General features: G+C 42.0%; 2 protein-coding genes and 4 long non-coding RNA genes across 12 annotated transcripts; 2 read left to right on the plus strand and 4 right to left on the minus strand.

Annotated features, from left to right (window-relative positions):
• Positions 1–309: 309 nt before the first annotated feature.
• Positions 310–7,533, plus strand: LOC105736704 (uncharacterized). The gene is made up of 3 exons (XR_015294809.1): positions 310–656; positions 1,802–2,000; positions 6,917–7,533. It is a non-coding gene; the product is annotated as an uncharacterized LOC105736704 (long non-coding RNA).
• An 18,140-nt stretch (positions 7,534–25,673) lies between these two features.
• Positions 25,674–34,234, minus strand: Dfd (homeotic protein deformed). Its single transcript, XM_003697810.4, has 2 exons — positions 32,118–34,234; positions 25,674–26,789 (listed from the first exon to the last, which is right to left on the minus strand). Exons 1-2 carry the CDS (start codon positions 33,061–33,063, stop codon positions 26,083–26,085), a joined length of 1,653 nt encoding a protein of 550 aa, XP_003697858.1. The 5' UTR covers positions 33,064–34,234; the 3' UTR covers positions 25,674–26,082.
• A 20,972-nt stretch (positions 34,235–55,206) lies between these two features.
• LOC147656209 (uncharacterized) lies at positions 55,207–67,221 on the minus strand. Of its 7 annotated transcripts, XR_015294814.1 has the most exons (9): positions 66,758–67,221; positions 60,979–61,297; positions 60,777–60,867; positions 60,672–60,711; positions 60,078–60,602; positions 59,707–60,002; positions 59,176–59,617; positions 59,052–59,118; positions 55,207–57,793 (listed from the first exon to the last, which is right to left on the minus strand). It is a non-coding gene; the product is annotated as an uncharacterized LOC147656209 (long non-coding RNA). The 7 variants fall into 7 exon arrangements; XR_015294816.1 differs by having other exon boundaries at positions 59,052–59,426; positions 59,719–60,002; XR_015294815.1 differs by having other exon boundaries at positions 59,052–59,426.
• Positions 67,222–82,390: 15,169 nt separating this feature from the next.
• LOC100863034 (Sex combs reduced) lies at positions 82,391–114,070 on the minus strand. The gene is made up of 3 exons (XM_012492530.3): positions 113,057–114,070; positions 111,552–112,728; positions 82,391–85,723 (listed from the first exon to the last, which is right to left on the minus strand). Exons 2-3 carry the CDS (start codon positions 112,384–112,386, stop codon positions 85,419–85,421), a joined length of 1,140 nt encoding a protein of 379 aa, XP_012347984.2. The 5' UTR covers positions 112,387–112,728; positions 113,057–114,070; the 3' UTR covers positions 82,391–85,418.
• LOC147656210 (uncharacterized) lies at positions 88,606–92,549 on the minus strand. The gene is made up of 3 exons (XR_015294818.1): positions 89,229–92,549; positions 88,871–89,153; positions 88,606–88,781 (listed from the first exon to the last, which is right to left on the minus strand). It is a non-coding gene; the product is annotated as an uncharacterized LOC147656210 (long non-coding RNA).
• LOC147656211 (uncharacterized) lies at positions 102,487–107,391 on the plus strand. The gene is made up of 2 exons (XR_015294819.1): positions 102,487–102,683; positions 107,155–107,391. It is a non-coding gene; the product is annotated as an uncharacterized LOC147656211 (long non-coding RNA).
• Positions 114,071–121,896: the final 7,826 nt, after the last annotated feature.

Raw genomic sequence — 121,896 nt, forward strand, 5'->3', positions numbered from 1 at the left:
GCGTTTTATTCGAAACCGAGCAATTTGTTCACCCGCGTTGAATGGGAAACCACCCATCTCTCGCTGGATAAGGAATAATGTATAATAGAATTTGTTCAATTTTGTTGAATTGAATCAACTACATTGATACAAATATTGGAATAGAAACTTTCGATTTATCGCGTGATTTTGCAGAGAGAAGATTCAGAGAGAAGATTCGACAAGCCAACGGGATCCGTCGATCGTCGCGCGGCGACGGCGGCGGCGGCAAGCGAGAAGCGACGGGAAGCGAGCCGATTCTTTTATGGCCGGCCACAGATCGAGAGATTCGAAAGGGCGGTGAGCCACGAATGCGAATCGTCGGCCGGCCGTATGGAAAAGGAAATCGAGCGGCGATCGAGATGATTCGTTATTCGAGGCACGGAGCCCGGACGTTCCTTCCTTCTCAGGCATTCCACGATATACGCCTTTGCCCGACGCCAGTCGAAGACAGCGCCTCTTGCAGGCACCGTGGTGCGTCCAAACATCTTGGCGGAAATTGCGCCAACGACGCAACTTTCGAGCAGCACCGAGGGATGGATCCCTCTTCCGTTGGTGGACGAGGGAATTTGGTGAAGTTTGGATCATCTCGAGGGAGAAGTGGAAGAAGAAAAGATCGTGGAGGATCGTCGTAGCAGGTACACGCTTCGAACGTTTATTTTATATATATCCAAGGAATAGTTGTGTGTGAGCATTTAATTTGACATAAATTTCTAGTTTCTCTTTTTCGAATAGAAGCGTTATACAATTTGTAAATTTCTTCAATTTTTGAATCTTTTCAAAATTAATTCTCAGCGTCAATGTTGCTTTAAGCAAACATTTTACATTGCAATCTCCTTTCTCGAAGATTCTAAGAAGAAAGATCAAATTTCTCGTTTTCGAAAAATCGAAATTATTAAATCCTTTATTAAATTTCTCTCAAGAGAGATGTTAAATACACGCGAAATATCGTGTATTTTTCCTCCCCAAATCTTTGTGTCATCACGGGAGAAAGAATCTCATTTTCCATCTTGGCTTCGCGCGAACAATGTATTCCTCCCGTATTTCTCGGCCACGTCGAAATTGCGCTGTATGCTGATGAGCTGGCGTGAATTAATCAATAAATATGTAGTCGGTGCCGTTAACCACGGGGTCGCTCGTAAACGGAGGCTGGCCTCCCATGTTTTCACTCGCGTCCTCGTTCTACATATTTTTCTTGCCCGTAAACCGATCGTAATTCTCCCCCCCCCTCCCCCCGTCCCCCGTTAACGTACAACGCATCCACCACCATCATCCTCCAATCCGTCTGTTACCACGGCAGGGAAACATGGCGGAGAAAAATTCACTTCGCGTTTAATCGGACACGCGCCTTTCGACCAAATTTAATTTTCTGTGATCAATCGTACGTAATCGCAATTTCGTAGTTGTGTGTGTGTATTAATTTTAATTTCGTTCCCATGTTTCTCGTTCTCAGTGTTTAATACCGTCAAAATTTCTCCTTATATATATAACTATTATACATCTAAATGTGTAACGACAATTATTCCCTTCCTAAAGAATAATCCTTGAAAAAAAAAATATATATATATATATCACTTCTCCTCCAACACAATTTTAACAACACCTAGAAATATATAACAATTAGTATTCCCTTTCTAAAGAATAATTCTTTAAAAGATATATATATATATATTTTTTCCAATCAATTTAATAACAACTAGAAATATATAACAATTATTATTCCCTTTCTAAAGTATAATTCTTTAAAAAGAAAAAAGTATATACGTATCATATCACGTTTCAGAAAACAGTTCTCTTCCGTCGCGAGAGCAACTCCCCTCCTCTCTCCGAGTTAAAAAGAATGCGTGTTCGAAGTTTCCGGTGGTCGAGGAGGAAAGTGGCCAGGAAGAAAGTAAGATGGAGGGAGGCGGAGAAGAAGCAGGCTCGTCACGAAGCGAGCGGCGCATAGATACGTGGGCAAACTCGGGGAAGACGTATTGCACGTGAGTAGAGGACGACACGGCAGAATGTTGGATGAGTGACGCGCGATGCGATGAAGTTAACGTGGCGGCCGATTATCGAGTTAAGTCTCCACTCTGCGGTTCCCGGCGTCGAATATTTGCGACAATCGGCAATCCTTCCTACGTCGTGTTCCACGACGATCCGTTCCACGTGTGTTCGTGCGTGTATATATACATATACGGTGTGTGCGTGTGTGTGTGTGTGTGTGTATACGAGTATCGGTCACGCATACACCTCGCGCGAATTTTTATTCTCGTCACCGAGCGATGATGGAAAAGCAGTACAGGGTGATTTATGGAAGGTGGCCGGTGTTAATTACAAGGTTAATAGAGATCATACGATAAAAGAGTTTAAGTTCGTGATGGATATCGATTGCTGGAAATTGCTTCAACCGAGTTTAACATCTCTCCTTCCTGTTTATTATTTTTCCTTTTTCCCTTTTTTTTTTTTTTGTTTTGAGTAGACTGATTTATCGTCGTTACGACCCAACGGGCTGTCAAAAATTTTTCCAAGGAAATATAGATAAGAATATTTCGAAAGTTAATACAAATCTATTAATATTTCAATTCTTACTATTCTCTGTTTGGAAAATTGGAAACGGCGTTACGAGCAAATATTCCAACCAATTTTTACGATCACTTCCGAGTCCATTCTCGAAAAATTTTAGAAAATATCGATTCGGGTCAAAATACTTTTAAAGTTATCCATCGAATACGAATCGACGATTGACACTCCACTCGTGGACACTTCGATCCCTAAAATCATCGCGAATAAAAATCCTCTTCCACGCGCTCTCCATTCTCCTTTATAATCCCAGAGTACAAAAATTCGCAGAACCAGAACACCCTCCTTCCTCCTCCCCCCTCTCCAAGTTTTCCGCGCGCGCTCCACGCGGCTCTCGACGACGTGACCGTTTCCTCTATTCCTCCTCCTCCTTCTCCTCCTCCTCCTTCTCCTCGGTCCCCAATTCTTTTCTTCACCGTTATCGGCAAGGATCTCTCCGTCCGATGGAGAGAGTCGAGCCGAGTGTTCTTCTCGCCACCCCCCTCTTCCTCCTCCTCTTCCACTTGCGCCCACAAAGTAGACACGTTTTCTCTCCATTCTTCGTTTTCCCTCCGCGGAGCCGGTGTGTCAGCCGCTCAAGCTTTCGAGGAGAGGAGAGGAGCGGCGATCAATACGTCGCTCCAGAAGCGAAGGAGAAGGAACACAACGCGGGGCACGGCCACCGTTGTCGGGAGACTTTGAGGGGGAGGAGGAGGAGGAGGAGGAGGAGGAAGAGTGGGTTGGTCGGTGGGAGAGTGGGAAAGCGGAGGTTTTCCAGGAGCGATTCTCCTCGAGGAGAGGAGAGGGAGGGAGGGAGAGGGGCACGGGCCTGGCTTCGAGCAGATATGAGCGCGAAAAGATGATGAGACGAAGGGTGGCCCCTGCCTTTTACCCCCTCCCACTCCGCTCATCCGGTTGACAGGGATTCGAGGAGGCCGAGGCTGCACGATTTCGGCCGAGGCTGAACGACTTCAGGGCTGTACCTTTACGTGCGCTTTCTACAAATAATTGTGGATTATTTCCACTGTGACGTCTCGTTTTTCTTTTTCTTCTTGTCTTCCTACTTTTTGCGCGATTTTGAAAAATTTTGGAAATTAGGAATCAGGAATAAACGTGGAAGGAGTAAGGAGAGATGTGGTACAATTGTTTCTTTTTTTTTTTTTTTTTGCATCTTTTTAAAATTTCGCAGGAGGAAATTAGTAGGAGGAGGGATAGGGATAATATGGTGGACACACAAGGAAGAGAAAATTCGTATTATGGAAATGGAAATGGATCTGGTGAGTGGAGGAGGAAAAAGATATATCAGAAAAATATTCGATCGTTCGGCAATGTCGATGTAAACGATGAAATTGTTCGGGGCCTTCTTTCTCTGAATAACAGAGCCGCGTATAAACTTCCTTCACCCTCACGCTGCGTACATAATGCATGAATTTCCGCGCGAGAATTTCATAAGAGAAATTCCTTACACCCAATCACTAATACACCGAGTGTTACACGATTCGTACACGGATGGTATGGATGACTCGCGTCGTGTTTAACGCGATCTATTTAATCTTTTTTGATCCTTGATATTCGACGTATAAACGTCTTTTGGTAATTTCACGAATAAAATAGATACGATAAAACGAGGTATCCATACCGCGAGATATCAGAGAATCGAAAAAAAAAAAAAAAAAAACATAAAAAACATTCAATAATAATATCAAGTACAAATCGTCGTATCCTTCGAGGCAAAAACGAAGAAAAGAAAAAAAAAAAAAAAACAAATTTATGTTCTCTTTCAAATTTTCCCTCCCAACAAAAAAATACCCATAGACCAAATATTATCCATCACGTTTCGAGCCTCATTTGTCCCTTTTACTCTCAACAATCAACCCATCAACCCCCCTCCTCCCCTCCTCCAAACCAATTACTCCCCTCCCCCCATCCACCGGAGATTCAACCGCATATTTCCAACCACTCCACCCATCCATCCACGGTGGATCCTTCTTCCACTCTTACTTACCGCCTCCACGTCGGTAACATCCGCGTCACGAGCGATGGAAAGAGAGAGAAAGAGAGAGAGAAAAAGAAAGAAGAAAAAAAAAGGAAAGAAACGAAGGAAGAAAAAAAGAGAGAGAGAAACGAGTTGGCGCGCGTCGAATAATGCGATATCAATACTCATCTCGCGGAGCGGATGGGTGGCGTAGGGCGCCCGAGTCCGGTGCTACGCCGCTGTGCGGTGGCATCCCCCTGGCCTTGGGTGGGGGGAGGGTGCGCGCGGTCCAATCATCGCAGAATCCGGGGGATGCCCGTGGGTTCGGCCGGGCAGCCGTGGGAGAGACGCCCCGCGACTCGAGGATTCGCGGTTGTCGCCGAATGCCTTCTCCGCTCGAGGGGTCGCGAAAAGGACGGTCGGTCGGCCAGCGTTCCGTCTCGAAGGGCGTTGGCCCGAATTTTCCGCGCGCGCTACCTCGAACGCGGTTTCCACGCGCCGCGCGCGAAACGCAATCGTGCTCGAGGATGGAATCGTGGCGAGGACGTGCACGCGCACGCATCATCGGGGCCCTGGATGCGTGCGATGGGCAATCATGGTGTGAGTCAGGCATCGATTCCTTTCTTCCCTTTTTCTTCTTTCTTTTTTTTTTTCTCCCCGTTTTTTTTTTCGCTTCGAATTTCACGGATGGAAATTGTGCGAGCTTTGGGCTTCTGGATGGTGTGTGTGTGTGTGTGCGTGCGTGCGTGTGCGTATGGATGTGTTGTTCGGATGTTGTCCACGGGGGGACATAGATGGCACTGTGGTGGGTATATTATTGTAGTTCGTGCACGATTCTTTTTGTCCACCAACCGTTTCGACGAACTGTGCGTTGTGGAATCTCTCTGATCGAATTTACGAATACGGATGTCTCGTGCGGTTTCGTTTCGCGTTGCATGCTTCTTTTTTTTTTTTTTTTTTTTTTTTCCTTTTTCGGAAGAGCGTGCACGTGCATGATCGTATGAACGTGAGTCGCGTCCGCTTCTGTGTTTTCACTTTTCTAATCGTATTCACGACGTGTCGATGCTTCGACCTCGATTCTGGAAGCGTGTTGTCGCGCACGAGCGCGCTTGCGATAGCTGTGCGCCAATGGAATTTCGTGACACCTAGTTCGTTGTCCATCCTTTGCTTTCTGTGCACTTTCTTTTCTATATTCTCCGCGAAATGCACGCGAAAACCATTTTTGCCTGTTGCTCGAGCGAACATTCGTGTGTCTTCTTATCGTTTCCTTTGTGCGTTATTATGAGAACCAGAAACTTGTAGAAACTTGTTCGATAAAAACGATAAAGGATTTCTCTGATTATGTAATCTTTTCTTTTTTTTTTTTTTTTTTTTAATTTTCCAAATTTGGCACCATTGGAAATTAATCGAAGAGGAAACACGACTATTGGCCCTCTATTTCTCTTCTCTAATCGTCAACTTTGTTCCGCATTTTATTAACGATCAACTTTTATGGAAAAAATGAAATACCAATAATAATAATAATAGTAATAAATTAAAAAAAATTCCCGCTTTCTTAAAAGATATTACGCTTACGAGACGTACAGGTTAAAAATTACGTTGGTTAAAACACCTGTAGACGGAAGAATCGATGGTAAATTCGTCGAGTGAAAACGATATGTTCGTGGAACGGGCGATTAAAAATCACGAAATCGATGTCGTGAAGCGATTAATTCACGGCTTTCTTCAGCTCGTATTCCGGATATGCATGCGGGATCACGTCCGATTTTAGTGGAGGTTTTCCGGCGTCACGTACGGTTCGGTGGCCGGGGCGAAATTTCTAATCCCCTCCGGCTTTATATAGTCATGCTCGTACGGTTATTCATACGTGTCGTTGCTCGCTTGATCGCTTTGCGATCGGCATCGCGCAATTAATTCTCGATTACTATCCACTGTTGCAACGCCATTACACTCGATTCGTATTCAAACCCGGGGGATAATTCTTCCCGTCGTTCATATCGAATGGTAATTTAATGACCGGATCGATGCGCTGTAAAATTTTCAAAGTGTAATTTAGCGATTGGAAACATGCGTGGACGCGTGTGATCGATCGAAACGAACATAACCTCGATCTTCGTAGCTTCGACGCCCGAAAATGGACGGCCTGTCCATTTAATAAAAGTCTCGTGAAGGAAGAGAGGAACGGTTTTAAATCCTAGAAATAGGAATGCAGTTAACAATGAGAGAAGAGAATAGTAGTAGTAGTAGTAGTAATAGTAATAGTATGTGCCGTTTGTAAATAGGAATGCAATTTCTTTCTTTGTATAGAATTTAAGACCGAGTTGTAGACTGGCTGTAATTAAAAAAAAAAGAAAAAAAAACTGAGCTTCTGTGTTGCAGATCTCGCTACCTAGAAGAGACACAATGGCCGAAAAAGTGTGGTTGCATAAGATAGGCACATTCGTGATCTACCCTGTAGATCCGGGCTTTTGTAGAATTGTAAATATCAGAAGCTCGTCTCTACAGGTATCTTACGGATGACATGCCACGCGACTCTAGATTGCAATGCATGGCGACACATTCGTATAAATCATCCTGACGTTCTCTCAAGCTTTTCGAAACGATCATATAAGAAGACGTTTAGAGCTTTAGAATCGAGTCATTCATCGGCTTTTTTATCTGCAAGCAATATACATAGAGAATTCTAAAGAAGAATCATCATTTTTTATATAGTTTATTCGACGTTAGATACAGTACGTACACGGATGTACATACACATTGCCACGCAAGATATCGTATCATAAACGATGTATTTAACGATGATAGTATGTATATGCCGTAGCGTTCATAGATTTTATAAAATGTTTTAATTGTTTTTAAGTTAGGTTTAGATGAGATAGATATGATTCGTAATTTAATCGTTAATTAGATTTACAATATAATTTTGGATCAATAGATGGATCAATATGGAATCAAATGTAATATAAATAAATAAATAAATATGTTATCCTTAAAAAGTTAACCTAGTTTAATTCATTTACCTTCCTAATGAAATTTAACGAACAAAGAGCATTTAAAATAGCATTATATATGTTTCGATCCGTTCGAACGTATTATTATTTATGTTTCCTCGATTATCGAAAGAATTGAACAATGTTGAAATTATTTTATAAAAAAATAATTTTAATTTATTCCTATTCGTGTTCCTATCGAGTTAAAGAAATTGAATCTCTGTATTGTCGAATAAAGGTAAGGAAGAAATCTATCCGAGCCACGAGACAATAGTAAATCCCTATATTACTCACCGATGGAATCGAATAATAAACTTGCAACGCGAGCTAGATTAAAATCACAGAAGAGAATTTCAATTAATTTCGAATACCGCTTATCCTACATTCGTATCGTAAATTCCAAATTCATCGCGTGCCGGATAAAAATACTCGAAATGCTCTTCGTTAATACACGACACCGCTAGATGGTAGCACAATTCGAAATAGACGGCCATCCCTACCTACAACATCAACAGCAAACCGCAACTTACCAACTTGTGCAATTTCACCGCACCGCACGCATACCCCATCTATATTCAACGAAACCTTCTCCTCCTTCTCGTTCAACGAGAACAACGTCACTTCCCAAAACTTACCATCACTTTCTTCTGGATTCCAATCCATCGATTTATCCACTCACCGCGACACCATCTCTCAATTTCCAAATAAAAAGAAAAATAAAAAAAGAATCGTAAAAAACTCTAACCTTTTCCCCAACAACACGACGTTGTCATTATCCTCGAAACGACAACAACACTTCCATTCTCGAAACACCAGTTTCTTCTTCAAAGTAGAGGGGGCGTCGATCGGTGAGGAGCGTCGTTCACGCTATCTGCCCTGTAAAAGAAAGGGGGGGAAGGAAAAAATACAGTCGAAAAAGACGTACGCGATAAGCGTACACGAGATCGAGGAGCACGAAAGCCGGTGGCCAGGTCTCGATTGCACGATAGCATGGTGGTACCCGGGGCGACGGGCTATTATATTATTGATCGTCCTCCCTCGAGCCGTGTCCCCATCAGCTGTCGTGATCCCTGGCGTTCTCCTGGTACTGCCGGGTTGCGCGTTAACCTTTGTACTAGCGCGGCAGAAAAAAAAAAACGTTTACAGGCATATCTCCATCACCGACCGAGTTAGCCTCCAGACTTTCTCCTCTCTCTCCCCCCTCCCCCAGTTCGACCACGCGCACGCGTCTGCAAATATATATAGGGGACGCGTTCCACTGCCACTTCCAATCGTCGTATCGCGTCGTAATAACTGTTGATCCGCGTACGCGATACGCTACGCGACGGTTACGTACTCGAAATATATTACGTATTACTCGATTATTACTTACTTATTACTACGAAGTACGTTTCGAATAACGTTCTTTATTTTTAACGTTCCTTATTTTACGTCGAAGAAAAAAAATCCCCTTCACGAATACGGAAATTTACGAAAAGGATTTATATACTCGCTCGCCCAAATCCCTCCCAAATCAATTCAGCTTCGGTTTTCCACGAGGAAGAATATCCCGAATATTGCAACGTCGCCGGGCATTAATCGGCCGATAATGACCGACAGATGAAGAAATATCGTTCTCCAATGAACGCGCCACCGTTTTCAAGGCGAATCCCCCGGCCATTATGACGTGTCAGCATCCGGAGGAGGGGGGGAGGTAATCCGCGATAACCATTCATTTGAGATCCGTGCAGCAGGAAAGGGGTGGTGGTGTGCGACAGGAACACACCCGCACAAATCTTCCTTCCTCCCGTGGACAAGCCGAGGAGCTCTCCTTCCTAACCAACCCTCCCCTCCTCCCTTTTGTTTCCTTCTTTCTTCCTCCTTTCCTTCGCTTCCGCTTCTCTCGAGAGCCGCTCTCCTCCTCCTCCTCGTCGTCGTCGTTGCAGCTCGTGCTCGAGGTGTCGCTAATACCGCGAGGATTAATGCCACGCGGCCTGGCTGGATTACGACCACTATTAATTTCATCGAGAGAACAATATCTTACGTGGCTATCGAGCCACGTCGAGAAAGAGAGAGAGAGAGAACTTCCTGGATACCTGCAAGTTCGAAGCGCACGAAGAGGCAGATTTTATCTCTGAGAGGCGCGCCTTGTCGCGCGAGGAAGTGGTTGAATCCTGGAAAATTGGATGTTTAGTTTGGAAAGAGTATAACTGGTTTCATTTGATTGAGAAAGTTATCGAAAGTTTTCCTTGTAAATTGAGCTTAAAGTTGGAAAAATGCGATGATTTCTCAATGATTGTTCGTAGAAACTTTGTTTGATTTGCAAAACTATACAAAAATTAATTTTGTTTAAGCGACGTGCAATAATGGATTAACTTTTTAAGCTATCTTATGTTACGATACATGGAGAACCAGGCAATAATAATATTTACTGTAACTTTGGTTGGCAATTTTTCCCTTTACGTTATTTGTTTGTAGAAAGAAATAATAAATTATAGTATAAAAAGTAGTACAGTTTCCTAAAAATTATCTCGTTTTTTCTTCAAATTTACCAACGAATCATCTCGAAAATGAAAATTCTAAAGTTGCCTCTATGAAACAAGCGATACGCAAAGCGATAATATCGATTCGAGGGGATACCGTTATAAACGGGAAGCTGTCTAAGGAGGATCAAGATAGGGAAACACGAGTATCCATCCAACCGTTTTCTTAAACAGATAATAAACCTCGCTTGCTTCGCCCTCTACTCCTCCTCGACTCGACTCTGACCGCGTCAAAACAGCGTCTCCAAACCCAGAGAAAATTGCAATTTCTTCTAGTTCACATTCTCCACTTGAAACGATCCTCCAACATTTTCGAAATTTCCAAATTTAAATCTTCGTGCACGAATCAATTTCAATAGCTTCGCCACCAGATCTCCCAAGCTGGAAGAGTAAGCAGCACGCCGCATATCGTTGCACTCTTGTTAAGAGTAAAACTAATTCGAAAGAAAGATCGTGGAAGGAAGTTACTTACTTCTCCGTTTGGAGCAGAGTGGCCGCCACCAACTTTCACACCCTTTTGGCGACTTTTCCTCGAGATGGGGGGGCATCATCGAGGGCCGAAAAGAAAGAAAGGAAGGAAGGAAGGAAGGGCATATAATACATCCACGGTTGCTCGTGACGATGATCGGGGAGGAGGGGAGAGGAGAGGGCGGCCGGCAGCGTCCTCCCTTTAGTAGTCTCATACCACTGGCGTGGTACAGTCCCTTACCCCTGGCGGCGCGGTGCTAGCCGTGACACGAGAATGTGATTAATGATCGAAGCGGAGAAGACAGGAGAGAGAGAGAGAGAGAGAGAGAGCTCGTGCACCGTGCACTCTCCTCTCCTCTCCTCCCTCCAGTATCGTTCTCTCTTTCGGCAACCCCTGCTGCTGACGTCGTAACCGACCTCTCTCAGTCCCTCTTTCTCGCTGCCATGCTTTCTTCCATGCTTCTTCTTCTTCTTCTTCTTCTTCTTCTTCTTTCTCTCTGGCGTGGAACAACGCGCTGATTATCCAGCGCTCTCTCCATCCAGCTGCTTTTCCACCTTTTTCCATCGGATCCTCGTTTTTCTGCGGGGTGGTAGGATACAGGTTTCCATCATGGTGGCCAGGGAGAGGTTTCGAATATTTATTTACGTACATTATATGTAGTTTTATTTTCGAATCGAAGCAATTGAAATTCTTGTGAATTAGGTTAATGTTTCTCTATGGAGATACAAGGAAGATATAGATTTCCATCATGGTGGCCATATTTCGAGTATTTTTTTTACGTAGATTATATGTAGTTTTATTTTTGAATCGAAGCAAGTAATTGAAATTCTTATGAATTAGGTTAATGCTTCACGTTTCTCTATGAAGATGGGAAGATATAGATTTCCATCATGGTGGCCAAGGAGAGATTTCGAATATTTATTTACGTAGATTATATGTAGTTTTATTTTCGAATCGAAGTAATTGAGATTCTTGTGAATTAGGTTAATGTTTCTCTATTTTCGAATCGAAGTAATTGAAATTCTTATGAATTAGGTTAATGTTTCTCTATGAAGATACAGGGAAGATATAGATTTTCATCATGGTGGCCATATTTCGAGTATTTTTTTTACGTAGATTATATGTAATTTTATTTTCGAATCGAAGTAATTGAGATTCTTGTGAATTAGGTTAATGTTTCTCTATTTTCGAATCGAAGTAATTGAAATTCTTGTGAATTAGGTTAATGTTTCTCTATGAAGATACAAGGAAGATATAGATTTCCATCATGGTGGCCATATTTCGAGTATTTTTTTTACGTAGATTATATGTAATTTTATTTTCGAATCGAAGTAATTGAGATTCTTGTGAATTAGGTTAATGTTTCTCTATTTTCGAATCGAAGTAATTGAAATTCTTGTGAATTAGGTTAATGTTTCTCTATGAAGATACAGGGAAGATATAGATCTCCATCATGGTGGCCATATTTCGAGTATTTTTTTTACGTAGATTATATGTAATTTTATTTTCGAATCGAAGCAAGTAATTGAAATTCTTATGAATTAGGTTAATGCTTCACGTTTCTCTATGAAGATGGGAAGATATAGATTTGCATCATGGTGGCCAGAGAGAGGTTTCGAATATTTATTTACGTAGATTATATGTAGTTTTATTTTCGAATCGAAGTAATTGAAATTCTTGTGGATTAGGTTTCTCTATGGAGATACAGGGAAGATGTAGATTTCCATTATGGTGGCCAGGAAGAGGTATTAAATATTTACGTAGATTTATATATATATATTTTTAAATCGAAGCACGTTTTAATTCACGTTTCTCTATGGAGATATGGAAGGATACAGATTTCCATCATGGTGGTTAGAAAGAGAATTGGAGCAAGTAATTGAATCTTGTGAATCAGATTAATTAGTTTCTTTATGAGAGGAAGGATATAGGTTTCCATCACGGTCGCCAGGGAGAGATTTCGAATGTTTATTAATTACAATTATACCAATTAATTTATTCCCTGGTTTCGTTTCGATTTTGTGAATTCGAGAATTAGAATCTAGTAGAATTCTAAGCGAGAGAATTTCGGTCGTCGGTGGATGAAGAGGTCGTCGAAAGCAATCGTTCGAGCACGACGAGTTCTTCGATTCTATCGACTCGGCCGCTTATCTAAATCGCTTATCGATATACCGCTTTCCTTCCACGCGACCATCTTAATAACCGCCAATTCTCCGCAAATTTTTATTCTCCTCCTTTCTCATCTTAGAGGAATCTTGTTACACACATTTCAACACTTCTTTTGAAAAGTTGAAATTCTTATTAAAATTACGAAACTTCCAACGAAAGCAGCAGCCGGCAACCATACACATCGACCATACCATTCCACTTTAATAACGATAAATAACGATAAAACATTTCGTCGAATCTCTCTCTCTCTCTCTCTCTCTCTCTCTCTCTCTCTCTCTCTCTCTCCCTTTCCTCTCTTTAATTCGTCAACGACCTCGAAGGCAAAAGCAAAAATCGGTTGGGTGGGTTTCGTATTTCGAGAGCTAGACGAGGACAGCTAGGCAAGTGGTCCCCGCGGAAATCAAGGGTGGAAGGAAGGAGGAGGGAGGGGGGGGTCTGCGAGCGTTTTCGTCGAAATTTCCGGCGCATTGTCGGCTGTTCGGCGGCCGTGAATGATCCGCCAAACGGGCCACCCCTTCGTGGGGGGTGGAGGAGGAGGAGCAGGAGGAGGGTAGGGCGGGTCTGGGAGGGGGAGGGGGAGGGGGGAAAGGCGACGCGTCCCTGGCGACGCCGCGACGCTGACAACCACCCCCCCTCACCGCCCCCCTCGACTCTATTCCCGCGTTTTCTTCGACACACCGCGCGCGCCCCTCCTCCTCTCTCCTCGGATTAAAAAGCTGCGACTATCTCGAGTTACTGCAACTCGAGTTTCGAAGAGTCGAGGAGGGAGGGGTGGAACGAGGGGACGATCTTCGGAGACGAGTTTTAATTTTGATTTCGTTGGTTCGATGATTGCGGAACTGGTGGGGTTGGAGTTTGAGGAGTAAATTGTGCGGAATTAAATTGCGTGTGGTTGAAAAATTGGAACGAGGGGCGGGGGGGAGGGGGAGGAGGAGGAGGAGGGGGAGGAGGAGGGGACGTTTGGAGATTGGAATTAATTGGATGGGAAGGAGTTTGATTGGAGTTGGAGTTTGAGGGTGGATTGTACGCGCGTGAAATTGTACGTGAGAAATTGACGAAAGGAGGGGGGGGAGGGGGGGGTGGAGTGTTCGAAAATTATGAATATTTGAAGAAAACGTGTGAAAATGTGATTAGAAAATAAGTGGGGAAGTGGGGATATTTGGAAAGAGCACATTGGAATTGGAGTTGTGGTTGAAGATGGAAAAATTGAAACGAGGGGGGCGGGGGGGGGCGGGGGAATTATTTGGAAATCGTAATTGTAAAACATCGCATTGGAATTGGAATTTAAAAAGGGGAATGCATGAAATTATATATGATTGAAAGAAATTGGAAATGAGAGGGGAATATTTGAAGAAAACGTGTGAAAATGTGATTAGAAAATAAGTGGGGAAGTGGGGATATTTGGAAAGAGTACATTGGAATTGGAGTTGTGGTTGAAGATGGAAAAATTGAAACGAGGGGGGCGGGGCGAGGGGGCGGGGGAATTATTTGGAAATCGTAATTGTAAAACATCGCATTGGAGTTGGAATTTAAAAAGGAGAATGCATGAAATTGAAAATGTATGAAAAAGTATACGTTTAAATTTCGTATTCGAGGGAAAGAATTGTATGAAATTGTAGAATTAGAAAATGAGGAGGGGGGGGGGGGGAAGGAATATTCGGAAATTGTAATTATAAAAGAGTACATTGTGTATAGAGTTATGATCGAAAATAGAAAAATTGAAACGAGAGAGGAATATTTGGAAATTATGGAAAGGTACATTGGAATTGGAATTTGAAGGGAAAAGTATGAAATTGTGGTTGAAAATAGAAAAATTGAAACGAACAAGAAGAATATTTGAAAATTGTGATGATGATTGAAAAATTGGAATCAGGGGGAATTATTTGAAAATTGTAATTAATATTTATTGTATGTTATGTAATATATGGAATTCAAAGTTGATGGTTGTTGATTATGATGGAATGGAAAATGGAAACGAGGGAAGAATTGAAATTTGAAGGAAAAAGTATGAAATTGTGGTTGAAAATAGAAAAAATTGAAATGAGGAGAGAATATTTGAAAATTGAAAAATTCAAAATCAGAAGGAATTGTTTGAAAATTGTAATTAATATTTGAGAGCAATGTACGGAATTGTTGATGATTGTTGATAGAATATTTGAAGATTATAGAAAAAAGAATATTTGAAGAAATTATAATTACGAAAGGATACATTGTAATTTGCAATTATTCGTTTGAAATTATTAGAAAATGAAAGAAATAATTGGAATCTCGATAATTGCAATTAACATTTCCCTATTGTAATTTTAATAACAATAATACGAACATCATTGTCGAACGAACAAAAACTATTAAAAAAATAACACGGTGGAAAAAGAATGAAAAAAGACGAAACGTATTTCTAGAATTGCAATCAAAAAATCGAAACGTAACTGCATTCCCTAACTCGAACGTTCGAACGAGACCCTCGCGAACGAATAACGCACACAGAGGATGGAGGCATGGAATATCTGCAATTAAAAGAAATGGCACTGCACATTTTTTTCTTAAAAACCTCAAACTCATTTGAAAGTACAAATACAAGGGAGAGCAACGCCGCACGAAAATTGCTCGCCTCCATTTGCCGCATCCGATCATTTTACAAAACTGAAATCGAGCCGCGTCTCCGTAATTCGCGTGTCGCGATTAACAATCACTCTCCTTATTGCCTTATTAGAGATATTAAGTCAAGAGTTATACACTCTCGTCCCGCGAGAGGGTGTTAATTAGCCGATGGCAGAGATTATCGCGGATCGATGAAGGGAGTGAGAAGCAGCTGCTAATGATTGTTTAAAGATGATGGCAATTAGGTAAATTGAAACCGCTACCAGAACCGCTTTGAACACAACACCTTCCTTCGTTCGTTTAGAACGGCAACCTGATCGCAACACCCACTCGTTCTTCCATTTCGTCTTGATCCCACCAACAGATTGCGCTTCCGTGGATAGTCATTTCCTCTCTGCAATGTAATGTAATATCGCACGGAAAACGCAACGAGATTATTATTGCATAATCATCCAAGTGGAGTGGATCTTCTCCTCTCCTTTTCCTTTATCCCCCCCTCTTTCTTCTTCCTCCATTTATCGATCCATTCTTTTTCTCGATCACCTTCCATACTCCACCTTTCGCGATATTAGCGTTGGCTGGCCGCCTTCCTTTGTCCAGGGGGATGAAATGCTCGATGATATTAAACATGAATAATGTAACGGGGAGGGAGGGGCGTGATAAGGTACGCAAAATCACGATGTAACAGCTGTTGCGTTTCCTCCTTTTCGATGAAAAGAAGAAGAAGAAAATTCAATTTTTAATGCCAGCTTACGACTTTTCCCTTTTCTCATATTCTTCTCACACACACACACAGGTTGCACGATGACGCAGGTCATTTTCAAAACTCGAAGGAAAGTTTTGAAAGAGATTTTTCTCTTGGAAAAATTGGCTCGTTGGTAATAAATTAATTTGCAACCACAGGGAGGAGAGAGATTTTTGAACGAGGGTGAAAAATTGGTCGAAAAAGTGGAAGAGGAGGGGGAGGAAAAAAAAAAAAATCAATCCGGCGGATGACTGGCCGGTTTCCAAACGAATGACTAAGTGCGAATTCAATTAAGGGATTGTCTCTCTGAGCATCTGGCTCGTTTACCAGAGTAGCCTCGTTATTTCGCGTAACGCGTGGACGACTCGTGGCTAATTGCGAACAATTCAGAGGGAGGATTTTCGTCGGAAAGCTCGAAAAGTTTTTGGGGGCAGCAGCCATGAAAAATCGGTGGAGCGTGGAAAGCAGCGGGGTGTTAATAACGGTCCTGGAGAGAATTCGGCCAATGTCAAAGAGGGCCATTCCACCACCCGTCCAATCCGAGCGAGGAGGCTAGCTACGACTGCCTGTGCAGGGCGGACCCTTCTTTCAATCGACGTGAGGGGGCTCGTGAGAAACTCGAGCCCATTCCGTCCCGTGAAAACGCTCCTCTCTCGTTAATTTCGCTTTGGCAGGAGGAAAGCATTTTCCTCGATTTCGCCACTTTTTTTTCCTCCCCCGTCCGTCCGTCCATCCATTCAGACGTGTTTGACAGAAAGTCTAAAGCTCGATTGTTGTTGTCGCGATCCTTTCTCCGCGATTAACACATCGATCCCTCCTAATCCTGGAGGCGATTATCACGCGGGAGGGGCGATAATTTGATGGTCAGAAGGGATCCTCGTCGGGGGATTAAGCGGACGTCGTCGCGAAACGCGAGAGGATTTGCCCTTTATACACCACGTGTTGTACTCCACAGTTCGAACCCTGTATAATTTTATTCCAGAGAAGCTTGTCGAAGTCGCGTTGAAATTTATTTTTCGCATTCCAACTTGGGAGGAAGCTACTGAAACGGCGTGTCTCACGAGTTCGTAATTCCATGATACGATGGATGGAGAATCTTGTCAAAGTCTTGCGATCGAAGAAGCTATTGAAACGGTGTGTCAAAGTTAAAATTTAGAAATTTCTGTCGAATAGTACGATCGTGTTCCAAGATTCAAGTTTACTTTTCGAGCTTAGCCTCACTTCCGAAGCTGCTGAAAACAGATTGTGTGGCAAAGATTCGTCGAGAAGAAAATTCCTCTCTTTCCTTCCATTCCCTTCCTTCTCCCGAATCTCGCGAGTCCCTTCGAGGCCTCCCTCGAAGCTCATTGCTATTCCGCGGGCAGCTCTGGCGCGGGGCATTATGGTGGTCGCAGTATGGGGCTCCGGCTAAATTGAAAACAAGATCCGTCACGTTCCCAGGCGGGCAAAAAGAATTTTAATGAATCATAAAGGGAGCAGCGCGAAGGGGGACCGATCCTCCGCCATTCCTGCCAAGAATTTTACCTACTCGTGGTGGATGCGTCCACCTCGTCGCGAAATTCTCCCTGGATGAAGATTCTCGAAGAGGAAGAAAAAGGGATTTAATGAATCGCGAAGGCTCCGTCCTGGCTGCGGAACGAGGTCGAGGAAGGAGGAGGAGGAGGAGGATTGGCAGTCGATTCAGCCGGAATTAAAACGGCCGGCCGTCGTCGCCCAACAACCGTCCTGGGGGGTTTTCTTGCGCCCCCTCCTCGGGGGCGAAAGAGTTGGAGGAGGAGGAGATGGTCGAGACGATGGGGGACTTGATGAGAACGGGCGGCGGTGGGGGAGGGTTTCCGAAACAGCTCGCCGCTATCTCGACTGATCCGATCAAGATTAATGAACGGAGCGGCTTGTGCGAGTCGAAGAAGCAGCCTTTGCGCCGCCCAACGGCGCTCCGTCCTCGTCCCCCTCGATGCGCGCCTCTCCTTCCTTCGTCTCGGGCCAGCGACAGGTACCGTCCACGAGTCGTGGTAATAGCCGCGGCTCGTGGTGGCTGCCGCGAGAAATCGGGGGAGTGGATGGCGAAAATGAAGAGAGAGAGAGGAGAGATTGGAAAGTATTTACTTGTACCGATTCATCGAGTGATGATACAATTGCATCGAAAATATTTCATAAAATAGTTTGATACTAACTACGATTGGATAACATATTGCGTTTGAAGAAACATTGGACTGTAAATGTATACCAAATATAAATTATTAAGTTGTGAAATAAATCGATCGATTGGACAACATATCATACAATTGCGCCGAAAAAATTAAAAAATTTAATATTTCTATCGATTGATAAACGAAGTTATTTTTGATACTAACAGATACACGACAATGGACAACATGTTATTTTCAAGAAACATTGGAATAAAGAAATTAGAACGATCGGAGAAAAATATATTTTAAATTTTAAATTCAATATTTGTATTATGAACCAATTATTAAATTCGAAGAAACGTTTTGAGAAACATTGGACCGTGAATAAATAAATAAATTAGAAAGATTGGAGGAAAATATATTTAATATCTGTATCGATCGATAAACGAAATTATCGTGTTCATACTAACAGTTACACGATTGGACAACATATTGAAGAAACATTGGAATAAATAAATTATAGAATGATTGGAAAAGAATATATAAAGCATCACTTCGAAAGACCGTGATAAACAAGCCAAATTATTACAATTGTATATATATAAAACAGAAGGGAGAGAGGATAATCGAGTGGACGATTTGTTCGAGAAAGACTGGAGAAATGGTTATAATGGTCGCGAGATACTTGTATTGTAAACGGACTTATATTAAGGTTGGCAGGGAAGATAAAGATTGCTTCGGTAGCTTCGGTAGCGCCCCCTACTTTCCTCCTCCTCCTCCTCCCCTCCAATTTCCTCTTTTTGCGATGTAAAGGCCGAGTTGAAGATAGACGTGTCACCGGGAGCGGAGGGCAGATAAAAATACACGTTCCCCTCGCCTCGACGGTTTTAATTAATTCCGAGGATCGACGCGACCGCCCGTGTTAACTTTCCGGCTGTGGCCGGGCTCCCATCGGGGCCACGCGTGTCCACGATTGCTACTGTGCTCTGTAACACGCGCTCGGGCCTGCTCGTTTAAAAACCTGCTTGAAACTCACGATCCATATATATATATATATTTCGAAATTTTCTTGGTGTTTTTTGAATTTTCAATTATTCGATCGTGGATTGGGTGTAAAGCGTGGATCTTTACATTGAACGCGTGATCGGAACCCGATATTGAGCTTCGTATTTTTATCCTTGTGAAAAAGATAAATCCAATGTTGGAAAATTATTAATTGCTCGTTGACTTTTCAACTTCAATTTTGATTCCTCGGATTTGCGTTACGTTGGATCGGAAGATTTATGAGGACGCGGCATTCCCAGCGAACGCTTCCTGTCCTGAGATAAAGTGGACAACTGGGCAAAGTGATTGCGAAACGATCGAAAACACGCATCCCCCATTATTCTCGACCTTTGTACTTCTCTTAAGCATTTCACGCGACGATAAATTTTCTCAAAGAAAACTTGCGCGAGCTTTTTTTATCGTAGCTCGTGTTACATACGTTTCTCGATTCAATATGTTGGTACAATTTGGTTGGTTGGTTGGTTATGCAGTGGTGAACAATAAATAAAAAAAAAAAATATATACGGATTTAGCTGAATATGGATATGTTTTGGTTATACGCGAGTGTAGCACAGAACAAGAACCGAGGAACGGTTGTAAAGCTGCTGGCAACTTTATCAATAATAAAATTATATATTTTAAAATTTCGGTGAACTTTATACTCTGTAACACAATTTCCAGGTGAAATCTTATTTACGATTCTTCTCTCATGTGGCAAAAGGATACCGATTAGCGGAGGGTGACGAGGTGTCTGCGGCCTCCAATTTCACCCCTTCGACGACACGGGCGGCCTCCTCCTGTTATCTTTAGTTACAGCCTAATGTGTATTTGAGATGCGAAACCGCCTCTGGGGAGATGTCAGTCAGCGGGCGTAAAGTGACGCGGTGAGAAGGGGTGGGAAATGAGAGAAAGAGACGGGTTGGATGCTTTGTAATTACGAGCCCTGATAAATGGACTCGTGACTCGTTAATCCCCCCTCCCCAATTACGCATAATTGGGGATCCCTCGAATCAGCTTTCGTCGCTTTTCCGAATTTTTCCAACCAACTACACGCGATCCAGAAAGCCTCGAACTGTCGTATTTCGAAAAGCCTCGAAGACCCGCATCGTGTTTCGAATTTTAGGATCAGATTGTAAATGCATTTAAGGTGAATTCAAAAATTTTGGAAATACTTCTTGCAAAAGGATATTCGAATTCTATTTACTACAAAGTACAACTTTCGAAAATTCTCCACGTCATTTTTCCAATTTTAGGGCCGACCAGATTGCACAAATATACTTTCGAATCAACGTTATTTCTCCAATTTTATTTAAGTGTTTCGAGTACAACTTTCGAAAAATCTCCAAGATCGTGTTTCGAATTTTAGGATCAGATGAATTCAAAAATTTTGGAAATACTTCTTGCAAAAGGATATCGTGTTCTATCCACCTCGTTTTTCGAATTCTATTTACCACAAAGTACAACTTTCGAAAATTCTCCACGTCATTTTTCCAATTTTAGGGCCGACCAGATTGCACAAATATACTTTCGAATCAACGTTATTTCTCCAATTTTATTTAAGTGTTTCGAGTACAACTTTCGAAAAATCTCCAAGACCCGCATCGTGTTTCGAATTTTAGGATCAGATGAATTCAAAAATTTTGGAAATACTTCTTGCAAAAGGATATCGTGTTCTATCCACCTCGTTATTCGAATTCTATTTACCACAAAGTACAACGTTCGAAAATTCTCATTTTTCCAATTTTAGGATCGACCAGATTGCACAAATATACTTTCGAATCAACGTTATTTCTCCAATTTTATTTAAGTGTTTCGAGTACAACTTTCGAAAAATCTCCAAGATCGTGTTTCGAATTTTAGGATCAGATGAATTCAAAAATTTTGGAAATACTTCTTGCAAAAGGATATCGTGTTCTATCCACCTCGTTTTTCGAATTCTATTTACTACAAAGTACAACGTTCGAAAATTCTCATTTTTCCAATTTTAGGATCGACCAGATTGCACAGGGTGCAAATATTCACTTACAAATGAATTCGAAATTTCGAAAGCTTTCGAACGTATTTCTTCTTGTAAATGGATATCGTATTCAATCCACACGTCATTTTTCGAATTCTAGGATCGACCAGATTGCAAATATTATTATTTCTTGCAAGAGGACATAACTTTTCCGAATTTCTCGATAATACAGATTGCACAGGATGCAAACCCGAATTCTATCCAACAACAAAGTATTTTCCACGTCATCTTTCGAATTTTCGCCAGATCGCAAATGTATCTCTTGGACTAAATGGACGTGGTAAGAAAAGTTGCTGGAAAAATTCATCAACTTCAACATTCACAATTAGATGGAGACCAGAAACGCGACCATCCTCACCACTCTCCAACAATTCCTCTCGAGCTCTCGACCAAAATTTCCTCGAATCATTTATCGTCGTTTATTGCGCAACCGAGGTGTGTGGCCCTTGAATCTCTTCTAAGGGTGCGAATTTCGCGTTGGGGGGATCTCCATCGGCCACCCACCGCACGCCGGTGGTGCGTCGTACAGCTTGTAGATCGGCCGATTGCCAGCCGGATGCGAGGCGGAACGGCCGAGGCCCGTGCTGCTCGACCATTTGTCTTTGCCCGCGGCGAATCTGGGACGCGACGGTGTGTAGGTGGTTGCCGGAAAATAGGGTCACGAATCCACGGTAAATCTGATAACAACAATCCCTCTGCAACTTTTATAAGTATAAACTCGAGAAATGTCTCGTTGCGAAACTCTCTCCAATTCAAAGTCGGGAAGAAAGTTTGTTAATTCGAGAAACGCCCGGGTCAGCCTGTTTACCTTAATTCAATTGCCCATAATATCCGAGAGAGCGGCTTGTTCATGGCCTATTCATTCACGGGCCGGAAGACGAGGTGGGATCAACTAACGTGTTACATCTTGCAATTAGCCGCCGCTCTTGCGCCCTTCCTTCCTCCTCTGTCGAGAGCCTTGCTGGTAATCCGTGTCTACCGCCGGTTCCCACCGCTTTTTACCGCCGACAGAGTTGTAAGGCTTCCACCAATTAACCATGCTAGGAGTAGTAGTAGTGGTAGTAGTAGCAGTCGCAACGATGATACTTTGGAGAAAGATCCATCCTGCTTTTCTTTTTCTCTTGTTGTTGTTGTCTCAACGAGTATAATTCTAATTCTTCTAATTCCTTCGAAAGAGGGAACGAAGTAGCGCAAAAATACGATACGTCGCCGGATCGTTCGAGAAAAAGACTGAAAAGTGTGAGAGAGAGAGAGAGAGAGAGAGAGAGGAGAAAGGACGCGTCCGACTTTCGATCCCGGGTGGTAGCAGGTTATCTCGGCTGTTGGCCGGGCTGCTGGTCGCATGGGCGGAGGCAGGGTCGTGCAGGGTCGGCCCCTCGCTCGCTTTCCGGGTGCCACCCTTCTTCCCAAGGCTGGTGCTGCGGCATATCCCGAGGCTGCGGCAATCGCGCACGTGCTCGCGCATGCGCGGCCACGGCAACGCCGCACGCATCGCGGTCCAACGAGACAGCGAGCAAGCAGCCTCGAGCCCTCCCGAGATATTGCATCGCGAGTCGATATCTCCTCGACGATACTCTTTGAAAAAGTAGAAAAGTAGAAAAAATTAATTTTTCCGATACATATACAGGGAACGGAATTTTTCGAGGAAAAGCTTCGAAAAGCTTTCCATGAAGTTCGTCGCGTTTTATCGGCGTTTCCATGATTCATAGAACTCGCGCTTATCTATTTGTTTTTTTCGTTTCCTTCTCCGTCCCCCCGATCGGTGCTGTCCCTTCCCCCCCCCCCTCCTCCCCCTCCTTCCTTCCTTTCGAAATGGGGAAATGATTTATTACAGGCGCGAGGGACACCACCTCGTGTAAACCGGTAAATATATGCGCGCATACTTTACATACGTAATATGGATGAGATACCGTCAACGCCGTCAACTAACAAGTTTACCTCGGCTCCGGTTCGGCTATCGTTTGTTTCCCGCGCGAGTGATGTGTCGCGCGGAAAAAAAAAAAAAAAAAAAAAAAGAAAACCGATAAAAAAAAAAAAAAGCAAACAAGCGGGATAATGAATCTATAATAACCGAAATGTCCATTTTTCACGTTGGCGATAATAAGGGGAGGGGAGGGGAGGGGAGGGGAAAGAGGGAACGCGAACGGAACGATAAATTTTCACGGATAATAATAGAAATTTGAAAAAAAAAAATTTGGAATCTTTTCGATTCAATTCGATTCTTTCCCTTTCGTAAGTAATGATCGAGTTAATTTTTAATTTTCCGTTCGATGAAAAACATTCCATCTCGAGCAACGATAACGAGTTGGGTACGAATCTTAGACTCTCTGAATTTTCCAAACCGTCCAATCATCGAACGGAATTCTGTAAACGGAGAGGGAATTGAAATCGAACGGAATATTCCAAATATTTCTCGATACTCGATACGGATAGAAGAAGCAATGACTGAACGTACTAAATAATAAATAATAAATAAATAAATAAATAATCTCCATTGTATCTCGAGGGGAGGGGAGGGGGGAAGGGGAGGGAAATTTCACAGAGGGAAACGTGTGAATTGTTGTAAATTACGAAACATTTATTATTTATTATTGATTTCACTTTTACTTTTACTCACGATACTTGTATCTTGATCTTGTCTCTACCCGATCGATATAAACGTAAGCATCGTACGTACTGTGCCCAAATACGTTCAAATTATCGTACAGGCTATATACAATTATCGATAGAATGATCATCAAGGAATATAACGTCACACTTAATAGAACGTTCTTTTGTTAAAGTGTTCGTGCGCTTGTTTTTTTTTTTTTTTTTATTTTTTTCTTTTTTTCTTTTTTTCCTTCCCTCGCTTAAAACTGTTGCTAATTACATTGCTAGATTGCCCCCCCCCCCCACTGCTCCATCCGGGGGAGCAAACGGTTTCATTTCATCGCATCTTCGACGAATAACCTGAACCGTTCTCAAAACATTCTCCATTATATTATTCTATATACTTTATATTCTCTCGAAATATTGATGTATATATCGTATTTGTCGAATCATTTCACGAATTTTGGAAGAATTAAAAAAAAAAAAAAAAAAAAACAATTTAATCAAAAGAGTAGTAGCCCCCTCCTCCTCTTCGTTAATAATATCGGTGAAATGTATAATATCTCGTTGTTTCGAAGAATCAAGATCCAGGTTATTTATCGAGACTTGCTTTTTTTTCTTTTTTTTTTTTCTTTTTTCTTTCTTTTTTCTTCTTCTCCTCTTAACTCTTAACCTCTACGAATCCTATATTTATAATCCGATAAACATCGTTTTGGTATATCGTCACAGCGACTCCGTGCATTTGAAATCCCGTTTCGATTCATTCGTTCAACCGGCGTTTCCTCCGCCACCCTTTTCATCATCATCATCATCATCATCATCATCATCATCATCATTATTATTATTATTATCATTATCATTATCATTATCATTATCATTATTATTATTATTATTATTATTATTATTATTATTATTATTATTATTATTATTATTCGTATCACGCCTCCTCCCCTTCCCCCACCCACTCCCCCTTTCCCCCGTTATTGGTCGTTCCCTATCACTCTCTCGATAAAAATAGACGATATTCAATATATATCTCGCCGTCGCTTACAATTATTATTTACAATGTAATGATAAACTCCGCGAAAAACTGCCGTGGAAAAAGAAGCGATCTTGCCTCGCGTATGATGTCTGACGAGCGCAGGAAGTTTCCACTTTGCGCCGCCGTGGGACGCAACGAACGAAACCGTGGCGGCCTGGCCCAAGAGAGAGAGAGAGAGTCTATAATAAACCCAAACTAGCATGATGATTGGACAAATCAAGAGAGAACCCCCCCCCCCAAGAGACATTTGATTATATATATTTGACAGGAGTGTCTTTTTCCGTTTCTCCCCCCTCCTCCTCCCCCTCCCCCCGCCTTGGAAAGATCGATGTTCGCGACTTTTTTTTTTGTAACTTTACGAGAGAGAGAAAAAAAAAGAAAAAGAAAAGAAACTTTGGCCGCGCTTCGAAATCGAGATTATCCGGATTCTACCATTACGAACGAACGTGGCGAGCGAAAACAAAATAATCGTTTGATAAATTGTGGCTCCCCCGTCGAGAAGAATTAAAAGAAGGCTTAAAAGACACGGTTAAAAGACGCGGCGCACTTAATATTACGAATGCGGTTAAATCACATTGTTATTAGCGATAACAGCGACTCTTCCTTTACACGACTATGTACATGCGCGCGTTGTTCACGCGTGTATATATTATACATGTGCACACGTACGATCGAATCGATCCGATATCGAGCAACGCCAACCGTCCTTTTCCCCATCCGGATCGGGGAAAAAGTGAGAGCGGAAAATTTTTGCTTCGCGCACCACGCGACTCATCCACGCTCCAGGTGGATGGATCCCCGCACGCCGTCGCCGCCGACCCCCCCCCCCTCTTTCTCTCTCGAGCAGAGGCGCGTGAGACGATGATTGGACGTGACGACGGAGAGACGCGCATGAACGACGAGGTATGAAAAAAACTTGCGGCGATCGTTTGTTTCATACCGGATGACTCAGCGCCCTCCTCGATACGGGACCTTTCCCTCGGAACGAGAACGAATTTTCGTTTCCTCCTTTCGCTACGATTGAAAAAAAAAAAGGGGGGAGGGGGAAACGGGGGAAAGAAAAAAAAAAAAAAGGAAGAAGAAGAAAACGAAAAGAAGGACGACTCGACGACACGACGGCCTCCTAACACGTAATTTCTCTGCTTCCGAACGCGGCTGCCGATGCCTTGGCCACCGTCCACGAGGGTTGGCCGAGAACGCGAAGAATCCTGTTGTCCGGGGGCGGATGTTACAGGGCGGTGAGGCCGTAGTCGGACTTGATCGGGGGCGGGTGGATGGGCGCCGAGACCTGGAGGGCCGAGGAGGGGCTGGTGGCCGGGGCGAGGGGGCTGATGCTTCCGGAGCCGATGTGGCCCAACGGGGGCCCCTCCATCATCCCGGTCACGTGGTGATGACTAAGCTGGGCCTGGAGATGGGCGAGGGGGTGCGGGTGGCCTTGGAAGCTCGGGTGGACGACGCTCGTATGCGGAAGAGCGGCGTGCACGTCGGGGCCCAATGGGTCCGCGAGGCCCAGCTGCTGCTGCTGCTGCTGCGACGAGTCCATCCCGGTTTCCGCCATCGAGGGCGAGTTGTTGTTGTTCTTCCTGGTCTGGCTGTTGTTGTTGGACAGTTGTTTGGGCCTGCTCGAGGGGCCCGAGCCCCCCTTGGACGATTTGGCGGCGGCGGCGGCGGCGGGCGCCGGCTGGCCGCCGTTCTTTCGCCTCACGTTCTTCGTGTTGGGCAGCTTGTTGTCCTTCTTCCACTTCATCCGACGGTTCTGGAACCAGATCTTGATCTGCCGCTCGGACAGGACCAGGGTGTGAGCGATCTCGATCCGTCGCCGTCTCGTCAGGTACCTATTGTAATGGAATTCCTTCTCGAGCTCGAGGATCTGGTGCCTCGTGTACGCGGTCCTCTGCCTTTTAGGCTCCATCCCGGGCTGGTACGAGCCGTTCGCTGAAATAATCGAAACAGAGATCGGGGGCGGAGTTAATTTCGTTAACTGGTTCGTGGGAGGGATCGTGTTGCGATTCGACAATGTAATATCGTCGTCGAGCGAGGGAGGAATTGCCGGGATCGTGAAATTTCTGGAATCTGGCAACAACGCGAATTTTAAAACTTTTAAAACTTTTATTTTTTTTTACGAAACGGCAAGATGACGCGAGCGTTTTCGAAAAGTTAACCACCGGTCCCCGTCGGTCGTTCCGAAAGTTAATTAAACTTATTTAAAAAAATAAAAAAAAAAAAAAGAGAGAAAAGAAAAAATAGAATAAAATCCATTGCTCACGATAAACACAATTGGTTTTTTTTATTATTTTTTTCTTTTTTAGACCATCGAGTTTTAGTAAATATCAAGTAATGGCTTCGACCTCGTCTATTATTACGAAGTAGCACAGCACAAATACCCGAGCAATTATACAAGCAATTATACGCCGATGTTATCGCGTACTTTTTTTTCTCTCTCTCTCTCTCTCTCTCTCTCTCTTTGCTCAATACGCGAGAATCGATATTTTTCTATTTGTCAGGTACGCGTATATAGAAATAAATAGCCAAGAATAATCCAACGAGTGATAATAACGGACGAATAAATGGTTATTTAATAACCAAAGTGGAAAAGCGCAATAAAATGTAATTTTTTCAAATTTGATCCCAAAATAGCCTATCCATTAAAAAAAAGAAAAATATATACATACATACATATAGGAAATTAACGGATAATTAATAACTTAAATGTCCAAGCAAGTTTTTGATCTATGACGATGGTTGAAAATTTTGTTGCAAATTCTGAAAACTCGTGCTTCGACCGACCTGACAACCGATAATTATTTTAAGTCTTGCGCTGTTGTCTCGATCGACTTTGTGCAACATATAATGTACATGGATAAAGAAAAGTACGACACGTGCAACGAAGAGACGCGTGGAACAACCGGCTTTGGATTTCACAATCGGCGGAGGCCGATTGTTTCAAGGCCGTGCTGCCAGATGATCGTCGAAATTGGATTGAATTACTTGGCTGCGGGCGATGCGTAACAAAGAGACTCTCTCTCTTTCTCTCTCTTTCTCTCTCTCTCTGGTTAATATTCATTTCGTTATTTTTCTTTATGAAAAATTTTATAAACGTTTGAAATCAATATATATTTCACACGTTTTGCCTTATATATGATAGATATCTGGCAACATCTAGATTTTGAAAACGTTCAGAAGATAAGTGTTTGCAAAAATCTTTGGACGTACACAGCGGACGTAAAACACGGAGAGTCTCCGCATATATATATTATTCAATTTTCTTTATCTAATGTGCCAAACAGTTATTATCATTCTTTCATTCACACATAGTTACATTTCATTTGTTGCACAAGCAAGCTGTCCTTTACCTCATCAATCTTTTTTAACGTGTCGTACGAAATATCATCTATTTATTTATTTTCCAATTATTTAACATCTTTCTCCATTCCGCTCTGGAATTTCTCTCACACGTTAATTCCTCCTTCGTTTCTTTCCCAAATTCGATTATCAATCTCCATCCCTAACCTCCTCGCAATAACATTTCCGCCATTTCCACAGAGACAAGATCCGATATCAAAGCGAAGCATCGTATCTCTCGTCCAGGATCGAGGCACGAAACGAAACGAAGGTGATGCGAGGTCGTGCATCGATCCATTGCCCGTTCGTATCACGGACGAACGTCAATCCTCCTCAGGATGCCTAGAAGCGTTTCTTGGTGGTCCAGAACCACGATAGAGGAAGCACCGAGTACGGTTTAGAATCTGTGCAGACGCATTCCATTCCGTGGCTGACCGACGGTCCCTCCTCGTAACAGCGGTTCAGAAGGGAGAGAGAAAGAGAGAGAGAGAGAGATTGCAGTCCTCGACAGGCCGACGGACGCGCATACCAGACTTTGCTGGACGTCGAACTCGAGGATCGTGTTGTCCGCGAAAATGATACTGCTGACGATAAAAATGACACGACCTCTTCGAGTAGAGTAGATTCGTCTCGAGCTCGTCGAACGGGGGGGGAGAGAGGGGGAGAGATTCTTTTCTGGGAATGAAATTTCATTGTTTGGTCGAAAGAATAAAGGTTATGATATGATATATCAAAAATTTCTTTCTTTCTTTTTATATTTTTAGTTATTGGATTTATAATTTATAAATATTTCCTATTGGATAGATTTCCAATAGAGATAAAGTAATGATTGGGAATTTCATTGTTGCCTGAAAGAGTACAGGTTATGATACGATATATCAAGAATTTCTTTCTTTCCTTTTATATTTTTAGTTTTTGGATATATAATTTATAAATATTTTGGATAGATTTCCAATAGAGATAAAGTAATGATTGGGAATCAGTGTTTTGAGAATGAAATTTCATTGTTGCCTGAAAGAATAAAGGTTATGATATGATATATCAAAAATTTCTTTCTTTCTTTCTTTTTATATTTTTAGTTTTTGGATTTATAATTTATAAATATTTCCTATTGGATAGATTTCCAATAGAAAATATTGAAATTTTTTGAGATAGAGATAAATGATTGGGAATCAGTTTTTTGGGAATGAAATTTCATTGTTGGCTGAAAGAGTAAAGGTTATGATACGATATATCAAGAATTTCTTTCTTTCTTTTTATATTTTTAGTTTTTGGATTTATAATCTATAAATATGATTCTATTGGATAGATTTCCAACACTTGGAAGTATTGGAATTTTTTGAGGTAGGGATAAAGTAATGATTGGGAATCAGTTTTTTGGAATGAAATTTCATTGTTGAAAGAGTAAAGGTTATGGATATGATATATCAAGGAAAGAAATTCTCTTGTATATTTTTAATATTGGATTTAATTTGTAAATATTTCTATTGGATTTATATAATTGTACAAGTAAATATTGACAGGATAGAATTTTATTTGAAATTTTTTGAAATAGAAATAAAGAATTTGTTCTTTTTATATTTTTAGTAGGATTATGTTATCAGGACTATATTTTTGGTATTTATTTTATAAGTATTTCTATTGATTTTCTAGGAATGAAATTTCATTTTTTATTGAAAAAGTAAACTTTATGATATTATATTAAGGAAAGGAAATTTGTTTCTTTTTATATCTTTAGTATTGAGTTTAATTTGTAAGTATTTTTATTGGATAGATAGGATCTTATAATTATTTCAGTTTTCTAGGAATGAAATTTCATTGTTGGTTGAAAGAAGTAAAAGGAAAGAATTTGTTTCTTTTTATATCTTTGGTATTGGATTGGATTTAATTTGTTGAATTTATGATTTTCAATCTTTTGTACAAGTAAATATTGATAAGATTTTTAGATCTTTAATTGAAAATCTTTAGATTTTTTGAGATAGAAATAAAGTAATAATTGGTTCTTAATGTTTTTTGAGAATGAAATTTCATTGTTGATTGAAAGAAGTAAAGGTTATGATATAACGTATCAAGAAAAGTATTTGTTTCTTTTTATATTTTTAGTATTGGACTGGATTTAATTTGTAAGAGTTTCTATTGGTTGAACATTACATACAATTTTCAAACCTTTCAAAACTAATAAATATTGATAAAATAGATTTTTTTTAATTGGAATTTTTTGAGATAAATAAAGTAATACTTGATGAGAATTGTTAAATTTAGTGAATTTTTTCGTAGAACAGAGATAGAAAATAATATCATCTTGCAATAATTACTAAAAATATACATTGTTTTGACAAGATTTATACCACTTTTTATTCAAATGGATATATAATCAATTTCAATCATCCGTCCACAGTATATATTAAACGTATATTATAGGATCAAATGTTAAAGGCTTGAAGAATTGCATCTTTTCACCATCGAAATCGTATATTATCCAAAATTTTTCAAAACCTTTCCTCCCTGTTATCGTCATATGCACGTATATTCTTCGTTCCAAAGAAATTTAGACACAACACGCGGTGATACGTCCCGTTAAAAACTCGTATATACACGCCCTACCTACTGTTACACGTTTCTTTTTCATCGGCGATACACCGCCTTTTTTTTTTTTTTTTTTTGTTATACCTGGAAATATGAATTATGATATTCGGCGGCGATACTATCCGGTACAGGACGGAGTTAAAAGCGAAAATAGTTGCAAGCTGGAATGAACAGCCACTTTCCCCGGTCAAAACCGGGAATAGAAATTCGAGGCTGCAAAGGCAGCCCAATTCTCTGGGATATTACGTTGCAAAAATTCCCTTTGAACGTTCATAATCCCTCTGCGAAATGCCTCCCGCGGACAGGAACCCTCGACTCACGCCATTTTTATCGAAACGTTCCCAATAAACTGTTTTCCAACCGCTCTCTGTATCGGGCAAAACCGTTCGCCTGCTCTAAGCCCAAGATAATACCAACCTTTTCTTTTTTTCTTCCCTTTTCGAAAATAGAACTTTGTCTTTGGTAACGATATATTTCATGTTAATGATAACGAAAATTTGAAAATTATTAATTAAACACGATTGATTAATCTCGCAATTATATAATATCTATAAAAATTGAGTTAGTTCAAGAAAGAAAGAAAGAAAGAAAGAAAGAAAGAAAAAACTTTCACGAACAGTTCTTCCTCCTCCTTGTGAACTCGAGTCGCAGGATCACAGGTGGCAAACGAGGAAAGGAATTATCGAAGCGGCGTTGCACGATCGTGTCGATCGATCGCCCCCCTCCCCCCCCCCCCCGACAATAAAGACAAACTTCCCGTCGATTTGTCCGTTTTTCTAACGCGTGTCTAGAGTCGTCCTTAAAACGCTCGCCCATTTCTCCAAGTTGACGCGCGGTACGGGATGAAGAATAGCGACACCAGGCGTAACCGAACGAGCGGTAAATGGACAGGCTTCTAAAATCTAAAAGCGCGCAGGTTGATCGAGAGGGAAAGGTGCAACGATAAATCGGGGCCCATCACTCTTCCACGGTAACCGCATCACCTTGCGGCCAACACCTAGCTACTTCTTCCCCACCAGCGAGAAATCCGCTTACGAATTCTTCGATGCGTTTGTTAATTCGAACAAAGAGAGAACAAAGAGAGAAAAACAAACACCGACCACGAAAGTAAAGAAAATTACGATACGTTCTAGCGAGCAAAAGTAAACGAAACGGCGTGACGGCGTTCCGTCGGATCACCCTCTCCCTCGTCTCCATCATCTATCCAAACCTGTCCTCCAATCCTCGACTATCAAATCGACTCGATCAACCTCGGTCGAACGTCTAAATTGGGCCACGACACACCACCAACCGCACGACGAACGGGCGGGAATTTACGGGAAAATTTCAACTCACCGACACCGGCTACGTGAATCTTCTTCATCCACGGATAAATCACGCGGTCCCCGCTCTCCTCGTCCTCCTCCTCCTCCTCCATCATCCCAGGCGACCCGTCCATCATCTGATCGTCCTCCACGTCGTCCTGATCGGATCCATCGTCCACCACGTTGTGATGTTGTTGCTGCTGCGATTGTTGCTGGCTCTGTTGTTGTTGCTGCTGCTGCTGCTGCTGGCCGGCGGTCGTCGGTTGCAGATCGGGCGAATTGTCGCGATGCAGCTGGCCGGAGCTCGGCGGGCTGCACGCGGTTCCCTCGTGTGCCGATTGCTGGCTCGGTTGCTGGTGATGCTGGAGGCCGTCCGGCGGCTGCACGTGATTCTGCATGATGCCGGTGGGCGACAACGGGGTGGAGCCGAGCACGGTTGACGCGGAGACGGGCGGTTGTTGCTGTTGCTGGTTCTGCTGTTGCTGCTGCTGTTGCTGCATCGAGGATGGACAGGTGAGAGGTGGCTGCTGCGCCTCGGGCGGCATCGCCAGGGCGCCCACCGCGTGGTGATGAGGATGCAAGCTAGCGTGGTGCACGGCGTGCACCTGGTGATGGGGATGATGGGGCCCGTAGTAGCCGCCGTATCCCGCGTAACCGCCGTTCAACTGGACGGCCGAGGAGGCGCCGTACGGGGTTGAGGCTGCCTGGTGGTGGTGCTGGTGATAGCCGTATTGCAATTGATGGGATTGCGGGTGGTTCAGGTGGTGGCCACCACCGGTGGCCGGTGGGAAGAAGTCGGCCCCCGTGGACGGTATGTAATTACTTTGGCTGTACTCCTCGCTGGGTGGGAACTTTGGGTCAACCATGACCGAGGTGGCCGCCAAATGGTGGCTGGTGGCCGCCTGGTGCTGGTGCTGGTGGTGGTGGTGGTGATGATATCCACCGCCGGCGGATGGATTCATCAGGAACGAGCTCATTTTATTCTCTCCGATTATTCTTCTTCTTCTCTTTCTTTCTCTCTCTCTCTCTCTCTCTCTCTCTCTCTCTCCTTTGAGAAAACCACCACTTTTTCTTCCTTTCGAGTCGGTCTCGGAAAGGAGAAAGCGTCCCCTTCCTTCCTTCCTTCCTTTCTTTCTTTCTTCTTTCCTTCCTCGAGAGTCGAGAGTAAGTCGAGTGAGTAGTCAATTCATAGAAGAAGAGGACACGATGGTTGTTCAACCATGACGATATTCATTGTCGAGAAGCGGTAACGGAACACTGTAACAGAACCGCACTGCACTGTGGCCGACATCCCTCTCTTCGTCGGGGTGACTTTTTCGAGCGGAAGGGAAAGGGTGGCGACACACACACACACACACACACACACGCACACACACGTACACGCACGCACGCACACGCTCTCTGGCCAGTCTCTGGCGAAGGCGGAAAAGGGAGAGAGGGAGAGAGTGAGAGAGAGTGATAGAGAGAGAGAGCAAGGGGGAAAGGAAAAACGAGCGAAAAGAGCAAGACCACGGAGAGTAGCAGACTCCCGGTGGACAGCTGCTTATCCTCTCCTCTCCTTCCGCCACTTTTGCGATCTTCCACCAAGCTCCGCGGCCTCGTTCGCTCCTTCCCGCCCACCGGAGCCCAATTACCATACCACGTGACCGCGGCGGCGACCAATCAGAGCCGCTCCCAGCCCGCGACCATGATGGATAGCGCGGCACGCATGCAACACGTGAGTGGCGCCACGGGAATCACTGCGGCAGGTGCACCAACTTCTCTCTCTCTTCGTGCGACGGCCGACAACACCGAGCAACGATTCGCGCACTTCTTCCTTCTCTTCTTCTCTTCTTTCTCCCAGCCCGCCTACTAATCTCCTTCGATCTCTGACGCACTCTTCTCTAACTCAATTTCTTTCGCCCGATTCACAATTCCCTTCTCGATCGAACACTCGGCTCAAAATGGCTCGATCAAACCCGATCGAAATGTTCGAAACGAATAATCATCGTAGCCTCGAGTCGGAAAAAATCCCTCGTTCGCGACACTCGACGAGGTAACATCGAACCACACACCGTTTAACGAAGCCGTGAGCGAGATATAGGCAGCATGGGAAAGCGAGCTCGTCCTGCCTCGGCAGAAACCCGTCTGGCAACTCCGCCAACACTGTTCCCCGACTCCCTTCCAGCTCGGACGAGGCCGGCTGGCTTCGAGCCGTTCGCGGAGAGCCGGGGAATCCCCTCTCCTCGGCCGCTCTTTCTCTCGCCACGAGACGCCCCACTCCGCGCCGACCACGAGAGCGACCAACCCCTGCCACGGAGAGCGTGCCCTTATGGGGCCATACTCGAGGGTACCTAGGACGGTGTAAGTCACTCCTACGGATCTTCTTAACCCGCCTCCATCCTCTTACCGAGATCCGTCTTACCGGCGAGCTTGGTCAACAACCGATCGACCGATCGTTTAGCGAGGGGGGTGGGTGGGTTGAAAGGGATGGCTGGAGAATGTTTGGAAATCGGTTTGGACGATTATTTCTCGAACTAACCAGAGGAATACCAGAGCGGGTTATAATATTCGAACGGGGGGAGAGGGGGTTCTATCAATGGAATCGAGAGCAGTGGTACCATTCATCGAGAGCCGAGGATAATCGGGATACCGGTTGCGATCGAGTCGAAAGCAATGGCCACGTTTCGTTCTTTCACCGTGGCGTGTGTTTATATTAGTGCTCCACAAGTGTGCACTCGGTGCACTCGGTCAAGTACGTCTACCCGCGCGATCAGCTGCGTCGAGTGGCAAAGCGCCGAGTCATTACACAAAGAGCACACTCACTCTGTTTTGCCTCGCTGTGTTTTGCAAGACTTCTCTCGACAGCCCTCCACGAATACAATATAATCGGTCCTCGCATTTTACTTTTAGACGTCCTGGAATATGAAATCTACCCGAGTTCCAAGTTTAGATTTCGTTTATGCGAATCGAATAAATCACGGTAAACATCGTGATGAACGATCCGCGATATCCGTCTGGAAATCTATCTATCCGCGAGGAGGGGAACAAGAAACGGCCGAAATTATACAAAGGCTATCTGTCTGGGAGGAGAAACTTGGAACGAGTTTTTTTTTTTCTTCCTTCCACTTCTTATTTCTAGTTTTCTTACGGTCCACTTGCCGCTCTCGAGAGCTCGAGAACGGAACGCCACCTCGAGTGCGGGATCTGCGAGGTTGGTGGAGGACGAGGTCGTTCAAGGGTCTTGCGGATGACGTGAAACGAGCGGAAAGAGGGTCGGCGTTGTCTTCTCGTTTTCGCGGATCGAAACGTGCTTCCTTCTTCTTCTTCTTCTTCGTCCTCCCTTTTCCAGCGAAACACGATCAATCACTTTTCCCACCCTTCCAGCAGTTCGTCAACGACGACGATTCTCCCCTCGTCCCCCGACCATGATGACGATTATCGCGAGAGATCGCACATGAGAGCTCGCCACGTGTGCCGAGGGAATCAAGAGTGAGCTTTTTCTTCTTCCTCTCCTCCTTCTTCTTCCTCCTGGATTTAGGGGATGATAAACCAAGGGTGATCTTGAAGAGAACCGAACGATCGTTGCGAAATAATTACTCGTTGAACGAAACAAATCTTGGAGAGAGTGTTACTTATTTTTAATTTTCCTCGAATAATTCGAGTACACACGGATACAATTCTCATTCTCGTCCTCTCTTTGCGTTCAACCGATTCTAAAAGTTCACCTCTCCAACGACTGGCAGAAGAGGAAACGCGATCTCGTCGATGATTCCCATCTCTCACGAGAGAGAGAGAGAGAGAGAGAGAGAGAGAAAGGAAAGGAGGCTTTCCTCCCGAGTGGAAAACTCGTTTCCAATGGAATTCCTCGGCCAAGTTTCGCAGCGGCCAGAGGCGAGTTTCCGGCCTCTGATATAATGATAAATGGGAACTCGGTAGTTTACGATTTAATATCAATCCAGCAGGGCCCGGCTCTGCTTATTATCGGCCATTACGAAAGTTTTAATAACGCGATACGGGCTGGGGAGGTGGAGGGGTGGAGGAGGGAAGGGTGGAACCGTCGCGATTTATCACTTTCATCGCTTTATTTATACCGGCCTGTATCACGCCTTTAACTTGTTGATCGTGACAAGATCAAGTAGATTGGCGGAAAATTTTCTTTCCTTCTTTCTCAATTTGCCTCTTCTCTCCACCGATTCACTCAAGAATCGGGTAGACAGGACGAAAATGGCTGACAACACTGACAATAAAAATAAAAGAATTTTATTTGGTTCGTTGATCGATGTACCTATGTTATATTTTGTAAAAATATGGGTATGGTTCGCAATGGCCAAACCAAGTAGCCAGAATTTTACTTCTACTATCTCTTTGGTTCGAATATGATCAGATAAATATTTCTTGACTGAAATGTGACTGCATGTAGTGTCAATCGAAAAAGAAAAAAAAAAAAAAATGGTGGTTGAGAATCACTGGTGGTTGAGAATCCTTTGTACTCGTATTTAATACTTAAGAAGAAGATGGCGACGAACGAGTGGATTTTACTCGAGGCAGGAAAAAAAAGGTTTATTTCATCTTCTCTAATTCGGCTTTTCTTTCTAATTCCTCGTGGTAATAGATAAACTTGTCGAGTTGAGAATTCTTATTTGACAGAGATTCGTGGATTCTGATGGAAGAAAGAAAAGAAATCAAACGTTTTTGTTTCTCAAAAATTGTAAAAAATATTCATCTCTTCTTTGTTCGTTCGAACGAGCGGATTCTATACTCGAGGCAACATTTTCTTACGCGGATCTTATCAAAATGTTTATTTACCGATAATCGGTACCGTGTCCATTCGTTTATGCATGGTAATTTGCATCGATGAATTAATAACGCGATGATGATAATAGCGGTTAATTAAATGCGGAAAATTATTCATAAAAAAAGTATTCGCAACGAGAGAAAACATCGAGTTAATTCCAAGAACAATTACGCATCGTTCGCTTTATCGATCTAACTTTTTTTCCTTACTCTTCGTACGTTCGTTTACGTAAGTTTGCCACGATTATGCGATTATTATTCTTCCAACTCTTGATCGACGCTCTCGCGAATTCGATCGATTTTATCTCACAATTTTTAAAAATCATCGGGAAAATTCAACGCGAGATTTCCAATGTAATTTTCCATTATATCGCAATGTAGATTATATTACAAACGGGACGAGAAAATAAATCTTCTTGAGAAAATTCTTCAATGGATGGAACGAGATTCGAAATACGTTTCGAAACAGGCGTGGAATCTTTAGGGACCGATCGATCGATCCAGAATGGTTCGCAGAATATATATATATATATATAAATATATTCCAAATATTTGTCCAACGAGATTCGACACGGGATTCACGCGTGTCCATAACCTCGATCCGAAGCGACATCAGTTTGCCATATATTCCGCGAGGAGGTGTTGGCAGCGGATCACCTCCGTTTCCCCGGAGATTCTATTTCGCTGCTGAGTCACGATCCCGCGTTTGTCGACGTGAAAAGAGGGACCTTGTCCTCCTGGGGACACCTTCGAAACGAACCCCTAGGCATTCGAGCCCCTCTTCGATTCGACGTGTCGCCTCTGAATGGGGAACTGGGAACTGGATGATAAAGAAAGGACACCGAAGTTTTGCACGAGAAAGATTGTTCCTTCGTCGAAATTTGTCGGATTTCACGCGCGCCATCTTCTTTCCTTTTCGTTCGATTCGTTAATTTTTCATCGTTCGAAGCGAAATGGATATGAAAAAAAAAATAAACGCTTTCCACGCTCTACAAATGCAATGTTCGATTAGAATTTAAGTTTAAAAGAAAAAAAAAAAAAAAATCGATACGCACCGATGTTAATTGTGCAAGTAAGCGGAACGAAAAGGCAAGAAAATTTTATATTAGATCGATTCTTTATTAGATCGTTGAATGTCTTAATCGTAGCCTGGAAAATTGATTCTCGCTCTTTCTTTCTTTCTTTCTTTCTTTCTTTCTTTTCTTCTTTCGCCGATAAGTGAATTAATTCTCGAGCAACGAGTGTAACGATATATACGGTTTTCTAGACGGAATAATTAAGGCTTTCTTACGGGAGGGCCGCGTAAAAACACGTAATAAGCGGTGGCACTCGAGAGGCGAGCGCAGCGCTAACCTCTTTACCTCCTTTCGCCTTTCCTTCCTTCCACACCCTGCAACTGCAACTTCCACACTCGAAAACTCGACGCGTTGCATTTTTTCCCCGAATATTTCGAAATAGAATCGATCATAGATTATTCTGTTCGTCTCCTCTCTCTCTCTCTCTCTCTCTCTCTTCTTCATCTTCGCCTTCCTCTCTGTCTTCTGTCTTCCGAACGACGGAATCCTCGCTGCGCATGGAGCGCAGCACGAGCGGCGCAGGAGGAGGAGGAGGAGGGGGGAGCAGCGAAGGTCGTTGGAAAGCAATTAGCCCGGGAGAGAACATTTCTGGGTCGCGTTTCTTTAGGTCCCTTTGAGCCGAACAATGAACCGTTTTCCTTGTATGCAAATACTGTCTTCCGGAAGGGTGTCGAATCGGTAATTGTCGAGGTCACGGATGACCTTAACCCAGTCACCTTCTTCCCTCCAAAGAACCTCTCCTCCTCGCGAAGGGAAGAGACTTTTCCCTCTCCAACGATCTCTCCCCGAACTCTCGAAAAGTCTGGAGACCGAAGGGAAGAAGTTTTCTCCAGGAATTCGTATCCTTCGTTTTTGTCCTCGAAATTGTCACGATCGAAGAGAGGCGAAAAATCGGAAGCGGTCGAAATTGAGTGAAGAAAGGAGTGGAGGGGGAAACCACCTCGTCCATCCTAAGAAGCGTTGATTGAGCGTCTTTGGCCGGCCGACAGGCGACGAGCGCCGACTTCTCCTGTCCGGAATCGCCGCTGAAAGGCGCAATCAGCCTCCCTCCACACCTCGCCGACAACACGTGTTCTTTTTATCGAAGATGCGAGGAGTGAAAACTTCTCTCGTCGAGGGGAAAAAAAATCGAAGGACGACACATTTCGTCCATTCGCGAAACGGTGAAAGTTGAAGAAGTTGCATTTTCGCTTTCAACGATTCTCTTCGAGAGAAGTATGTAATTATCGCGCGACACGATGATAACGACGTGAAGGCGTGACCCGTGACCCGCCGCGAGAAATTACGGCGGTTGGAGGCAATTTGCGCGAGGTGTTCCAGCCGGGACGAGGTGGAAAAAAGGCGCGTTTATAGCGGCTTACGGACAGTCGGCCTCCTCGGATCGGGGAAGAATGGCCGAGTGAGTCGTAAAAGTGATTCATCACCTTTCGCGGCTTCGCGGAGTCCGTCGTTAGCGGCCGTCCTCCTTCCCGGCCGTGACATCCTTCCTCCAAGCCCAGAAGCTCGGTTCCTCCAAAACGTCGCGGAAAGATGCATCGTTCCGCTCTGGGAAAAAACGCTCGACGAAGCGTCCAATTGCGTCGATATTTCAATCGAGAAAATGGTAAATTTCGTTTCGCGCGGATAGATTCGTTTCATTTTCAAGATTCCAACATTTGAGAAAGGGATATAGATGCGTGTTGGTCGTGTTTAGGTATTGATGCAAAAGTGTAGAAATTTTGCGATGTAATTTTTGAGAAAGAAGAATATAAATGATGGTTAGTGGTCGTGTGGATCGCTAGTGTCGCCTAAATATCCTCACAATGGTAATATTATCAAGGTATATTGGTGCAAAAGTGTAAAAATTGCCCAATATATTAATTTAATTTCTCGATATTTCAATCGAGAATGGTAAATTTCGTTTTCCGCGGATATATCTTTTATTTTGAAGATTCCAACATTTGATGTAACTTTTGACAAAGAGATATAAATGAGTGTTTAGGTATTGATGCAAAAGTGTAGAAATAGTCCAATATATTAATTTAATTTCTCGATATTTCAATCGAGAATGGTAAATTTCGTTTATGCAGATAGATTTTTCATTTTCAAACATTGTATGATTTTTTTTTTTTTTTTTTGAACATTTGATATATTAATTAGATATATATGATAATTGACATATGATTAATTAGATAGATTTTTCATTTTCGAACGTATCGTATGATTTTTGAAGATTCCAACATTTGATGTTCCAATTTTGAAGAGAGAGATATTATAGATATACGTGTTATTGTATTTAGTACGTTGTGTGGCGCTAGTGTCGCAAGTATCCTGGCAATGCTAACAAAATTATTCTAATTAATGCGAAAGTGAAATTGTCCAATCTCGAAACTGTGTTATTTTAATTGATCGAATGGAAAGATAAATCAAATCAACGTTTCACGTTACGCGTTGACGAGTCGAAGCTTGAAAGCTCGCTCGTAACGAGAGAATCCTCTCGACTCCGAAACCGACTACGGCGAGACGCGCGCACGCCAGACGCATCGCACAAATGTCACATTCCGCGTTGCATCACGGAATTCTTGCGCAACCGAGCAGAGATTGCCTTCTACTACTTCGAAGCCACGGTTAATTCGGAACCATTAGCGCGGGCCGAATCGATTGCGATTTTTCTATCCGGAGGCAAAGGCCCGGAGAAAGAGAGAGAGAGAGAGAGACGGACTTTTTGAAAAATGAGACGCTCTCCTGCGCTCAAAAGTAGTCCTAAAACGCTTGAAAAAATGCCGACAATGGGAAACCATTAATCTTGCCGGCTCGCGTACCCGTCACCTCTTTCCTTCCCTCTTTCATCCGCCGTCCTCGTCTCCCCTCCCCGCGCCACCAGGACATCCCTTTGCACTTACCATCTGGAAACAACGACCATTTTCCAAAAACCCGCCTCCTCTCTCCTCTCTCCTCGCCCGCGAAACGATTCACTTACTTATGACCACGATGAACACGTCATAGATTCCAATTGTACAAATCGAACGATCTATTTCCTTTCCTTTTCCAACCGGCCAGTAACTTTTTCCAGTTACCGTTCCAAACGTGCCAAACGCTCTCCGCAGGCATCGTATGGCGGTTGTGTACGGCGACACCAGCGCCGCGCCGGTCAGCTGTCAAACCATGCTGTACATACATTTTACACGCTTCTCCCAAAAAATTTCTTTCCTTTCTCAAACTTCGATTTCGATAGGGAAGATCGACTGCGAGGCACTACGAGGCACCAGGGACGGGCACAAATGTCCGTCGGCGAAGGGGCACGGCCAATTTGCGGTGTTTATCGGTAATTTGAAGATTTACGGTAATCAGGAAAGCGTTTGGTGTTTGAATGGCGAGACAAGCGTGCAAGCAAGCAAGGTGTATTGGAGAATAAGGTGGGAAACATGACGAAGGCGGAACAGGGCCGAGTTGGCGCCTTGGGACCCCCGTCCCTTCTCCTCTTCCTCCGACAACGACGAGGAGGAGGAGGAGGAGGAGGAGGAAGATAGAGGTTCGGGCAGCTGATGAGCCGTAACCGATCAACGCACAATAACCCTCCGCAACCAGTACCGCTATCTCCCGTTCCCTGTTCCGTGGTCACGGTAGGCGCGCGCGATCCTTATCTCTCGGATCGTGCAACGGAAGTCGAACGCCACGCGAATATAATTTTAAACGTGGATATCTCGCAGCTGCGCTGTTTCACTATTCCTTTTCTTTCCTTCTCTCTCTCTCTCTCTCTCTCTCTGGAATATATATATATTATCGCGAAGAAAAATTTTCCTTCAATTTTCGGCGAAGAAAAGGAAATTTAAAAAAAAAAGAAAACTCTCTTCGAGTCGAGAAGAAGTTTCTATTGTGGGGTATAATTTGTTGGAACGGAAGGAACGGGCGATTTTATATCATCCTTTCTTTCGTCGTTCTTTATTGGCCACGAAAATGGTGTCGGTTCGATAACGTCGTCGTTTCCAAGTAAGGAGGATGGCGACAAAGTTTTCGACACGGAACGAGGGTTGATTCTGGGAGCGGCTCTGGATGAGGGTGATTGATTCGCTTTGAATGATTAAGGAACGCGGATAGATGGCGGGGGAGGGAATAATAGCGTTCGATAGACTCGTCAAAAGTTTCTCGAAAGGAAACTTTAAAGAGGGAAAAGCGGATGGATCATCGCCCGGATCCAAGTACATCCTGGAAATTGGACAAACTTTCCTCGCCCTTATCCTCTCTTTCTACGATATTTCTATTTCCTCCTCGAACATTCGAAACGAAATATTCGAAGAGAATCGATTTCCTTTTCGACTGTGAGAATACCAATTCGTCCCGAAAAATAATGATGAAACTTTCGTTTGATCAAAGAGTTACAATTTCACTTTACGAATTTATCGAGGAAAATCGATAGATTTTTCACCGAATATTTTAATTATTCACGTCCCGAAAAATGATTCGATCGAAAATTGCCTTGAAAAAAAAAAAAAGGAATAAAAATAGGAAGAGGGAGACGTAGAAAATTTGACAAATGAATCGGGAGTTGGAGAAGAGTTGGAGGAGCGACGTTTGGAAATTTCTTCGACCCATTTCACCCTTTCTGCTCGGCAGCAGAGTTTATCCCCTCCGCTCGTGGTGGCCACCGCCGCCGCCACCACCAGCAGGAGGAGGAGGAGGAGGATTCGGAAAAAATTCGATCCGCAGGGCAATAAATCAAAGCGTTGCAACAACCCTTTGGGCACCTTGTGTTCCACCGTGTGGGCTACCGTGGATCCTCATTGCAGGCCACAATGAGGCCTCGTTCCGGTTGAATCCTCCTTGGTTATTTACGAGTTATAAATTATTCAAATTTCGAAGGGAAGAGGAGAAGAAGAAAGTCCATTTGCCTATCTCTTTCAACCCTTTCTCTACCTCGGTCACAAACTTTCTCTCCCGGATTCGGATGCGGGGAAAATTTCAAACAATTTGCTTTCGTATTCGGCGACCCGAAATCGAATCCCTCCTTTTCCTCGACTCGTGGATTTTTATTATTGTTATTATTTTTTTTTTGAACAAAATTTTTCGAAAATTTATTCAATCGAATTATTTTAATAGCGAACGATGACACGACGATGATGGGCAATTTCGCGCGATGACTTTTGCGAAGAGAAAAGGAAAAAAAAGGAAGAAAGGGGGGGGAAGAAAGAATCGCGTGGAAGGACACGAGGTCGTCGGGGAAAATTACAGCTTAGACGATGCCGAGGGAACGCGTTGGAACACACGCTGCTGTTTGATATTAATCATAACGGTGCATTGGCGGAGCGTGGTGTTCGAATATTCAGTAACTCGTAACTGTAGTTGCATCAATGATGAATCGTGCCGTGTTTCTCCCCACGGCTGATGGCCAAGAAATAATTCAAAATTTCATTTCTATCCATGGCGAGGAATTGCCTCGAAAGAAAGAAAAAAAGAAGAGAAGAGAAAAGAAGAGAAGAGAAGCAGCAAAAGGGAGGAGGAAATTAATTAATTACGGAAACATTACTTTCAATATTGTTGTGAAGCAACATTAGAAAAAAGAAAACTCGTAGAATTGAATGAGAAGAATCATCGATTAGCAGGAATTGTAATTAAATTGTCTCCGTAAATATGTATATATCTCTCAAAGAGAAGTAATATTAATGAACATTAAAAGCACTGAAATTTTTAGAAAGAGATAGAAAGGACATGAATGGAAAGAAGAGAAACAAGTCCAGTAATCCGTTGAAAACAATGAAATTCTCGAGAAAGAAATGGATCTCCATTTTGAAATCAGGCCCAGTGACACGATCGAGGAGAAATACACTGAAAACAATAAAATTTTCTCGAGATAGAAAGAAGATAAATGGAACGAAGAGAAACAAGTCCTGTAATCCATTGAAATTCTCGAAAAAGAAATGGATCTCCATTTTGAAATCAGGCCCAGTGACACGATCGAGGAAAAATACATTGAAAACAATGAAATTTTCTCGAGATAGAAAGAAGATGAATGGAAAGAAGAGAAACAAGTCCAGTAATCCATTGAAAACAATGAAATTCTCGAAAAAGAAATGGATCTCCATTTTGAAATCAGGCCCAGTGACACGATCGAGGAGAAATACATTGAAAACAATAAAATTTTCTCGAGATAGAAAGAAGATGAATGGAAAGAAGAGAAACAAGTCCAGTAATCCATTGAAATTCTCGAAAAAGAAATGGATCTCCATTTTGAAATCAGGCCCAGTGACACGATCGAGGAGAAATACATTGAAAACAATGAAATTTTCTCGAGATAGAAAGAAGATGAATGGAACGAAGAGAAACAAGTCCTGTAATCCATTGAAATTCTCGAAAAAGAAATGGATCTCCATTTTGAAATCAGGCCCAGTGACACGATCGAGGAGAAATACATTGAAAACAATGAAATTTTCTCGAGAAAGAAATGGATCTCCGTTTTGAAATCAGGCCCCCCCCTCCACCCCTTAGTGATACACAATCGAGGGAAAAAAACACATCGAGAAACATTGAAATTTTCTCCAGTAACATAATCAAGAAAAAAATACAAATTGAAAGCGATGAAATTTTCTCGAGAAACAAACAAACGGATCTCCGTTTTGAAATCGGGCCCCTTCCCAGTGATACACGATCGAGGGAAAAAAACACATCGAGAAACATTGAAATTTCCTCGAGATGGATGGAGAAAGGAGAAAAAGGAGGGATCCATTTTGCGGGATGAATCAGGTCCAGCAACAGCCGAGTGGAGAGAGAGAGAGAGAGAGGAGGCGGGTAAAAAGGATAAGGGTCGATCTGACGAGGGTATCTACCCTATATTGGCAGGCGTGGCCGCGGGATGCAGGGTGCAAGGGGGCGCAGGGGGATCGCTGATTGGCTCTCCTCGAATCGACAGAGAGGAAGGGGGAGGGGAGGGGAGAGAGAAGATTGCCGGCGAACATGGGGTCCTGACTCGTCCTCGATGGGGTGAAACCCTTCGATCCGCGTGGCCCCCCCCCCTCCCTCCCCCCCCTTTCTAATAAAATGCGCATTTATACGAGCCTCTTGCGCTCGTACCGTTATTTCCTCGAATAGAATTTGCAACGAGGCTTAGAGGCGGCAACCATCCTTGCCGATTAAATACACGGATGGATTTAATAAATCTCGAATCCCTGTCCCGCTTCCCGAGCAAGGACTTTGAAATTGAAAAAAAAAAAAAAAAAAGAAAAAGAAAGGATAGGAAGTCGTCCTTCCCTGCCCCCTCTGAAATTAAAATGTTGCAAAATAAAGCTTCCAAAGCGGAGGAGGGCGCTAATGATACATAAAAAAATTATATTTCAATTCCAACATGTAACAATTGTCGCAGACAACTATCAAATATATTCGACAAATTCAAGGTGCTTGTAACAACTGCCTTGTTGCATCACATCACGTAAACGTGAATCGTGTGTGTCTCGTATTGAAATTTCGAGAAACACGCTTCTGAGGACACTATAATATAAATAATGTATAAAAACGTAATAAAATTAATTATCAATTCCATTGTAACCATTAGTAGACAACTATCGACAGTAACTTGGCCGACTACTAGACCGTGTTTCGTATCGAAGTTTCAGGAAGGACCCCGCCGTGAATCCCCCGTGAAAAATTAATACTGTTTCATCACAAACGTGTAATAACATAACTGATGTAACGAAAATACCGTGCTTCCAATTGATAGTCGCAATTACGAATACAACTGTCGATGTACAAATCTTGCGTATATCGCATTGAAAATTGATACCACGCTTCTCGATCTCCAAATTTTCCCCTGAAAAAAAATTCTGATTACAACGATACGATACTTTTCCAGAACGCAACTGTTGATACAAACTCGATACAATACTCTGTTTTATCTATAAGCGTCAATACACTATTGATACGATCAATAGTCGTAATCGATCGGGCCGACAACAAATTCAAGATGCATAAATCGAACGAGCAACAACTATTTTATATTATCCTATTTTGGAAGCCCCTGAAAAAATTAATAGTCGTAATTAAAAATGCATACGGCTCGAATTCAAGATAACACCTTATTATTGAAAGCGTGTCTCCCATTGAAATTTTGGAATACCGTAGCGTCCGAATAATTAGAATCAATAATTGTAATTACGGATTCCTGTCCGTAGAGCAAGTATCTCGTTGCTTGGAATAGCGTCGATAACAAAATGAGAATACTTTCACGCTTCTGGATAATCGTAGAACGCAACTATATCGAATTCAAGATACTCAATAATAATCATCTTAAGCGTGTCTTCTATTGAAATTTTGGAAAACCGCGATACAATATTCCTATAATTAGCTTCTGAATAATTCTATCTTGGAATACCGTTCCACAATGGCGTATAGTCGATTATAATTATAACTATGACTATAATAAATATTACATACGCAAAATGTAACGAACTGTTGTCCCGTTTCTCGCATTCGAGAAATTTTAGGGTTGAAAGGCTGGCCGATTTTCTCGAGCGATTTTCACGATAGGCGGAGGTCGAGGTGGAGCAGATGAAACGCACGAGTTATAATAATCCCGGGCGGTATAGGAACGGTGGCGATGTCGAGGAGCGGTCGCGCTGTCACAAAGGCATGCGCCACCCACCACGAGCCGGCCGCTCGCATCGTTAATCAACCGCACCGGGACCCTTAACTTTTCGAGGCAGCGATCCACAGGTACGAGGAGGGCCTGGATCGAGTCGCGGATGCATCTCCTCGGTTTCGAAGGCCGCGAAAGTTGGCGGTCGAAAGGTCGTCGCGGATTCGGAGGGGAAAAACGCATTATTCATTCCTCCTCCTGCGTTTAACGCCACGCCATCTACAACGGTTAATAGCTTGTAAAATATCACCATTTCCAATCTACACGCGACTTTGCGCTCTCGTTAAACTACTACCTCCTTTTAATCGCTATCAGCAATCCTTATCGCTGGCCAATTACCATTTTCATCCATTACTACGCAACGTATACCTCCTCCTCCCGAAGAAAGGAAAGACGAAAATAAATTCGAATCGAAGCCTTCCTTCCTCAAAAAAAGAATTCAGAGGGAAGAGAAAGAGAAGAATTACCGAAAGATTCAGGGAACAGAAATTGAAAAAAACCAACCACGAATGACGAGCGAGCGAGAATAGGAGGTGACATCTCTCGAGAGGAGAAAGTTCTATTATTATTGTTGTTGTTATTGGAGGAGCGTTTCACAAACTCGAGAAGAGAGAGAGAGAGACAAGGTGGCACCCCTCCACGATATTTCCGAATAGTCTTCAGAGGGGTGGTGAAGGGGCGAGACCATCTCCTCCCTCTTTCTCCCTGCTGAAAAGGTTGGAGAGAAAGGAGGAGAGGCGGCGGTGGCGCGCTCCAGTCGAACCGAAACTCGGCAATGATTAATGGACGGCGGGAGAGCCGCGCCGCTTCAAACAACAAACTTTTCCCAAGGAACGGCGAAGAATATAAGGGGGGGAAAAAAAAAAAATATATATATATATATATATATAAGAAGAAAGAGGGAACTCTCTTTCTTCGCATCCACCCTTCAGCCCGGCTAATACCCTCCTAGAACTCCCTCTCCCCCCCCCCCCCTCTACTCCTTTTCATTCCTTTCCCCTCCCTTTATTTTCTCCTCCTCGCAATACTCTTCCGCGAACAGCCTCGTTGACGTCTCGTCGACGATAATAGGAGAGAGACTCCTCTCTCTCTCTCTCTCTCTCGACGAAAATTAATTATTTTCCACGATTCTCGGTTCAGAAAATTCGATCGAGAATAAAATACTCGAACGAAGAGAGAGGAGGGGGAGGGGAGGGGAGGGGGATTATACATCTGGTGGATTCCTCACTCGAGTAGGATCTCTTGATCGATCCGCGACGATCAATGCCGCCTCATCAGGTGAATGGTGGCCGGCTAATAAGCGTTTATTATACGCGTGGTCGCAAGCGTACGCAAATACGGAGGAAAGAGAACGGGGGAGGAAGAAAGAGGGGGAAGTTACTGTTACGCCGTGGAGGATGACGGGGCAGATTCGAGGCGAAGGCTTCGCTGCCTTCCGTTGCCGCACGATCCAATTTTATCCGAATCTTGCCTCTCGGATCGAGTATTGGCTCGGTTTCGGTAGCGAGAGAAACCCAATAGTTGGAATTAGAATTGGGAGCAAGGTTTCTCTCGAAATTGTATCTGGAAAAATATCGAGTTCGAAATTTTTTCCATCGAGGGGATGGGATCCAACGGGGAGAGAAATGGCAGGATATTAATCGCGGTTACCATTTCGAGCCGATTCACCTGATGAGCTTCATTCTTGCCCGATAATCGGAGATCCGTGTAAACCCTCTCGCGCTCCTCTTCTTCTTCTTTCTTCTTTTTTTTTTTTTTCTCCTCTTTCAATGGCGGATCGGTGTACACGGGCGCGCGCGCGATGACTAATGGCAGACATCGTAAGTCGCTCACAAATTGAATTAAACGCCAACTCGTAAAATCGTGACGCGGCGCAAACAATCAACAGGCTATTCATTGCTGGAAATCGGGTGCGCTGCCCGATGAAACGTGTTTACGTGTATATATATATATATTATCTATTTTTTATTTCTAATTTTATACGATTAATTAAAGCGATCGATCGTTTTCGTAGCTTGTGTTGAAAAATCTAAAATGGAATTTTTAATAGATAATAGATATAATAATAATTTTCGAGAAAACGCAAAATGGAAAGAGATCTAATTTTATATAATTTTCGATCAAAAATTTCCGTTCGCGCAAATATAATTAAAATAATCCCGTTAAAAAGTAGAATTTTTAGACAAGCGATGGTAATTTTCCAAAAAGCGAATCGAAAAATGGAAAAAGACCTAATTTTATATAATTTTCGATCAAAAATATAATTAAAACGATCCCGTTAAAAATGGAAAGAGACCTAATTTTATCTAATTTTCGATCAAAAATTTCCACGTACAAATATAATTAAAATGATCCCGTTAAAAAGTAGAATTTTTAGACGTTTATAATAATTTTCCAAAAAAACGAACCAATACGCCAATTCTTAATCCATTGTATTGAAAATGAAAAGAGATCTAAAAATTTATCTAATTTTCGATCAAAAATCTTTACATTTACAAATTAAAATTTTAAAAAAGTAGAATTTTTAGACATTTAAAATAATTTTCCAAAAAACGAATCGAAAAATGGAAAGAGACCTAAAATTTTATCTAATTTTCGATAAAAAATTTCCACGTTTAAATATAATTAAAACTTTAAAAAAGTAGAATCTTTAGACTTTTATAATGATTTTCCAAAAAACGAATCGATACGCCAATTCTTAATCTATTGTATTCAAAGTTTATCGAATTTTCGATTAAAAATTTCCAATTACGTACAAATATAATTAAAAAAATAAAATTTCTAGACATTTTGTGATAATTTTCCAAAAAACGAATCGATACGCCAATTCTTAATCCGTTATAAATCCGTTATAAAAAAAATGGAAAGGGGGACTTAATTTTATCTAATTTTCGAAAAAATCTTTACGTACAAATATAATTAAAACCTCAAAGAAAGTAGAATTTTTAAGACATTTATGATAATTTTCCGGAAAAAAAAAAAAAAAACGAATCGATCCGCCAATTCTTAATCCGTTATATCCAAAATGGATTTAATTTTGTTCAAAAATTTCCACGTACAAGTATTAATTAAATGTATCGTAGCTTACCTTAAAAAAAGTTAAGACGATTTTTTAATTCGTTTTCCAAAAAACGAAACGACACGCCAATTCTTATAATCCGGTTACAAAATGGGAGGAGAGGGCTCGAATTAAATTTATCATTTGTTCGAGGCTACGAGATATTGTCGTAACGAAACGGCCACTGGAAATCGGGACCATTTTTTTCATCGATCGGGCACCCCCTCTCTCTCTCTCTCTCTCTCTCCCTCTGATCGATCATATATCAGAGGGAAGCGAGTGTTTCGATGCTCGCTGGTACAATGGCGCGTAGACGGGTCGATCCATCGTCAATGAACGTCGGAATTACACGGCTAAATGAGATTCTAGCGGCGGTATCAAAGTGGCAGCAGGTGGTCACGGCCACGGCCATTTTTCCCCCCGCTGGATATATACGGTTTGCTGGCCGCTTGCAACCGATTCCCCTCTTCTTCTTCTTCTTCTTCTTCCTCTCCTCCGCCTTGCGAAATCGCGAAACGATCCCCAACAGGGACGAACCTCTCCTCTTCCTCCTTCATTTGCATTTCCTTCTCTCGATTCTGTCGTTCTCACTTTTTTCTTTTTCCTTTTTTTTTTTTTTTTTTCTTCTTCTTCTTCCTCGTCCCTTAAAAATCTTAAAAACGCGACTCGAAACGAGGATCCGCCCCCCCTCCCCCCTCCCCCTCTTCTCGAGGAACAAAACTCGAGTTTATTTATTTCGTTTCGAGAAAAAGTATCGAACAGAAGGGGAGATCTCCGGGCCCGTAATCTTCGAGATGATCGATGAAGATTTATTCTTTTATTCCTTCTTTCTCGTTTTTTCTGGAAAAAGTGTTTCCAGAAACACTTTTCGACATTCGGCCGCATCCGACGCCATTTTGCGTCGAAATCTTCTGGACCGCTTCCAGCTAATTATCTTCCCCCCCCGGTGACTTACCACTGCGGCACCTTGTGAGCCAATGGGGCCGGCCATCCTCTCCGGGGCCCAGCTGGCTAGAAATGGTCACGTAGAGACCGTTGCCGGAACCATCTTGGCTATTCCATTTTTTTTCTTCTTCTTCTTCTTCTTCTTCTTCGTCTTCTTCGTCTTCTTCTTTCTTCCTCCGTTCCCCGTCCCGGCCTGCCTAGAAGAACCGACAATTAATTATATTTCCAAGCATTTTTCTGACTCCACCCCCTCCCCTCCTGGGTTGATGGATTTTACAGAGGAAGAGAAGAAACGAAACCGCTCCTCTTCAGGCATCGCGTTCCCTTCTTTCTTTCTTTCGTTGTCGTTCAGTTAATGTCGACTCGAATATTATTATACTTATTCCTCTTTTTCCAACTTACTTGGATAATAACGACGCGTCACGGCAACGGGTAGGTTTGAAAAACGGTTGAAATCGGTTGATGATGTTTAAAAAAAAAAAAAAAAAAAAAAGAAAAGAAATCGCTCCAACGTTACGATGATTTATATCGAGATGGGGGGTGAGGGGGAGGGGGGGGGAGGGGAAGGATAATTGAAACTACGATCGAGACAAATAATTGTTCATAAATCAGATGGAATTTCACGGAACGCGTTCATTAAATATTTATACACTCGTTAAGAATCTAGTGGATTTTCTCAACTACTCTCCCTCTCTCTCTCTCTCTCTCTTCCTCAGAACGATGGACACTCATTAATCGTGGAGCGCGATCGTGAAATTGCCCGATGACATTATTCTTGCAACGAGAGTTTCAACGAATGTTTCACCCGTTGCAAAAACTGTTTGACTAATGTGCCAACAACGAGGGAACAGATTTCTTCGAGGGAAACTTCTCTTCCGATCCTAAATAAAATGGATCCCCCAAAACAATTAAATATCTCCTGGACCAACATAATTTAATAACGACATTTCGACATTTATATCATCCCTGATACTTTTTTTCACGAGAGAATTTGCAGAAAGATGGGTAAACCGATACGATCGAAAGAAAGCGTTCGAAGATTCCCTTCTACTTCGAAACCCGATGAAGAAGGTTGAAAAGGAAAGAGAAATTTCGAAAAAAAAAAAAAATGGCGGACAAACCGTCGCAACAGTGATGATACCGATCGCCATTAACGGGCTCATCGATATTGATATTAACCGGGTTATTAATATTAACGAATAGGGCCTCGAAGGAGTATTATCGCAGAAATTGCATCCCCCGTGCGATCGTGGCGAGGACGGAATAGATAGGAGAGGCGAGGGCCGGCCATCATCATTAATATTACAGCGCGAAGCGGCGCTCACAACGGATCTCAACCGGCCGACCTCGTTCCGTCCACACGTGTTGCGCTCGAAACGCGTCCCAAAGCCGCCCTCTACTCGAAGCGATGGCCGCTCCTCTAGCGGCCACAAGATAAAACGGCTCGATACGAGAGAATTTTGGATTCCACTTTTTCTTCTATTCTGTATCTGTATCGTCTCATCTTGTCGGGGAAATAAGAGAGATTCGCGCATAATAATTAGGAATTACAAGGAGATATATAATTAAAGGAGGGATGGGGAGGGAGGAGACCACCTCCGGGCAACGCGCTGCTTTATATTTATCAGAGGATGTCTCCGGGAGGAGGGAAGAGATTGGACGCGTCGAAAGAGACGGTGCGCCCCTTCGAGTTCCATTTCGTGATGGAAGGCTGATTTGCATACCGATATTGGGTCGTTGCCGTTCTCGAGCAGCTCGTACGAGCCTCCAACGAGCCATCCTCCCGTGTATCGATAAAATTAGTCTCTCAAAAAATCTTCGATCCTCTCTTTCGAATTCGAATTTTTCGAACCTAATTAAAAATCCATTAAACCCTCCATTCGTCCAATTTCTTGCGCGCGAGAGAAAAAAAATATATATACGAAAAAGGACTAATCCGGGATAAGCTCTCCCTCTCTCTCTCTCTCTGTCTCCTCTTCTCTCGACCCGTCGAGGGATCCAGAATCGTGATCGAGAATCCGCCATCAGTCACCGGCGACCAAGGTCGCAACTCCTCCTCTCCGCTTTACTCCTCGAAAATTGCGTATTCTTTTCTCTCTGTCCAGACGATCGAATTTTGCACGAATAGTAAAAGATTTGGATCTGGCCGAAACCGAACGGGATTCCAAATTCCGCTTGTTGTGTGGAAAGTCGGGAGAGTCGGTTATGCAGGGAACTTCTTTTTCAACTTTCGAGGGAAAGGGCGAAGGAGGAGGATAGATAAGAAGTAAGGGAGAAATTCGCGAGAATATTTAAGTAAGGGAACGGACGATGTAAATACAATAACTTATTACATAGAAAGATCTTGGGATCGTTGACAGTGATCAATGATGATGATTCGCCGGGACACAAACAAAAGGTGACTGCGATATCAGCCTCGAGATTTATTGCGACCGAGTTAATCCATTGGATATTGAATTAAACTACTTCCCGCGTCGTCGTTAAAAACGATAAATTATCCGAAACCAATCGTGAAAAATAGCGATGGCAATGTCATATTTCTCCTTTTCCTTCCAACAATCTCCCTCTCTCTCTCTCTCTCTTTTCCAAGAAAAAAAGTTACGCGAACCGTCGAGTGCGGAACAATGCTGTTTCGCGTGAATTCTGTCTTCTACTCGAATGAGAAGACTTACATCGCGGAACGATTCGCGGATACGTAATGAAAATTGCGTTGAACCGCATTTTGCGGTTATTTATTTCTTTTATTTTTTTTTTTTTTTTTTTTTTTTTGTTAACGCGACGGTTTTTCGGTTTTCCGATCTCGAGCGGCTAACGAGCGGCTGGAATGTCAGGCTGGAATGTTAATCGGCCGGAATTCATCAATCACTCGAACGAGAGAAAATGTGGAACGACGTGATTTACGAAAACTAAATCAGATACGTTACGCGGGGAACAGATATAAATCATAATTAGGCCGGCCGGCAAAAAGTCGCGGGATCCCGATATATATCGTTTCCATCTATCGTTGTTTCAATCCATTCCTCCACCCCCCCCCCTGCCCCGCTCCTTCCTCCCAAGCAATTATCACCTCGACGAGAAATAATTCGTGAAAATCATTCCCCTTCGATATTTTAAATCGCAACTTTGCATTCGCAATTGAAAGTCGACGAATCAAAATTCCACTCCCCTTAAAAATCAATCTTCTTTCTTCCTCGAAATACCGAATAACCAATATATTCGGGTTAGTCGATTCCGTTTTCTCCGACGAGCGTCGCTAGCGTCGAACGTTTATCCAGCCAACTTCGTTCTAAACCGCGTTGACTTCGTTTCACCGTGTTTATTCGTTAATCCTTTGCACTCGTGTTTATTCATTTGAAAAGATTACCAATCGAGATAACAAGAGCTCCTGGAATGTAATTATGTTACACACGTATAGAATGTAATTGTGTTTACGCGTATATTCACTATGTAGATGTAAATATACGTACAATAACAATAAAATATAGGATGACGACTGTACTACGGCGACATACGAGTGGTGCAACGGTAGACGCCGTATCGTGTCGCCCGTACGGCGACGTACGAGTGCAAAAAAAAGGTTGAGAAAAATTTCGTTCGATTCCCGATGCGGTTGCGATAACGAAAGGAGCGTATTTTCGGGGCGTATTTCACTTTTTTCTTACCGAAAAGATAAAAGAGAGGTGTCCAGGCTGAAGAGGTGAAAGGCTGGTTTACAAAATTTCGTTCCGATTCCAATTTCCACGTTCCAATTGAAAAACTGTCGAAACTGACGAGGGCGAAAATAGGGAATTCCGCATTCCGCTCTTCTCGGCGTGGAAAGATATAAATAAAACAACGACTGCAGCTAGTAACAAAATCGTGTTCGGCGGGCAACTCGAGGCAATATCCTCCAGCGAGGATAAGGTTCTTTCGCAAGAAACAAGCTGAAGAGAGGGGGGGAGCAAGGTGTCGCTTGCCCGGGCGAGATGATTGACAAGCTATGCAATTCTGGGTGAGGCAAAGGACGCGCGGCAAAGTGAAAAGTAGCAAAGCTATTCCTGCGGTTGGTGTTTCCTCCTCCGCCGCCGTCGCCGTTGCTGCTCGCAGAGAGACGCCAGACTCGCCACCCTCCCCCTTCCCCCTCCGCCCCCCCCCCTCCGTGTCAGGCGTATCATTAATCTTGCCGTGTTTTCTCGCGCACTCGGATGTGGATTCAGAGGCGAGACTCGGCCAAGATCCATGGAAACTGGTAGGTGAGCGCGTCCCGGAGCGGAGCCGGGGCCGTTTGTCTTCATTCGAGAAACTCGATCGAAGGCCTCCCCTTCCGGTTTCGTTCCACACCGGATGTCGCGGTGCGGAATCGTTGTTGTTCGAGACGCGATTTTTCGTCTTCGGATCCACCCGCGTAATTTTGTGCCTCGAAAGTTTGTTTCTCGGTGAAAAAGTTTGTGCAATTGTTCCGTGTGTCAACGTATGATGACGTTTTTTTTTTTTTTTTTTTTTTCTCCAATTTGTGCGAGACGTGACAAATTCTTGTAGAAGCGAGGAGGAGAAGGAGTTGCGTGTAAATAAGTAAGTTCTCGTACCAACTTGAAAAAAATAGAAGCGGAAAAAATATTTTCGAGAGGAATAATTTAATGATCAGCAGAATCTGATCGAAATTAAGTTTCACAAAGTTTCTTTATATGTATTATATATATATATATATATATATATTCGTAAGGGTTTTTAATTGGTCATGGTACGATTACAATTGTAATAAGAGTCGGAGCGGCAATTACATTCGCGATTTCAATTCTTTCCACTCTTTTCGATCGACGGTACGTGTAAACTATGTTACAGCAACGTTACACAGTAATATAACTTCACGCTTCTTTCACGCGGAGATATCAAACGGAATTACAAATGCAACGTTATTCAATTTACCACGCTCGTTCGTAATTAATATAAATAACGCCGCTTCAAGTGTCAGTCATCTCGTCGAGCGCTTCCACCTCGGTCGGAATATTTCTTGCGCGCAAGATCGAATCGGCGCCGAGCTGTTCCGTAATTGGAGCAATTTCTACACGCTCTTTCACAACTCGCGCGTTGTCCTTATCCAGGAATTTCGTTGTTCGTCATCCGATCAAATCGCCTCCATCCTTTCCCCCTCCCATAATGTATCGAAACTCAACTTAATTCCCCGCGATCCGTAATTCGACGAGCCTCGTTATTAATTAGGAATAATAATCCCCCTTTCCATGAACTGTCCTATATAATCATTATTTATTTATTTGGTTGAACCCAACCTCCAACTTGAGCGTAATCTCTTCGATCTTCGAACGAATCGAGTTCCCGTGTGTGGAATCGCAGGTGGCTCGACGGTTAATAATAATCGAAACGAGGACGCGGAACGTTCGCTCGTCGGCCAACGATGGAGGAACGTCCAACGTCCGGTTAACCGCGGTTTTTACCGTTCGCCCGCCATTTTTCTCCAATTTCGCGTAACTGATGACGTTTTGATCGCGGCACCGTGTTTACAGGCGAGTTAACGACCTCTGATGAAGAAGTCTTCCACGTCGAGAGAGGCGCTAAGGACACTTTGATGATGTTTGCGTATTAACTAACGATCCACCTGTGCGAATTCTCCTTGATGGAAGGGAATCGAGGATGAAATTGATGCGCGTGCCGGTTGTTAACGAGCAGAACTGCCATTTTTGTGGTAAGTGGTTTCGAGGTTTTTTTTATTTTTTCCTTATGGAAAATAAGCGAATTTTTTTTTTTTTTTTTTTTTGAGAACGATTTGAACGAATCGAGAGGTTCGAAAGAGTTAGGTTAGGAGATGAAGGTTTGAAGTTTTGCTCGAGTCGAGGCACGCATGCGCTCTCCTCCTCCCACGCGCCATCTTCATTCGCGGAGATCGAGTTTCGTCGAAAGAGATATCTTATCTTTAGGATCCTAAAAAAAAGAAAAAGATGAAGGGAAAGTTTGGTTAGAATTCTGGCCGAAAAATTTTAATCGACTACTTCAGTCGTTTAAAGGGGAGATGATATAATTAGTTGAAAGAAAGGAAAAGAATAATGCGGTTGGGGGGACGTCGATAACGGGACAAAAACGCAGGAGGCGCATAAACAATTTCCTCGTTAATCATAAAGGATCCGAAGTGCGCTTCGATCGCTTTTCCCACCCAGTTTTCCATTACATATCGCACGTACGATCGTGCTCGATTCGCTCTGAATTGCAGATTTTCCATTTTCTTAATCGCAACTCGGTCGGTTTCTTTTTTTTTTTTTTCTTTCTCCTTTTTCCCTTCCTTATCCACCCAATCAATCTGCAACGCGTCGCGATTTCGTATCGAGATTAAGTATTCAAAAACTCGAGCAATCGATCGCCCGCCTCGATGGAACACAATAATATCCGATAAGAATTAATTTAAATAATTTCCTATTTACATAGATTACTCTATTTGCGCGTAGATTGGCGCGCGATAATGAGAAAAACGATTTATCGATTTTTTTTTTTTCGCAGTTACGACGAGAGAATTTGTGAATCGACAACATTTTTTTTTTTTTTTTTTTTTTATAAATAATCTTACGTTACTCCTTGACTGAAATTCGAAATTAAATACGTCGCACATTATCTTATAAAAATAACCAACTCCTGCTAATTCAAACAATCGCAAACAATCGTTCGAAAAAAAAGTATTAAAAGTATTTATACTTTTCTCTCAATTGAAAAACAATTTTTCGATTCGAATTCGAATAAAAATTCGATAATCTCAACAACACAAGCCTTTTTTCAGCCTTCATCATGATTCGCATTCCGCGCATCGAGCGTGTAAAAGAAAGGAGAGAGAGAGAGAGAGAGAGAGAGAGAGAGAGAAAAAAGCGCCGCCGCCATGAAACGCTGAAACGTTTTCCACCTGAATCGTTACGAAATCGAGTATTTCTCCCCCTCCCCCCCCCCCAATCTTTTCCCAACCGTTCGTTCGATCACCGGCGTGAAAAGTGGGCAGGCCAGCCGGTACACAGGCCGGTAATTACCGGCCGTGTATGCACTTCATTAGCACTTTGCCAGAGGTTGCGTAACTAACGTTGCCAACGTGTCATTTTAACGCGTGAGCACGATCAAAGATTAATGGTTAAGGTTTACAGAGGAAGGGAAGGATTGCGAGAAGGAAACCGCGCCGCGTGTATGAATAAAAGGAGCTGAAGAATTGAAAAAGATGAAACGAGGGGGCCGACTCTTCATCGTCATCTTTTCTCTTCCCCTTCTCTCGCCTCGCCGCCCGCCTGGAAAATAAAGAATTGCCGGTTACGAACGGGTACGATCGTAAGCAAGGATTTTAAAAGTAAAAATCGTAGATATCTTTCTTATCTCGTCGCGGAGGAAAGTATATGGATGTAATGCAATTCGAAGGACGTTAAAAAAAAAAAAGTAAGGGAAGAAATGAAACCAACGAGACGCCAAGTTAATGGTCGAGCGGCGCTAGTGTCGCAGTGTTAAAGTTTCAGTTTAGGGGGCGAGAAACGGAGATGCTTTTTTCCTCCTTTGTAAAAATTACGAACGATACGAACCTAAACCTTTCTGTGCCTAAATAATCTATCTGTATGAAAATTCAAACACCTCTCTACTATCTCTCGTCGAGTTCAATTTTTTTCTTTCTTTGCGCTATGGCGCGATACACCATCTAGTAGAAGGCACGTACAATGAAAGAATGTGCACATTGGGCTCTCTCTCTCTCTCTCTCTCTCTCTCTCTCTCTCTCTCTCTCTCTCTCTCTCTGTCTTACAGCGTATTACAAGACGCGTGGTTACAAGATCGTAGCAACAAGTCGAAAGCGTTAATAACAATCATTAATTCTTCTAAACGGGTGAAAAACGCTCGCCAGCAATAAATACTGTTCTCTTCTTTTGCTTGTTAATGAACCCGTGCTCGTTCGTTTTTGCGAAATTGGAAATTGTCGAGATTTTTAGAAATGTAGAAGAACTCGTTTCTCACGTCCATTCTCTTCGTCCATCCTCGCATCTACGAACGAACGAACGTCGAGTTGACAGGATACGAAGAGGATCGAAAAATTATGGAGAGGGGGGGGGAAGAAAATGGCGGCTCCAAATTTTCGAAACTCGAAAATGTATAATTTTTCGATCTCGAAATACCAAGATGTTTGATTGCACGAGACGTTGGTTTCGAGACCTCTGTAGCTCTGTATGCACCACACAAACCTCTCTAGAACCGAATTTGTCGCCTCTTATCAAACAAATTCGGATCTACAGGGTAGATGTAGAGCATTAACTGGGCCTTCGCATATATATATATATACATACATACATATATATATATATATGTGTATGGGCACAAATAAATTATTCACGCAAATATATATATATATATATATATATATAGAGAGAGAGAAAAAAAAAAGTCAAGTCCTGATATCGAAATTTTCTCTCTCTCTCTCTCTCTCTCTCTCTCTCTCTCTCTCTCTCTCTCTCTCTCTTTTCTTTTCTTTTTCTTTCTCAAATAAGCATACGTGCCGCATTATTTTACCTCCTCGTTGGCCCAGTACGCGCGATCGTCCACCTTTCTCCGTTTCACGGTCAGATTCACTTCATACCTAAAAATGTTCATTATTATTAATTATCCAAGCTCGAATATCGCGTTGAGTTTTTACGAGTCTCGAGTTTATTCAATCAGATTCGATCAGATCTGTTTCCTTCCTTCCTTTCTTTTATTTATTCGTCGATTCGATCCTTGCTCTCGCGCAGGGGAGAGAGTTCCTCCAAGGAATGAACAGTTAAAATTGGCGCTCTCGCTAGCCCAGATCGTAGTGGCAAAGTTGCGGAGTCATTCGGAGAGAAAATAGACAGGTTGTGCCGAGTCACTGTTCCAACAGGGAAGCATCTATTTCTGCGCTTCTAAACTCTGCGCCACGAAACGAATTGCATCGTTATTCTCTCACAGTTAAATTCAAGAAAAAAAGGAAAAAAAAACAAATTCCACGTAAAGGAAGAGAGATAAAAAAGAAGCGCAAAAGGAAGAAAAAAAATTGCAAGAGAAGAGAAGAGAGGAAAAGAAGCGTCGTCGTCGTCGTCGTCGTCGTCGTCGTCATCCTCCTGCGAAGATAAATCCTGTTATGTCACTTGGCACACTTTACAGGGTTGTATCGTGGCGGGTTATCTTAGCGACAATAATCATATTACACCTGCAGCACTACCGATAGTGATTGATGCTCGTCCCTGGGCTCTCTCGAAACCACCTGAGCGTTAACGGCTCGCGGATGACACAGCTGAATGCGGCTCCAAGGTCGTGTTCTCCTTCGTGCCCCCCTCCTCCTCCTTAGCGGTACAGCTCCTTTTATTGCGTGTCGATGTACCTTCCGTTTCCAGGTTACTTGGTCATCGCCTGAAAATCATTCCAACGGAGCTTCGTCACTTCTCCCTTTTTCCTTTCTTTTTTTATTATCGTTGTTGTAAGAGGGAAGCAAGAATATTAGAGTGTCTATAACAGGAGGAAGAGTGGCTGTTGTGTTAAATGCTTAAAGTCTGATTATCATGGTGCAAATAGGATTTTTACCTGGAAATCCTGGATTTGGAGAAGGATTCAGAAGAAGGTTGTCGTGTCCAAATATTTTGTCTCCCTGTTATGGAAAATCGAAATCGATACCGGAACAACCACTCGGATGTTTAAAGCGTTTAATCCTGTTCAGAGCCTGGCCAGAGTCGGGATTAAGCGGAATTAAGGCGGTAAGGAGAATCGATCCCTTAGAGGAAGCCATCGTCTCCTCCGTGGGGACCAATAACCACGGCTCTCCTCCTTCGTTCCGCGACTATCTCTCCGTCGAATTGCTGGTGTCGGAGGGGAAATTGGTGTTTCGAATTTTCTCGAAAAGGGGCGGGACGAATTTTGATCCATTCGGCCGGAGGGCGTATTCGCAGCGAGGCGAAGGCGCCGGATAGGCGGAGAGCTCCGCAGCAGTGTCTCCCTCTATATCGATTCACCCCCTGGCACGCGCCATCGCTGCCTATTATCGCCTCCTATACATCCTCCGCTTAATTGCCGAGAAAAAACTTTAGAAACTGCGCAATGCGCGTGCGAATTCTGGAAAATTCGAATTTTCCAATGTATTCGGTGGATAGTTTGGAGAATTTCAACGATTAAGTCGATTACCTCTGCGAACCAAGGGAAATATATTTCTCTCCTCGATCTCCTGAAAATAAAGTTGCCTCCATTATTCCCTCTCCTTTCCTGCTCTTTGCCATTCGATTGACTTACCTTTCCAACGAACAGCGTTGCAAGATGTTTGTATTCGCTGAGTGGACGAGATGCAAAGAATACGTATAAGCAGTCGACCAGACCTCTCCGCCTGAAAAATAAAGCGATAAAGTGAAATTTTTTTAAAAACCGTGTTTCCTTTCCATTTTACGTTCGCGAAGAAAATATCTGTATCCTTCTTCGTCAACAACAATCAACACACTACAAACTGCGAGGAAAGCGAATCGAAACGAGCCGGAATCGAAGGCTTAGATAACCAGATGACTCGCGAAGAGGAACACCGGCTGGCTGGACGGAGAGACGCGATGGCTGAACCGACGAATAAACCAATAAACGGCGCAACCATCTGCTCGCCAGCCGGCACATCTCCATCTCTTTCTCTCTCTCTCCACGTCCTTCCTTCTCCCCTCGTTCGCCGAGTAACTCGCCAAACTCTCAACCGTCTCCCTCCGTCTTCCGCTCCCCTCGAGCGGGCCACGGGCATCGTCGTCACAGGCGGCAGCACCATTTTATGCGATCCGCTGAAATGAAATCCACACGTTAGACGGAGGGAGATAGAGATAGAGATAGAGAGTCTAGCTAAGGGAACTCCCTGGCAGCTTTTATTCCACGACAATGAACACCATCCAGTTTCCACCACTCTATCCACCTCGTCCCTTCCTTCCTTCCTTCCTTCCTTCCTTCGTTGCTCGACGTTTTTGGAATTTTCCTTAAATAAAGGGGAGGGGGATGTTATGGACCCTCGAGAGGGGAAACGACGAGTTTCCCTCGTTGATTGCTTTGCTTGTAGTCTCTCTCTCTCTCTCTCTCTCCCTTTCTTTTTTCTCTCCTCTTTGGAGGAGGGGGGAGAGTTGCCAAGGTTGAGTTATGGGAACGAAGGGAGGGGAGAGGGATAGATGGCAGCGCAGGACGATTATGGGATTGTTACCCCGCTGGATGTACGTGGAATAGAGACGAGATGGGGAAACGGGGGGTTTTTTCTTCTTTTTCGTACGAGGAATTATCGATTGGATGAAATTTGAACGAAGCGTTATCACGATCTTTCGGTGGAAAGAATTAATAAAATTATGAAATTATTCGCCGGTTAAAAAAAAAAAAAAGGGTAATCTTTAATTCTTAACAACATCCCCCCCCCCGTACGATTTAAAAGAAAAGAGCAATCCAATTATTCCTCTCACGATAAATTAACGATAATACAAATTTAAAAATCTTTGGATCGAGTCGTTTTATGCTCTTCCGTTGTTTCTTTCTTTCTTTCTTTCTTTCTTTCTTCTTTAATTCGTGAAAAAGCGATAAAGGAAGAAGCCAGTGACGTTTCGTGCTGGAGGAGGGAGGGGAAAAAAAAAAAAAAAAAAAACAAAGAAAGGGAAGAGAAATATGCACAGAGGAACCGGATCGTAGATCCTTGGCAGTGGCAGAGCGACGCGAGATTATACATTATTCATGATAATTAAAAGTAACGAGGCTGGACAGAATAATCCACGGTAGTGGTCGGGAGCGCAACGTGAAACATCTTGTACCTATTATAACAACACGTGTATCTGAATCATAATCTTATAATATAAATAAGAAAGAGCACACGGATTTGATCGATGAGATCGATTTATCGATCTCCGCTCTTCTAATTAATTAATTCGAGTTAAGCCTCTTTTTTCGAACCGAGCGAGTCGAAAATTTTTGAAAATTGGAATGGTGAAATGGTGAAAAAATGTTGGGTGAAAAGTGAAATTTGAAGAGGAGAATTCGAAAGGAGAAGAGATTTGGCTCGAATCGAAGGTCGATCGACCGCCATTATTCCACTGCCTATTAACTGCAAAGGTCTATATATATATATATAGATATATAGATATACCTGGGCCAGGACCAGGGAAAAAGTCGAACAATAGTTTGCTATCCCTCCGCTATATTGCCGCAATAAAACTAACGTTCGTAAAACCGGACGCGAGAATTCCGAGAAAGTTTCCTGAGGGCCCCTGTTAATAACTTTACAACTTTTGCAAAATATATTAGACAAAAATATTATCTTCCGGGGAATTTGAAAAATTTGGAAGAAAATCTTGAAAATCAGGAAGAAAATCTTATATCCGAAACTTCTACGGGATCGTTAGAAGGAAATAAATTTGGAAGAAGATCTCGAAAATTTTTTCTTTCCGTTTCTGAAACTTTTACAAAATCGTTAGAAGAAAATTTGGAAGAAAATCTTAAAAAATTTCGGAGAAAATATTCTCGTTTCTGAAACGTTAGAAGGAAGTAGATTTGGAATTGGAATTTTAAACGAAATCATTGAAGGAAAACAAACTTGGAATTGGAATTTTTAAAAAATCATTAAAAAAAATAGAAACAAATTTAGAATTAGAAATTTTTTAAAAAAATTATTATTAACAAACTTGGAAGAAAATTTTCTCTCTGTTTCTAAAAATTCATACAAAATCAATAAAAGAAAACAAATTTTTAATTGGAATTTTAAACGAAATCATTAAAGGAAAACAAACTTGGAATTGGAATTTTTAAAAAATCATTAAAAAAATAAAACAAATTTAGAATTAGAATTTTAAAAAAAATTATTATTAACAAACTTGGAAGAAAATTTTGAAAATCCTGAAGAAAATTTTCTCCCTGTTTCTAAAAATTCACACAAAATCAATAAAAGAAAACAAATTTTGAATTGGAATTTTAAACGAAATCATTAAAGGAAAACAAATTTGGAAAAAAATTTTCGAAACTTCTACGAAATCATTAAAGGAAAACAAATGAAATTGGAATTTTTAAAAAATCATTTAAGAAAAACAAATTTGGAATTGAAATTTTAAAAAAAACGTTAAAGGAGAAGAAATTTGGAAAAAAATCTTGAAAATCCCGAAGAAAATTATTTAAAAATCATTAAAGAAAAACAAGAGAATCCTTATAAAAAAAACAAATTTAAAATTGGAATTTTTAAAAAATCCTTATAAAAAAACAAATTTAGAATTAGAATTTTAAAAAAGATCGTTAAATGACAACAAATTTGGAATTTGAAATTTTTTCCTCCGCTTCGCTCCAAGGAAAAGAAAAAAATTTTACGCGGGGAAATTATTTTCCACAATTTTATCGATCGATCGATCGTGTCGAGAACACTCGTATTTCTTCTTATCCGAGATTCGACAACTTTTTCCCTCTTTTTCTTTTTTCAAATGCATCATCCGTGTGGAGGACGCGTGCAGGGGGGAGGAGGGAGAGCGTACACGGTTTTGCGAGGCGTGTATCGGTGGTGGGAATCGGGCTGTGCCCATGTGGCCGCGAGACTATAAAAGACTATAACGAAGACCTCGTTGCTCGAGGTCCCATGCTCGAATTGCGGCGCATGACGTCATCCCTCGCGGAAACGTGTTAATTTATCGCGGCGACGCTTTAATTTCTTCAGGCCGTGGCGAAATTGCGTGGAAAACGTTACGTTTTCGTGATGTTTACGTCCTTGTATAAAACTCTTACTTCCCGATTATCATTTCCCTCTTCTTTCCTAATCTTCTAATTTCACCGATTTCGTAATCTTTTTTTTTCAAGTATCATGGAGAAGATGTACTTTTTATATATATACTAATAAACAAATTAGTGGTAACTACAAATTCTATCATAAACGTTAAATAATAAAATATGATCAATTTTAAACAAATCGGTTATATCGATTGAAACTTTGAAAGTTTTTTTTTTTCAATAAAACATTAATTTTGTAAATTGAATTTATAATTATTGTATAAGCTATTTAAAAATTGGTTTAAAATTTCGAAAAAAATTAAATTAAATTCATTTTAAATGAACTATTCTTTGAATTTATAATTTATACATATATATATATATTTTATATACTTGATTGAGATAATTTTCTAAAATTGAGATATATAGAATACTATCCAAAAATTCCTCCTACAAGCCTTCTCTCTATTAATACATCTCTATTGTTTCTCTCTTCTTTTGTGTTACACCGAGACGAATGAACGAATGAAAACGAGTAAATTCTATACGTTCACGAATGAAGGTTGAAACAGTGAATTTCGAATCGACAACTCGTTGTACAATTTCGAATAAATGCCTAATTATGTTATAATTAATACGTTATTTATAAATCGATTAAATAATTACATCGATTCGATTAATCTTAAATTTAAATTAAATTGAAAAAAAAGAAAAGGGAAAAACAGTGAAGGAAGAAAGTGTTGGTATCGATTCCGTGGTTCTACATATCGCGTGTGCAGTTATGTTAAAATATCGAAACGGTTATTGCCTCGTATTTCATATTCACGATCGCCGACCGAAAATTGGATCCGTTATTTCGATATCCCATTCCGCATCGATTCGAAATCGTTCAAATTTTTTCATTCGTATTTTATATAATTTATATAAGTTTATGAAACTTTGAAAATTGTACAGGCGAAGGCTAGTTTCGATATACAACTTTAAAAAGTAAACGCGATCGAATCAAATTTAAGTTAATCGAATCGAGATTTCGAAAGATTTCGATAATTTAATCTTGCGTGAATATGAAATAACTTTTCTAATAGAAATTAGAAAATTGCTATAGATTCACAATTCTTCCTAATTTTTACAAATTTTCACTCACTTTCTCCGCATCGAGTCTTCTTTTAATTCATGAAATCGAGAGTGCAGAAGCAGAGCCGTTGAAAACTTTTTCCGCAAGAAATCGAATCGAGGAGAAGGAGTATCGAACGCGGCGAGTTTAAGGATCGGTGTAGTCTAGACGTGGAATGTGGGCCGAGTTGAGTCGAGTCCTTGATTGGAGTTCATAGCCGGTTTGCCCGCGTCTACCGAAAAATTGTCGTCAAATAAAATCACAAAGTTGGGCATAAATTTTTTTTCGAAAGCAAAAGTAAGGATCGAATCAAAAAATCGAGAAACACTACACAAGAATTCTGCAATGCAAATCTAAAAAAAAAAAAAAAAAAAGGAGACGAGACGAAACAATAATGAAATAACGAATATCCGATGAAGAAGCAAATTGAGCCTGATTACCTGAGACCGCAGAGAGAAAACGAAGAAGAAATCGCGAGGGACGGTCGATCGATCGCCACAATGTGTACAGTCAAAAATATCCACAATCGTGTACCTAAATATGTGAAAACAATAAGCGAGACACTCGACAGTTTCGCCTGTTTCCTTCGACGACTTAGTATATCATGTATATATAGTATATTATGGTGTACAATTTCAACACTTTTCGTGGACTGGTAGAGGAAGCGAGGTGTGCAGATCGATCCCGCCAGATTCCGAGATGCTGGCCGAAACTGGCGAAATAAACCACCGTCGGCGCCACTGAGCACCGTCTTCTCCATTCCAAAACAGAAATGTAACGACCGAACGGGTCCCCCCCTCATCCGATGACGAATCTCGATCGAGCTCGTCCTCTTCTCTTTCCTTCGCCACGATTCGACCAGAATCTCATTGTACAATTTTGATTTGGTTTGCAAGAACGGACGATGATCGGAGAGATTTGGAATTTTGCGTTTTGAAACGTTCGAATCGAGCCTCTGACTACAAGTAAAAACGTAATTTTGATTATCTTGTTGTTGAGAGAATAAATTCGAGAGGCAGGAATAAAACAATTTGAATAATTTGATACGAGAAATAAAGATTCTCGTCCAACGAGATCTGGATCAAAGAAACGTAGAAATTATTAAAAATTGGATCATGGCCACTGTGCGTTCACTCGTTGAGAAACGAAGCTCGAAAACTTGGCTCGACTTAATAATCGTGTAACAATGGATTCCGGCGCGAGTCTGCGCTCTACGGGGACGAAAACACATGCATTAACATCGACCTACAGCCACCCTCCCCACAATAGTAATAATCCTCACGTTTCTCTACATCTCGATTAATCCAATTTTACGCCTAATCAATCGTGCGTACAGATACAATGCTGTAAAATAAAAATTCAAATCACCGCTTCGCACTTCGCACCATCACCGAAAAATTTTAAAAAATTGATTTACCCTCGAAAAACTCATCCGCTTCCTCGTCCATCCGAAGGAATCCATTTCTCAGGATCGGTGGCCAAAGGACACCATTCTCTTCCCTCCCCAAACTTCGTTCCCCCTCCCCCCTTTACGCACTTATATTCTCGACGAAGAAAAGTCTATTTCAAGTACAAGTCACTTCGACGATTATTCTTCATCACTAATATCACGAACGACATTCTGAATCTCGACACGAAGGTGGCACGGCGCATTTTCCGACGGTAAAACGAGTCGTCACGCACAAGCGCCATGGGATGTGGATTCCGCGAGTTTGCGTGGCGGACAACAGGATCGACGCTGGGCGTCGCCATTGCGGGGTTGAAACGAAGAGGGGAATCGAAGAGGGGTTGCCTCGACGTTTGGGAGGGGAAAATCCGGCGTGGAGAGAGCGACGGCGGAGAGCGACTATGTCCGACCAGCTCCACGGAGACCTGCAGACTGGACCGGCCTCGCGCCTCTCCTCGGACCCAGGAACAGTCATTAACATAAATTGTCTTCGGTGACAGTTATTTCCACCGCTCTCCGGTAGGGTCTCCACCGAAATATAATATTGGGCCGCGTAACTTCTGCCCTCTGGAGGGAATCGTGCGGATGATTCAAACCCACGTTGGAAAATGGAACTGGAAAACAATCGGAAGAATAGTAATAAGAATTGAATATGGAATCGTCAATTTTATATATCAATTGGTCGTATTATAAAACTGGAAGTTTTTTGCGTTCAATGATTTTTTTTTTTTTTTTTTTTTTCGTTATTACGATACTTACGTGATATATAGTAGATAAGAGATATTCTTATCGTGTAAGCGATAAGGTTTCTCTTTCGGCAAAAAGTTGGTCGATGCATCAACCAGTTTCGAGAACCTCTTATCGATTATTTTGGTCGGAGAGGTAGGCCGATTGGTAGTAGTAGACGCGCGTGTGTTATGATATACTTTTTACGAGGCTCTTTACATATTTGTAAGAAGAAATATCGTTTTCATAGGTTCTGAAAAAAATGAAATTTTATTTTAAATTTATCGATCGATCGTACCGCTCTTAGATTGCGGTATCTCGATCCTATTTATATTCCGCATTCCTCGTAGCAGTAACTCGTTCGTTATACTGACCATGACCTTGGGTTTGTATTCGGACAGACAGCCTTCGGAGAATGCATAGTCACGAATAGTATTCCAGTCATTGATCGTGGTTACGAGATACTCGAATGTTAAACCAACAATTCATAAAACTTGTATCCTGAAATCATTTATTAAATTGTCCAATTTTTCTTGGGAATGGGAATTTTTTCATAAACGTACTCTTTCTTTTTCACGATACTTGCGATATTCAAATTGTTAGGGTACAGTCCACTGGAGGATAATTTTCCACTTATCTCAATATCGATATCGTTACGATAAAAGTTTTTGTTAACAAGAATAAAAATATTTTAACTATTGCGATTATACTGTCAATTGTAAAAAGATTACTTTACCAACAATATGTAATACAGGGATTGGATGTATCGAACTACAAATTAATGGTAATAATTACAAGTTGATAAAACGTGGAATAAATTGTTGATGAAATTGTTGAAATGTTTGTAATATATAAATACATAACCTGTTACACCGACCAAGAACAGGCGAGTGGTGACATCTTACGGAACTTTCCATCGTATATTTTAACATACCGACCTCGATTGTGTTCCTTACGCCATCTAGCATGCTATAATCCAACTTTTTTAAACTATCCCGCGTGATTCCTATTTTGCCGTTATTTTATCGACGTAGCAATATTACGTAGTTTTATAACAAACTATATCAATTAATAAATAATAAAAACTATTATAATCAATTTGGAAAAAGTAAAAAATAAAAAATTATAAAAATACTACACTAATTCAACCCGTCATTGATCAATCGCAACACTAATAAAAAAAATCGCGATTCCTGTGATGATGGGCCGGTATGCAAATCGGTCGGACGATAAAATATTTACTACGCGCTAAAACGAGCACAGTGACAAAAATAGTAACAATGACCTCCCATTCTTTGTACCTCTTTTGAAAAAAAATCCAAAGGATGAGAGGCCATTCGTTGCGACCCTCTTCGTGACAGTTTGTCGGGCCTCTTCGGTCTTCCTCCTTCGAGCGCGATGCCCGCTGAAACTTAAAAACTAGGCTCGAGATTCGCTAACCGTAGGAAAAGAAAAAAAGAAAAAAAAAAAAGGGCTAAAATCGAACGAAAGTGGAGAGCGCGGAACCTCGAGCTCGACGTTCGTTTCGTGACAAATAATTCGCGAGCGCGACGATTCGAAGAATGGATAGGCAAAGCAAGAGACGAGGTGAATTCTCCACTCGTGTCAACAGCCTCACCGTCCACTCTTCGAATCCCATTTCCTGAAACAGGTTGCCACGCGAGAAACGCGCCTACCCGACCAGAGACTGCGACAACCTGCCCGGCCCTGCCTACTTACGATTAACATTCGCACCAGAAGGCAAGCTACCTGTCCTACCTAGCCCTATATTTGAAAAAAATGGCAAAAACAGGCACACCAACACACTCTCTCCACGATTCTCACGCATAACGCTCGGGCGCGATAAGCCTACACTGGGGAAAGCGTCCCGGGACGCCTCCGACACCCCAGCTTGGCACGCTTCTCTCACGCTCTAACTTTACGTACCGTTTTACCTGAAATCGACTGACGATGGATAACGGCCATTGCGTTGATTCGCGATAAAAATGCGGAAATCTAAATTTTTGATCGCGAATAATTGCGAACGAATATGTATTACGCGTATATTATAAATTTGACGGCATTATCGATAATGCTGCTATTTAACGTGATATTTTTCGTACGTGCGAAATATAATAACAATCGAAACGACGCATCTCCACAGCCTAATCGCACGCACACACGTGTGGAGAGTACGTCGCATGCGCACCAACGCATCGTCAGTCGCGTGAAAAATTTTCATTAGCTTATGAACCAAGGTCATCACGCCCACCGCCTTTCTCCCACCCAAGCAGCACCTGGGCACGTGAGTGGGGTGCTGGCAATGGGCATGGAAAAGGTTAAACCTGAAAATCCTGAGCTAAGAAGCAAGTATTAGTATTTTTTATCTAACGGGCTATTTTTTGACTTTTTGCGTGTAGATTCTTATTCAATTTCAAATTTAATAAATTGTTAAATTAATTGTGGAATGGAATTTATTTTTGTTAAAGAAAGAATTTAAAATTTTGTTGAAATGTAATGTGAATAATTAATAGAAATGTCTTCGTCAGGCGATTACTTCATCAGAGTACGTTTCTAAAGAGACAAAAATATTGTTTGAAACTCTGATTCTGCGATCCACCTGTCGCGAAATGTCTTCTTGCGCATTTACTTCACATTTTATTACGGGAAAAAAAATTGAACTTTACTGTCTACGTATGTTAAGTTATAATGAAATTATAACATGGAAAAAGTTGAACGAGAAGTTGAAGTTTAAAATGTTGTTGAGAAGCAAAAAAGAAAGAAAATGGAATTAAAATTAAAAATGATTTATCAGATTAAAAATAATAAATATATTTTTATAATCTATATATTGTAACAAAGTCGGAGGACGTCCGGCTTCTCCACTACTGAATTCAAGTTATTACATAAATTATCATATAATTATATAATAAATATTACATGAATACTATCTATCACGTATTATTCACACACAATAATCATACACAAAGTAATATAAATTATACAATTCAAATTATTATTATTATTATTATTAATGTACCATTGATAAATCATTATTTAAAAATAGAAAGCGCGACGCACAAGAAGACCCTATCCTGAACTAATAAATAAAACACAGAGAAAATAAATGTTACTATTCACAGATATTATAAAATATCCGCGGTCACTGTGCTCGTGCAAAAATCTACGTATACAACCAATCACCCGTGTCGATTCGGACCTTTCGTCCTACGACATGATTGAGTGACCAGAGGAACCAAAATGCATGCGACTCACCATTCGATGCGAAGAACTGCTACCGAAGTTCAGAAGAATATTGTATCATCCGATAAGAGAATCTATGAAAAAGGGAGAAACATAATTTAAAACATAATTCTTTGACAAGATTGAAATATGAAATTATTAAATTTGAAATATATAGAAAGATAGTTACCTCTTTGCGCGATGGATGATCGCCTTATTCTCTTGATGCACTGATTCTATTCTGTATCGAAAACGAATATTCAAAAAATAAATAAAAGACTATTGATACAACCGTTTAAATTACAATTGGCGAACAAACACTGACTCTACTTTCGCGTTTAATTTTTAATCAAAACTATTGTGCTGTGAAAGATATTAAAAATACTATTACGAAACAAACACTGACTCTATCGATCACATTGCACGTGATCACAATCATCTGGAAACAAAATTGGATTAGGAGGAAGAGGAAATATAAGAGAAAAGAAAAAATTTATTTTTACATTTTCTCTCTTCTTTCTATATAGTATTTATTATATAAAGATATTGTTATTTTCAAATGAATTATGTTCTAAATATCCATTGTTAAAATTAATGATAAAAATATTTTAAAATTTTTACAAGTAATAGAAAATTTATAAAAAATACAGAAAATTATAGTTCATTTTATTAAATCTTTTATTATTTTCATCTATCTATCAATTATTCAATCGATTATTATATTATTATAATAATTCAATAAAAAAAGAACACAAAAATAAGTATATACATACTTATAAATGTTTTTCTTCAGTAAAGAAATTTAAATTTTACCTTCTCTCCATAAAATGTAAAATATCATCATGGCATCCATATTGAGAATTTTTTCCGCCTAAAGTAATTTCAGTAATCTGCATAAAAGAAAGTCAAATCTTTAAGATATGTACGATAATATATAAAATACGAAGAGAAATTAAAACATATGTACAATTATAAGATATTGTACTAGAAAAAAAAGCAATTACTTAAAAATTCTACTTTAAAAGCTCATAATACGAGCTAATAGAATAGAATTTTAATAGTCAAAACGAATAAAAAATAAAGAATAAATGATTCTTGAAAAAATTATTAATAATATTCAATAAATTATTGAATAAATTTGTACTAATGAAGTAATAATAATATAAAAAATAAAAGAATAATTGGGAAATAAATTATTACGTACTAAATAAATTACGCACCTGAAGCGAAGCGTTCAATCGCCACGAATTTTGAGAACAGAATGTCGATGGATCGAAACATAAACTGGAAAGGAGAGGGGAATACTCGATAATTCGACAGCTTGAAACATGTCGAGCGTAGCACAACACAAATCATCAATTCTTGGAAAAGCTGATTAATAAGAAATGTTTACAATCTTCTAGCTTTGGGCGTAAAATGAAAACAAATTCAGATATAACATTCGAGTTGAACGTATGAATAAATGTATTTACGAAACAAATACGTGAGAATACGTACGAAATATGTATGTGAGAATACGTACGAAATATGTATGTGTGAATTTCGAGCGAATAAAAAGACAAAAGAAATTTATAATAACTAACTGTTTTTATTAAAATAAATAAAATCTTACCTTATTCGATGAATTCTTCGGATTATCTCTTAATTATCATGGCATGTGTGAAAACTAATATGCTTTCGAAGTCATCGAAATTCTAATCGAACGAATAAAGTTTAGAAAGACGATAAAAGTCTAAATACCATTCAATTTTGATACAATAATGATTAAACAAACACGTAATAATTAAATAAAACTTAATAATCTACAATTAAACTTAACACGATAGTTTATTAATGAAAATTTTACGTAATTATACACTTCAACCGGTAAAACGCAACCTGTCACTATGATTTTCGACTGTAGACTAACGCCATGCGCATCGTGATGCGCAATGATTCATTTCGCGGTTAGATATTAACTGCTTTCTGATTGGCTACATTTATTTCAAATCCGTGTGAAAATTGAAGTACTATATAATATTTAATTTCAAATTTTAATTGTGTGCGATCAAAAAATAAGATTTTACTCTTTTTTCATAGTCTATATTGAAATTTTTTTCGTCTTTGAAAAGAACAATAAGAATAATAACAAGAAAAGATAAATGAATATGTAGGAATATAAATTAATCTATCGAGTTAAAATAAAACGATAATCAAACAGAGATTCTATCTTAGAAAGACGTTATATCAACTATTCTAATCATCAAATAAATGAATAAAAAAAATTTTGATTGTAATTAAAGCATTGTAATAAATTAATTAACGTATATTTGTTTCGATATGAATAAAAAGATAATTGAAATTTATTTTAAATATGTCTACTTTTATGAAACGAAATAAAATGTTATTCGATGTGCAAAAAAAATTATCAAATTAATAAATCGTAGTATTTTTTTTTTTATGTCATTTTGGTAATCAAATAATAATCTGAAAATATCCTTGAGATCGATATTTCAGGAATTGTGATAGAAAATACCATAAGATGGCACTAGCTACAGATTCTCGTAACAGTTTTTTACCGATAGTTTTATTTCAAAGTAGTTCCTCTGTTTCCTCATAGTTGGTTGATTCAAAAATATATATTTATTTTTTTGTGATTAAAAATTATAATGGTCTCTCTTATCATTTATAATTAAAATATCACCTATAATAAAGAAATAATTATCTTTTATATATTCGCATATGAAGGTACATGTTTTTATAAATCTTTTTATAATATTAAATATTAACATTAATGTTAAAATTATCGAGTAAATATACTTACATTCTGTACTGGAATTTATATAATCATAAAGGATTTTAAATATTTGAGAAATATTAAATTCAATCGAGGAAAACTAATTTTTAGGCACGTATAAATTTTTATCAAATAAATTTTAATATTTCTACGCCAATGTGGTACTTCCAGATGGTCGTAGGTCATGCATAGCGGACTCCACCCTTCCAATGGTAGACTTAACCAGAAAGACCCACCTCTCGTCAACATCAACCCCCACTTATTCTTGACATAATTTGATTCATGATGGCTGTAATAACGATCAAAGCACCATCTTGTAATTCGCTTTAAAAATCGTTGAGAATCTCTATCGCTCGGTATAGTAGATCGCGAAGAAACTTTGATCCATTATCAGCAATGGTACACCTACAAAACAGGTTACACTCCCTTTTTCATAGATGGCAGAATTTTTCAAGTTTATACGTTTACAAAATGTTTTGTTTAATTCTTCATAAAGTGAAAATTATTCAAAGAATTTCTTCAGAATATTTCAGAAAAAAAATTGAATTTTTGAACGATTTATCATATTTTGGCAAAGAAACATTTAAAAATCTTTCTCAATCTTCTCTCAATTTCTTCCTGTCGTAAATTCATATTAAAATATTTCTTCACAAAATTTTCAATGATATTAATAGTTAACAACTATTATATGTGCGTAATGCGAACTTAATAATTATTTTCGAAATACCATGGCGCAAAACAGAAGAGGTTTTATCATCCTCCACGTGTCAACCATATTTTTAACATTTCATGCGGCGTGTTTCTTTCTCTCGTCCAAGCGTGTTACGCAATCTCATAACAACGCTCGTCGGCCTAAACGCGCGAGCACGTGTCACATCACGTTTTCAATCTTCCTGACACCGAGCAGTTTCGCCGGGTGAAGTCTTACCTTCGCGATCCCATGGGGCCAGTATTCTAGAACATGTAACTGACACTGGTCAGAGAAGAGGCATGCCTTCTTCCTCATTGAAACTGACGCTGACTGAATCCGCATCCGACGCCCTTTCCTCTCGAATTCCACGGGAACAAACTTAGAATCGCCCTTACCGCGATTTAACAACATTCTAACCTCAATTTTTTTTCTTTTTTCTCCAACGAATCCAACATTGCCCATTGCATACTCGTGCACGATATACGAATAATAATAAAACAGGGAATTCGAAGTTAGATTCGAATTTAATTTGAAAAGAATTATCGTAGATAATTATAATCCATACCTACTATATCCACCAAGGTATCAAGTGTTTTAATTCTGGAATCGTTTGACGAAACCGAATCAAAAATTCACCGTTTTCAGGATTTTTAATTTCTCCAAGTTCAACTAAAATTCGTAACAATGCTTTAATCTCAGTCAACTTAGATATTGTACGATATATTTAGATACGCGTGAACAAGCAACAAAATGAAACTTGGTCCCAATTTAATAGGAGCAAGGTCTCCCTAATCGAGCACGGAATTTTAAAAAAGGGAGACACGGTTTCGCAACGCGAACGAATCGTGCCAACCGATGCTGTATCCCGATGAAAGACCGCGGTCAGATATATAAGAAACGAAAATCGATTAATCCGGAGACAAGTTCTCCCAACGAATCGGGCTGCCAAGAATTCGCCTCCTGCTGGAACAGGAGCAAGAAACGCGTCGCGCGATGGCGTGACAGGGCTCATCATCGCCCGACGTACGCGACATCTACACGGGATCCAGACCAATGACAATGGCACATTGACACCTCGATAACTCGGTGAATCGATACGTAAGGGCCCCTCTTAGAAAAATGACGGCGGAATGGACGCAGTTGTTGGACGGCGCCTTTTCTTCCTCCTCTTTCGCGCCGCGTTCCGAAGCTGCTGCCAAATCTCAACCCGTCACCAGGCCAAGTGATTGATATCTACTTCGTCTCGCGCGCTGCCCTTCCCTTTATTCCAATCCGAGAGAGAGACGCTATTTTTCCTCCCTCGCCTTTGTCTCAAAAATGAAATTAAAGGTGGCCCATTGTGAGATTTTTCTTTTGTTTCCAAAATGAACATTTTTCCTCGATTAAAAATTCCCCTCTCGTGTTTCGGTTCACGTTAAGCTTTTCGTTTCGAAATATTCCTCGTGTCGATTAAAGCAAATTCTACATATTCGAATCACCGTGAAATTTTCTTTCGATCAAGTGAAATTTTCCTTTTTTGAATTCTCGAAAATTCGTGAAATTTTCCTTTTTTTTTTTTTTTTTTTTTTTTTTTTTTAAAGAATCCATTAAAGATGGCTCTAGAATCTGGAAACCATCGTTCGAAAAAGTTTGCAGCCCCCGACGTATCGAGAATTCGGAAATATACTCCGCCACCTCGTGACGTCATCGTCACGAGGGGAACCCTCGGTGCACAGGATCGACGTGGACGTATTAGACGATGGAATACGAGTTCGCGTCAAAGTGACGAGCGCTCTCTCTCTCTCTCTCTCTCTCCTCTCCTCTCCCAAACCCTCGAGGCCAACAACCCAACGCGAACGCCACCTACAACCACCTCCACCACCACCACCACCATCACCACCCTGCTGCGGAGAGGGCCCTCCAGGTTCTCCGGAACCGCGGCTCTCCCTTTCACTGTTCTCCTCTTCCTCTCCATCGCTCGCTCGCTCGCTCGCTCCACGGCCGACTAGTAGTCGAGGAATTCGAGTTGCTATAAATCTCCCTTGACGGGCGCGATGCCAGAACGCGGAGAGACGTGGGTTGCCAGCAGGGCCACGAGGAGGAGGAGGAGGAGGAGGAGGAGGAGGAAAGAGGAGGAGGAGGTGGAACGGGTGCCGATAGGATGGGAAGGGAAACGCGCGAGCTTCAGGAATTGTAATAGTTTTGCTCGCCAGGAGTTAACGCTTAGGAGAGAGAGAGAGAGAGAGAGAGAGAGAGAGAGAGAGAGAGAGAGAGAGAGAGAGAGAGTCCCCCCCCCCCGCGAATGGAAAGAACTCGAAGGGTTTTTCGAGGGAAACTCTCTCCTCGACTGGCCGAGCTTTTGTTCGAGGCCTCTCTGTTCCAAGGGAAAGTTGAGGAGGCTGGTCTATTTGCTTGGGTTAATTTTTAAAAAAAGCGTTAAAACTAATTTTATTTTAGACCTTCGCTCGAAATTTTAATCAGCCTATTACGAGAAATGGAGAAGATTTTTTTTCGGTGACAGAGGGGCGGAAATTTAATAGTCGGAGTTAGTTGGATAGTTTATCGTTCAAAAATAATTGCAATATTATAATGTATATTACATACCTAACCTTTATGAGCTAGATACATTGTGGAAACATTGGTCGTATAACGAATCAATTATTTTGGATCTGTTCCAATTTTTTTTTTTGGTCGAGCTATATAGCGAGATATAGGCGTAACTAGGAATAAAAATGTTCGAGAAGCATTTTAATTATATTATAAATTTTTGACGAGTTAAAAAGCTCTGAAGCTCTTTAGAGTCGCGGATCGTGGTGGAAAGAGAACGATACGCGTAGATATAGAAATTTATACAAGTATTTTCTGCAACTAATTTAAAATTTCGTTCGCTTAAATTTGGAATAAGAACGGGATCGATGGGACGAGACGCAGCGATTATAGAGTGAAATAGAGGAAAGTTTTTAGAGGGGGAGGAGGTGGAATCGTGGCTGCACGTAAGCGGGTTCATCCAACTTTAAAGTTGGATCGAAGAAGGGCTTGTTTTCTTTGGCAATTTGATCTGATTTCTTGATAAGCCGGCTTTAATTCACCGATGTTACGTCGATAAAAGTATTCCACCCTTGTTCGTCGCCCGGGAAAGCAAGTATTTCTTCGTGTTTCGAACAATTCACTTTTATAATATTCTCTCCTCCTGGGTTGTAAATTAACCGAGCGATACGTGTAACGGTTAAATACAAATTTCGAGTCTAATCCTTTGTTCCGCTTCGACGATAAATTATGTTGGAAAGTTGAAGCAAAGAAGAAGAAGAAGAAGAAGAAGTTGGTCGATTTCGTGATTTATGAGTTTCGAACCCTTTCGCCCGATATTTGCGACAAGGTCGCGCGAACCGCGTCGAAAACTGATCATCGTACGACAAAAGAAAGGGTTTGCCGCGTTTTGCATCTTTGCCACGAATCGCAAGCCTTCCCTCAAGGTCGAGCTATGGAAATCGATTCGACCCGCTTACTCGACTTTCCTTTGAAAGTCCAATTCTAACCGTTCCACTCGTGAATGGATAAAACGCTGGTTTATCAGCAAGGAAAAATTTCCATTTTTCACCCGGTCGATAAGGAAGGGAAGAGTTAAAAATCGTTCGAGGCATCGAACGGGGATTAAGGAAAACCGAGAAGCTGCGTATATAACGCGGGCATAAATCAATTAAATTATAAATTGGTGTACAGAAGTTGAGCAAAACGACCACCTGTTGAGGACAGAACCGGCGGAGCAAGGTGGGTAGGAGGGCCGTGAGAAGAGGGGGTTGGAGGGCGGCTATCTCGTAAATTCAACCTCTCCCGACCTCTCCCCGTGCGATCCACGTGTAGATCCTCCGTTTATTCCCCCACTTCCCCTCCCTTCCTTCCTCGTGATCCCACCTCCTCAAAGTTATTTACCGTGTTGCTCGTGCGAGCGGAAGGAAAGCTAATTGCAGATCGTCTCCCTTCTTTCGATTCGATAGAAACTTTCGAAACCACGGTTTTCGTCCGATACGCGAACAAGAGCGCTCGAAGAAGCTTAACCTCTCGCCTTACAAAGTTCCAAACAACGTCGGTCAAGCCGACTTCCACTTCGAGTCGAAATTATGCGAATCGCGCATGTCTTTCGATGACGCGAATGCGTGTTAATTTAATGAACGATTACTACTACCGAACTACTGATCGTCGAACTAAAACGAAGAAAGATTTATTACGTTACGTTGTCACCGTCATCGACGACGCTAAATTAATTTTTCTCTATTGATATTTGTCAATTTCTCGCACGATAATATCGGATTGTTCGGGAAGTAATTTCGTTTTTTCACGCGAGTGTCGCTAGTCGAACGTTCATCCAGCCAACGATCGAGATGCACGCGTACGCTATTGAAAAAGTGTGTTTCGTGAAAAGCGACGAAACGAAATTACTCTGCGAACGCCAACCCAATGGATTAAGAATTTGTAATTTTATCGTTCGATAAAAGACGAGAAAGGGAAAATTGTAGAAAAATTCGTCGAAAAGAGGGGAAAAGGGTTGCAATTTTCGTTCGAAGCTTTGATTCGCCGGATAATCGTATAATTGGGAATTGGAGGAAAGTAGTGGTGGCAGGCAGAGGGACATCGAGAGCTGCTGCCAGGGATGATTAATTCTCGGCCGGAAGACCCTTTGGAACTCGGTTACTCCTCCCCCTCCCCCTCCCTCTTGCCACTTGCCAGACTTTCTCGTTTCGTTTGCTCCCCGAGACCGTGTCATTCGTTATTACATCGTAGAAACTCGCGGATATTTGGAATTCCGAGTGACGTCTAAAGGCCGCCCTCCTCTCTTCCTTTGCGTTGTTTCAAGCGAGGTTTCCCTCTCTCTCTCTCTCTCTCTCTCTTTCTCGACGATTATATTTCTAATCCAAGGGGAATATTATAACTTTACTTACATTCCAAGTTCTCGTAATGATAAAAACGATGGATGGAGGGTTTCTTCTCTCTCTCTCTCTCTCTCTCTCGAGGGAGTGCTCGCGATATCGCATGAGCTATTTTGCATAAGGCTATCGTCTCTCCTTTGTTGCGAGCTCGCCTCCCACGTACGAGTGGCGAGGCTGTCACTCAGGGAGGCCTCCTCCCCCCCCCCCACCCCACCCCCTCCCCGCCGGCCTTCAGTCACATCTGAAGCCGCGGATCAGGAGGGGTTTCCTCTCTATCCATCTCCCCGTCTTTCGAGCTGCCCGGCCTCCTCCCCCGATTTCAAACCTTCCTCTACTCGGGGAGAGGAGCGTACACCCTGTCTTCGCTACCTTGCCTGCATTCCTGCATACAATTACACGGGGCTGCGCTTATGCATTTCGTGCGTAACGTTCGGTGGAGGAATGGAGGACGGATTTTTGCTTATCTCTCTTCGAATCCTCCGCGACTTGGCCGAGCATTTTTTTTTTTTTCAATCGGATGAATTTAAACGTATTTATATTTAAAAAAAAAAAAAAAAAAAAGGAAAAAAAAGATTACCAACCTTTTGCAACAAGAGTTCACTAATTGATATAAATACACGTGTAATAATAAAATGTAGGACGGGATGAGTCAATCGAAAACACGAAAACACGACTCTTCGCTTTTTTCCCAATTCGACCAAGTTTGCTTGCACGCGCGTGCACTACGTCTCCCGGACGTTTCTGAACCGGGTAACTCGGTCGGGCGGCCCATTTACATACAAATTGAGCCCGATCTCGAACAACTGCAAATATGGCAATCGACGGAAACGTGCCTGGCAAATTTTTCCTGTTTCTTCAAAATCAACACTCGGAAAATCCTCAGACTCTTCGGGTCCAGGAATGGACGCCTCTCTCCTCCAAGGCTTGGTCTCACCTCGCCGACAAACCCCTTCTTCGAAAGAAGAAGAAGAAGAAGAAGAAGAAAAAGAGAGAAAGATTCTCGATTCTCGATCGGGTGTTCCCCCGTAGCGCGCCAATACTCTCTCGAACAATCGTTTCGCTCGGAGAAAAGAGAGGAAGAGAAGGAGAGAGAGAGAGTGGAACGGACTCGGCGGAATGGGACGAAGGAGGCCCCTTGCATTAATAAAACATTAAAGGTTTTTGCGGAGGACGATGTATCGATGTAGTGTTTATATTATCTTCTTTGATGTCGACATGTGAATTGGACAGATTTGTTATTCAGACTCCGTATATAAAAGTGGTGAAGTCTTGCTCCGCTCCGTTTGCGGACGCGCGTCGCAGCGAGCGGACGTTGTTGGACAGGGCTCCCTCTCTCTCTCTCCCCCCCCTCATCTCGGGTCCCCGCGTCGCCTGTCGCTCAAACCGATCGACCGACCGGGGGAGAGGAAGGAGGGGAAAGGAGGAGGCCTCCTTTCTGGCTCGCCGCGGAAAAACTCCAACAAACAACTTTTCCAAACGCGTTTTAGGCTTGCCTCTGTCCCGTCGTCGTGAAGAAGAAACGATTCAAGATTTTCGTGATAAATATTCGAGAGCGAATTCGTTACACCTCCTCCGGATCTCCTAATTGCGAAACGAATTCGAATTATTCGCGTTGCGAATAATTTTTGAAATTGTTTCGAAAGGGTCACGTTCGATTATTCCTCGGATGTGAACGGGGGAGGGGGAATTTCGACGTCGCCTCCCGATCTCGCCTCGTCATCCTCGGTAGCGCGGTGAAATCGTGAAAAGGAGCGGAGATCGTTGCATCAGGGATCGTGACTTGCGTCCAGTCCTCTTGTCTCCTGTCCGTTTCGGTAGTTCTCGAGGGGTGTGAGGGCCGCTTTATCAACCCGCGACCTCCCGCTCTTGTCACGCGATCGTATCTCGAAGCCTCGAGGCGAGGTCCGTAACGCGAGGTGCATAACGCAGCAAAACGGAGGATGGAAGAATTTACGGAGGAGGAAAATGACGGGAGAAAACGTATTGGAACGTATTGAATTAGATGTTTTTGGAAGGATCGAGAAAATTGAAAAAAAGAGTTTTGCAGCTTCTTTCGATGAAATTTAGATTACACGTTTTATAAACGGATTAACTTCGAATTGGAATTATATTATATCCCAAAGGAGGAGAATATCTCGGTCCGAGAATTTTCGGGGGGAAAGCCTGCACCGTGACAATTTTTTTCACTCGTTCAAAAACTTTGTCGTTGTTGTTGATGTTACGTCGCGGATGGAAGAAAAAAATCGGCACGAGCGGATTCGAGAGGCAGGCGATAACCTCGTCCGAGTCCGGGCATCGCTCGATCTTTCGACTCGACGAACGTTATCGAATCGCGGTGTGGAATTTCAGCAAAAATTTCGCTCGTGATAATTATCCCCCTCTCGTCCTCCCCTCTCTCGAAAAGGGAAAAGGGAATTCTTCGAAAATGCGGTTTCAAAGAAAGACAAGTAAGGTAAACGAACGAGGTCTTCTTTTTCTTTTTTTTTTTTTTTTTTTTCCTTTTTTCTCTTTTCCTGTACGTTTCATATCATCATTTTTTTTTTTTTTTTTTTTAATAATTACAATTTAAATTATACGTATAATTAATGCGACCTTACACGTACGGTGCTCTAGGTTACGGTAGTAGTTAGATGTATTAAGTAGATAGGTAGATAGATTCTTTTTTTTTTTCTTTTTTTTTTTCCTTTTTCTTTTTTTTCTTCTTTTACTCAGTTAGAACTATTTTTTTTTTTTTTTTTTTTTTTTTTTACGTATATCTTTACATGGAATGAAGTAACATTTCAGTTTGACGCTACGCACGAACGTAATACTTGAGCTTAATTTTTAAACGTTGGAGAAACGCATCCTTCGCACCTGACGGGTAGCAGTAGTAGTAGTAGTAGTAGTAGTAGTAGTAGTAGTAGTAGTAATAGTAATAGTAGTAGTAGTAGTAGTAGTGTAATAGTAATAGGCTTTCCTTCGTTCTCTTTTCCTTCCCTCCTTCCTTCCCTCCCGCGTAATTCGTACGCGCGCCACGAGGAAGGTAAGAAAGTGAAGTAAGAAGATGATCGAAAGAGAGACACACACACATACATATATAAATATATGTATGTATGTATACTCGAAAGCGGGTGAAAACTCGCTTAAAAATTCACGCGAGCGCGAGAAATTGAACATCTGAACTCTGCTCATTCGTGTAGGTACGGAACGTGTTGTGTTACGACACGCGGCGTGAACAACAAAATAATAATAATAATAATAATAATAATAATAATAATAATAATAATAACAAATAGAATACAATATTAACACTGGACCAAGTCAATTAGGCTCACTCTCGATACAATAATAGCAATAATAATATCGATAATTTCAATAATTCGTAATATTAATAATAATAATAATAATAATAATAATTAATTATTAATTAATTAATTAATCGATCCTCACTATTCATTTATTTAAATATCCCTATATGCGATGTACCAGGCGATAACGAAAGATTATCTAACGTATATTATATATATAATGTGTGTAGTGTGTGTGTGTGTGTGTATATATATATGTGTGTGTATTGTTTCAGTTCGAACACAATTTGCATCCTCGTGCATTGTTTTTATCACAAACATTAATGTTCCGCGAAGCAACGGATATTCATATTCTGTCCTTATCGACTGCAAAAGAATTATTTCGAGGAATCGTGCTCGTTCGTTAGCGCCTCGTACGATAATAATAACGTCGTTCAATATCGTGTTTCAATTTTTTTTTTTTTTGCCATATATTCAATAGCTATGTACAATTCAACGTTAATAGCCTACGCTTGTATATCTTTCTCTCTTTTCGCTCTTGCTCGCTCTTATCAATATCCTTTTCTCTCTCTTTTTTTCCTCTCATTCATTCTCTCCCTCTCACTCTCTTTCACTCTGAATATTAATAATATTACATATATATATATATACCTTTTTTTTTTTTTTTTTTTTAATAGATCCCTGTATTCTTCCGAATTTGCTTCGCATAAAATTTTACGCAGTTCACGACATATTTTATTTATTTAATAAGCACGAGAGCGACTGCTAGAGCGATTTATTATTTTTTTATATTTTATTTCTTCGGTTTAATTATAACCTTTCCTTCTTTCCTTTCCTTTTCTCTCTTTCTTCCTTTCTTTCTTTATCTCGAGTCCTCGTGTATCACAAGATAAAATCAATTAACGCGCCACGAACACATTATCTAAATTCATTTAAACACCTGCTTCTTCTATTCGATTAGATCGCCCCTATTTCCTTCTCATCCTCCTCTCGCTCGAAAAAGCTTGCTTTCGTTCTTTTCTTTCCTCGTATTGCACGCGTCGTGCAATTGCGCGGTTGCGAATGCGCAGCTAGACGGGTGGCGCATGCGCGGACGCGTACCTTTCGCAAAAAAGCTGATCGAAAATCCCTCTATCGTCTCTGGACAAAAAGTCACGTTTACGCGTCACGTTGTACAATTTAAGAATAAGGGGGAGGGGAGGGGGGGGGAAGAAAGAAAATTGTACCGTGTGCAATAATTAAACGCGAGAATTCCACAAGAAAGATTGATGAATCCAGTGCTATCCAGTTGAGAATAACCTGAGCGGTATATTTACAAACAGCTCGCTCTGTATTAATCCCCTAATCGAAAATGTTATTACGCACCTTAAGGGAATGGAAAAAAAAAAAAAAAAAAAGAAACGGTAGAAATGAGAAAAGAGGAGGAACATTTAATAAGTACCGCGAGTAAAATGTATCGCGTGCGTATGCATTGTATCGTGATAAACGACGTGGAAAGAGACGATGATCGCTTCCCCTATTCGATTTGGCTTGGAACCGCGGCGTGGAAAAAAAAAGAAAAAGAAAAAAAAAAAACAGGCTTCTGTTAACAACTCTATCCAGCTTATAAAGTGGCGGCGATCATACAACAGCGGGGGCGATTCGATTCTCGCCGTAGTAAAAGTCTAGTAAAAGTATCCAAGAGGCCTCTATCGAAAAAAAACGGCGGCGAAGTATGGATGAAGAGTGTTTATTAATAGGCACCTTACGTACTACGTAGGTAGGTAGAGACTTTAACGTGCACATAGAAACAGACGGTTCCACCGGTCTGTGGAGACTGCGTCGTTCGTCGATTCGTCCGGCCGGTGAATCCCCCGCGGAGGGGCGGGGGAGGGGAGGGGAGGGAGGGAGTGAGCGGCGGAGGGGGGGAGGGGCGAGGAGGGGAAGAGATAATTTTTTTTTTCTCGAGAACGGAGCGAAAGAAGAGGAAGAGAAGAGAAGAAAAGAGATGGAAGAAGAAACGCGAAGTTAAGTAATGTAAGTACACAAGTCGGAGCCGCGTTCCTTCTTTCCCTTTTCTTTCTTTTTTTTTTTTCTTTCTTTCTTTCTTTTCCCATTCGGTCTCGGGGGAAACGTGTTTGTGCGTACGGGGAGTGGGGTGTGTGTGCGTGGAGGGGTTGAACAGGAGGAGGGTGTGGTTCCCTTTTGGATCCTAGATCCAAAAGACGCGAAACAATGGACGCGGCCGGACAAGATAATTAATTAATTAGTCGCTCAATTAATTAATCACTTAGACCGCTAATTTCTAAGCCCTTAAAAACTACTGATTCGGTTTTATCTCACCCGCTGAGGTGGCTTCCCGTCCGCGCTCGGGTACGATTTATAATTTAATACCGCGGCGAGAGCCCCTCGGAGCGCGTCCAGTCCATTTAATCGGGCGCACGGCTTTGCTTTGCAGAAAATTTTTTTCCTTTTCGGCTTCCCTTCGACTTCGAACAGTTGTATCGACGTGACGGAATATATCCCGGCCGGTAACGTGGACACACCGATGGACGATTCACGTAACAATTGTCGTTAATGATCTGGGAATTTTCAAGGGTTGACAAATCTTCATTTACTCGTCAAATTCAACGTTCCACGAGGAACGTTACAAACCTCGAGAGAGAAAAATAAATTAAATATATATAACATATAATTTACTCCTTAAACCTTGCTTCGTCGAGGGAGAAGGAAGAAAAAAGTTCGGACGAAGAAGGAGGAGGAGAAAAGAGAGAAAAAAGAGGAGGGACGCGAATTCAGCGGTCGACGAGTGACGGTCCATCGGCGGCCTACTATGCCGTTCGCGGCATGGATCTCCACCACGTGTGTCCCACTGGAAGCGAAGTGTCCCGGGCCGGCCTGAGTCACCGAGACCTGTTACGAATCGTGACGATGGCCAAGGCCGGGTTAGGGGCGGGGGGGAAAAGCCTTTTTAGAAGTTCTGCTCGCCGTACATCCCGGGGAACCGGACAGCGTGTGCTCCGAGCTCGGCGGGCGAGAACTCGTCCTATGTGGCCAAGTGTGCGAACTGGCCTGGGTGGGGCGCGAACTGGTAAGGGTGGCCGTAAGGCGACATGTGGTACGGTACAATGTTCATGCTCGCCATCTTGTGCTCCTTTTTCCACTTCATCCGCCGATTCTGGAACCAGATCTTGATCTGCCGCTCCGTCAGGCAGAGGGCGTGCGCGATCTCGATGCGACGCCGCCTGGTCAGGTATCGGTTGAAGTGGAACTCCTTCTCGAGCTCGAGCGTCTGGTACCTGGTGTACGACGTCCTTTGCCGCTTCACCTCGCCGTTCGCGTTCACCGTGCCTGTCGAGCAGATATTTCCGTCAGAAACAGAGATTTTTTTTCTTTTTTTATATCGGTGAATATAATATAATACAATTGCATCCCAAGGATCCTCGATTGCTAATCTTAAAATTATTATTATTACGCATATAACCAATAATATAATAAACAATTTTAATATAAATATGTTACGTGCTATTGATATTAATTCATCGTAACGAATCAAATATAATATAATTTTTTTTTTCTCGATAAAAATGTAAAAATTATCAAGAGAGGCCTAACTCCTTTTGAACAGGTTGTTCAACGAGATATTATTCCCGTCGAGGATAAACTTGTCCATTATCGAATTGTCGTCGAGGCAAACGTAACGGTTCACGGAGCTCGGCTAATTATTTCAACGAGGCGACGCTTGATCGAAGCTGCTACCGGCCGCTTGGCAGCTGTTTCGCCTATTTACCCACACGCCCGGGCCATAAATAATTTTATGCAACGCTGTTATTACGATACCGCTCCGCCTATTACACCTACTCCGTTGCAAAACGCTCGAGTAACGAATAGCTCTCGAGGAGAAACCTCTCGAGGCCAGCTTTAAATACCATATTAACCTGTTACTCCTACCTGTAACATGCTTTTCCCCGGACTTATTTACCTGTGAAACACTTATTGGTTATTTGTCGATAACCGATGCACACATATATATATTTATTCTTCAAATTTATCTTTCGATCGAGGTGGCAGCAAGCGCTCACAGATATCGAGAAGTTGAAAAAGCAGCAATTTCCACCTCTGTCGCCCGCGAAACTCGTCCACGAGGAAACGAATTCGAGGGAGAGTTTAATGGCCGAGCGCGCGTTATCACTTTCCTCCCGAAGTAACACGACTTTTTAACGAATAGCTGCTCGCGATATCTTGCCCGATTCGCTCTCTCTGTCTCATTATTGCACGCCACTATGAGGCCGGCACGCGTACCGAGCGAAGGGACGCAGCGTGGATCCTTTCCGCGTGATTAATTGCCAACCGTGTCCCGGTGACGTCGATACAACGCAGACGATCCGCCCGCTGTGCGATTTTGGCAAAAAGGAAAAAAGAAATCGAAGGAGAAATCCTGTCGTTCGAGTTCCACTTCTTTCTTTCTATATTTTCCGCGAGAGAGAGAGAGAGAGAGAGAGAAACTATCTGTTTATGAAAATACGTGCGACAATTGCTGGTTGAAATAAGTGTTAAACTAATGATAGAGGAGGTCTAACGTTGCGTCCGTTTTTCGATAAAAGAGAGGGAGAGACGGAGGGGAAGGGAGGAGATTGGGGCCCGACTTTCACCGGGACCCGCATTCTTCCGTCACAGGGGCCGGTGTGCATCGACGTTGACAAGAGTCGGACGGCGATTAATCATCGCTTCTCTCGAGGAAAGAGAGAGAGAGAGAGAAAAAGGAGGAAAGTTTTCGGTGTGTATTGCAGTCACGGTGGATCGCGCCAGTTCGCCGCCGTATCTTTATCACAGACTGATAATGGATCATTATCCGCGCGCGCTTTGTTCGCCGGTTGAACGAACCCGGCGTGCCCGAATACGAATCCGCGGACGCATTCACGGATTATTCAAAGGCTTCTCTCTTTCTCTCTGTCTGTTTCTGTCTCTCTCTCGAGCACGTACACGCACGCGCAGGCGCACAGACGCTCGCGTCACGGTGTTGCGCGAGGGGTCTTTGTTGTTGCGAATCCTTGGTCGTGGCATTCTTTCACAGCGATGCGACGAAACGCGGACGCGAGCTATTAATCATTTAGAAAAGAGGATTTAGAAAAAGGGCCCTGGTGTCCTTCCCGATGACAGAACTTGGACAGCCGAGGCCTCGAGTTCGATCTCTCGTGTTTACGCGAGATTCTGATCGACAAGCTTTGCGGTTCCTTCTCTTTTTACACGTGTGGATCTTTCTTGGAGAATAAATTGGTTTTTAAGGTTATTAGAAAGTTGGTATTAAAGAGTGTTTGGTATGTTGGGTTGCGATGAACAAGAGATTAAGGGTAAATGCTTTTTGATACGATCGATCTTGTTTAAGAATTTATATTTATTCCTACGTGTTTCTTTAAATGATAAATTATATAGCGTCACTTCTTGGTTTTAACTCTAATATCCAATATACGTGTATAAAATTGCCAATTTTTCCTTAAAAACAATTTAATCAAAAATATCTATCTATCTTGTCAATTCTTAATAAATACGAAAGCGAAAGAAAAACACAAGAAGAGTGTCCATCCATTTACCGTTTAAAATCATTCTTCATCGGATATCATATTTCCACTCTTGCTCCTTAAACGATACTTCCTCCAAAGTAACACGTAAATCATTTTATTCCGTTCCCCAACCGACACAAAGTAAAACTTCGTAAAAACTGTTCGAGAATAAGTTTTCCTCCATCCTCGAGCAACCAAAAATAACGCGAAGAAATTAAGCCGAGTGATAATTGAACGGGTGTGAGCGAGACGTGCGACATCTGATCGGGTTTCCCTCGAACTATAAATCTCTTTCCACGTTCAAAGAATCGTGATTGTCGGATATCGGTTCAACGTATCGAGTTGTTGGCAGTGAGCAATTAACGACACGCGTGGCTTTTCTCTCTTTCTTTCCCCCCCGCCGCCTTCCCCCTCTTGAAGGAAAAGATATCGCGATAATTAGAGAAAAACTGGCTCGCGCGAATCGCCGTGCAACAAACGTTTTATTAAGCGTTTGTTACGAGGCCGTGTTACTATTAGTCAGATCAGATCTCTCGCAACAGATCTGTGGAAAGAAAAAGAATCTCCGTTAACTACTGGCGATCAATCTTTGCTAGCAATTGCTCTCTTGGTCTGAATAAATGCGTTAGGTTTCTTGCTTCTTTGCATGTTATTAGATTTCCTTTCCTCTTATTTCTCTCTTTTTTTTTTTTTTAATTTATTTATCTTCCTCTTTGCCAAAGATAATGAACTTCTGATAACTGGTCAACTGGTGTAGTATTAATCAAGTATTAATGGGTTTTCAAGGTTTCCATTGAAATTCGAATTTTGCTCTTTAATTATCGTTGAGTACTCTTCTTTTTATCGCTCTGAAAATTAGAATTGAATTTTCGATTTTGAAAAAGTTGTAACGATTGGGAGAGTTATGTTGAATTACAGTGTAATTGTTAATAGATACCTTCTTATTTTCCCCGCGTTTTTAAGACGTTTCATTTTTTTGAGTAGATAGGGAATAACGATAGAAGAGAACGTCCAATCGTTACTCATCGGTGGTCTTACGACAAAATATACGAAACGTCGACGATGTGTGTCTTACCACTCGAGGCAGCTGTGAACGTTCGCTTTTGTGTTACGCTACACGTTCGGATAGCTTAGCATAAACAAAAGAAACGACGATGAAACGTGGCTGTGCGCGGCAACGAAATGGTAATTCTCACAGTGAGCCTAATTTGTGGTGGAACCTACGTAACAAATTGGGAATGTTACGTGAAAATGAGAAATAAATATTATAATTTTTTTTTTTAACAACTACTCACGAAATTGCAATCCTGATATCTTTGAAGAAAAATTATTTTTGTCTGACTTCTTCTCTTCTATCGAGTAAAATATTATATACATTCCGATTCAAAAATCATAGAACACTTTATACTCTTTGTAAAACTTGAATATGCAATATTTTCCGTTTCGATTTCTTAAATAATTTTCACGGTATATGCAGGCTCTGATTTACATTTTCGTGTAATATATATTTCTATCTGACATCTGGTCAGGCGTAAATATCCGAATATAAAGTTTAAATTTTACATCTGTTTTATCACTTTTAAACTATATAACGTGCCTTTTTGCAGGATAATAAATCTTAGAAATTAAATCTAGAAAACTCACTCACAAAATTATCAAATTATTTAAATCTTATATGAACGACATATCAGATTTACAGAACAACACGGATTTAATTTACAGATGTAAATATTTTATATACTGCAATTTTATTGCAGTAATCACGAACAATCATCACTTTTCTAGAATCCACGAAACTTTTTTTTTTTTTAAAATAAATAGGAAAGAAAAACTGGTATAACCTAATAATAATTTTAACCAACAAAATCCACCACAAGAGGGAGTTTCTCTCAGTGGGTAAAAATGTTTGACATGTCTTGCGGGGAGGGGAGAGGCTTTAGAACGACAGGGTCAACGAGTCGCATAGCTGTCGCTGCTGTTAAGACACCGGTGTAGAATGAAAGAGTGCGCGCTAAGCGCAGGCCCGTGTCGTGTCAGGCATCTTGTGTCACCTCGTGTCGTCTAGCGTTTTCGTGGCTCTCGCTCTTAATAGAACTCTCTCGTGGCGCGTGTATTCGCCGAACGTGTCACCGAGCCGCCAGCACGAAGACCGTTTCTGACCCCGGATTGACTGACAGACCGGCTGCCTCGGCCTGACTAACGCGTGACCGGGATAACCTCGCTCGACCCCGTTCTTGATCGATCCTCGTCCCGTTTCTGTGTCTTTTCTGTGTCTTTGGTGGATACTGTGATTAGTTTTGGGATCTAAAGATCTACAAGTACAAGAGATCATGAACTTTGATCGATTGAAAGTAGGTTGAGTTAGATTAAATTTGATCATAAGAGAATTGACCACGCGTCGGTCGATAAATGTTATCGATACACGTGAAACTTATCGACGAGCCAAGAGAGAATTCAAACAAAAAATATTCCGCGATACAGGATACCTCACACAAATAGGTACACTATTTCATTATACAATATTTTATATATAAAATACTTTCATTTTCATTGAGCACACAAATTACTGTATAATAAGTATAATATAAAACTTATGCTCGGTTAAAAGACAATAGACGAGGTGAAGATAAGTTAGGTTAGAAATGAAATACGTTCGTCTAGGATATTATCTTTGGTACAAAGGATATTTATATAAAAGAATTAGAGAAAATGCAGAGGTAAAAGTGTTCTGAAATTATTAAAATTAAAAGTTGTGCACGAATATTCTTCCATTTTGACAATTGGCAATTCATTTCTCTTTTCGGAATTTCTAACCTTTCCAAACTTCACCTCTTTTCGTAAATATATATATAGAGCTACCTATTCCCGTCACCATCATCTTTCCAAACATCTCGCTTGATCAATCGGTCGGCCATCCAGCGTGATTCAGATATCCGCGGAAAGAGAGGCGGGATTATCGGTGGACGTGCAATTAATCGCGTTCGCCGCGGTGCTATCGGCGAGCAACTGGTGAAGCAGCGCGAGTAGAATCGCTCGATTAAGCGAGGCGAACGGCATTGGAATATGAAACGGTCCGCGTGTTGCATTCCAAGCGTCGTGCACGCGAGGATGATAGGCTCGACAACCTCTACGAATGTGTATATTTAGAATGGCTCCTCGTACACATCCCTTTAACGTGTGTGTAAACGATCATCTGATAGGAATGGAGTGTGGTTATCGGTCGATTTCATCTGGCTGGATCGATCGAGGAATTCCGTGGAAAGCAATAAAACGATCTCGGTTCGCGACCTAATGATAACGGCCAGTCCAGCCTTCTCGGTGCGAATGGAAACTTGTATGCAAACGTTTGTGGGTCGAGTGGAAAGTTTATTGTCATTCGACCTTGACTGTTTTTCTCCTTGTTTCTTTTTTTTTTTCTTTCTTTTTTTTTTTTCTTTTTAATGGTAATCGATGATAATTGTGCGCGGTTTATTGATTGCGCATTTTTTATGCTAATTTGTATTTTATGACTCTTTTTTTCTCTCTCTCTTTCTCTCTCGATTCTTTTTAATGGTAATGATAAAACCGTGTCTTATGAATGTCATTATATTTTTATCGATGTGATTTACTACAAGAATTTAAAATAAAATTACTTCTACTCTTTAATCTTCGATAAATCTTGACTGCATATTAAATTTGTCATATTTATAATTATAATCCGATTATCGTTAACGTTATTTATTAACGTTATTTTTACGGAATAAAATACACATTTAAAATTAAATCGTTCACCCGATTGATGAAAAGATTGAAATTTAAAATTCAATTTCTTGTTCCGTTCAAGATTACATAAAAGTCATCATCAGTATAACGAGTCAAATGCACGTTTTCCTTTCCTTCGTGTGTTTTATTCCTCGCGCTAGTTCTTTCTCTCCTCATTATTATCGAGGAGAGTCCACACAATTTTATAAATAACCAGAATCACTGTTTAGAACGTATGTATCGTTCATCGGTTATTTTTAACAAGCGATATAGGCTAATCAGTCGGGTCAATCCTCGCATAACTCAGCCTCTCTCGCCAGCCGGGTGAATCGGTGATGCAAAAGATTTTAACAGCGCGCATAAATAGAGTTTAAGAGAGGTAACAAAGAGGGGTCTTATGCGAACGAAAACGATCTTTTCTTGACGAGTTCCCCCCTCCCCTCCCCCTCCTCCCTTTTGAAAGCGCGGCCGATGCGAATACTGCGCATTCCAAAAACTGCCCGGACAAAAAGGAAAGGAAGGAAAAATCGAGAGATGCTTTGCATTTCATTTAAACAAGAAAGATCTCTACGCGTGGAATGTGAAACGGAAAGAAGAGCGTCGTGGAATTCGGCCTTCGGCCGGGGGAATCGCCTTTCGTTGCGAAAAAATGAAAACGAAAAATCGGGGGGGGCGGGGAGGGGGAAAGGCATGAGCGATAAGGTGCAAGCAGATTGAGCCGATTGCTGCTGATTCTCGTGATAACCACGGCTGTTTACGAACTCGATACATCGTCTGCAGTGTCTGTGCTCGATAACGACGCGAAATATGATAAACAGCAATGGTTGTACGAATTTTTTTTTTTTTTTAAATTTCATTCAATCGTTGAAATTTCAATTCAGCTTTTATCTATTATATATTTTATTACAAACAAATGAAATAAATGATCGATTATGATAGATAATTATTGCAAAAATGATTTTTTTTTTTTTTTTTTAGAGTCATGATTGAACTCTTGTTAATTGGACGAAAAATCTTATCTCGCGCGGGAAGATGATTAAAATTGAACTTGTTCGTCTCCTGGGAATATCTATCCGTAATTTATCTATTTAAAAGGAAAGTTTTCAGAATCTCGCCGAATTTTTTCAATATTCTCTTCCGATTTTCATATTCCTTTCCAAATGCAAAAGCGATTTGTCAAAGCGATAAGAAACTATGAATCTTCGATGTTCTTCAAGGCAAAGTGTTCACCACCATTTTCGATGGAAATCCGTCAATCTCTCAAGATTAGAAAAGAAAGATTGATAAAGGTCGAAGATAAACTTGCCGCGCAATTTATTAGCAAACGACTAAAAGAAGAATTTATCCAATATTTAAAAACAAAAGAAAAATTAAATATCGAATTTCTACAAACGCAGACGAAAGAGACGAGAGATACAACGAACGCGAGCAGAGAGAGAGAGAGAGAGAGCGAGCTGTTTATCAAGGAAAATCAGGCCTCAACGCGGCGAACGGCAGAACAACAAGTATTTATAACTCTGAACAGGAATCTGAGTCCGGAGAAATTATAAATCATCAATCCTCGGCCGAAGAGATTAACCGAACGAGAATACGAAGGAGAGGAGGAGGAGGAGGAGGAGGAAGAGGAGAAGAGTAGTAACCGCGTGGCACGACGACAAAGACGATGTAAATCTAAAATCTACTCGGGCCCCGACATCGTGGCCCGATCCACTGAAACACATCCAGCACCGTTCAAATCCCTCAACCTCTCTTTCTCTCCCCATTGACACGGCCGACAAAAGAAGAGTGGAGGTTCATAAATAACCCGGCCAGTTTATCGTGCCTATTATGCAATTACGATTGCATCTTTCAAGCCTAGGTGGTCCACGAGATATCTCAGAGTCAACCGAGGATAAATGCCTCTTAAAAACTCGTCCTTCCCTCTTTTCTCCCTATTTTTACATTGGATTTTAATTTTAGAAATTAGGATCTCTTCTCTTTTTTTTCTTTTTTTTTTTTTTTTCGTTCTTTTCGTTTTGTGAAAATTGGTGGAAAGTCGCAAAAGTGGTATTTTTAGTCGAAAGCCGCCTTTTCCGCCTCCCTCTTGGCTCGTACTTTACTTTTCTAACTCGCGTGGCGCCTCCGCGATCGTTTGGCCGGGGAAACGAAAATTTTGATGAGATGGTCAGCCGAAATAAATAGTCCGGGGATTATTACGAAAATATCGTATTGACGTCGACTCGGTGGTCGATAAGAGTTCGTTACGTAATTTGATAATAAGTGTTGATGAGTGGCGCTTGCTTGTCTAGTCTAGCTGCTTGTTGGAGAACGTGTAAACTCTTGGGGTGTCCGATATAGTAGTGAGAATAAACTAATTGTCTAACGTAGCACGTTAGGGTACGTTCGAACGTGATAAGGCAAATCTGAAAAATGTTAAAAATAAATGAAATAAATAAGTCAGTAACCGAAAAACAGAGTTATAAAATTACGTAAGTTGAAATAAAGAAAAAAAAAAAAAAGGAAAAAGATTTATTTTATATACAACAACATAAATCGCGCCAAGTATCCTCCTCCCATCAAAATTAATACGTATTGCCACCACGTAAGTCTCCCATTACGTCAAACCTCGAATCGCAACAACTTTAGAAATCGTCCACAAAGTGTCACAACCGGGACGGTAGGCCAGCCATTAACGCGACTCAAAACAACGACAACGGATCGAATCACAACACGAATCATTCTCGCCTACGCCCACTCATCCCACTCCCACGCGACGTTCTCCACCTCGCGAAACGGATCCAAATCCCGTCCAAATCCTGGATACGTTTACAGAAGGGGGTCGGTGGCGGCCGCCGTCACGGCTCATAAATAAAGCGAAGCACACACAACTCTCCTCTTTGAAAATGATCGCGCGGAATTTCGAATGGAACGAGTCAACCGCGCCACGGTTTTCGAACGTGTCAGCTGTTTATCAGTTAGGAAATAGATCCGGTTTTCGAACCTCGAGACATTATCCTGAAGCGTCGGTAACAGGTGGATCGTACCGACAGAGCGGCAATGGCCGCCGCGCCGGACGGAAGGAACGTCGCGGAATGTCGACAGGTCGTTGATTTCCCGATCTTTGGCCACGGCGATCGGCCCGCCAGCTGCGGGACCACCGAAAGGTCACAAATCAAGCGGGCTGAATGACGCAAAACACGCCTAGATAAATTTAAATCGCGCGTACAGAGACGAGAGAGAGAGAGAGAGTTTTCGCGATACTAGGCTCGGTTGTCACTGGCCGGGAGCCAGTCGACGATGTGTATCCCCGATCCCTATCGCCGAGCCTTGATTTGGATTTCTCCTGGGAAACAAGAATTTTCGTGAATGCTATTAACAACGAGGAAACGTTTCATCCTCGTCGATGTTGAAAGAAATCGTGTGGAAGAAGAAATTCGTTGCTTAGATCCTGTGTGCTTAGAACCTAACCTAACTTTTCTTTGAGAGAGAGAGAGAGAGAATCGTTTAGATAACGAAAAATAAAGATGGAAGAAAAGAAGAAACCGTTAGAACGTCTCGTCTCCCAAAAAAAAGAAAAAGGAAGAAAAAAAAATATTCTAATCAAATTAGACCGTTCCAGGCGTCCGCGTGTGGCGGACAGTTATAAATAGATTCAAAAACTATTGCTTTTCAATCCGCGTGGCGAGAGGTTTCCACGGGGTGGGGAGAGCGGTGTGACGCGGGTAAAACGAAGGAAAAAGAAGCGGACGAAAGAGGGTTGAAGAAGGAGACGAAGCTGGATGGAGTGAGGCGGGGGAGCAAGTGAGAAAGAGAAGGTAGGTAGACGGGTTTCTCTCTTCGAGGCGAAGCTTTTATGCCGAAGTTTGCGAGTGCCGGGCCGCCTCGGATCATTTGTTATCTTCCACGAGAAAGCTCTCTCTCCCCGACGCAAATAGGTTTGTTTCTGGCCGCTTTAAACGCTTCACAATAATCCACACGAACCCAAATTCAATTAACGCCTCTCTCTCTGCCGTTCCCGACACCCAACCCTCCTCTCCCTTCCCTTCACCCTTCCTCCCCCTCCTCCTCCTCCTCCGCACTTTGTACCCGTTGACAGGGAACGAAAGTCGCGCGCGGCTCGTTCTTTCGCTCGTCTCTTTCACACGCTGACGACCGTGGAGCGACGGAATATTGACGTACGTGCTTGGAACTACCGATGACCTTGGAACTACCGTTCTCCAGCTACCGAGAGATGGCGAGCCGTTCTTTCAATAATTTTATTTCCAAAATTATTTCAGCGGAAATAATTGTGACGCGTCGTCAGAAAATTAAAGATATGACAATTTTGTTATAAAGATCTTTAACTGTTGGAAATTTAACCATGTTGTAAAATTGAACTTCGAACGTATACCAATTTTTTAAACATTTATAATAAGTTTAGAACAGTTTTCATTAATCGATGTTGTTGGAAAACTAAATGATGTGATTCGATTTGACGATCTTTTTTAATATTCGAGATCCTTTGAAATATTTTTCCCTTCATCTTGAATTATTCCAATTCTCAGCAGCACGATTCACGATCAAGAATCGACCACCGACATTGCCAATCCTCCACATTTTCTTTCTTCCTAATCTCTCAATCCTTGGGAATAACGCGGTAAATCATAGCCGGCCCAAAATTAGACGCTTTCAATGGGTCACTCATCCCCACGGAATCGAGAATAACACAAGGATTGCGTGGACACAGGGGATTGAGTTCACGCGCGCGCAACAAACTGTCCGAGGGGTCACTTTTGTATCGAGGAAAACGAAGAAAAAGGGAAGAGGAGGACGACGCGAGGAACATTTGTGTGCGTGCAGAGAGAGAGAGAGAGAGAGAGAGAAACGACGGCTTGGAACAACGATGGAACGGGATTGAGGAAGAATGGGGAATAGTGGGTACGCGTCTCCATCCATCAGGCAACGGTTCGACACACGCGACTCGAGCCTACGGACAACCACCGAATGCATTATCTTTCGCTCGCCAGTGGATCGGCCATCCTCGATGCCTTTTCGATAATCAGAGCGTTTAGGCCTCTTTATGCATTCGTCGAATAACGTATGGCTCGACCGATACCGATGTCACTGTCCTTGCCTTTCAACCTTCTCTCTCTCTCTCTCTCTCTCCCCCCCCCCCCCGCGCGCATTGCCTGCCTTATACGTTTCTGCACAATCGAGAACGTCCTTGGTACACTGGATGCGAAGACTATGGGGCGAAAGTATGGCCCTGGAATTTGCTAGACGAGAGGTTAGGAAGGTTTGCGGTTGATTTCTGAAAAGGATTATCTTTATATAGAAGAACAACAAGATAGACTTTCAGACTGTGTACGAGTGAAAGTTTGAAATTTAACTGGATTAGAAAGTTTAAGAATCTCTTGGGAGCTCGGTGTAAAAGGATATTTTTTTTTACATAGAATTTCGTAGACAATGGTAATGGTGGGTGGAGCAATAATAGCTGCGAGCGAAAGTACGTTTTAGAAGGATTTACCATAGAGACGAGTTGAGGTTAGAAAGGAATCGTAGTACTGTTGTACACACACTAGACGGAGCGAAAAAAGAAGGGCTTTGTATCCGACCACATTAGCTTTGAGGTTAGAAATCTCTAAAGCATGAAGAAATCTTCCTAACCTGTTCATCAATATCAATCGTCCACCAATAGAACCAATCAGAACCAAGTGCTTCGCTGTGAAGATGCCGATATAATATAATATACAAGTATCAAATCAGATTTTTGCCGATTAATTGGCAACGGCCGATCGAACACACTGATCCACAACACTTTTCACACTGACACGACGAGGTGCACGCACACCGCACGAACGTCTCTACGGGCAATGTTCCTGCCGCGGGAAAATTAATGACTTACCTTCAACGGGAACAATACAGTCAGCTGCGACTCTTTACGTGCTGCGAGGAGAGCGAGGCTCTCTCTCCCTCGCCTCTAAGGTCGAACAAAAACACACAAACGGGGGAGGGGAGGGGGTAGGAAGAGGAGAGGGGACACGTGTGCGCGTGTGGAGATCGATTTATTTCCAAGCCGCGTGTGTGCCGCGGCAAGAATGCGTGCGCTATGATTTTAGAAGTTTTTCGTCGTTTTTCGATCGCGTCCGTTGGCTCGAGAGTACGTCGCGTGCAATTCGACACGGCCTCGCTGGATTATCATCGTGCTCTGTACGGTCCTCCTCGATGTTCTCCTCCTCCTCCTCCTCCTCCTCTCCTTTGTGCTACATTGTTGGCAATTATACACTTCCTACCGTACCACGATTTTAGGATGCTCGTATTTTCGTTGCGGCCAGACGCTGCGCTCGCTCGCTTCGGAGCCAAACCGTTTTATTTCAGATTTAAGCCTCGGATTACGGAACAATTCCAGAAAATCTATACCAACAAATGAATCTTAAAATTAATCCAATAGATTAGAGTCCAAGTTTAGATTTCTTTGGATATAATTAAATTTCGTATTGTTCAGATTTATATTCTCGTGTCGTAACTTATTTCCTTTTAATTAATCAGAAGGAACAAGAAAAGAATTAAATTATCTATTTCGATCGTGGATCGACGATCATCTTCTTCTTGTAGTGAAATTCACTACAGTCCTTTGGGAGGATCGAGGCGCCATCTGCTTCTTATTTTCGATGCAGGGCGCACGCGTCGCGGATAGATAATCATCGGAAACGCATCTCTCTCTTTCGTACAGGCTACCGTCCTCTATGAATCATGCAGCGCACCGATGTGTTTCAGGTCAGCTTGTTCCTCTTAGGAGGCTGTCGGTTTTGATCGGCCATGGCGTTCCTCCTGGTTACCCTAGTCGGATGGTGGCCGAGCCTTCGTGGTCGGGTATACGTAAGCCTCGCGCGAGCATTTATTTATGGTCCCGGATCGCTGGGGTGTACGTGGAACCGCCTCTACACAACCGTAATGCCCTCTTCTCGGCGAGCGTCGCCTATCGAATCAACCCGTCCCCCCTCGTCCCATTTCGATACGTTTTACACGGCTCGAAATTCTGTTTCTCCGCTCGATTTTTGCCGATTTTATAATTGTTTCACTCAATGGAATTCGATCTAGTGAGATCTAGGGATTTTTGTTCTAGGAATTTCGCCATCTCCGTATGTTCTAGGGAACGAAATATATCAGCTCAATTCAGATCTTTGTAAATGCGTGAAACCAGAGATTTCGTTCCAGGGAAAATTGAATATTATATCTTTATCTATAATATTTGATCGTTAAATTTAAACAGGAATGATCAAAATTTTGAAAAATATGAAACGAGCGAATGAGTCGTTTTCTCCAAAGGGGTGACGTTTGGAAATCTTATCCAAACGGGTAAGAATTCACAGCGATGCGTAAACCTCACGCAAGCATTTATTTATGGTCTCGGGTCATCGGGTGTGCGCGGGGGCCGCCTCTGCGCCGCACTTTAACAGAACATATATTTTACACGCGGAATAAAGCTGTTTCCTACTTAATTCCGCCTTCCACTTTGATCCACGATGAAAGCGCTCCTCGTTAATTGACGCTACACCATGCGATAATTGGCGAACGCCAAGGATTATCTGGCCGGCATCATTCGTTGCACTTTGTTTCCCGAGTGTCCACCAATCTTCTTCACCAACTCACTTTCAATCTTTCAGAAAAAATATTTCACAAAGAGAATAATTTTCACGATTGGAACGTTTATTTTTTTTTTTTTTTTAAATGTCGTATTCTTGCCGCAAGGAAAAAAAAAAAGCAATGACACAATTTCCAATTCTAATTTGGTAATAAATAAAATTCCAAATTGGATATACGAATTTACTCCGATTACACCCATTAAGCAAGGATTACAACGAGATCCCTCAAGCCAATCCGACTAATCACTTCACCCCTCTGAAAATCATAAATCTCTCTCTTCCCGCGGATACAGTACAGAAGAAACCGTACTAATTTTTTTTTTCGTGGTTAACGGCAATATGGCCGACGTTCACCACGAGAATGACCGGTACAGCGCCTACTTTGACTGCGCTCCCTCCGAACATCGGAGCCAGTCGATCCGAAAATAGTTCGCTAGGGGTGTAAAAAGGGGACGGCGATGCAAGTTGAGCGTGATTCCTCCGCTCGAGCAGATTGAAATACATCCTGTACAGGATAATTATGCGAATTGTACCGCGCGAACGAATCGATGCAAAGATATTTTTCACGGATACAAACGAAAATTAGAAGAGAATTATCGAGGGTAATTGGTGTAAAAACACGGAACCGTGTGATGCGCCGTGTCATCAGAACCATAGGTGTTAATAAATCGCGTCGAGCAATTTTATCGGTTATTAGCGCTTTGCCTCTTTCTCTGGTCATTTTTCCAAGAGGATCGTTCGTTTCAATTTTGCGTTCTCATATGATTGGAAAGGTGCGCTGCGGCACGAAGAATTCGGTATCACGAACGTCACCGTGACCGATCTTCCTCCGGCGCAGCTGATGCGTCCCTTTTTATCGCGCATCAAAGTGCCATACTCGTCCCCTGTGCCTCGCTTAACGCATCGTTCCTTCCATCGTTGTGTTTTTCCTCGGCTACGATCTTGGACGAGCGGCTGGCCAAGACTGTGACTGTGTCCATAATTAAATTCCAATTTCTCGACGAAGAGGAAAAGAAGAGGAGAAAAATTTCCGCGTCGATCAATTATGTGGACAACAATTTTCAAATCGAAGAAAGTGAAGAGAGAGAAATGTGTCGACTCGACGAGTTGAAAATTATCGCGAGATTACGATAATTTTTTCCCCCACGAAACCACGAATTCCAAAACAACATTAATTTTAATGTTCCTTATCTATATTACCGGCTAGACTCGCGTAATATAATACGACGAGCTCAATATATACACACATACACGCGTGCGCGAAAGAAAGAAAGAAAGAAAGAAAGAAAGAAATTTATTTATTTTCACTCGACGTGTCGAATGTCGCGCAGAACGGTCGGCGAGGAAATATCTTCTCTTATATCCTCTTCGAACGTGTGCAAATATTTTTCGTATGCCTAGACGCGGCACAGCGCGATACTGATTAATCGATCGACATCTTCGTTCCGCAAAGGGCCGAGCAAAAAATCGAATCGAGTGAAAAATTAAAGAGAACAGATGCGCACAGGTCTCGTGCCAACAACACTTTTGCCTCGATAAACAACGCGAGCTGGATGGAAATGATTTCCTGCATTTTATGAAAATTCAAGTCATTTTAAATTTAAAATTTCGAACAAAGTATACAATTCGGAGCAATTTCGAAATAGATAAATTTTTCTTATAATAATGATAATTTGGAACGAAAATTGCGAGGTTTGCGAATAAAATTGAGAAGGGGGCTGATTTATTCGAGCGCTAATCTCTGGTATAGCGCTCGAGAATTAAGCGACGGTTAACGATCCTTTTCTCGAGATAATCCCAAAATTGTTCCAATTTCCAACGCGATCGCGTGACGCGAATCGTTGGGCGGGGAGTCCTTATTCGGGATTAATAAGAGGGATTATATTTAAATAAAAAATAACGAACGAAAGACGAAAGAATTTGAAAAGTGAGAAACGAAATGTAAATCATAATACGATCGATGGGAGAGAAGATAAATGAAACGAAAATGGACCGATAATTGGATCTGCGACGCGGCCGTTCAACGGGGGAGAATGATTCGCTAATATAAATAAAACGAGATAAAACGAGGAATCGTGCCAGGTGGAGTCGTAACGAGGAACGTTACCCGTTGCCAGTGGACGACACGATTGGCCTCGTGTCGCATCGAACCATGCCATTCAAGAGGAGGCTATAAATTTTCTGGGGAGCGAAACACGAGCTTTTTTTTTTTTTTTTTTTTTCACAATCGCCGTCCCGTCATCCGTTCGTACGAAAACGTGGCCCACGAGTCTTTTTGCCGTTCCCGTTTTTAAATCGGCTAGCAAAAGGCTAATAGACAATTTGTCGGAATAACAAGCCTCTCGCTCGTGATTTATAATAATCCACGGGCGGCACGAATTTTAATTCGGCTTTAAAAGCTCCACGAAATATTGTTCGCTGAGACTCTTCTTCAACGGCCTGTTGAAGGGGAAGACAATTGTATCTACAATGTATGTACGAATTATCATGTTAACCAGATTTAAATCTTAAAAACTTAAAGATCTCGAATAAAGTTAAGCTCGTTAAAACTTGCTCGAATAACATTTTCGATCCGCTTTTCGCGTATTTTCATAAATCATCAATAAAACAAATTCTTATTACAAATTTTCACCTTCCACCGAACTAAACACGAATCTAGAAAAACGAGATATCGAAGGAGAATTATTTTTCCTAGCTATACGTTACAAGAAAATAATCCAAGAATCAGGGATCGAGACGCGTCAACGTCGGGTTCGAAGATGTCTAGTTTTGTCGCGGGAAAAGCAAGGGCGTGTAAGAGCGTGTAAACGTGGTCGGCGGACAGAGGAGTAGAGGCCGACCGAGAGAGGAGAGAGGGAGGGGGGCATTCAGAGGCGGCTCGTAAATTTTCAGGAGCGGGAATCCTGGCTCGGGGGAGGGGTTTGGCCGAAAGAGAGCGAGTGCAGGGGCATAAGGATCAAGGATCTCCCGTGGCGAGAGCGGTGGGCCAACGCGGAGCAACAGGCGGCCCACTTCGCTCCCGGCACACATCCATTACCCCATCGGCTCATCCCCGTGCGCTCTAGCTGCTTGCAATGAAAATTTATGCCCTAATAAGTGATTTGTACTCCGACCCGAGAGCCGGCCAAATTGCCGAGCCCTCTCCCCCACCCTTCGCCCGCGCCGCGAGCCGCAGCGCGTGCTGCGGCCATTATTATAACCACGGCTCGGCACTTTTTTAAAGATGGCTACTTGTCAACCTCTCTTCTCTTTCGAGAAACTTTTTTTCGTTTCTTTCGTTTTCGCGAGTGATGGATGGAATCGCAATCGATAGTTGGAGTTTCTCGTCTTCGCTATCGCGGAAGAGGCGAGTATTTTTGTGCTGTGTGACATCTCGTTTGAAGATTCTGATCGAAAATTCCCTTGGTAAGTTTAAACAAGCATTATTATAACGCGCGTCCTCCACGAAGCTCGACGTGCGGGGGAAATTTTTCAGAGATGATCACTTGTCAACCACATTCCCTAGCTTTCCTTTCGAAGGAATTGGCAATTAATATTCGCTCTTGGTGACAGGAATCTGTAGAATGTTATGAAAAGTTAACGTTATTCTCATTCGAAATTGTTCACATCCGAATTCTAGTAACGCGATAACATATTGTAATATATTCGTTGAAAATTCTGATCTGGCGAATTCCCATGATAAATTAAGCGCGCATTGATGCGTTGTTAACGCGTTCACGAAGCTCGATGTGTGAAGGAAATTTTTTTAAAGATGTCAATCATCTTCTCCAATCTCTATCATTTCTTTCTTTCTTTTTTTTTTTTTTTTTTTTTTTTTTGATAATGGATTTTCCAATTAACGCTCGCTCTCGGCGAGTTTCTCCTCTTCGCTTTCGCGGAATTTCGATGAGATCTTTGCGTGTAACATCTTGGTTGAAAATTCTGATCTTGCCAAGCAGGTTAAGCATTGTTAACGCGTTCGACGTGTGAAGGAAAAATGGCAGCGTGCAAACGTTAAACGCGGAACTGGCTGTGCATATGAAAGGAGAGAGGGGAGGGAAGGAGGAGGAGGGTATATATATTGCTCATGCGCGTTGATTGATTAATGCATACTAATGAAAAAGAATTTTTGTTGTTGCTTAAAAATGAAATAGCCGACACGACCGGGAAAACCAGTTCCAATCCTTCTAGCCGTGTTAGTTTCGCCTGTTAGCCACGGTTGTAATATCGTGGATGCGCGCATATGCGCTTCTGCCTTCGAGGATTCTTCGAACGCGGAACAGCGTATCTCCCCCTCTCTCTCTCTCTCTCTCTGGTGGCTCGTTAATTCGTTATTAGAGAGAATCAAAACAGGCGATCGATTTAATTCGAGGTTTAAAAAGAGATATCGGATGGACGAATTGTTATTATTATAACGAGAGAGCAGGTAGGCACCGGTGATGATATGATTTTGCCAGCGACGATGTCGAGAGAAAGATGCTCTCATGCTGTTATTATGTACTTTAAGTATGTTGTTTTTTCTTTTAAATTTTACGATTTTAATCCATAGCTCGGTGAACTACGAAGGAAAAATTTCGTAGCACGGCAAAAACTGACTGGGACGATCTTATTAGAAGAAATATTCGTTTCTAGAGGAGGAAATTCTGCTAATTCGTAATAATTTGTGATATACAAATCGGTTCGATTTAATTTAACAAATTTAATTGATTTGCTTTATTTTTAATTTCGGTTGGCCTTCGTTTCTTTAAGAGACAAGACAATTTTCTCGCGTTTGAGGAAGAAATTCGTGTGGCCTTTGAGCGACGAGGAAAATTGTCGCTTTGAAGGACAAATATAAATAACGGCCACTAGAATAAATTTATTGTCTCGATAAATGACTAATTAACTTTCTTTTAAACCGATCACGAGAAACAAAATTCTCCACTCCACAGGACAATCTTATTAAAAGAAATTCATATAGGCCTTTGAGTTAAAACGTATAATGATCGAATTAAGTAAATAATAGCTACGAGAATACTAAAACTATAATCATAATCATAATCTGTTTTTCAACGACCATTTTCCAAGGCAATTTCCTTACCTGTCCTTCCCTTCCAAAAAGGGAAAAACAAAATTCTCCCCTACTGCGAGAAAGGTGTATCTACTCTCTTAATCATCAACTTATTTCGATCGGCTACTACCTTGACCCAACACCCATATCGACCAAACAAACATGCCTCCTCGTATTATCCGCCTCTCTTAACAAGCTCCACTCGAAACCGATCATCATCAAAAATCGTGTCTGAAAAACGAGATAATCGCAAATAATTAGTAAATCACGCGTTTGCTGAATGTGAACACATATCTAACGATTCCACACAGATATGTTATTCGTACAGCGACGACTGAATTCGAGAAATTTTGAAAAGCAAGGAAACTCCCGTTGGAAAGCTTGATCTTTCTCCTATTATTATTATTATTATTATTAATCGCGAGGAAAAAGGGGAGAAAGCCGGGGAATTTTTAAAAAGCAGTTTACCGGACGCGACTTTCATGAAAGTTGCCAAGACCCGGATCTCGACCCCTCGAGTCCGTGTTTACTCGCAGCGGATCTTTCTTCGCGCTTGACTTCGTGCATCCCAAAACACTTCGATTCCTTCGAGCGCGTAAAAGAACGTCGCTAAATAACGCTGCTAAACTAGCCCCGTCCCGTTACAGAAAAGTGTCGTGAACGATTCTTCGATGCTCGAAGAATCGAATGATTCTTTTTTTTTTTTTTTTCTTTTCACTGCGCTTCGCAAAATAAACGGACAAAATTCGAAATCGATCGTTGCGCAATTTAGCGTTCGAAAAGAGTCGATCTCGGTCGATATATGCGATAATAATAAACCTCGAACGTCGGATTATTATTATTGCGCGAACAAACGAATTGCGCGATTACCTGAGAGGAGGGGAGAGTGGAGGGGAGGGGAGGGGAGGAGGAGGAGGAGGAGGAGGAGGATCGTCGCCGTGTGCTTATTTATGAGAGAGAAACGGATCGGCCTGTAATTACGGGCGAGCCACCAACCACCTTCCGGCAACGCGTTGCCGAATCGTTGACCTCGAAGGGAAATATATAATTGCGCGATCGTTCGATAACTGGCCGCGCGAGATCTCGATTACCGGCACGCTTAAATTGGCGATCGGAGAAGCTTATTAAATTGGGCCCGAGTTTCGAGTCGGTCGAGCCTGGACGTGGATCGAGCTTACGCTACGTGTTTACATTACAACCAATTTCTCGATAAGCTGTAAAACACGGGCACAAATTTATGCAGAAATTAAATTTCTTTTCCTTTTTTTTTTACGACGTACACGACAACGTCGACTTAAAAGCGTGGATCGAATCGTCGCTCAGACAATTAATGCGACGATCGTGTAAGAAAATTGTGGAAAGATTCTTCGATGCGAAACGAAGGTCCCCGCGTGCTCGGTGGACATTAAGCTTGTTGCCTCTCCCTTCCCCCCCCCTCGTCGATTTCTCGTCATCGAGAACGATAACTCCCTTCGACTTATTCTTCTCCTTTTGGAAGAAGAGTGTAGAATCGAATTCGATCGAGTCGAATTGGCGAGAAATTGGAAAAGTTAGATCCCTACGTTATCCGACGATCTTTCCTTTCCTTTCTTCCTCCCTCTTTCGAATATCCGCGATTATTAATCTCGCGTAAAAAAAAAAAAAAAGATTTACGGCAAGACTCGTTGCAAGTTGTTTCTCTCTCTCTCTCTCTCTCTCTCTCTCTCTCTCTCTCTCTCTCTCTGTCTGTCTGTCTCTCTCTCTCTTAAAAACAGCGTCCACGAATAAAACGTGTAATTTTCACGTGCAAAATTCCGATCGCGATATCGAGGATCTCGTATTATGTACGAGATAATTACGCGCGCGATATAATTCGAGGAAGGAGAAACTTTTAATTGCGTGCATCCATTTTCTTGGAATAATTATGCCTCTCGATTTTTTGAATCTACTATTTTCTCTCTCTCTCTCTCTCTCTCTCTTTCTTTCTCCACTGCTGTTCACTCGGTAAAAATTTATAATACAATTCTTCGAAAATACAACGCCACGTATATTTATCGAACGATGTCATCTCGCCCTCGAAGGGGGAAAAGAGAAGAAAGAAGAAAAGTTTGATCGGGCAAATTATCTTCCCCTTACATGGATGCGTGTTTACTCACGAGCGTGCGTAATCCATTCGTTAAATCGGAATCTCATTAAGAGGTAATGTAAAAGTATATAATGCCGATCTTCTTCTTTTTTTTTTTTTTTTTTTTGCTACACCATCATGCGAAATAATTCTCTTCTCCCTACTACTCGTTCATAATAATGCTAATCGCTCGCCATTTTTCAAACGGATTCAATTCTTCGATATAATCCTACGTTGTGTGAATGCACAATTTCTCACCTATTCGCGTCGTAACAATCGAGTATAATTCCAATCTTTTTCAAATTTTGAGACGTCACCGACAATCAATCTCGAATTAAATCCAAACGCGCTACTTCCTATCTCGTTATTATTTGTTGTTATCCGTCGTAATCAATTGCACTTTCGAATTCTTTCGAAGGGGATACGTGTGCAATTTGCCGGAAGAAAATGGATTGGAAACACGTCCGGTTTGTTTCTTCGGATCGGCTCGTTTACGCTCGTGTCTCGAGCGATCCCAAAGCGTCGCGAGCATTTGTCGAAACCCTGACGAATCAATTATTTCCCTCCCGATCTCCATCTCTCGAAAATAGCGTTCTCTCGAAACGAAAGCTTTCCGTGTTGCCGGCCAATTTTTTGACGAGAAATACGAGCGCGCGTTATTCTTGGAAAAAGGAAAAACAAATCTCGGAGAAAACGAGTCGAATGCAACGACCAATTTCGATCGATAATTTATGAATTTTTAGATATCTGCTAACTGGTCGACAACTAAGGCGTTCTGAGCACAGCGACGGAAGCACGAACTGCCCCTCCCTCTGAATCAACGATTCAAGTAGTAGCGTGAAGATTTTATTTTTAATCCTACAAATTTATGTTTTAGTCGCTGTGCATTCTCCACGATGTAAATTGATATTAACTAACTGAGTTATTACATAAAGTTTATGAGTCAGAGAAATGAGAATAAATATCTCATCCCTTTAGAATTCTATTTTTGATTCAATTGAACTTGAAAAATGAAAATAATTCAGAATAAATTTCTCACTCCTTTATAATTTTTACTCTCAACTCCTTTATTTTTAATATTCATCATCAACTGTTCTTCGAAAGTTTACTCAAAAATGAAAATATCCACAATCCGGAATAAGTTGAAATTGTAAATCTCCATAATTCCTTTATTCTTATTCCTTTATTTAATTTTACATTCAGTTCCTTTATTTTTAATATTCATCATCAACTGTTCTTGGAAAGTTTAAAATAATGAAAATATCCACAATCCAGAATAAACTTCTCATCCCTTTAGAATTCTATTTTTGATTCATCAACTCATCAATTAAAATTGTTGTGAATACAATTTCCAATATCGCACATAATTTTCCTTAAGAAGTGGAAATCAGAACAAGTTTCTCGTCCCCTCATCAAATTCACAAAATATCTAATCCATCCGTGACGCGTTGAATCGAAACTCCGTCGTCCGTTACGTTCTTGGCCGTCCTTCCTCGTGTAAATTTTACTCGTCCACAACAGAGTTTAGAGGATCGGTTTTGGAAGAGGCCGGCTCACAACGAGCCCTTTGCTTCGAGGATCGTTTACGGGAGACACGGCCGGGCCAATGCACGCCTAGCGTAATTATCTCGGGCACAATTCACCCTTTGACGAGAGAAGGACTTTTAGTGATTTACGATCCCCCTCCCCTTCCTTATTCGCGACACGCGGTTATCAGCGGTTGCATTTAGCGATGCCTCCCCCTCCCTCTCCCGAGTTAAGCAAGCAATTAAGCTTGGCAAGCTTGGACGTGGAAAAGATTCGCCGTTTTCAACGATGAAGAGACGCTGTTGTGACGCTCGAGCGAGCGCCGCTTCTAAATTTGGTCCTCTCTTTCTTTCTTTCTTTCTTTCTCTCTCTCTCTCTCTGGATATGTTAATCTGATCAACTCGAGCGTACACCTTCTTTCCCTTACGTCTTTTCGATAACGTGTGATCAAAGGAAGAAGTATGAATGCCTATTGAAATTTTCGTTTCGTTGGATTCGAATAAAAAAAATTCGGTTATTAACTCGTTATTATCGGTTAAAATCGGTTAACGTTACTTTGAGCCGATTCACTCGTTAAAATTACATTTTCGTGGTTCGAACGTTGATGAATTCGACCGTTAAACGGCACAGAAAGATAAAAGAATAGAAATCGAATACATCGCTTGTCGCAATTTTATTACCTACAGCAAAAATGAAAAAGGAATTATTCCAGCAACAACCGGTGTCCTAACCGGTGTCCTCGAGAAAAGAAAGAAAGAAGTAGAGTTATTTAGTCACAAGTTCGAGCTATCCGTCGATCAATCATCCGAAGTAACTTCAACCGACTTAAATTTCCATCGGCAACGTGACTACGATTCCGACGAGCAAACAAATTTTTGGAAAATTCTCGCGGAAAATCATCGAAAATCGTCGAACCTCGAAACTCGATACTGGAGGGAGGGAGAGGGGGAGAGGCGGAGGAGGCGTGAGCGGCCGGAGAGGAAGTCTCGAGGCGGTGGAAACGAGGCTCTTTGGTTTTCGTTTATCCCCGTTTGGGAGGTCCGTCGAACGGGTCCCTCGGCCTTCGTTCGTGAGAGGCCAGACGCTCGAGAGGCTCGACGAGAAAGAAAGAGAGAAAGAGAGAGACGGGCCGACGAAGGAGCGAGGGGAGGGGGAGGCAGAGAGAAAGGAGGGGCCCCCCCCGCGCCTCACAATGCAGCCTGATTTATGGGCCGGGCGCGCATACGTAGAGTTACACACGATATCATAATACCATTAATTCTTCGTCAAATTCCCCGCTGACTGAATCATACTGGCCACGCAGTAAATCACCACGGTGCGACTAATGTGAACGCGACCGACCGACCGACCGACCACCGCTCCCTCGCTGTCTTATCTCTCCTGTGTGAACCGCGAACGGGGGCAGGTGGATCCTCCTCCTTCTCCTCCTCCTTTTGGACGCTTAAGAATCACTCTTGTAATCCCTCGCGTTTTCCCCTTCTATATACACAGAGCGAGCACTAACTTGTTGTTGCTCTCGTGGTAATACGACGAAAAAATGTTGCGTGCGAAACTTGCAACCGTAGAAAGGAGAAGAGAGGGGGAGGGGAGAGTATATTGTGATGTGCGCGGGTAGAGGAGATTTCAAGGTTATCTCTGTTTTCTTAAACGGAACGGTGTGCTCTTTTTTTGCGCGAACTGACTCTCTCCGATTGGCGGAGAGGCTTTTTAAGATTAGGTGTCTGTTCGTGTGCGTCTCGTATTTCTCGTGTTTCTTCTATATTATATTCTTTCTATATATATTCTTTCTATATTTTATTGAGTATGGTTCGGACCGGGTTTTATGCAATAGTTCGGTTCGAGAAAACAGAAACGTGAACGAGTGGTGGACGCGTGGGTTTTAAAATTTCTCGTTTTAATTTTTGTAAGAATTCATCTCTCAACGCGGTAAAAGTGAGTACGTTTTTTTTTTTTTTTGTTTGTTGGTTGGAAGATTCTGGAGAGAATTCTAGCTGATAGGTTATATAATTTAATTACGAAAATCGAAAGTGTTATTAATAACGATATGTTGAATATCGGCGTGTTGAACGTGTTTAAGGATTATTAAATATGACGAGTTTTTTCACGAGTTTCGTAATTTGGTTACAACTAGTTAGTTTCACCTCCTAAGAATCTCGCCTCCCCGATTCCTGGTGATTTATCCGTTTCGTTTCGCGTTCATAATTTCTTGTCAGAAGGAAACGGAAAACTTTTACACGGAATATCGAATTCTTAACCGGTTATCGAAAGATCCCGATTCTGGCAAGGAAAAAATTCCAGCTAAACTGAGAAATTTCGTCTTTCAACGACTCTTATCGGCTGGTATCCCCCTTAATTATCCGCATCCATCATCCCATCGTCTATCTCTTCAAAAATCTTAAACGTTTATTTTATTCCAATCCCACTTTTGACTCTTGATTTTTTAACTACGAAAAACCAACAATTTTTTGTCTAAAATATATAAAATCGAGTGTAGGAAAATAAAATTTAACTTTGACTTTTGAACTGTCGTTTCTGCATTTCTTCAAGCAAAATGAAGCTTATCGCAATATTTTCCTCTTCCTGGAAAATAATTTTTTTTCTCTTCCAATAATTGAAGATTTGTAAATTGTCGCCTTTGCTAATAGAAACGAAATAACTGCAGCATTATTTTTCTATTTTTGCACGTCCATCACGGCCATTATATCGCCAATCGTTACGCGTCATAAACGTGTCTAGCAATTCCGACTGGACTAATTTACGTATGATAATACGTACGATGATAAAATCGATCGTTTTCCATGAAATTGAATTATCGTCTTCAAGAATACTCCTCTTGAGAGTATTTTTCCAGTGTTTCCAGTCGAACGAAGAATGTGATAAACGCCGGGAGTGGAAATTATTTTCAAAGAACAAATCTTTCATTGACTTTTCGAAATCTATCTAACGTAAAATTCGAGGATCTCCGCGAGTGGACGCTGCGAATGAAAATCTTTCCAAGATTCCACGTCGATTCAATAAACAATTATGAAGCTAATTCTCGACTATTTGCAGGACACACCGAGGATCTCTTCTCACCAGCCAGTGTGATGCATGGACGAGGGAAGAGTATCGAGATTTATAATCGGCCGAGGATATATTTCAGCCGTGATTTAACGTCGAAATGATCGCGAGACAAGCAAGGCACCGCATTCCTGTTATGATGACACACTGGCACAAATTTCCTCGGCTGCTTGATCTACGAATCAACCGGCTTCTTACTTTTGCACGACGTTTCTCGAGATTCCGCGTTCTTCAAAAAACACAAAACACGGTTTCGAGAAAAAGAAAAAAATCTCACTTTTACTACTTCTATATCGCAACAACGTGTTTCCCTCTCTTCCCTTCGTGTTTCATGGAAACACGAGAACTTTTCGAAACTCGAACTTCCTTCCCCCCGCCGAGGAACACGTGCACGCCTCCCTTGGAGGCAGGGAAAAGAGCGTCGCCCCTCGTACGAATCGAAGAGCAAAAAGCTCAACATCCTAAAAACGTACGATCCTATCCTTACCGACCGAGTTCCTCGAAAACCAACTTTTGGAAAAAAAAAAAAAAGGAGAAAAGGAAAAAAACTTACTCTGCCCGATGTGCACCCTCTTCATCCACGAGTAAATCTTGGGCGGCTCGTTCCCCGTTGGATTGTTCTTGTTGGACGAGTTGTTGCCGGTGCTCGAGGTGCTCGAGGTCGAGGAGGCGGGCGAGGAGGCGGAGGAGGCCGTGGTCAGGGCGGAACTACCCTCCTGGGGCCTGGAGCTGCCGCTGGCGGGCGAGGCGGCGGCGGACGCGGCGACCGAGGACCTCGACGAGGCCCCCGGCGGCGAGGTGAGGCCCGCGGTGCTCACCGCCTTGCTGGTGCCGGCCGCGACAAGCGGCGTGGGACTGTTCCTCGAAGTGGACGTGGTCAGATCTTGGGGCGACGCGACGCCTGTCGAGCCCGTGGAGTCGGCGTACTTGCAGCTGGAGGCGGAGGGCGCGGACGGTGCCGACGCTGCCTGGAGGAGCGGCGTGGTCGGGTCCTGGTGTAGCTGTTGCTGCTGCGGCTGTTGCTGGGGATGGTGTTGTTGCGGATGGTGCTGTTGCTGCGACTGTTGGTGCAGGCTGTGCGTGGTCGCGGCCGCGCTCAGCCGGGGCTGGGGCTGCAACTGCGTGTAGTCTATCATGCCCGTGGGGGCGGTGTGTTGCATGCCCGAGGCGGGTGTCGCGTACGGGTGCTGAGGATAGTGTTGCTGGGGCGAGTAGCACGGGGCCGGGTAGCTGGTCGTCGCCGCGTTCGGGTTGTAATAGTCGCCACCGGCGGGCGAGGCGGCCTGCAACGGCTCCCCGGGCGAGTTGGCGGTGGCCCGTGGCTGCTGCTGGGCCTGCTGGCCCGCGTAACACGACGCCAGAGAGTTGACGAACTGATAGGAGCTCATGGTTCACCAGGGTGGAGAGAGGAGAGGAGAGAGAGAGAGAGAGAGGAAGGAAACGGGGGTTTCCTTGTTTCTTCACAAAAAAGATCGAACGACACTCTGCTCTTTTCTTCTCTTCTTTTTTCTTCTTCTTCTTCTTCTTCTCTTGGTTTCTCGACGAAAAGATAAAACGCGCGCACACGAAACGTCGTTTCAAACGGACGATGCCATCCCTGTGTGTCGATCTCACGACGAGGATAATTGACGGCGATAGTTGAACATGTCACACTGAACTGAACTGAGAACTAGGCCTCTCCCTCGTTATGTTCACACTCGTTGTACGCGCGTTGTACCGACACGAAACCTCTAAAAAGAACGATATTCGATAAGGAAGGAGGGGAAGGAAAGAAGGAAGGAGGAAAGGAAAGAAGGAAGGAGGAAAGGAAAGAAGGAAGGAGGAAAGGAAAGAAGGAAGGAAGAAAGGAAAGAAGGAAGGAAGGAAGGAAGGAAGGAAAAAGGAAGGAAGGAAGGAAGGAAGGAAAGAGGAAAGGGAAAGACGAGAGAAAGAGAGAGAAAGAAAGAAAGAGAGAGAGCCGAGGCGACCTGTGCGTCGAGTTTTACGAGGGCCACGTGGGCCTGGGCTATAAAACTGTCTTCTCGCTTCTTTACGACCTCACGGCTCGCAATTACCTACAGAGAACTCGTCGAGGCAGCGTGCAGTAGCGCGTAACGGCCGGCTTATCGGGTCGCCCCATTGAAGACGAGACCCCCATGCACTTCTCTTATTCCCTCTTATATTATCCTTCACTTGTGTGTCCCGTCGTGTCTATCGTTTTATAATCCCTTCGAGAGAACGGCGAGAGAATCGCGAATCCGCCTCGAGCGAAGAAAAAACTGTGGTGGTCGTCGTCGCAAACGAGGAAAATAAACGGTCTCTTCGTGCACCGGTATCACCGCATCAGGGGGGTGAAGCTTTATTGCCGCGGCTCGTGTCCCTGTTGCGTGCGCGGAGGGTGGTTGGTATCGTACTGAAGGCCTCGCCACGATCCAACGGAGGCCCCAACGGTGTGTGTGCGGTAGCTTGTCACGTGCCCGCGCTCTCTGCGTGTCAGAGGAGCGCCTCGACCAATCCCCGTCGTTCGTCAAACCTTGATTGGTCTCTCCGCCGGCGTAGGATTCTTCAACCCCGTTCCTTACGTCTCCGACGGGTTTGTGTGGCGGTGCTGCCGGCGCTGGTGCCCGTGTGCCGCTGGCCGACGTGACAGGAGGCGACGAGAGGGGTGCGCGAGCGAGACACAGGGGTCACAGAGAGGGGATAGCACCGTCAGGGGGGCTAATGGAGAGATATTCGGGAGCCACGATGGTGGTGGTTGTGGTGGGGCGAGGATCTCTCTCTCTCTCTCGCTCTGTGCTTCTCTCTTTTCCTTCAACCTTGTAGAACGCAACGTCACCGAGAAGCAGTCTTCCGTTTGCCGTCTCCGCGAGGGGGCAACGCGCGCACGCGCCCCCTTCCGCCTCGTACACCCTCGTGAAAAGAAGGAAGAGAAAGAGGTGGTTCCCTGTTCAAAGCGATCGCTTTGGACCTCCTGTCCTCCGACTTCCTGCGTCCGATTTCCAACTTCTCGTTTTGCTTCCGAATTTATGTTTATTATTATTTCCGCGAAATCTTCGAGGATACGGAGAGGTGAAATCGTGGGGATAATGAGGGAGGAGGAGGGGGGAGGGAGGGACAGCACTTCTGTTGTCGATCCACTTCCGGATGGTAGAAGGGGCGCGCATAAGTCAGGCCGGCCGGCCGCGGCTGACAGTTTTATGAGAGTTTGATAGTCTCCGCCGCGCTGTTCTTCGCAGACGGAGGAGACTCTCTCTCTCTCTCTCTTTTTCTCCCTGTCTCTCCGTCCCCTCTGCGGCGAGAAAGAGAGAGGAAACACGCGCGCACTACGCACCGCACTCTTTATTGTCCCATAAATTCAAACCTGTTGCCGAACGACGAGAGGGACGGACCGAAGGTAGGAAGGAAAAGGAGCAGTGCGAGACGGAAATAGAATAGTGGATGAAAGAGGAAGAGAGAAAGAGAGAGAGAGAGAGAGAGGAGAGCGTGCACGAGGTTAGGAATCCTCTCCCAATCGCGCGATCCGATTGACGCCCCCGTTATCGCACGTACGGCGAACCCGGACGCAACTCGTAACTCACTGAACCGACTCGCCGAGCCGGTCGAGAGGAGAGCCCGAGAAGTTGGCGGCCCGAGCCGCAAGCAGAAGCATGTGTGACGTAGTAGCCAGTTGGTCAAACTGGGGGGCACCGCGGGGTGGCGACGTGTCGGTGGGGTCCCGGAGCGAAGGGGACGGCCGAGGAGGCGGAGCTCTCTCCGCTTTGCTTCTCGCGGATAAACTCTGCTTCGTGCCAGAGTCCGTACGATTTTCCGTCCGTGTATTTTCCGCGTTCTTTCGCGATCAAAATCCCAATATCCGAATCCTTCTTTTCCCGCTTTCCCTTCTGTTTCACTTACTAGTTACTAGATCCTCAGATCGTTGTATAATAAATCTACCTATACCGTGTTTATTATCCTTCAAATTCCATTTATTTCGCACGAATCGGGTATATAAGCGTGTTAATAGACGGAACATAAATTTATATTTTAACGCTCTATCGTTAAGCAAGCAGGTAGCATAGAATGAAATATTATAGTTTATCCCAAGCCAGGTAATATAATTAACCACATTATCGTCCAAATTACCGTCCTATTTGATTTATTTTTGTATACGTGGATATGAAAATATTATATATACACAATACATAACCTAAAATCGTGTACGCGTAATAGATACGTTTCTAATTCGAAATTATCGAATTCGATTTATTTTCTACGCTTAAACTATACGTACGTGGTTCTACGTGATCTAGTTTTTGGAATCTCGTATAGGAAGAACTCGGTGTTACGTTACGAATTTTCGTGAAACGGAACGTTTTTGGAGGGAGAGAAAAGCGAGCGAAAAGCGCATAGTGTGTCGCTCGCTCGCCAGATGTGGCGAGTGCGCCCGTTCCTGTTGAATTGTCGCGCGCGACCGCCCCCGGCCGCCCCTCCCCTTCTTCCGCTTGCCCCCACCACCTCGTCCGCCCCACCACCGCCCACCGTGCCGGCTATCTCTTCCACTTTAAGTTCTCTCGCGGTTGTGTTCGTGTACGCGGCCATCCCCACCACCCCTCAACGGTATTCGCCACTTCGGAGCCCGGTATTTGTCCTACACCTACCATCCTTCCTAGGCCTCTCTTTCCACGTCCCGGTGGCGTGCCCTGGACGAATGCGCGCGCGCGCGCACACGTCGACCAACTCTTTCGAGCAGAAAGATAGAGAGAGAAGGGGGAAGAAGGTTGACAAGTGATCGCGGATCAGACACGGTTCATCCTCGCCGCAAAACACCGCCGAGTCGGTGGAAACGCGATCATTGCAGAGACGGTTGCGGATTCGTCATCGCGATGCGGTTTTGTTCTTGCGCGCCAGATTTCGGGGGCCGTGCTTCCGGCCTTCGAGCTGGAACTGGAGTTTACGATATTCGTAATTACGATCTCGTGATTACGATTCGATTTGTGCGTTTTGAGATTCGAAATAGGATCGCAATTTTTCTTTTATGAATAATATCTATTCCATTGCTGTTTTACACCGAAATACAAGTATTAAAGAGCTCTTAGATTAAATTTACACGTCGAAAACGGATCGATGACAAAAAATTACGACTCCTCTTCGTGGCAAGGATAAACACCGAAAAGAATCGCGTCGTTGATGTACGACGATCCTCGCCAAAAAGACCGAGGCAGAGATAACGAAGTCATCACGTCAGGATGTCGATGTATCCCCGGACTGACGTAATGAAAGCCTTCCAGGCAGCTAGGAAGGAGGGGTTTGGAAAGAAGTCGAGTTTTCGACCCGATCCACATTGCCTCGCGGCCGCGTGTCACTCTTTCGCCGCATTGCTCACTGTCTCTCTCCCGCTCGTCCTCTCTTGGACAGTCGGCCTCCCTCCCTGTCCCTCGACTCGCCCCATTAGAAATTCTAATAAAGCCGTCTCAGGTGTAAAAAACGTATCGGGACCCCCATGAATCACGTGTCGCAAAGCGGAGCCGCCGGGACACGTGTATCTGTTATGCTCTTCTCTTCTCTCCTCTCCTCTCCACTCCTCTCTCTTCGCGACAAGAGACGCTTTGCGCGCCGTTTTCCCTCCCCTCCCTGCGCCCCTTGATAATGTTAGCCGCTTGTCCGAGCGGAACAGGTCAGGAGAGGTAATTATTGTCGGTGATAGCGGGGTTTCAAACAGCCGCGAATTATCGCGAACTGTTGTTTCTTGTTGTTCGTGGGTAGGGATGGGTTCGAGCGGTTCGCAAACTCGTGCAATTTTTTTTTTTAATTTATCGCGCCAAGTTGTGTGTAAAATTGGGAGTTTTTCTTTTTCTCGTTTACGGGCAGGAATGGGTTCGAGCGGTATCCAAGTTGTTTGTGGATAGGAGTAATGGGTTCGAGTAGTTTTTAAACTACTCGTGCAATTTTTTTTAATGCATTTAAGAATCCTTCCTTGTTCCAACTGTATATCACAGTGATGGTTGTAAGTTTTTAAACGACAATTAAATTTCTCTTCGACAAAAATATCCATTTTGAGAATTTTTTTTTTTTTTTTACCCTTCCATATCCATCAGCTACTAAAATAAAATTAAAATTAAAATAACGAAGACGTGTTCTTTTTGAACGTGTTTTATTGTTCATCCGTTCAACAAATTCAACGTTGATTAATTTTTTATTTCAATGATACAATTTATTTATTTATTTAAACTTATATATTATATAATTTATTTACATATTGGACTGGATTTAGGATATCCACCTCCAGCCAGTTGTCCGACGTGGTGTAGACAAATAACGCGAATATCCCTGTGTCCGAACGGGCAAGTTTTAGGAAGCAGAGGTTTAACGGTTTAGATCTTGTCGTGGTCGCGCGCCTGTCACGATCCTCATATATTAAACCCCCGCGCGGACGGTTTCTCTCGTGCGTTTGCATAAGCAAAGGGTTGTTGATGGGCTTTTCTTTTTGCCATCTATGCTTCTTCCCCTGATGGCCTAATAGAGACATACAGTCGGAATATCACAATCACGTGCTTCCTTCCTTTCATTACATCGTCGGCACACCTATACGGAAAAGAATGGAATACTACAAAAAAATTTACATACATACATACATACATATATATATATCTATATTTATACACACACACACACATACACACTTTCACGATTCCCTTTCATTGTTTGAGGTTGTAATGTGAATGAAAAAAATTGGAGGAAAACTTATGTAAAATCCTCATCTCTGGAAGAGGTGGGGCGGCTGATAAATTCCGCGCGGTTCACCCAGGAGATAGAGACAGAGAGAGAGTGAGAGAAAAGAATATATTCAATTCGAGGTTCACAGCTAAGACGCGTTGCAGAAAAACCAATACGTATCCCGCGTGCCGGCCATGATGGATTGCCGGAGCTATGGGAAACTATCTGTCAAGCACAATATCGACCCTCGCCCTCCTCGTCCAACCCCCCAGGAACCGAAAGGTTCGCTCTTACCAGCCATCTCGGCTCTCGCTCTTTCCTCGCGACGCGGCCTCCGCTGCACACTGTTACAACGCACACACTTACACAACCTTCCTTCCCCCTTTTTCCATTCTCTCACTCTATCTCTCTCTCTCTCTCTCTCTTTTTCTCTGTCTCTGTGTTTCGCCCTCTTCCACTCCCCACTGGCCGAGAATCCGTGACCATTTCGCAAATGGCACGGTCCTCTCCTCTCCACCATAGATCCTGTCGCGTTTGCATGAGAAAAGAGCACGGAATGTACCGTTAAAAGACGACGAACCGAGCAAGGAGGAGGAGGAGGAGGAGGAGGAGGAGTAGGAGGAGGAGGAGGAGGAGGTGAAGCTTCGATGTTGATAGAGGAAAAATCGTTGGATTGCTCTCCCTCCCCAAAATGTAAATTCTTCTTTATCGATTCGCCAACGATACGAATTCTCCAAGATTCTCTATCGATAAGTATTCAAGTCGAGCGTTATTGTTTAATTTTAACTCTTTAAATCGTGCACGGAGAGGAGTCTGAATAATTTATTATTATAAAATAGAGTGCAAAGGAATTATTTACAAAAGGAGAATTTTTTACAATTGTTAAAGAGGAATAATATTATTATTAATAATTATATTATTAATATTAACGTTTTTTACAATTGTTAAAGAGAAATAATATTATTAATATTAACGTAATAGATTAATATTAACACGCGAACGAGTACGTTTCTCGAAGATACGATTTTTTTTTCTCAAAAGCTATTTCTGTTGTCTTTATTTTTTTTTAAAAACAAAACAAAACACAAAAAATAAATTAAAAAAATTAAACAAAAATCGTAACAAAAAATTGCGTATAATCGGATCTGTATAATCGTTAGGGTTGATTGAAGCTGGAAAAAAAAAAAAAAGAAAAAGGAAAACATCTTGAAGAGTTTGTGATAAAATTGATCAAATTAATTCTTGTATTAATACATAGAATTAATTATTATATTGTGTTATTATTATAACACTAATATATTCACAATATATAAACATAATTTATATAATAATTTATATATAATTAACAGAAATATGTTCAATTTATCAACATTTTCGAAAGAATGATATTTTAGAGATTGTCGAGCCAATCGAAATTTAGAACTTCAAAAAGCGCGCTTCATTTCTCTTGAACAATGAATGGAAAGCATAAGCGTGGAAAAACGCAGGCCCGTTGATTCGAAGGTAATAACTTGAGATTGCAAATTAAGAGAGAAACGCAACGCGATGAAAATAAACATAGGAGAAACGGTTGCAGACGTCTCTCGGCCATCTTGTTTCGTGTGAACGGCGCAGCTGCCACCTATCCCCACCACTCTTTCATCCCTTAACTTTTCGACTTCGATACGTTGCTATATCTCGTCCACAATAATAATCTCGTTCTAACATTAACTGCGTCCCCAAGATTCTCGTCCTAATCCTTGCATCTCATGTTTTTCACAATCTTAAAAAAAAAAAAAAACAGAAAAAATTATGCTCGAAACGTATAAGCATATATTTCCATCCTCATCAATATATATATATATATATATATATATATATATATATATATAAAATACCAATCTTACAATCTACAATCAATTAATCAAAATCCAACATACCGTGAAAATTAGTAAAATGAGGACTCGTTTTCCCTTTCGATGTTCTTTCTTAGTTCGCAATAAGTGTTTCCGCAGCGGCGGGAACGTCAAAAAAATTTTTTTTCACAAATTTTCTTTTGAACATCTCAAAGAAATCGAGCCGAGTCAGCGTTATTAATCATACAAAAAATTCATTATTAAAATCACATTAAAAAAGGATATCACAATATTTTTTTTTTCTTCTTCTTCTTCTTCTCCTTTTCTTCTTCTTTAAAAAAATAGAATATCTTTGAGAAACATAACTATAAATATATAAACGTAACTACAAACTATAAACTATGTACGCGTGTACAAAAGAAATCAAAGTAGGCAAAATACGGCCAGTGAACGACCGTGCCATTCTACATTGATTCAAGAATGCTCTCTTATTTGGTTTATTATTTCAATCGTAAATCATGCAGATTGCAAACTCAATCCAACAATTCAACAACCAACGCCTCAAAATACATGTGATCTTCGTTCTCGTCACTTCGAACGTACAATAATTCTTATCTTTCTCTCCCTCTCTCTCTCTCGCTCTCTATTTTTGTCCGTCTCTCTCTCTCTCTCTCTCTTTCTCGCTCTCTATTTTTGTCCGTCTCTCTCTCTCTCTCCCTCTCTCTCTTTCTCTCTCTTTTTCTCGCTCTCTATTTTTGTCCGTATCTCTCTCTCTCTCTCTCACACACACACACACACACGCTCTCACTCTCTCACTCTCCCTATCTGTTAAATTTGAATTTAGTTTGTTGATTACTAAAAAAAAAAAAAAAAATTAAAATTGTTATTCGTTTTTTTTTTTTTCGTAGTTCATTTTTTCGTAGTATGAGGAGAAGTATAAAAGAATTATCAGAACAACAAACAATGAATAATATTAATGAATTTAGATAATTTTACTATGAAATAATATTTGAATTTTAAAAGGATGATATCTATTGGTTCATCTCATTGATTGTTACATTTGTTTAATTTTGAAAAAAATTTTGTTTGAAATTCTAATATCTCTTAATTTTCTATTAAATTCTAATTTTTTAAATTCATTAAAAAATTTAAAAATATACAACATAACATACGAATCTTTCATATAAATATGTATATATATATATATATATTATTTATACATATATTACATGATATATGATATAACATAATCTGTATATGTATATATATATATGTATATATGTATATGTATATATATATATACATATTTATCATTTAATATACATTTAAGATATTAATATATCAATATAAAATATATTATATTAATATATTAGTATATCTTATAATTATAAGTAATTAGATTTAATATTTTTTATAAAATATTAGTATTAATTTTATATAAAAATATTAAACATTATTTATAATTTGTATAATTTTAAATAATCTAATAACAACATTGACAATGTCTCAAATAACAACAAAAAATAAAAAAGAATTTATCCTTGTTACTCCTCCTCCACTACGTTTTTTTTTTTCTTTTCTTTTTTTTTTTTTTTTTTTTTTTTTTTTTTTTTTTTTTAGTTAATATGCACGAATGCATTTTGATTATGTCATGCTAATGAAACTATTGTACACTACATTGTTTGGCTGTTGTTGCTGATATTGATTATAATAATATCCTTGACTGCTTTGTCCCTGCATGCAAGATGTTGAAGCTTGATATACCATAGTGCTTGTTGATGCTATAACTTCATTGGCAGGAACCGATACGTTGGTCGTAGTCGTGTGTACACTCTCTTCCCCTTCCAGTCCTCCGTTCTCATTTTTAAATTTTTTCGCCTTCATCCTCCGATTTTGGAACCATATTTTCACCTGACGTTCGGTTAAAGAGAGAGCTTTTGCTATTTCGAGGCGACGGTGTCGTGTCAAGTAACGATTGTAGTGAAACTCTTTCTCGAGTTCCAGTGTCTGATGACGTGTATACGTCTGTCGTGTACGTTTCTGGCCAGTGTTGCTTGATTCGCCTGTAAAATATACGGATTTATGGTCATACAGGATGAAACGGGCAAGGTTACGGTAATTGGTGATGAATTTATGACGAAGACAAAATTTCGAGGATAAAATTGCAAATCTACCTGAAACGTTTTCATTCCCAAGGACAAACAACAATTACAACAAAGGAAACGTCTACTAGGAAATATTGTGGAAAATTATGAATTTTAAGATGGTATTTCAGTTTACAGCCATTCCATCGTAATTCTTGACAATAGAAATGGAAAAGCGTTAACAACGGATTCTAACTTCATATATATACCTAACCTTACCCCGAACAAAAGCCAAATATTCACTTTA

Source organism: Apis florea, unplaced genomic scaffold (genome assembly GCF_048593485.1).
Source record: "Apis florea isolate Af1SG1 unplaced genomic scaffold, ASM4859348v1 contig_37_pilon, whole genome shotgun sequence".
In the NCBI taxonomy this organism is placed as follows: Eukaryota; Metazoa; Arthropoda; class Insecta; order Hymenoptera; family Apidae; genus Apis; species Apis florea.

Bases quoted from the DNA above. Each gene is read 5' to 3' on its own strand.
- LOC100863034 (XM_012492530.3), bottom strand. From the start codon at position 112,386: ATGAGCTCCTATCAGTTCGTCAACTCTCTGGCGTCGTGTTACGCGGGC. The intron at 85,724-111,551 runs GTAAGTTTTTTT...TCTGCTCGACAG, and splicing joins GAGGGTGCACATCGGGCAGA to GCACGGTGAACGCGAACGGC.
- Dfd (XM_003697810.4), bottom strand. From the start codon at position 33,063: ATGAGCTCGTTCCTGATGAATCCATCCGCCGGCGGTGGATATCATCAC. The intron at 26,790-32,117 runs GTGAGTTGAAAT...CGATTATTTCAG, and splicing joins GATTCACGTAGCCGGTGTCG to CGAACGGCTCGTACCAGCCC.